The following is a 121,896-nucleotide window of genomic DNA, read 5'->3' as shown; positions in this document are numbered from 1 at the left end:
TAAGAAGTGGGGTCAGGACATATCCATCTGTCCTGTTGCTTCCTCATCCACTGGCAGGGGAGGGGTGACATTTTCACTTCCTCGTCTCAGTTAGGAGTTCCTCTGTGTCATTTTGGACTCCCTTCCAAATAGCCAGAATCATGTACAAAACAGGTTCCAAGGAGAGAAATTAATTTACCAATGAGCAAATTCCAAAAATAGTATCTCTTTTATGCTACAGAATCTATTCATGATGAGTTATGTGAATTATGCCCAATCTCACTGTCTGGGTTCTTTTCTCCTGACGTTTACTGAGGAGGACAAGGAAGAGAGAAATGCCTGACATTTACTCCCATCCTCTGCTTTAAAACGGAGCATAATACTCAGAGGCTGAGGCAAGAGGACTGCTCACGTCCAAGAGTTAGAGGTTGCTGTGGGTTACAATAACGTAATGGAACTCTACCTAGGGAGACAGAGTAAGAAAGACTCTGTCTCAAAAAAAAACAAATAAATAAATAAAACAGCATAATGAAGGAGCAGCCTTGCAGCTGTAGAGAGTGAAGACAACCTCCATCTGATGTGATCATCAGAAGGGTCCGTATGTCTTTGTCAAGGTCTCTCAGTGACAGAGCAGAGTCCTCCTTGGCAGTGTCTGAGGAAACAGAGCTGAAGTATGAGCTCATCTCTGGAATGAGATTCATGTTATCAAGAAATATCAATTTGCTAAGCCCAACACTCTCCCCTATCCCCTTCCCTCTTAATAAAATGTATTTTTGCATAAAAATTCAGATAATTGAACCAGTGCCATCAGATGTTTTGAGGCATCTATGGACAACATGAGAGATCTCATTGTTTGGACCACGCTCTTGATTTCAGTACTTATGTTGTGGGGGCAAAACTAAAACAGATGTGGATGTGTTCAAAGTATACGTAGAGAATACAAATTCCACATCAAGACATAGCACTTTGGACAGGATGTGTTGTGCAGAGAGAGGGCAGAAAACAAGCTGATAGTCCTGAACTGATAAGAGGAGTCTTCACGGGGACTGGGGTTTGGATCTAATCCACAGGATGGGGTCCGCGTGGCCAAGGGGATGAGGACTAGCATGAGGAGGTGGTGCCCCTCTAAGGAAAGGTGGGGGCACTTGATGTACTTGGATGTGCCTGCATGAGACAAGGTACAGGCCAGGCTTAAGGGAGGCCATCTGGCAAGAGGTGAACATTTGACATCGCATGGCACTTTCCCGAGGAGGCTAACCTGCTCACGAGCAGATACGTAGGAGGCGGTCACCATGGGTAAGTCATAAAGAGAAAACTGGAGCTGGAGAATCCTGCAGAGAGATTGTAGGAAAGTTGGTCTACACCATCCAGCCCAGACAGGACATTTGGCCACAGCATGGCACAGTGTAGTAGTTCTGAGTGTGGCTTTGGAACCTGCCCTACATCCTGTTTGTGACCATGAATGGCTACATGACTTCCCTAAGGCTCAGTTTTCTCACTTGTACAGTGCTGATCATAATGGTCCTTACCTCAGCAGTCTGCTGTGTTCTATGGAACAATGCCGTGAATGTATACCACAGCCTCAGGCACAGTGTGGTCTCTATTACTGAAGCCACCATGAAGCTCTCAAACACTGCTGTCTTGAGTACAGATAGGGAAAACCAGCTGTAACGTGCTACCTGAACATAATTTGTGACTCATTTCGATGTTAGGTTGGGAAGGTTGGAAAAAGTTGGAGGCCTTGACCGGGAGGCATTTATGAAGGGTTAGGAGTGAACATAGCCAAGGCACTGGCCATGGAAAGTGTGGAAGAGGGATCCTCAGAATCAGAAGAACCAGGGACGAGGCTGTCCACGAAGGAAGAAACAAATGAAGGTGACAGTGATGGTAAGTGAGGAGGGATGAGGGTGGCCTCAAGTACTGGTAGACTTAGGGAGTAGTCAGTGCTGCAGGACCAAGCAGAGAAAGTTGTGGTCAAAAAAAAAAAAAAAAAAATAGCCAGGTGTAGTGACTCATGCTGGTAATCCCAGCACTTTGGGAGGCCAAGGTGGGAGGATCACTTGATGCCAGGAGTTCAAGACCAGCCTGGGCAACATAGCAAGACCTCATTTCTCAGGAGGCTAAAGCAGGAAGATTGTTGGAGCTCTGTTCAAGGTTACAGTGAGCCATAATTTAGCCACTGCACTCTAGCTTGAGCGACAGAGTGAGAACCTATCTCTACAAAACAATATCTACCTATTTATATGTATTTGTGTGTGTGTGTGTATGTATGTGTAGTGTGTGTATATATGTAATCTCATGCTGTTTGGTCTTCTGTTGAATGAGGTTATTCAAATTAGTATGTCATTCACCAGACTTTAATCATTTTCTCTAAGACTATCATCAGTCTTCCTTGGAGTATATGATCAGACTTTTTTTTTCCTTCGTCTGGGTTTTAATTTTTTTTTAATTATTTTTTTCTGTTTAGAAAGTCCATTACAGGTTCTGTCCAGCAATGCAGATCTCCTAGTTCCAGAGTTCTTGGCCACAGCCCAGACCAAAGAGAAGGCCTTTGTTCACATGGTCAGCAATACACTTCACGTGCCTACACAGGAGTTGGAGGTCCCACAACAGAGTGATTACATTCCCAATTCCCCAAAAGAAACCATCCATCCCAAGCTAGGCAGTATCCCCAGGTCCCCAGAAATCAACCGTCACAAGCTTGGCAGTATCCCCAGGTCCCCAGAAACCATCCATTTCAAGATGGGCAGTATCCCCAGGTCCCCAGAAGAAATCATCCATCCCAAGCTGGTCAATTTCCCCAAGTCCCCAGAAGAAACCATCCATCCCAAGCTGGGAAATATCCCCAGGTCCCCAAAAGAAACCATCCATCCAAAGCTGAGCAATGTCCTCAAGTCCCCAGAAAAAAGCATCTATCCCAAGCTCAGCAATGTCCCCAAGTCCCCAGCAGAGAGCATCCATTTCAAGCTGGGCAATGTCAAGTCTCCAGAAGAAACAATCTATCCCAAGGTGGGTAGTATCCCCAGGTCTCCAAAAGAAACCATCCATCCCAAGATGGGCAGTATCTCTAAGTCCCCCAAAGAAACCATCCATCCCAAGCTGGGCAGTATCTCTAAGTCCCCAGAAGAAACCATCCATCTGAAGATGGGCAGTATCCCTAAGTCCCCAAAAGAAATCATCCATCCCAAGCTGGGCAGTATCCCCAAGTCCCCAGAAGAAACCACTCATCTCAAGCTGGGCAACATCTTCAAATCCTCAGCCATGACCATTCAGCCTAAGCCGGGAGACATTTTCAAATATTCAATAAAAAAAATCCAACCCAAGAAAGATGACCTCCCCAAGTCCCCAGAGGAAACGATCCAGCCCAAGGAAGGAGACTTCCCTGAGTCTTCAGAAGCCAATCAGTTCAAGGAAGAATTCTTTCCAAAACCCAAAGAAGAAACAGTGGCGTCCCTGGAGGTGGACATGGTGAGAGTGATCCTGGGCAAGGAGGACTTCGAAGCAGCACTCAAGGAGGCTGGAGAGAGGTTGGTGGCCGTGGACTTCTCAGCCACATGGTGTGGACCCTGCAGGAGCATCAAGCCGTTCTTCCATTCCCTATCTCGGAGGCACGAGGATGTGGTGTTCCTGGAAGTGGACGCTGATGACTGTGACGAGGTGTTGAGAGACTGTGCCATCATGTCCATCCCAACCTTTCAGTTTTATAAAAAAGAAGAAAAGGTGGGTGAGTTCTCTGGAGCCCTTAAGGAGAAACTCGAAGAGATCATTGCAGAATTAAAGTAATGATATATTCTGAAAGCATTGTGAACAGCCAGTTGTTTATCATTTGTGATTTTTAAAAAAAGTATTTACAAAAATTATCAGAGATAACAAAAATGCATGTCCAAATGGCCGTTTGTACATTTTAAGTATTAACTCTGGCCTTTTCAAAAAATAGCCCAAGCATTAAAGCACGCTGTGATTGTGTCTCTGTTGCTAGAGAGTGTGAAATCAGAAATCCCTTGGGGGGTGGTTGGTAGTCACCATCGCCTATTTTTTCTTCCCCTTGCCCTTCAAATTCTCATTTGGGGTTTACGGCAACATTAGAAATTTAAGATAATTCTTCTGTAGAAGTAAATGATTGAAAGAGGAGTAGAAACTTCTTTTCATTATCTTTGGAGATTCTGATAAGGTGCTTTTGGAAATAATGAATTTGAAAGATTCCCATGCTTTAGCTAATCTCCTTGTGTATCTGAGGGCCTTGGGAAATTCAGAAGATTCTCTAAGATGTAATTGTTGGTGGCAGAGTTGAGATTGAGGCTATGTTTCCAGATTTCGAGTCCAGGACTCTGCCTACTAATCCATGCTTCAACCTGAGACAAGTTAAAACTTCAAGTTTCTCAGAGGATCATGGCCCTGAGATCCTTGGTGCCATTATGACATCAGCACCTCACCAGCAAAATTACTAGTTTACCAAAGTTCCTGCTTTGTCTCTCTGGTAATTGGGTTCCTCATATCTGCTCCCAGATGTTCCTGAGCCCACAGGCCCATGCCTGGACCACAGATAGTGGCTGGATCCAGAATGTTCTGTTTTTATAAACTCCTTTCATGGAGGAGAGAAAGCTAAAAATAAATCAGTAACTAAACAAACACCTTTCTTGAGGTATAGTGGATATACAAAGAACTGCACATATTTAGTATGGATTATGCACATGAATTTGGACATGTGCACATGCCTTTGAGATCATCAGGACAATCAAGATGATTGACACACTCATTACTTCCAGAAATTTCCTCATATCCCTTTGCTTTTTTTTGTTTTATTGTGGTAAGGACACTTAAAGTGGATTCTACACTCTTAACAAATTTTTAAGCATCCAAAATCGTGTTGCTAACTACAAGTGTGACTCTTACTCGGCAGATCTGCACTATTTACCCATCTTGAGTAACTGAAACTTTATACCCATTGAGCAACTCCCCATTGTCCCCTCACCCCACTCTCTGGAAGTCATTATTCTATCTTTTGCTGGTCCAGTGTGTTTTTAAATAATTGATTTAGTTGCAACATTTCAAACACTAGGATTCCTTTAAAATCTAGCTTTTCTTGAAAGTGTGTAAGATCTAGAAATCCAAGGTTGCCTCGCTTCAACAAAACCAATCTAATCACAGGGACTAAGCAGTGGCTCCCGGCCCTTGAGGGGCAGGCCCTCTCCAGCCCTCTGTTGCAGCCCGCTCTGGCTGGCTCCTTCACTCACCAGGTAAGTTGCAGTCCCTTGCTTGGGTGGAGAGTGAGACTGCCTCCCTCTCCTCCCCCCACGCACCAACTCACTTCCCTTAGTGACACCTCAGTCATAGGACTCATTCGCACCATTAACAACCACGTAATAACAACAAACAAAATGCCATACAGACTTGGCTTTTTTCCAAAAAAGATTTGGTATGGCACAATATTTGGTAATGATAATGCTAATAAGAAAAAATTAGAAACATGAAATGAATAATAAGTCACTCTGAGGGCTCCCATAGTGCCCTGATTGAGAGGCAAATTTCATTCTGAGCCTCTCAGCAACTGGGAGAGAAAAGGGAAATTCAATAATACCCAAATGCCATTACTCAAAATAAACAAGCTTTGGAATTTGAAAAAGGAATCAAAGCTTTTTCTTAACTAAATTCCTGAATGAAATTTCTCATCTGGGACCTGAATTTTGAGACCTTGAATGGTGGATGATATTCTGGACAACATTTTTTATAATAAATTCAGGATGATTTTTTTTGTTTGTTTTGTTTTTTTGAGACAGAGCCTCAAGCCGTCGTCCTGGGTAGAGTGCTGTGGCATCACAGCTCACAGCAACCTCCAACTCCTGGGCTTAAGCGATTCTCTTGCCTCAGCCTCCCACGTAGCTGGGACTACAGGTCCCACCACAACACCCAGCTAGTTTTTGGTTGTAGTTGTCATTGTTGTTTTGGCAGGCCTGGGCTGGATTGGAACTTACCAGCTCTGGTGTGTGTGGCTGGTGCCTTAGCCGCTTGAGCTACAGGCACCGGGCCAGGATGATGTTTTATGTGGCTATTCCCGGTAATACTCTTTAGTAAAAGCTGAAGTGATTATGACAAAACGCTTTTTAATGAGAGGATTCCAGATTCAGGTGTGTTGTGCTTCATATGAATAGACTTTTAGTGATGGTGCACATACCATCTGTTCTTTTCCTTTGGTAGGCAGACCTTCCTCTGGCTTTTCCACTCAAGTTGGTTTCTATTTTCCATACTATACAAGCCTGACTTTAACATGACTCTATCAGTTTAGACTTCAATGAGTTAACCCAACCCCTGTGCTACCAGAATCCTGTTTGGACAACTCAGTGAGACTGCTACATTTCAGAAGGCAATTTGAAGGACCAAGGACCTTGAAATCTAATATTAGTGACTTATACAAACTGCTTTTTCTGAGATTGTAGTATTAAAGACATTTCTGACAAAGGTCCTTCTTTATATTTAGGTTACTAACTAATGCAAAAAAATCCTTAAAAATAATTCTGATAGTAGATTTTTAAGATGGTTTAATAATATTCCCGATGCAACTCTATGAAGGCAAGTCTGGAGGGCCAAGAAAATGCAAAGCAAGGTCTCTGATGACCCTAGTTTGATCCGCGAGTAAAATCTAAACTACCTGAGGATTTATGCCCTTCAAACTACCTACCATGAATACCATTTCTCTTGTCTGTTTGCATAATAGTTGAACAGCCGCCAAGTAGAAGTTATGTTTCTTGGCAGAAAGCTTGACTATGGACATCTTATTTTGCTAAGTAAAAAAGAGGTGTGCGCTCAAAAAAAAAAAAAAAAATCAACCAAGCAACTGTTTTTGTCTCTAATATTTAACATGAGGGTTAGATAAGAAGAAGCATTTCTAATGAGAAGGAAGATTGCACACAATCTTATTGGCTATGAATAATGATAATCTGACTAAAGCCTTAAGAATCAATGGAAAACCTGTTAGAATTAACAAAAAAAAATTAACAAAGTGTCAGTATTCAGAGAGTCCTTCCATGTGATTAAGTGACAATAACTGGGAATCGGTATGGAAAAAGGTCTCATTCACAACGTGACAAAGTTTCTAGCAGTAGTCCAAACAGGAAGGAAGATTAAAACTAAATGTAAACATTTTGAATGAATAGAGCCTTCTCTAAAGAAGACAGACGAATGCCTAAGAAACATATGACAAAATGCTCATCTTCCCTAATTACTGGAGAAATGCAAATCAAAACCACCCTGAGGTATCATTTAACCCCAGAAAGAATGGCCCACATCACAAAATCTCAAAACTGCAGATGCTGGCGTGGATGTGAGAGAACAGAACACTTTTACACTGCTGCTGGGACTGCAAACTAATACAACCTTTTTGGAAGGAAGTATGGAGAACCCTTAAAGAACTTAAACTAGACCTCCCATTTGATCCTGCAATCCTATTACTGGGCATCTACCCAGTAATTTTTCTATTTTTTTTTTTTAGTAGAATGGGGTCTTTCTCTTGCTTGGGCTGGTCTTGAACTCCAGAAGGAAAAAAATCCTTTTATCGTAAGGACACTTGCACTGTTTATCGCAGCTCAATTTACAATCACCAAAATGTAGAAACAGCCTAAATGCCCACAACCCAGGAATGGATTAACAAGCTGTGGTATATGTACACCATGGACTATATTATTCAGCCATTAAAAAAGATGGAGACTTGACATCTTTTGTACTAACCTGGATGGACGTGGAACACATTATTCTTAGTAAAGCATCACAAGAATGGAGAAGCAGGAATCCTATGTACTCAATTCTCACATGAGGACAGTTGATGACCTAGTATACGGTGGGGGTGGAGGAAGGGGAGAGCAGAGAGAGGGAAGGAGGGAGAGCGGTGGGGGGTCATGGTGTGTGACGCAGCTTTTGGAGGTGGGACACAGTTATAAGAGGGACTTTACCTAACAAGTGCAATCAATGTAACCTAGTTCTTTGTGCCCTCAATGAATACCCAACAATACCGACAAAAAAAGTAAACATTTTGAGAGGTAGACAGCAAATAGATCTGAATAAAGAGAGATAGTCCATTTTTCTCCTTGGAGAGAAAGATTGAAAGATGTTAATTCTTTACACTTAACTTGTGTATTTAATGTAATCCTAACTAAAATGTCAATAGGGTCTTTGGGAGAACTTGACAACATACTCAAAAAGTCACTGGGCATAATAGACAAGAATAGATATAGAATAGACAAGCAAAAATCTTAAAAGAGTAGTGATGGAGATAAATGCACCCTTTCAGTTAATTATAAGATGGTGTGTGTGTGTGTGTGTGTGTGTGTGTGCTTTGAGACAGAGTCTCAGTCTGTTGCCCTGGGCATCATCATAGCTCGCAGCAACCTCAAACTCTGGGGCTCAAGTGATCTCCTGCCTTGGCTTACCAAGTAGGTGGGACTACAGGCACCCACCACTATACCAGCCTAATTTTTCTATATATATATTATATATATATATAATTTTTCTATATATATGTATATATATATATATATTTTTTAGTAGAATGGGGTCTTTCTCTTGCTTGGGCTGGTCTTGAACTCCTGAATTCAAGCAATTCACCCACCTTGGCCTCCCAGAATGCTGGGAATACAGGCATGAGCCACTGATCCTGGCCAAGACAGAGGTATTTTTTTTTTTTTTTTTGGCCGGGGCTGGGTTTGAACCCACCACCTCTGGCATATAGGGCCAGTGCCCTACTCCTTTGAGCCACTGGTGCTGTTTAATGAAGGAAAAAGAGAGAGCAATGAATAGTAAACAAGAATCAGACCTTGATGTATAAGTGGTAACATATGAAAAAAGAAACATTTCTGGCCAGGCACTATGGCTCACGCCTATAAGCCTAGCCCTCTGGGAGGCTGAGACAGGTGGATGGGTGGATTGCCTGAGCTCACGAGTTCGAGACCCATCTGAGCAAAAAAGTCTGTACTAAAAATAGAAAAACTGAGGCAAGAGGATCGCTTGAGCCCAAGAGTTGGAGGTTGCTGTGAGCTATGATACCACAGCACTCTATTCAGGGAGATAGCTTGAGACTGTCTCAAAAAAGAAAAAAGAAAAAGGAAACATTTCAATTTGTTGGAAGGTGAATAGTTCAAAAAGTTACATGGTGAAACTTTGATATGTGATGGGAAAAAAATCAATTTATATCCAATTTCCATGCCAGACATCAAAAGGAATGAAAGTAGGATTAAATAATAAAAAACAAAATATGGTATCATAAAAAAGAAAAAAATTAGTTTTTATTAGTTTATTTAGTTTATGGAAAGAGAAAGGAATTTTCTAGACACAAATGCAGTTAAAGAAATAGAGCCAGGAACTGGGGCATGCACCTGCAGTCCCAGCTACTCAGGAGATTGAGGTGGGAAGATGTTGAGTTTAAGCCCAGCCCAGGCAAAAGAGCAAGACACTGTCTCAAACAAAAAAAAAAAAGAAAAGATAGATTTGAAAATATAAAAAATAAACTTTTCCATGAAAAATGTAAACAAAATTAACAGAAACCAATAACAAAAAACAAAAAACCCAGAAAGTACATTTGCCAAATGTACAGCGGAGGATGTATCATAATATATTTGCTATAAAAAGTAGTCTTAGAAATAATTAACAAAAATAGAATATTTCCATAGAAAAAATAGGCAAAAGGCATAGTCATTTCATATTAGAATAAGGAAAAATTGGTAATAGAAATGAAAAAATATTCACTAATAGGGAATAAATAGGGAAATATGAGTGAAAGTCAACAAGATTTGGGGCGGCGCCTGTGGCTCAGTGAGCAGGGCGCTGGCCCCATATGCCGAGGGTGGCGGGTTCAAACCCAGCCCTGGCCAAACTGCAACAAAAAAAAAAAAAGAGAAAAAAAGAAAGTCAACAAGATTTGATAGGCAAGGATACGGCTCATGTGCTGTTGATGACCGGGGACTGCTACAAACCCTCCTGGAACATCGTAGGCGTGCAGTGTGGCAGTGGAAAGGCACAGACCTTTGAGAACTTCAGCTTGAGTACTTGTCTGCTCAGGCCCATCACGACATTGCACAGAAAGGCTAGCTTAACCCCAAACATTTATTTCTCATGGTTCCAGAGCCTAGAAGTCTGCGATGGAGGTGTCAGTGGGTTTGGCTTCTTGTGAGACCTCGCTCCTATTGCTGCTTTGTCCTCAGATGGTCACTGTTTTTGTGTGTGCAACCTTAGCGTCTCTTGGCGTGCCCAAACTGCCTCGTCCTATAGGGACACCAGTCAGACTGGATCAGGGCCCACTCTAAAAGCCTCATCTTGGTTAATCCCCTCTCTAAGGGCCCTGTGCAGATACAGTCACATTCTGAGGAATGTCTTTTGAGGGACACATGTCAGCCCCTCACCCCTTAAAAGGAGGCCTGTCACAGACTGGGGTTTATGACTCCTTTGGGGCTGCAGCACCCTGGAAGTCTTCCTTGAAAAAGGCTGATCCTGATGTCGTGGGTCAGAGCACACAGGGGACAGCCTAGGAAACTGTCTCAGCACACTATGGAGTCAGCCCTGCAAGGAAAAACAGGCTTCTACAAAGGCCAGGGAGAAGGAGAGGGGACTGAGGCTTCCCTTGAGCATAGGTCTAGACTAGAAACTCTAGTGACTCTTTCCCGTTGGAAGAAGTCCCAGGAATTGTGGGTCTATCACCAAGCTCTGGTAACCCACTGCACATGGCGTTTTCCAATTTCGTGTTTCTTTTTGTGCATGCTAGGCTGGAATGCAGTGTCTGTTGAGTTGTGTTTTACACTCCTGCACTGGAGGGTGAGTGAACAAGCTAAAGGTGGCTCAGGAATTATACCAGGGTTCTCAAATTTGTGGTCATAAAAATCACATTGGGAGGGGTGTTTGTTAAAAATTCAGATTTCTAGGCGGCACCCATAGCTCAGTGGGTAGGGTGCCAGCTACATACACCCAGACTGGCAGGTTTGAACTTGGCCCAGGTCAAATGTCAACTGCAACAAAAAATAGCCGGGTGTGGTGGCAGGCGCCTATAGTCAGTCCCAGCTCCTCAGCTACTTGGGAAGCTGATGGAAGAGAATCACTTAAGCTGAAGAGTTTGAGGTTGCTGTGAGCTGTGACGCCACAGCACTCTACCAAGGGTGACATAGTGAGACACTCTCAAAAAAATTCATATTTCTAGGCCTCTGGGCTTGAAAGATTGGATTCAATCGCTATGGGCTAGGAGCTAGGGATCTCTCCCTGTAGTTCAGAGGAAAACCATCCTGATGAGTGAAAACCTCCCTATGTCCCCTCTTCAGTGCAGGGGGCAATTTCTACCCACCATCCCGCTCTCAGGACAATTGGTTCTGGGACAGCATTATCTTTATCCAATATCTACTCCCCTCTCCAGACACTCACAACCCTAGCCCACAGGGAATTGGTCATCTTCTCAGCAGTATTTCCCTCCTAAGCCTTAGGTGCGTGGTTTGGAATCCCCGCTCCAGGAGGAAGGGCTGCACAGTCTGTGGGAGTCTATGCAGTCCAGCTGCTACACAAGAGGCTGGGGCTTGGGCAGGTCCAGTCTCCATTGAGATCTCTCCATTAGTGTGCATTGTAGACAGGTCTCTACAGACGTGAACACTCTACAACAGAATCTTTTCTTGATGACTGAGTTGCCCAACCCCAACATTTTTGGTACCAGGGACCGGTTTCATGGCAGACAATTTTTCCACAGACTAGGGGCAGGGGAGGGACGGTTTTGATATGAATCTGCCATCCACTGATTTGTTATGTTCTCTGTGCAGTCAACCTCTCTGCAAATGGTAATCTCTATTTGCAACCACTCCCTAGCACTAGCATCACCACCTCAGCTCCACCTCAGATCACAAGGCATCAGATTCTCATAAGAAATGTGCAACCTAAATCCCTGGCATGTGCAGTTTACCGTAGGATTTGCACTCTTGTGAGAACCTAATACCACTACTGATCTGACAGGAAGTGGGGCTCAGGCAGTGATGTGAGCTATGGGAAGCAGCTGCAAATACAGAAGAAGCTTTGCTTGCTGACCTTCCACTGTGTGGCCCTGTTCTTAATAGGCCTTGGACTGGTCCACACCCCAGGGCTTGGGAAATGCAACCATAAGGAGCTTCCTCTTGCAGGGACATCTTCCTGGCTATTCCCACCATCTGCAAGGCTGCTGCTTTTCAGTAGAGTTAGAACTTCATATTACTGTGCAGAGAGCATTCTTACTTCATCTCTTTTCCCTCAACTGGACCCAGCAACCCTATCAGGAATAAGAAAATGGGCTCATGCTGAGTCATATATACAGGGCTCCAGCCCACTAATTCTAGTGAGAATGCCAGCTGTGGGGGTTACCAACACCTGGCTGTCAATGGGCTGATCAGAGTTCTGAACTTCATGTGTGATGTGGAGATCCTTCTCCCTCCCACCCTATCAATGTTGAGAGGAGAGTAACTTGCTCCTCCAAATCCGCTGAGAGAGAAACAAAGAAAATAAAAAACAGGTTAAAATACTAAAACCGGAATGATCCTTATTATATTTAAATTGAACAAAAGGCATAACTCGTTGTCACTGGGTATCTCTGTGTATAGATATTTTTTTCTTTCATTCTAAATTTATTTTTTTCCTGCTTTCTTATAGTATAACAAAAAGCAAAAACAATCATTGGAATACTTTGGAGGCCTCAACTGTACAAAATCTAGAGGACTGAGTAAGGGAGGTGAGCCCAAGGCCAAGGGCATTTTGGCAGGACCTCAGGGTGCTGACCTCATCCAGAGGTTCTGTGTGCATTCTGGGCCCTCCAGGCTTCAGGTGACAAATGCTCCTAGAAAAAGAGTAAATCAGGAGAAGTTCTTTTGTCTGCAGATGACCTACCTAAGTGATCATGAGTGTTATAGGGTGGGTAATATACTCCTTTTTTTGGTTGCAAGTGACAAAAACCTAACTCAGATCTGCTTCAGCAAAAATGGAGAGTATATTGGATCTTGAAACTAGAAATTCTAGGGGGATGCGTAGGTGGATGCTTCAGGAGGATGCAGGGTTTCAAACAGTATCATCAGGGTACACTTGTTTTCTATCTCTCAGTTCTGCAACTGCTCATGATTTTATTATGAATTGCTTCTGTGGCTCATGTTCACAGATAAAAAGTGACCCTGTTTCCCACTGACCTCACCAAAAGTCCCAGAAAAGGCTCTGATTGGCCAAGGAATGCTCCAATCCTTGAATCACTCTGTGTGTTTGGGAGAATTAAGTGATTGTGATTGGTCAGGTTGGTCACTTGTAAATGCCAGGAGCAAGGTTGGTCCCCGAACACCAATGGGACAAGGAAAGCACTGCCTGCAGACAAGTACAGCAGTTGCTGGGTGTGTAGCATTTGAGATAAATCCCCGCGAGAAACCAAATCAAGTAAGAAGAGGCTGTGGGCTGGGCACAGTGGCTCATGCCTGTATTCCCAGCACTTCAGGAGGCTGAGGCGGTGGATTGCCTGAGCTCAGGAGTTCAAGATCAGCCTGAGCAAAGTGAGATCCTGTCTTTGCTAAAAAATAAAAAATCTAGGTGATACCTCAGGGTGGTTTTGATTTGCATTTCTCTGATGATGAGGGACGATGAGCATTTTTTCTTATGTTTGTTGGCCATTCACCTGTCTTCCTCAGAAGGTTCTGTTTATGTCTCTTGCCCAGCAATAGATGGAATTTTTGTAGATTAATTTTGTTGATTAATGTCTATAGATCCTGGTTATCAAATCTTCGTCAGATTTGTAACATGCAAATATCTTTTCTCATTCTGAAGGTTGTCTATTTGCTTTGATTGTTGTATGCTTAGCTGTGCAGAAACTTTTCAGTTTAATTAAGTCCCATTTGTTTACTTTTGTTGTTGCAATTGCCACTGGAGTTTTCTTCATAAAATCTTTCCCCAGGCTGACATCCTCAAGAGTTTTTCCCACACTTTCTTCTAGGATTGTTATCATTTTATGCCTTAGATTTAGATCTTTTATCCATCTTGAATCAATTTTTGTAAGTGGTGAAAGATGAGGGTCCAGTTTCAGTTTTTTACATGTGGTTATCCAGTCCTCCCAGCACTATTTATTGAATAGGGATTCTTTTATCCACTGTATGCTTTTCTTTGGATGAAAGATCAGTTGGCTATAAGAGACTGGTTTCATCTCTTGGTTTTCTATTTGGTTCCAAATGTCTATGTCTCTATTTTTGTGCCCAAACCATGCTGTTTTGATCACTGTGGACTTGTAATATAGCCTAAAGTCTGGTGAGGTGATGCCTCTGGCTTTATTTTTATTACTAAAAATTGCCTTGGCTATACTTTTCTTTTTTTTTTCTGGTTCCATATGAAATGAAGAACTATTTTTTTCCTACATTACAAAGTCCCAAAGTTGCAGATGCTGGCATGGATGTTGGGGGGGGGGAACACTTTTACACTATTGGTAGGACTGCAAACTAATACAGCCTGTTGGGAAAGAAGTGTGGAGAATCCTTAAAGAACTCAAATTAGACCTTCCATTTAAGCCTGCAATCTTACTACTAGGCATCTACCCAGAAGAAAAAAAATTATTTTATCATAAAGACATTTACACTAGATTGTTTATTGCAGCTAAATTTACAATCCCCGAGATGGGGAAACAACCTAGGTGCCCATCAACCCATGAATGGATTACCAATCTGTGGTATATGCATACCATGGATCACTATTCAGCCGTAAAAAGATGGAGACTTTAAGTTGAAACACATTCTTCTTAGTAAAGTATCACAAGAATGGAAAAGGAAATATCCACTGTACTCGGTACTAACACAGAGCCAGTAGACTATCTCATTCACGTCCACACAGAAGAAAAACTCATTTCAAATCCAGTTGGGGGGAAGGAGGATGAGGGAGAGGGGAGGAGAAGGGGCTTGGGGTTCTCTCACTTAATGAGCACAATGTAGGTGTGTGGCACACCTTTTGGGTGTGGGACACAACTACAAGAGGGACTCTACCTAACAAATTCAAATATTTTAAATTGCACACGAACTTTATGTCCACACTGTATAGTGACTTGGTTGCTTGTACCCTCACATTAACCTGAAACAAACAAACAAAAAAAAGTAGAAAATGTAACCAGGCATGTTGCAGGCACCTGAGTCTCAGCTACTCAGGAGGCTGAGGCAAGAAGATCATTGAGCCCAAGAGTTTGAGGTTGCTATGAGCTTTGATGGTGCCGCGGTACTCAACCCCGGGGAGACAGAATGAGACTCTGTCTCACAAAAGAAAGAAGAGGAAGAAGGATAATAAGGAGAAAAGTCTGTGCACTTATTAAATTCCTTTTAAACATACCATCTTATTTCACTTTGATCAAAATTGATTTCCTTGAGTCTGTAATGTTGCAGCCATAGAAAAAAATAATTCTCTCTGCCTTATTCAAATGTCAAATTATCTTAGGATAACAAGTAACTTTCACTAAAGTTAGCATATGGGATACGAATCAAAAGAGAACAGGAAACATGATAAGCAGATGCTCAGAAAGATGATGTGAACAGGTTAGGCAGTTAGTTTGAGGCTGGTCTTCTAAGTGCTGTTTTTGAAATTTGTTTTCTATAAACAGGAATGATCTAACCAATAACGGGGTTCTACATGGTGTATGCCTTCGATGTTCAACGTCTTTTTAGGGCAGAAATAGTTATTTTAAGTAAATTATATTCAGCAAATATTTGAAAGTTATGGTACATGGTTACTTAGAATTCTACTGTGATTTTTGGCAGATTTTTAAGTTTCCCAGAAATGTAGGAGAACTTTAAAATTCTATCTCCTATGTAATAAAGTTAGGTAAAAAATAAACCAAAAGATATGAGGAGACATGAGGCTGCACATTTTGAAATAATAATGGCACTTTAACCGTGAGATTCTTTAGCACTCACAATGAGAAGAGACGCTTCCGGTAACAAGGACAAAGATTTGAATCTAGATAGCATGGAGTCCGATAAAACCCAAGGTGGTAGCTTAAAAGTTTAGGAAAATCAGAATTTTCTAATTCCAGAAGAATAAAAAAAGATGATTTATTTGTAAATGAAGAAGTTGATAATAGAAAATGGTAAATGTGAAGAAGTTAAGGTTGATAATGACAGGCAGTGATTGAAAGGAAGAAAAGTGAATTGTGAAAAAAAAAAAAAAAAGAAAAATGAATTGTGAAAACTAAAAGTTTGGGCTATGGCTTACGCCTATAATTCCAGTACTTTGGGAGGCTGAGGCTAGCGGATCACCTGAGCTCAGGAGTTTGAGACCAGCCTGAGTAAGAGTGAGAACCACCACCACCACCCACACACACACACCAAAAATAGAAAAACTGGCCAGGTGTGGTGGCTCCCGCCTGTAATCCTAGCACTCTGGGGAAGTTGGGGCAGGTGGATTGCTTGAGCTCAGGAGTTAGAGACCAACCTGAGAAAAAGCGAGACTGCAGCTCCAAAAAAAAAAAAAGAGAGAAAGGAAGAAAGAAAGAAAAAATAGCTGGGTGTTTTGGTGGGGGCCTGTAGTCCCAGCTACTTGGGAGGCTGAGGCAAGAGGACCGCTTGGGCCCAAGAGTTTGAGGTTGATGTGAGCTATGACGTGATGGCACTCTAACCATAGCACAGAGTGAGACGCTGCCTCAAAAAAAAAAAAAAAAAAAAAGAAAGAAACAAAAAGAAAAGAAAATGTGATGTTTCTATTACATACTAATTAGAAGCATATATTACTTTTGTTAATTTTAAGTAGGGGTGAGACGTGGCGGGGGGCAGGACGGGGGGGGGGAGTAAGGTTGTTCTCCCACATAAAGTGGTGACCTTTTTGCTGTTTTCACCAAACTCCTGGTTTAGAAAAATAAGAGTTCTCTGGTCTCTGCAGAGGCCGCATACTGGTAGGTCTTGAGAAAGGGTGAAGGGAGCATTGCTTCTCTTCGCTGTGCCCTACAAAAGCCACAAAGCCGTGCTGTTTGAAAGGCAAAGCTAAATGCAAGTCCAGTGACTCATGGATCAATGTCTTTCACTGACCTTAGGAAGCTTTAGCAGGAAATCGCCAGTTAGCTAATGGTTCTTAGTTTAGAAAGGGGAGGTGAGGCTAGCTATTCCCCAGAGAAGGTTTTAAAGAAGACTTCCCTTAAAATTCAGCCGGTTAACATGGCTAGACTATTGTGCTTTGTCACATGATCAGAGGTGGCTAAATGACTGAAATCTGAGCAGCATCTTAGTGTAACATTAGTGGATTTCATGATTTCCCTGTGTTCACTCCCCTAATCAATTTGATCTCTTTCCGTGAACTTGAAATTACTTGTATGATAAAGATGCTTACTTTCAAGTAACCCCTGTTTGTTTTGGCAATCTAAGGTTTTTTTTAAGTATTTATAAATCCGGATTGTAATTCTACTTCATTTTGGCTTGCTGTTTTGATATTATATGTTAATATATGTGTCAGATATAAAAATGCTAAAAGAACTTTGAGAGTTTTATAAATTGGATACAATCATCATTCATCCTCTCAGCCCCACCTGTGCTACTTATTCTTTCCTTATATACTTAAAAAAAAGACCAAGATTTATGTGTAGCTCAGATGTTACACATGTTTATTATTGATATTCATGTTGAAGGCAGAAGGATCGGTGCATGTCAGAAAATTGAATGCACGTCAGTGAGTCCTTTCACAGAGCACAAACTGAGTGCAGTGACTATTTGGAGTTCAAGGCTGTCTTCTAGGAAAACTGTTTCCAGGAGTATATGAAGCTGTTAGGGCAGTGCAGTGATGGCTCAAGGTAGTCGCCTAAATAATTGAAGAGAAGAAGAGCAAGTAAAGTTTTAGCAAGAAAAAGTAGTTTAATGGTTTGGACAGAAAACTGAGCCCCCTCCTAACAACCTCAGGCATCATGGAGAGCTCAGTGTTGCGTTTTATACATAGCTTTTCAGGAGTGTCATCCGTTTTTCCCGTGTCCTGATCAACTCTGTTCTCATAACGTGTTCTCCTAACAATTTGTATCTTATCTGTCCACATCAGAAAGTCACGGGGACATTAATCAGTTCCCAAAATAACCAGCTCCCCCAAACAACCCACCTGCAAAGTATTGCACCTGTAAGGTTTTGATTAGACCCAGTCCCCATAACCTGACCCAAGCCAGTCCAAAATGGCCTAACTGGAGGCGCCTGTAGCTCAGTGGATAGGGTGCCACCCATATACACTGAGGCTGACAGATTTGAACCCAGTCTGGGCCAGCTAAACAACAGTGACAACTGCAATAACAACAAAAAATAGCTGGGCGTTATGGTGGGCACCTATACTCCCAGCTGCTAGGGAGGCTAGGGCAAAGGAATTGCTTAAGCCCAAGAGTTTGAGGTTGCTGTGAGCTGTGACACCACCGCACTCTACTGAGGGTGACATGGTGAGACTCTGCCTCATAAAATAAATAAATACACACATACATAAATAAATAAAATAAACAGAAAAAAACCCCAAAGAACAAAAATGGCCTAACTGTATCCACCATCCATCTTGCTCATGTCTAACTACCTACCTAACAAAACTGAAAACATCTCTATTTTGAATTAAAAATTAATACATTAATTTCTAATTTGGAGGATTCTTCTTAAATGTGAGATCTGAATAATTTTGGTTTTATTCTATTGGATGGAGATTAGACGGCTTGTCAGTAATCCACGCGAACCATGTCGGTATCTCCCCTTTCCAGGAGCAATAGGGGTTGAGCTGACCAGCAAATAAATGGGAAGTTCCTGAAGGTCCAGGGGCCAAGAGCGAGGTCTCTCTCATCTCAGGCCGCAGAGAAGCCGACGAAGCTGGAAATGAAGCTGTGAGGTTGAGACCCAAGAATCCAAGAGGGGACTGTAGAAGTTGCTAGAACCATAGGGGTTATCAGTGGGTATTAAAGTCAGAGTCTGGTTGATGGACATGGAGATTAGACGGGTGAGTGTGAGATGACATGGGGAAGGTGGGGAAGTGGAGGAGGCAGCCACCGGGGTCCACCACTGCTGAATGGGGCTGAGGAATGGCACAGAGGTGGGTCATCCTGGCTTCAGGGGTCCTGGTTGGACAAGATCTGCCTCTCTCCAAGTCTCAGCATCTGTGTGTCACCCTAGCAACACACTTGCTATTTCCTTTCTAAGTAGATCATTGGGCTACCTCACAAATCTAAAGTAGTATTGCTTGTGGAATTTCCAGAAATTGGATAGCTGTAACTAGATCATGCTTAACAATATCATTGTAAATTAGGTAACATGGTGGGTGGCCAAAATATCGATCTGAAATACAGGATATTTAATCCCTTAATAGAGTTTGCTGTTCCTTGATAAAAGACAAAACAAAGCTTATTAACAAGTGGGAAAAGACTGATTTGGGTCTGAGTCTGCCTTTGGCATACTTTGCTCTTCAACTTTTGATAATGTTCTATCCTATTATATAAAAAGAAAGATACCCAGAATTGTGTAGTAATCACTGTCAAATTTATGCATAATTTAGGTAGAACATTATTTCTCACTATATCTTATTTTTACAAGAGAATTAGAAATGAGGAACTAATTTTCACTTTATGTAAAAGAACCTGTTGATTGGATTTTTTGATATTTTTAACTATGAGTAGTTATGTCATATAGGCACTTCTTTTTTTTTTTGAAACAGAGTCACCGTTGGTAGAGTGCCGTGGTATTATCATAGCTCACTGCAAACTGAAACTCCTGGGCTCAAGTGATCCTCGTGCCTCAGTCTCCTAAGTAGCCGGGACTACAGGCACCCACCACAATGCCTGGCTATTTTTAGAGATGGGTTCTTGCTCTTGCTCAGGCTGGTTTTGAACCTGTAAACTCAAGCAATCCACCTCCTTGGCCTCCTAGAGTGCTAGGATTACAGGTGTGAGCCACCATGCCCAGCCCCAGGCACTTTATATTATTAAACTTCTGTGCCTTGTGTTCTTTGTCAGAGATAATGTCGACAAATTCTTGTACTAATGTGAAGATTGTTGTACCAACTGTAGTGGGCTGAATGGTAGTTCCAAAGATATCAGGTACTACTCCCAGAAACCTGTAAAGGTCATCTAACCTGGAGAAAGTGTCTTTGCAGATGTGATTAAGTAAAGATCTCTTGAGCTGAAGAGATAATATTGGATGATCTGGGCAATGCCCAAAGGCCATCACAAGTGAGAAACAAGAGAGGTAGGAAATTCAGCACTCACACGGAGAAGACAGTGTGAGGACAGAGGGCAGACATTGGGGTGTGACATGACCACCAGTCCAGGCACCCTGAGAGTGAAAAAATACATATCCATTGTTTTAAGCTACCCAGTTTGTGATAATTTGGTATAGTAGCCATTAAGGAACTAAGAAACCAGTGTATAAAATATTTGTGCAAAATGTGTGTAAATATAAAATAGCAATGATGGATCAGTGTTAAGATACACTTACGTGTAATTTGTTCTTGCACATGGAATAAGCATTTCTAGTGTGTTTTCTTCTTTTTCATAATGTCAAATCTTTTTTCCTTTTCACTTGTTTTAAATTGACAAATAATTATGTATATTATGGGGTACAATGAGATGATCTATGTACGCATTAAAAATGATTCAGTCAAGCTAATTAATGTATCTATCACCTTGACAACTGGTTTTTATGGTAAGAACTTAAACATTTATTCATTTAGCAAATTTTGAAATATGTAATACGTTATTATTAAATGTTGTCATGCAGTGCAACAGATCACTTAAAACTTACCCCTCTAGTGTAACTGAAATGTTATACCCTTTGGTCACCATCTTCCCTTCCCCCAGGTCTCCCTCCTTGCCAGCCCCTGGTAACCACCTCTCTGCTCTCTGTTTCTCTGAGATTGACTTTTTTAGATTCCATCATAGGTGAGATCATATAGTGTTTGTGTTTCTGGCCTGGCTTTTATTTCCCTTAACAAAAAGACCTCCAGTCCTATCCATGTTGTCACAAACGGCAGAATTTCTTTCTTTTATAAGGCTGTATAGTATTCCATTGTGTATACGTACGACGTTTGCTTTACTATTCATCTGTGGATGGACACCAAAGTTGCTTTTATGTCCTGGCTACTGTGAATAATGCTGAAATGCACATGGGAGTGCAGACATCCCTTCAATATATTGATTTCAATTATACTCCAGAAAAAAAAAAATGTGTATATATACAGTAGACCTTCTGTAAGTTGACCACCCAAAGGATTTTAACAAAGTGGTCCACATACAGAGGTGGTCAACATAAGGAAGTAGGGCTACTGTACTGATACGTACATGTGGTGCATGTCTGGTCTAAGAAATTAGGTCAGTTGAAGGAGGTGGTCAATGTAGGAAGTGATCAGCTATGCAGGGTCGACAGTATATTATTTTCTTGAAGTTTGTATTCTAAGACAAAAAATATATACAGTGTATAATATATATTATTTTCTTTGATGGTCTAAGGAGTTTGTATTCTGCCCAATTATGAGAATGTTTTTCGCACAAATATTTTAATTGCTTTCATTCATCATAGGATCTCGTAATATGGAAATGTTGGTTATTTTTTCATAATCTATAAACCATTGCATTAAAAACATGGTTGCTGCATATCACCTTGTATTTCTTTTCCCTTGGCTCTTATCCCAGCTTTCTAAACATATAGACTGGCCAAGACTGTGAAATGAATCTGAAAGATGGTCTATGAACACTGATTAACAAATTCACTGGAAGGGAAACAAAAGCTTCCGGAAAATAAGAAATTGCAAGGTGGTATTTGAGCAGAGGGTGTTCCTGGAGATCAAAGTGAGAGATAAGCTGGAATTTCATCTTAGGGTGGGCAAGAATGGAGCAGTGCTAGGTTGGGAGCAGTTGTGCAGTAGAAAGTCAATTTTCCTCACTCAGTTCTCAGACTTAAGCTGGTTTTCACATTTAGAACTCATTGAAGAGACAGCCAAGTCCCAGGAGGAAGGAAGCAGCCACACTGTGGTAAATAAATTCTGCCTCAGAGGGACCTCCACCCACTTACCTAGGTCACTGTACCCTGAGGAGAAGGGCATACCCAGACTTTCCAAGGACTGCGGGACACAGGGACGTAGTTGACATGGGTACCTGGAGATCTGAAGTGTTATCTTGTGTGTGTCCCTTCCCCACCTTGCCTTAGAGTCCTGGCTAAAGCCACATGCTTTACAAATTCATCTAGTGGTCACTTTCTTGGGCCTTGGCAGCTGAAATAACACCCTTGTCAGGCCCTTCTAACACCCTCGTTGGGCCTAACACCCCAGCTATCATACTGGGGCAGGCTAGCTAGGAGCTCTAAAACTGCACCTGTCCGCAGTGCCAAAATAGTAAATTAGAGCAATATTACACAACAGAGCTTAACTTTTCTATTAAAGCCCCAAAGATAGGGGGTGGTGGACCTCCTATGACACGTCCATTTGATTAGCCAGATGCAGGATGGTGGACTACCACGAGCTTAACCAAGCCGGAGCCCCACTGCAGCTGCTAACTAAAGGAGCATTTTTGCTAAAGCAGACTATTAAGGCTTCAGTTACATGTAGTGTGGCTCTTGATTTGGCAAATGTGTTCATTTCTATTCTGAAGAGAAACAGCTTGTATCTGTGTGGAATAGACAATGATAGTAATTTACTGTTTTGTCCAGGGCCTTGTGAACTTTGCCAACCTCTGTCATAATATAATATGAAGAAATCCAGACAGTCTGGACACCCTGCGGAACGAGACAATGATCCATGACACGGATGACATCATGCTGATTGGGCGACATCATGCTGATTGGGCAGGGCGAGCCAGAGGTGACCAGTCTACTGCACGTCTTGGTAGGATGGTGGAGATTGAGGGAACTGCCACTGTGGGAACATGTTTAGGGGTCTAGTGATCAGAGGTGTGCCGAGATACCTCCTCCAGATGAAAAAGTAAGTTCTTGCTCTGGCATCTCCTATGACAAAGGGCCTGGTAAGTAGGTCACCTGCGTCAGAAACTGCTGAGCAGGGCGGCGCCTGTGGCTCAAGGAATTGGGCGCTGGCCCCATATACGGGAGGTGGTGGGTTCAAACCCAGCCCCAGCCAAAAACTACAACAATAAAAAAAAAAAAGAAGAAAGTGCTGAGCAAAGACGGATGAGAAAAACAACAGGTGAAGGAAGGCAGCAATGGGGTTTCAGGTCTAAAGCTAGCCTGATTCTAAGCACTAGCACAGTCAGCAAGGTGTCCCCTCCCCTCCCTTTTCTCCCATTCTCAATGGTATCATTCTTTCCCCTCTGCTCCTACTCAACACCTGCAGGTGACCAAGCTCAGCTTCCCATTTACCCTTTGAAACAAATGAGCAGATATGTGTACATTTTCTCACATGACCAGATATACGTATTTGGGGGAGGGACTTATTCAATTAATAAATGTAGAAGGAAATCGGAAAGAAACAGAAAATCAGGCTTGGCGCCTGTAGCTCAGCGGCTAGGGCTCTAGCCACATACACCAGGGCTGGCAGGTTCCAACCTGGCCTGGGCCTGCAAAACAACAATGACAACTACAGCAAAAAAGTAGCTGGGTGTTGTGGCAGGCACCTGTAGTCACAGCTACTTGGGAGGCTGAGGCAAGAGAATAGCTTGAGCCCAAGACTTTGAGGTTGCTGTGAGCTGTGACACCACAGCACTCTACTGAGGGTAACATAGTGAGACTTTGTCTCAAAAAAAAAAAAAAGAAAGAAAGAAAGAAATAGACAATCACTCTTAGGTCAACATGTCAGTAGTAATTGCTAAGCAAGAGTCATTGATAGATGCTAAAATTAATGAGTAAAACTCTGATTAAAAACAGGGCACTTGCATAGTCTGGAAGTATCTTGCCACAACATATTTATTACTGAAGGAAAAGTAAGTAACTTTATGGTGGAGACGCTCGGCAGCTGCACCTGATCCACGCAGTTGCAGTCATCACGGAAGTACATCAGCACCATCACCCACCTCACAGGACACACCGTGGAGAACGTCACATCACCACTATGGTGTCCTGACCCCAAATGTATCACCTTAACCTAATTAGAAGAGAACCCGAGACAGATCCCAAAGACGGAGCCCTGTAGAAAACAGCTGACTGACGCCCTTCAAAAGCATCAGGACGTGAAAGAGACAAAACTAGGAGCTCTCACGGTTTGGAGGAGACTGAGAATAGCAGGGTGGGATCCCAGGCTGGATCCCAGACACGTGAAAGGATGTTACAGGGAACACTGGAGAAATTCCGGGAAGGTCTACAGATGAGTTTGCAATCCTGAATCAATGTCCTGTTCCTGTTTTTGGTAATTATTCAAAAATAATTATGGTTATGTAAGATTAATTTTAAGGGAAGCTGGATGAAGGGATTGGGGAACTCTCTAATTCCTTTTTACAACTCTGTGAAGTCTAAAATTATAGTTGACCCATGAACAAGGTGGAATTAGGGGCACTGACTTCCATGCAGGGGAAAATTCACCTGTAACTTTTGACTCCCTCCTACTTAACTCTAATAAACAGTGTAGTGTTGACTGAGAACCTTACTCATAACATAAACAGCCGAGTGGTGTATTTGGTATTGTATGTGCATTATTACTGATTCTTACAGTAAGGTAAGTGAGGGAAAAGCAAACGTTAAGAAAATTGCACAGAAGAGAAAATGTATTGACTATTAAGTAGAAGTGGATCATCATAAAGGCCTCCAACTTTGTCATCTTCATGTTGCATAGAATGAGGAGGAGCAGGCAGAGGAGGAGGGCTTGGTCTTGCTGTCTTGGGGTGGCAGAGGTAGAACAAAACTTGCATATAAGTGGCCTCATGCAGTTTAAACCTATGTTGTTCAAGAGTCAACTGTCTTTCAAAATAAAAATTAGAAGCCAATACATGTATGTTGAGCAGCTGCTAAATCTCAGGCCCTGTCGTAGATGCTCGCGGTGTAGCCGGGAATAGCATGAGGTCCCTGCTCTCCTGGGGTTTATATTAAGCTACTGACTATTTGTAATAAAGACAGTAAGAATATTATTCTTTATAGACTGATTCATTCTGACTTAAGGTTCACATAATTTACAGTGACACTCAGTGTCTGCTTCAATATTTCACAAAAGAGGGGACCAGACATTGTTTACGACATGGCCAAACAGTTTTGGAATTTATATACTCACTTCCAGAATTGCATGGTTACGAAATCTTCCTGGTGGACATAATCTGATTTCGGCTTCATGTTTCTCTTCTGAAATTGAACCATGCTAATAGACTGGTGCACAATCAACGGCATATTATCTGAATCACACTTTATATGTAACTACAGAATCTTAAAGAATGATTCATACACATTTAAATCTATGACTTGTATCTGAATCGTGATTTCATTCCCATCATTTAGCTTTATAATACTTCAAAGTCCATGATTCTATTGATCTTTGACTAGATTAAAAATAGAAATAATTAGTTGCCACTACCGTGTGCTCAGCTCGTTTGTCCCCATTTCGTATAATCAGCTTCCCTTCCTGGAGAGATCAGCCAAGGGCAATCCTGGTGGGGCCTGAGTTCATTTGACTTTGTCTTTTCTCCAGGATGGTCTGTCATTGGCAAATCAGTCCCTTAAAGGGAACTCAGAGGAGATAAACAATCTGAAAAAAAAAACAGGGAATGGGTGAATTTTTCAAGGGTTCAAGAATTTTTTCTTTTTAAAATAGTTTTTTAAATTTCAAGATATTACAGGGTACAAATATTTTCAGTTACATGGATCACTTTTGTAACGCTCCAGTCAGAGTGTGTCCGTCACCCAGGGTGTATTTATTGTACCCACTAGGTAGGTTTTTGCCCATCCCCTCCTCCCCCGTTCCCGTGTGATTTCCACTGACTTTTACTTCCCTCTGTGCACGTGTGTGCCCTGTGGTTAGTTCCGATTTAACATCCAGTACTTGTGTTTGTTTTTCCATTCTTTAGATACTTTGCCTATGATAATAGCCTCCGCTTGCATCCAAATTATTGCAAAAGGCATTAATTCATTCCTCCTCATGATGAGTAGTACTCCACGGTATATGTATCCAACATTTTATTAATCCACTCATGAAATGATGGGTGCTTGGTGATTCCACTTCTCTGCAACTGTAAATTGTGCTGCAGTAAACATTTGAGTTCAGCTGTCTTTTTGACATAATGACTTCTTTTTTTTGGTAAATATCCGGTAGTGGGATTGCTGGGTCAAATGTCACTTTCAGTTCTTTGAGGAATCTCCATCCTGTTTTCCATAGAGGCTATGGTAACTGGCAGTTCCATCAACAGTGTATAAGTGTTTCTCTGCATTCACGCCAGCATCTACTGTTTGGGGGCTTTCTAATAAAAGCCATTCTAGGCTCCGTGCCTGTAGCTCAGTGAGTAGGGTGCCAGCCACGTACACCGAGGTTGGCCGGTTTGGGCCGGGGCCAGGCCTGCTAAACAACAATGACAACTCCAATCCAAAAATAGCTGGGCATTGTGGTGGGTGCCTGTAGTCCCAGCAGCTACTTGGGAGGCTGAGGCAGGAGAATCACTTAAGCTCAAAGAATTAGAAGTTGCTGTGAGCTGTGATGCTACAGCACTCTACTGAGGGTGACATAGTCAAACACTGTCTCAAAAAAAAAAAAAAAAGCTATTCTAGCTTTTGTATCTGTAGGTAGGGGATATCATTGTGGTTTTAATTTGCGTTTCTGTGATGATTAGTGACATCAACTATTTTATCTTATGTTTATTGGTCATTAGTCTATTTTCTTTTGAAAACATTCTGTTTATGTGGTTTGCCCACTTTTTAATGGGGATGTTTGTTTTTTCTTGCTGATTTGCCTGTGTTCTTGGGTTCAAGAATTTTTATCGAGGGCCAGGTGTGGTGATGTACCCCTGTAATCCTAGCACTTTGGGAGGCCGAGGCGGGTGAATTGCCTGAGCTCATGTGTTCGAGACAAGCCTGAGCAAGAGTAAGACCCCGTCTCTAAAAATATCTGGGCGCTCTGGTGGGCATCTGTAGTCCCAGCTACTCGGGAGGCTGACACAAGTGAATTGCTTGAGTTCAAGAGTTTGAAGTTGCTGTGAGCTGTGACGCCACAGCATTCTACTGAGGGTGACAAAGTAAGACTCTGTCTCAAAAAAAAAAATTTTTTTTTTTTATCACATCTGAAAGGAAGTACAATCTTGTGAGCCACTGAGGCTGACACATTAAATCTTTCAGAGTTTTTAATTCCAAAGAAATGCCTCGATCTGAGGAAGAAGCTCAACAAATTCTTCACAAATGTCATGATGTGACCATGTGATTGCATTAAAGTTACATCTGTGTACTTGGTTTCAACCTCCTTCAAACATATCAGAAATTGGAACCAAATAAAGTACTAGAAACATTAACGTGGTAAATGCTTCCCCACCACATCATGCTATCGACTTGACTTTATATTTCATGCCACACACTTTCCACACAAAAGAGTGGGTTTGGGTTCCCTCCTGTTTTGGCTCCATGCTCCCACCTGCCTCTCCTTGAAGGTATTTCAGTGGTGGTGACTGAACTCATTGTCTCTATGTTGGCACTGAAACTTTTTAGGCTCTTTCCTGGCCCTGGTCAGGCCTCACTAGGTTGTGTATCTTCCTAACCATTGGATCACACTATCTCCACTTGGTTCCTAGGCCTAAACTGGTTTAGGGTCATAAGTATTTACTCATCTGGTACAATAAGAAAGTGATCCTCAAAATAGATTCACAGTCCTGCTTTTTAATGTAAATATTAAAGAACTTTCTTAATATGCTGATGAGATTGTAGTCTAGACTTATGCAACAGTGGTAGCATCAATTTTTTTTTTTTTTTTGAGACAGAGTCTCACTTGGTCACCCTTGATAGAGTGCTGTGGTGTCTTAGCTCACAGCTACCTCAAACTCTTTGGTTCAAACTCAGCCTCCAGAGTAGCTGGAGTTACAGGCACCTGCCACAATGCCCAGCTATTTTTAGAGATTGGGGTCTTGCTCTTGCTGGTCTCCTGAGCTCAAGCAATCCACACGCTTCGGCCTCCCAAGTGCTGGGATTATAGGCATGAGCCACTACACCTGGCCTGGTAGCATCAAATTAAAGTAATAGAGTTAAACAATTTATGTTAAAGAGAATTTCTTTGAAAATAACTATTTGTCAGACTGTGCCATTAAGTCACCAGTGCTAACAATCCACTTTTTGGAATGCCATTTTCTTCAGACACATTTATGATCCTATTTATCCCAAGCAACAGGGAAACAAACATTTATGTCTGCCCATAAATAATCAGTTATGAAGTAAATAACAGTAACACTTCCTGAGCACGTAGTAGTTCTGGGTATTGTGCTCAGATACTTAGTGGTATTATCTCATTTAATTTTCACAACAATCTTGTGGGGTAAAAGTTTTATTATCCCCAATGTAATGATAGAGTTGAACCAGAAGTGAGTGTGCCCTGGGCTGTTAGTGCCTAGGCTGTTGGTTAAAACCATTAAGATAAGTGAGACAAGAAGACCTATTGAGGAAGGAAGGAACCAACAAAGGCCTCTTACAGAATTAAATGATTAATCATTTGTGCTAAACAAAACAAAAGTTTTTGTTCTTTTATTGTGATTGACTATATGGTATAACATAAAACTTATCCTTTTAATCATTAAAATTTTAAATTTTAATTGTGGGAAAATACACATAACATAAAATTATCCATCTTAATCATTTTAAAGTATATAGTCCGGTAGTGTTAAGTACGTCACATTGCAACTAACCTCCAGAACTCTTTCATCTTGCAAAGCTAAAACTCTGTACATCAAGCAATTCCTCATTCCTCCCTCCCGTCACCCTGGCATCCAACATTCTACTTTCTGTCTCTATGATTTTTTTTTTTGAGATGGGGTCTCACTTTGTTGTCTAGTCTGGAATACAGTAGCCTGATCATAATTCCCTGTAACCTCAAATTCATGGGCTCAAGTAATTCTCTTGCCTCAGTTTCCCAAGTAGCTGACAACAGGTGCTTGCCACCACACCTGGCTAGTTTTAATTTTTTTTGTAGAGATGGAGTCTTGCTATTTTGACTGGGCTGGAGTTTCTGTGTAGTTGACTACTCTAGGTACCTTATATAAGTTGAATAATTCTTGTTCTTTTCTGATTGGCTTATTTCACTTAGCATAATGTCCTCAAGGTTCATCTGTGTTATAGCATGTGTCATAATTTTCTTTGTTTTTTTCTTTTTCTTTTTTTGGAGACATAGTCTTACTATGTCGCCTTTGGTAGAGTGCCATGGCATCACAGCCATAGCAACCTCAAAGTCTTGGGTTTAAGTGATTCTCGTGCCTCAACCTCCCAAGTAGCTGGGACTACAGGCACCTCCCATAACACCCAGCTATTTTTTTTGTTGTTGTTGTAGTTGTCATTATTGATTTTAGTTGGCCAGGGCTGGGTTTGAACCCACCAGCTTTGGTGCATGTGGCTGGCGCCCTATGCACTGAGCTACGGGCGCCACCCATAATTTTATTTCTTTTTAAGGCTGAATAGTATTTCATTGTATTTATATATCCCATTTTGTTTTCCCATTCACTCAATGATGGGTTGCTTCCACCTTTTGGATGCTATGAATAATGCTGCTATGAACATCAAATGATTTTGTTCTTAACAACAATATGAAAACCTGCAGGAAAGGAAATTAAATAATCTGGTATAAAATCTTAGAAAAGTAAATGTGTGTTAACAGGTATACGGGGATACAAAAAAATGTCATGATCTTGAGATGGTCAGATATCTTCTTTCTCAGCCATCCCATAGTTAATCATTCCTGATTCTATTCCTTTATAATTCTTTCCACTTGCTTCTCTTATGACACTTCACACATTAGCTTATGCTTGTTCAAGTCGATTTGGACCAGCAGCTTCTTTAGGACTTAATTCAGGTGCTTCCCCAAGCCTGGGCCGCAGAGCTTGGTCCCAAGTGTCATCCAAACTTGCAGTAAATACATACAAAAAGTCAATCCTTATTATAGTCAGAAAACTCTAGAAAATTATTATTATTATTATTATTTTTTATTGAGACAGAGTCTCAAGCTGTCACCCTGGGTAGACTGCCATGGTGTCATAGCTCACAGCAACCTCAAACTCCCGGGCTTAAGTGATTCTCTTGCCTCAGCCTCCCAAGTAGCTGGGACTACAGGTGCCCGGCCACATGCCCGGCTATAGAAAATTATCTTTTGTTTATGAAGTATCTTATTTAAAGAGACAACATTGGGTCGTGGGTTTAAATGTCTAACATTATGTTTCAGAGGAGATATGAATGTATAATAAATTATTTTTAGTCAACATTTGGTCGTGGATTTAAATATCTAATATATTTCAAAGGAGAAAACAAATTTTGTAAAATATCGTATACCAGTCATTTTTTTAAAAACTTAACTATTTGGCAAGCACAAGGCTAAGCACTTTATACACATTAGGTCATTTAGTTCTCATAAGCAATAATAAACGCAGGATGTATTATTGCCATCTGGTAGATGAAGACACGGCTAACTTCATGATAACACAGGGAAAAAGTGATGAAGCCTGGATTCCCTTCTGTCTGATGCCCAGACCTGCATGCGTGGCCCCACATCTCCTCCAGGTGTTGTTGTAGCCATTCCACAGCCAGGTAAGGTGTCAAAGTGAGGATTTCATGTCCATAGGCAGCATGTCCAAAAGAAACTTTTGGTTTCTTTTCGTTTAGTTTACTTTAAAAACAAAAGTATTGTGGGGTAAAAAACATAATTAGCTGCAGAGAATCTCTGGTTACTTCCAGGTGCTCTAATCTTTTTTTTGTTTTTTTGAGACAGAGCCTCAAGCTGTCGCCCTGGGTAGAGTGCTGTGGTGTCACAGCTCACAGCAACCTCCAACTCCTGAGCTCAAGCGATTCTCCTGCCTCCACCTCCCAAGTAGCTGGGACAACAGGCAGCTGCCACAATGCCCGGCTATTTTTTTTGGTTGCAGCTGTCATTGTTGTATGGTGGGTGTGGGCTGGATTCGAACCCACCAGCTCAGGTATATGTGGCTGGCGCCTTAGCAGCTTGAGCCACAAGCGCCTAGCCCAGGTGCTCTAATCTTTGAAATCTACAGAAGAAAAGTGAAATGAGCAAGAGAAAGTGGAATCCACAAACAGGGATAGATTCAATGCAATCATGGCCAACTCCTAGGGGCAGAACTATTGGCCCAAACAATTCAAAGATACTTATGTCTGTCTCTTCAGCAGGTGGAGTGGGTGTGATATTCAGCACTTGGTGAGGATGGGAGAGACGGACACTTTATACATTCCTGGTAAGAGGTGTATCTCACTTTTCTAAGATTTTATACCCAAGATTTTATACAACCCTTTGGATAAACATTGAACGGTATGCATTAAAATAGGAAATATCTTTGATTAAACAGTCCCACCACTGGGACTCTCCCTGTGGAAATAAAAGCATCGTATGGTAAAGAATGTGTGTAAGGATATTTACTGCAGTGCTATTTGTTGTGATAAAAGCCCACATCAGTCCACATGTTCATCAATAAGAAAACAAATGGTTCCACAGTAAGGTAACCTATTCTGTGGCTTCAACTGTTCAAAGATTGAGTTAGATCTTGCTCAGATATCTATAACATAGGTGACTAAAGCAATTGCACAGTAATGTGTTAGAATCCTTATAAAACAACAGCAACTAGCTTTGTGTTTACAAGTATGAGTAAAGTTGGGAAATGATCTACAACCCAATGGTTAACACTGGTTCACCTAAATGGGGTGGAATTGGGAGATGGAGGAGGACTTTTCATGACGCCCATTATATTGTGTGACCTGTTAGAGTAAGCACATATAAAGGATTAACAGAGAAAACACATATCCTTAAAATTATTTTTTGCAAAGAAAGATTATTAATCTTATAGCTTTCATTGCTATAAGAAATCATACAAAGAAATGGCCCCAGGATAAATTTTGTCCTAACTCTTCTTTTCCTAGCCTTGATTTTATATGGTGATGCCTTAGGGTGCCTTGCTCGTGTAAGTCAGATAAATATGCTACAAAAAGCGCCACCAACAGGCCCACGTTTACATAGGCGTTGCATCCCCTTGAGCCTGCCTGACCCAGTACACACATATTTCAGCTAATTGGCACTCTCTATCGTATTCATTGTTTTAGAAAGAACTCTCTCTGTCTCTTTTGGGTTCCTTTTCTACCCTCAGCACCTCTGTCACTGCCAGGTGAGTGTTTTCCAATCCTGGCCTTATGGGTCAAGTCTGCAGGTGTCTACACTGTTGACCTCCTTGATCCATTGTTGGCTTTCCTGACACCTCACTCTTCATACTGTTCTGATATTACGACCAGGAAGTGACATAATAAAGGGGATTAATTGCTCTAAAGTTTTCGGGAGGGCTGGAGGAGCAAGCCCCAGGCTAGGCTCTCCAGAAAGGACTCTCAGGACAAGACTGAACTGCCCCACACGGCAGCCACCCCCCCCACCTCCCCTCCCCCCGAGGATGCACTGGAACTGGTGACTTTGAGACACACCCCTTACTTTTGATCCAAGGATTAGGACGCTGGTCAGAGTCTCTAGTGTCACTGCTTCTGCTGACTGTGCCACAACTAACTGGCTCTTGGTATTCAGGAAGCTGAGGAAATCCCTCAAATCTCCTGCCTTCTGCTGAAAACAGCCGGAAGGGACAGAATGATATCCCCTGTCTCACTTCGAATTTTAAATATCACGTGAGTGTATCTCACTAGGTGATCTATTTCATGAACAGAAGGTGTTGACTCTGGCAATGGAGGAAGGCATCTAGGAAGGAAGGTGGGATGGGGCTGCCTGAGACATCCACAGTACTAAACACATCCTCCCGGTTTTCCTAGTTCCCCTCCTACCTCTCTGGGTACTCCAAAGAGATATTTAGAAGTTGTAGTTCCCCAAGAATTAGTACAAGGCTTTGGTTATTTCTCTATCTGTATTAGGTAGTTTCATCCATGCCCATGACTTCAATCACCATGTATGCTTAAGACTCCAGGGTTCAGTTTTCAGCCTGGAGTTGCTCCTTCTGAGCTCAACTTCTAGTGCTTATTCTTATTCCCCCAGGAATCTTACCTCAAATTGGCCTTATGATCTTCCCTTCCTGGCACCCTGAATCTGGTCTTCCCTCATGTTCTCTCTCTGCATGAACTGGCATCATCATTCATGCACTTGCACATCCACCTGAAGAAGGAGAGCTATCGTCCACCATCTCACTCTCCCTTACCACCCCTATCTAATCAGGACTTGATTGGTTACTGATACTACTGCCCAAATAGCTCTCAAATCCATCCATATTTTTCTCTAACTCCACTGAATCTATCCTAGTCCGACGTAGCAGCCTCTGCAATGCCAGCCTCTGTAATGCTATCTTCTTCCTGTGATTATACCAGATACCAATGATGTCAACAGCTCTCCTCATATGTCCTCCTAACCCCTCTAATCCAATCTCCACATTGTAATCCAGAGACCCTTTAAAGATCCTTCCTATAATTCCATTTTTAGAACTCTTGGATGGTTTCCCCTTTCTTATGAAAAAGACTCAAATCCTTAACATGGCTCAAAACAATCTACAGAACCCAGATTTTCAGTTTCCTCCCCTGCAACTCACTAACCACTTTCTTTACTCCAGCAAATTGACCTTTCTTCAGCAATTTGGGACAAGCCATGCTCTTGTCAGTCCAGACTTTACACACGATGTTCCCTTTGCCTGGAATATCCAGGTGTCCTTTAAAATTTACTTCTTTCTACTCCTTAAAGGAGATCATCTCCAAACACTCAACTCATTTCCTTCTGGTCATGGTTGCAGTGCCCTAGACTTCTCATTCCTAATGCTTACCACAATTCAAATAAAATAATTGGATAATTACTGATTTAATATTTGTCCCTTTTGCTTGCACATAAGCCTATAAGGGCCGGGACCATGTCTCTTGGCTCACTGATAACCACCAGTACTTGCCACAGTGCTGGGCATACAGCAGTGACTTCACATTTAACATTATAGCAGCATTAGAACAGGCAGTATTCTAAGCTCGTCATATGTAGTAACTCATTTAGAACTTGTAACAAACCTAGGATGTAGGTATTATTATTATTCTCATTTTACTATGTAGGACAGGTACAGAAAGGTGATGTAAGTTGCTGAGACTACTTAGTACAAAATTGGTCTTGAATTCATCAGCTGAGATCCAAAGCCCATACTTTTACTGAATACAATTACCTCAATATTTATTGAAACATGTCTATTTCAGTGCTTATTGAATTAAATTACTCAGAGAATCGCTCATAATCAATGTCATAGTTACAGAGCACTTCCATTGTAAAGTTTGACATGTTTAACTATGGAGAAGTGCTTTGATATCATCTGTACTTGAAACTTGTTTTTCTTTTTAATTTTTGCCAACCTCATAAGAGATAACCTGTCCAAATCTGAATGCTATTGGTGATTCAAATAGGTTGAAATAATATTCAAGGCCTTTATACCTTTTAGACTCATGAAAATTTGGTAGCTTTCTGTGCTGCATTAATCAATCCCCAAACAGCAAACAGAATGAACATTAAGTCCTGTGTTCATCATTCCTAGCTTAATAAACAATAGATTAAGTCAATTACATTTTAAGTTGTTATCTGTATTACTGTGGGTTGTCATTTCACTGTGGCATTGGGAAGGCTAGAAATTCACAGAATGGAAAAGTGGGCAGCTTCCCCTTCCACACTTTAGCTCTATTTCCGACATGGGATGCAGTCATATGTTTAACAATGAAAGTAACACTTGCCAACTCTTATAAAGTTGTTCTGAGTAGGGTGTGAGGATGTTTGTAAAGTTCTTTGTACTGCCAGAAGAAAGGTACTAATAAATACCAAAGAGCAAACCAGTTCAATAGTGCACGATTTGATGATCCAGGAGGATTCTGAGTCATTATTAATGCAACGCCCTAAAACAGTAATGGGGGATTAATCTTAAATTTCGTATATAGTTAGAATACCAGACATTTAAATGCTTATATTTTAAGACTATACCTATATGATTTTTGAAGCACCACTGAGAAGAGGAAAACAGTTAATTCTAATGATAGATGATTCAAATGGGCAGAGGATGCTTAATGATGTCAACTGGGAAACTGGAATACATCAAGGTCAGGTGTCCCATTAAACTTCTGGCCACCATTGCCTCATAAGAGAGTGACTGGGTACTTCGTCCACATGCTATCCTGCTAATTGGCTGTCTGCACCCTGGGGATTCCCAAATGATTTCTGGTAAGAGAAGTATCCATCCGGCTGTGGCCTTGCCAGTTCAGCCAAGGCCAGCTTGCCCATGGAAAAGAGAGCTTAGGCAAAAAATCAAAAACAAAAACAAAAACAAAAACATCCCCCCAAACAAAAACCTCAAAACACAGGAGTTCATGAGGGCTTTTAGGGTTGTCAGGTCCCAATTAAACATATGCGGGACACTATCTTGTGGATCCTCAATTTCAACCTTAAAAAAACCCAAAACCTTTAAGTTCCCTTTTATAAAATCTTTTGTGTTCTCTTTTAATAATAATTGATATTACAAAATAAATTTGTGAATAAAAATAGAAGAAAAGGTAAAGTTAGACCATGCCTGTCAAACTATTTAAGCACTCACAATCCTCCCAGGTTCTTCACTGCGAAAATACATTCCTCCCGTGTGGCACAGTCTTCTGTGAATGCTAGATTAGCTATTCTGGACAGCTATTCCTGGACGGGTTCTGATGTCTGGATTGCACATGAAAACTTAAACTTTGTGCCTATATCTAGACTGGATTGATTGATGCAGCACAGAAAGCTACCAAATTTTCATGAGTTTAAAAGGTACAAAGGCCTTGAATATTATTTCAACCTATTTGAATCACCAATAGCATTTGCATTTGTCTCGTTTGTTTTCTAGACAATTTGTGCTGTTCCATGGCAGTAGCATCAATATGTCCTTTGTTTCCTGGTGCTTCCTAGGGATTTAAATTCAAGCAGTATCATAAAAGACAATAAAAGTTTATTTACAACGCCTTTGTTACATTTGACGTTCCCGTCGCCGACTATCCTGGCAATCTGTTGAAGATTTGTCAGCAACTTTCCTGCTGGGATTTTTCTCATTTGGTTCATTTTACTACAGGCTATCGTTAAGTGATGCAGTGGAATTCGTTTCTAATATATGAACGCGACAACGGTTCGGTTTGTGTCTATCATTAACCAAGACTGAAGAATAGACTGCAGCAACCATTCTGCAGATTCTTTTATTTCTATGTTGTGCCTTGTTAGACTTCCCCTACGACGCATTTGCTTCTCAAACGAGACGTGTTTCCTCATCTGATTTTGCATCACTAGAGAGAATTCAGGAAGCAGGAGAGGTTGGTCCGACGGAGGCTTCAGCTCTACCAACACCGGAAGGGGCAGAATTACAAAACAAACTGCCAAATCCTTGCCTGTTTTCCACAGCGGTGATTTTATATTTCTAACATGGAGACCTCAGGTCAGACTTCAAGTATTCTCCCTTTCTATAGCTCAAAAGAGAGTTCTCTGGCAGCCAAAATGAGTCTTCAGCGGACCCCACCCCACTCACTAGCTTCCAACGGACCTCATTCTCGTTCCCGCCCACAAACAGCCACCACTACAGTTCCCAGCAAGCACCGCGCGGGGCCGCAAAGGACTAGGCTCCCGGAGGAAGCCCCGCCCCTGGAGAGCATTCTGGGAGTTGTAGTGACCAGGCTCTTCCTTATTCTTTCCTTCCTTCTGAAAGACGGTGATGCACCACCACGGCAGCTTGTCTATTTTCGCACTCAGAGCGCAACGTGACAAAGAATTGACCTTCTTGCCCTGCGTTGCGCACCGTGTAGGTCCTAGCACTTTGCTCCGCCCCCTATCCACACCCGTTCCCTTGACAGCTGTGTTGTGCTAGGAGCCGCGGGGAGGCCGGGAGTGCGCAGGCGCGCCAGTTTGACGCCGCGCCCGGCAGGCCTGGAGGGCGGGACCAGCGCGAGGGTCTCCCGGCCGCTGGGGCGCGCACGTAAATACGTAGAAGCCGTCACGTGGGGCGCGGAGGATTGCAGTGCGCGTGGCCGCGGCGGCTGGTGTGGGGTTGAGTCAGTTGTGAGACTGGGAGCTGCAGACCCAGCGGGCGGCCCACCGAGCCGGTGACACAGAGGCAGGCGTGGAGGCTCGGGAGACGTGAGCCTGGCCCCGTTCTAGAGCTCGGCCGAGCCGGTGCCGCCGCCGTCCCCCCCACTCCCAGCCACCAAACCGCCGCCGCGGGCGCGCCCCCGCTCAGCGCTGTCTCTCCGATGGCGTCCGCCTCCGGGGCCATGGCCAAGCACGAGCAGATCCTGGTCCTCGATCCGCCCACAGATCTCAAATTCAAAGGTAGGCAGGACGAGGACACCTTCGTGGGGCGAGCGCAGGACTCGAGGGCTGGCGAGCGGGCGGCGGGTACCGAGGGCACGTCGGTGGCCCTGGTCCGGGGCAGTGTTCCCCTCCCCCACGCCCCGGCTTTTTCCATTTCCCGGCGTCTCCCTCTCCGCCTCTGCTCAGCCGGCCTGCCCCTGGCTCTGGCCCGCTCCCTTCCTCTCCTGCCCGCGCCTCGGTGCGCGCGCCGGCCCGAGCGAGGCAAAGGGGAGCCGGGACCTGGCGCCGCGGCCGCCGCCATCTTGCGGTCCCGCGGGGGCGCCTCCCGGGAGTCCGGCCCGCGGTCCCGCCCGCGCCGCCGTCCGCCCGGGTAGTGTCCTTGGCCCCACGGGGCCGACGACACGCTCCGGGACGGCGTGGGTGGGTGGTGACCTGGGAGCGTGCGCTCGGGTCTGCGGCGGAGAGGGGTCCAGAGGTGGCGCAGGCTGCGTCCCTCGCCGGCCCGCTACTGTCCATGGCGGGACGAGGCGAGGGCGCGGCGCGGCGGTCCCTGGACCCGGTTGGAAGTGAGAACCACCCCTCAGCCGCCCTCTTGCTCGCAGGAGAGCTGGGTGGAGCCGGCTCTCGGTCTTGGTGGAGGGTGTTGCTCCTTACCTTTTCACCGAGTTCGTAATTCTGCTGTCAGGTATATGGAGAGTTGGGGGGTGGGTGGCGTCGAGGTGTCGGGTTATGCTGGCGGAGCCCCAGGCGCGTGCGGGCTGGAGAGCTATGCGTCAGCGCGGCGTGGATAGTTGTAGGTTAATAGTAGTAGGTCTTTTCTGTTCTTCTGATAGATTTCACTTGGCGTCCGTGTACGGGCAGACCTCTTGTTTAGCCCTTTAGTTTTAGCTCTTTTGCTGAGGAGTCATTAGTATTTTCACTTTTGCCTTTACGTTTGCAGTTTCCCAACAAGCCCTGAGAAGGCTGAGAAGGGGTCACCCAGCTCTGCATCTCCACTGACTTATTTTATGGTACTGCATGTAATAAATTTTTAGTCTGACTTTGTGGTTCTTGAAGAATCCCAGGGGCTATTGGGTCTGTTTGCTTTTCAATATGTAGGGTACTTTAGGGAAGAAAGTTTAAACTTTTATTTTTTAGTATTTCCTAAATTGAGGAATACTGAAATAGTGTGAAGATCCAAATAGAAAGCAAGTTCATTCTTAAAGTATAAAGTGCATCCCCTTTATTGTATTTCAGTTTCAGTAGCTACAGTGGGAACAGTTTTTGTGAGGTGTGTGTATAGCAGTGTGTATAGTGTGCTAAAAGAAAAAATTAAATCTTTTATTACTGGGAGCGGTTGAGTCCAAAAGAAAAACAACTACATTGTTTTCCGTAGGAAAAACCGTAACTTTAGGAATTAAAAAAAAAAAATCTTGGCGTTATGAGAGTAATATTTCATAATTTTTTTGCAAGATTTTTAGTGCATTTACTAAATATTTTTGAATGGGAATATAAGCGAGCTGATTGTTAGGTAAGGATTTGGATTTGAGAGGACTCCAAGAAATATTTTGAGGTGCACTGAGTGCATTTTATCGCATAGTTTATTCGTGTTGCCTGATTTTACACAGTTTGAACTGGGGGAAAATAACCTTTGAGAAATCATGAAATTACCTAACACAAGTAGCCATTCTCTTAAGCTGAAAAAAATTAATACAAATCTTGTAATGTATGGCTTTTTAGAGTTTTGTATTTACCTTTTGACAGGATAAATTTACAGAGAAAATTTCCTCTACTGGATAATCAGAGAAATTGCCATTAGAGGTTTAGATGCCTTTAAATTCAGTATTAGGCCAGGAAATGTCTACAGAGTTTGAAGATTCCTCCATAGGGGAAGTTGTAATGTTGTTAATAGTAAGATTAATAATAATGGAGAAGAGGTTTTTTTTTTTTTTTTTTTTTGAGACAGAGTCTCACTATGTCACCCTGGGTAGAGTGCTGTGGGGTTGCTCACAGCAACCTCAAACTCTTGGGCTTAAGCGATTCTCTTGCCTCAGCCTCCCAAGTAGGTGAGACTATAGGCGCCCACCACAGTGCCCAGCTATTTTTTGGTTGTAGTTACTGTTTGGCAGGCCTGACCTGGATTTGAACCCTCCAGCTCAGGTGTATGTGGCTGGCGCCCTAGCCACCTAGCTACAGGCGCCAAGCCAATGGAGAAGGTTTTTATAAAAGAACCAAAACTACACAGTTACTTGCCCATATATTTCACTTATTTTAGGTATCGAAGAATTATAGCTATTATTATAGAATAGGTTCTTCTGTTACCAGGGAAAATAATGAAGAACTCTGAGCCTTGTGAGGGAGACAGAAGAGGCATACAAATAGTATTAAGAGACAACAGTGTCTGAGGAAAGAAGGCCTCCTCCTGTTCCCCCACCCCACACACCCATTTAGGAAGCCTTCAAGCCTTGTTTTTAATTTCAGGAGTGGTTGGGGCAAAGGGAGTGGTTGAGTAAACAACTGATTGGAGATGATGCCTGGTACTTTAGTGTCCAGCAGTAGTTTGTAGCGTGCCTCTGTTTAAAGGTGCAGGTATGGAGAGGATTAGGAGAAGGATGAAGTAAGTGGTGACATTTGGGGTTTGATTTCTTCATCCTGAATGTTAACTCAAAGGGAAATACTAGTTTGGTTTCATGGAAACCTCTTATGTATAAACTTGAAGCTCAATACTGAGACTCCTTTAGAATCTGCAGTCTACTTGTGATTAGTTTGATATTAAAAAAAATCATTTAACTGACTTGTCCTAAATCACTCAGACTTTTAGTTTAAATGAAGTTCTGTTAAAACATAATTTTGCAGAATTCTTTGTCATCTTCTAATAGGTTAATTTTTTTTTTTTTTTTTTGATTCTACCTTTGACTAAGATGGTTTCTCCAGGAGTGACTGATGAAATCATTCTGAGATTGGATGGTTTTTCTTTATACACCTACAGCTTATATACATTTTGTGCATATTTTTGAGATGAATTATCAGCACTTTGCACGATTTTCAAGGATTTAACCAGTTCAGTACATTTTCTATATACCTCTAGTTTATTAAAAAAATTTAGTGTTTTATGCAGTTAATATACAAAAGCGTTTTTATGATGTAACGAGTTATGAAATATTTCTTTCATTGTGTTAGTAAAGAAAAAGAGGTAGGTAATTCTTTTCATATTACATTGTTTAAATCCCAGCAGTAATTTGACCTAGATTTCAGATTCAAAATTTGGTACTTTATGTGAAAAACTTTTTTGTCTTTACAATTCTTACATTATAAAATTTCTTCCTTTATATTATACAACATTTTATTTTTCCTACCTATTAGCAGGTTTGGAGGAAAGATTGAAGAAGAGAGTTAAGAAAATGCTAAAATAAATTCTGAATATATTCTTCTCAATGATCAAGGAGAGAAGAAAGTAAACCAAAATCATTCTGTTGAAGGTGGCTCATAACAGTAATAAATCAATAAAGAAAATTAAGCTGAGGGACCAGGAGCCTGTGGTGTCAGCATCATCATTAAGAAGAGAAGTAGCATTAAGACTACTTCTCCTCTTGCTGGATATTTAGCTTATTTTTGGTCTTTCCAGTCAGATAACTTCTGTTTCATTGTGGCTCTACCAACCGCCTGGGGTAATAACCCCCCTACCCCTGACTTACCTAAAACATAAATGTCATTTTATTGCTTCATCCCTTAAAAGCGTTCACAGGGTCAAAGTATTTTTTTCATTTTGACTGTGGCATACAATCCTTTTTATGATTGCTGCCTTCTGTCTCTTCTTGTAACACCTTTCATCTGCATGCAGGTACACTTTCTTTCCTGAGAAAGAAAAATCCTTCTTATATCCATCCAGCTTTCTTTTTGTTCCTCTGTTTTTGCTGCTGGCTAAGGTGAAATCCCTTATGACTCATACTTAGACCATATTCCATCAGATATTTTCCCTCATGTTTTCAACCACTGGCTTCTTCCTTTTTAACATACAGATACACTATAGTCTTTCATTTTATTAACAAGTAAGCAAAAAAAAAAAACAAAAAAAACCAACAACAGTAAAACTCCTCCTGGCCCTCAATTCCTGCTGGTGCATTTCCCTCCCTGTCCTTCATATCCTTTGCATTCAGACGACTTGAAAAAATAGCCCGTTTCATTGTCCCTGCAGTTCCTTACCTTGTGTTCACTGGTCTGCTGGGTCCTCTTTGCGTCCTGATGGCCGCCTGCATTGATCATTTCCAGTTTTATCTCACTTGGCCACTTTCTGGCACTTGACATTATGACAGTTCTCTTTAAAAACTCCGTTCTTTGGACTTCCTTGTCTTCTTCTTTGCTCCCTTTCTTGTTTCATTTATGGCCTTCTTTTTCTTAAATGCTAATGTTTCTGGTATTCTGATTTGATTTCATTTTTACCTTTGTGAACTTCCTTCAGTCTCATCCTTTAAAGCACCTCACGGCACACTGGAGGCACACTTGAACGTATAGTTAAACTTCCACGGCACATTTAAATGATGTTGATTAAAAGAAGAGTAAAAAAAAAGAAAAGAATGTACTTTTCTTTGAACTTTTTTCAAAAGTAATGTTTAAAAACTTTCGTGGCACACCCAAGCTCCTCTCAAGAGTGCAGGGGTAAATCCCTGTGTAGAGGGCTGCTCTCCGTCTCCTGCACTCTGTCTGCGTGTGTGTGCTGCACACCTGAAGCGGCGTTTTAATAATAAAACAATCCTTCTTTACAGTCAGGAGCCACATGCACTAAAATAACTTCATTACTATTTGGATTTGAGTGTTATGTAGACTGTCTCAAACTCAACATACCTCAAATGGTTGTTTTACTATTCAAGCCTACTTTTCTTCCCATACTTACTTTTAGTGACATTATGGTTCCTCATACCAGAAACACTCTTAACATCAAATAATTAAAATCCCTTGCTGAGATTCCTGAAGCAGAGACAAAATAAAATCTTTCTACTTTCGAGATAATCTCTTGACTCTTATCCCTTTTAATGCATCTCTATTTCAAATTTCATTTATCTTTAAAATGCATTTAATTGGGAATCTTGCTAGTTAATATACTTAGGTTAGTTGAAGTCTGCTCTGTCAAGTATGATGAATAAGTATCGGAACTACATTTGTGAACAAAACAATCCTTTTCATGGGGCAATTCTAATGGGATAATCAGAAGAATGAAATCTAGCTATGAAGAGGTATGTAGTGCTATGAGGATGTAAGATAGAGAACTTTGGCTGGTTCTGAGAATGAGCAGAAGTTATTCAGGTGAAGAGGAAAGGAAAATTCATATTTTAAGATCTTGTGGCAAAAGAGGGTGGGAAACAGTTAAAAGACTAAAAGAGGTCAGTGCGGCAGTAATGGAAAGAGCCAAGATGAGTGTAATGCTGGTTTGGTAGGTCAGGTTAGGAGTTTGTTTTCTTCTAAGCCACTGAAAGGCTCTGTGTGTGTGCGCGTGTGCGTGTCTCGGGGGAGGGTGTGTGTTTGGGGTCTGGGGGGCAGGGGGCAGAAAAGGTAGAGGGCATAGAGAAACATAATATTTGCATTAAAAAATAACTCTGATAGCAGTGTATAAAATAAGAGGAGAGAGATGAATTAGGTAGCTGCAGCAGTCCTGACAAGCAGTGACCATTTGGACTGAAATGACCTTGGAGGTGATGAAAAGTTAAAAGGGCAAACCAGTGAGGCTTGATGGTCTATTATATATGCACTGAGAGAAAATGGTATTAGGTGTTAGGGATGTTGCTGAGATTTCTGCTTACATAACTGGGGGAGATGGTGGTCCTATTCATTGGACTAAGAAAGTGGATATCTGGATGAGGGTTAAGTGTTTTATTTGAGGGTGTGTGGGAGAGAAGCAGGGGGAAGAGCCTCATCTTTCTAGCTTGGTAGATAGGTTTAGGTTCTTTCAAGATATTAACGAGGAGGTGCCAAGTAGGCGTTTGGTTATATGGTTGTGTTGCTCAAGGGGAGGTCTGGGTTTTGGATAAGTGCCTTTATTCAAATGATTATATTTGGTTTTCTTCTCTGCATCCTTTTTTATTTAGTGTCAGCTCTTCAGCCTGTCTTCACACTGCTGCTAGAACCACCCTATAAAAAAAGGCAAATCTTCCTTGCTTAAAGAACCTGAAATGTTTTCCCATATTATGTACTTGAAAAAGTCCAAAAGTCACTGCTTTACCTCTGCAACCTCAAAGCTTACTCTTTCCTACCTATAGCTTTGGCTGTATGAAACCAATTCCCCAAACTCTCCAAGCCTTTGCACAACTTTGCACGTGTTCTGCTAGGAATAGTGGTCCTCCCTCGTTTAAGAACCACTTCCTCCTGTGAAGTCTTTAAAAGTCTACCTAGGTTGGTCCCTGCTTCCTTCATGCTTGTGCTTATCTGTAATAACAGCACTTACTACATTGTGTCTGTATCTGTACACACACACTTTTCTGTCTCCTTTTACTGTGAATTACTTGAGAATAATAAATAATAAAGAACACTTGTTTCTTTTATCTTTGTATCCATACTTAATAAGTGACATCATAGAGTGATTGCCCAATACATGTTGATTGTATTAATAAGACTTAGGTAATTTCTTCTGTAATTTCCATTTTTTAGTCTTGGATTTCTTCTGAATTGGATCTTTCATCTGCCTTTGCAGATAATTGTGTTTTCAAAATTTTGGAGTTCCAGAAAGGTGGTAGGAGGGTATTTTGTAAAGGGCTAACTAACCACCTAGGTAGATGGTTTCATCTTTGTGCTTCACCTTCTTTTCATTTGTAAAGTGGGAGGTAGGACTAGTTGATTTCTTGGGTGTCGTGGCTCTAAAGCAGTGGTTCTCAACCTTAGTAATGCCGCAACCCACAGGTTGAGAACCGCTGCTGTAAAAGTTTGTGTGACTATTTATGGCAATTTGAGTACGAAAAGAAAATGCCATTTTTCTGTGAAGTGAAATATAAAGAACTGGGAAAACCTGACTGATTTTTAGGTCTTCAGAGTTTGGTATTAGATTTCTAGATATGCTCATCTTTCATAGCTGCTACTTTGTATTCTCAGACCTACATCTCCCATTGTCTCCCATTGTCCCCCAGGTACCTTTTTTTTTTTTGAATTTTCTTTAAGGCCCTTCTTTACCCTGCAGAGATGGTCTGTGATTAGAGCTTGTTGTTTTCTCACAGGCACTTGGTGACCACTTTGTTTCTTGTTGCCTTTGTATTTCACTTTGACCATGCAGTGAAACCTTCACTTGTCTTTCAGAGGTAGGAGATAATGTAGGATGGATCTTAACTTTTTTTCAGTCATGAAGAAGTTGTTTTGGAAGAAAAACATATATTTGTTTGTCTCAGTGTTTTTAAAAGGAATCTTGGTTAGCATAAGGTTTGATCCGTAGATGCCTGAGTTTGCATTTCTAACCCAGAAAAGGGACATTTTCTTTGCATAATCATGATAATCATTATCATTAACAGTAATTCTTTAGTATCATCTAATATTTAGTCTGTGGAAATGTCGCCACTTGCATTCCTTTGTTTTTCTATGCCTTGTGTGTGGTTGCCACGTGTCTGAGTCTTACTCTTAAACCAGTACCTCCGCCTACCTTTGTTTCTCAGTCATGAAAGTTCATGTCAGTTGTACAGTAGAAAGTCCCATGTTCTAGATGTGTCTGACATGATTTCCCATAAATTTGGAGTTAGATTTAAGGAGTTCAGTATTTTATGATAAAAATACCTGATAGAGGTATCGTGTTGCATCAGGTGTAGTGTTGGGTTGTCGCACTTTTAGTAACGTAAGTTGATTGGTGGTGCCACTTTTCATTGAAAAATTGTTTAAGCTCACTTATGGAAATATATGGAGAAGAAAAGGTTGGAAAGCAAATAATGTTAGTCTTTAGCTCTACTTCAGGGTTAGGGTATCTTTCATTTTTATATTTTTACTATTCTGTGTTTTTCAAGATTTCCATTGTAGCATGTTTTTTTTTTTTATAATAAGAGAAAAAGCTTAAAATAATTTATTAAGTTTGATGCCTGTGGGAGATTAGATCAAACGTTTCATCTGTCCTTGTGTGTACTTTTTTTCATTATATTATAGTGGTTTTACACAATCTGAGGACTTTTTTGTAATAAGGAAGGGTAAAGATAAGTAGAAAACAAGTCTAATTTTTGTAACCCAATAACAGTTCACAAATCAAGGTAACTTTAGCTAAAGTGTATCTAATTTATAACTACCCTCCCTGTAACAGTTAAACCGTAACTGTACATAAAGGTAAGTTTCTTTCTTTTTTTTTTTTTTTTAAGAATTTTATTATTTTATTTTATTTTTTGCAGTGTTTGGCCAGGGCTGGGCTTGAACCCGCCACCTCTGGCATTATGGTGCCCGGCACCCTACTCCTTTGAGCCACAGGCGCCTCCCAAAATGATAAGTTTCATTGAGCTCTTACTGTTGGCATCAGTTGATGGTCTTTTGTGAGAAGTATGATAGGTTTTTTTGGGAGTATTTATTTCTCTTGAGAATGATCGCAGCCCATAGACTATGTTAAAGATCCCAGATAGACCTAGATAAGTTTATAGTGATTGGGACCACTGTTGTAGATTATTTTTATAAAATGAAATATGTGTCACAGAATTGTAAATTTGAACATGTTTTCAGTAATTATGAAATCCAGTCTTGTTTCAGTAAGGAATTTTTTTATTGTGGAGAACAAAATCGCAATTAAGAGTTTATTTATATAGGCTATCTCAGTGGCACGGGAAATCAAGTATAGCTTGCTTCATGGGAAAAGACTTTTTGTATTCTAGACCCAAAACCAGCCAACATACAAGCATGTACTAGTGACTGACCAGTTAAAATTTGGTTGTGTCACCTCAAAACACACCTTTGGTTAGGTAGTCATAGGCTTAGAACTTTAAGGTCTTAGAGATGGAGACAGACAGTGGCTGTGGTGACTTGGGTCAGTGCAAGCAGAAGCAACCAGTTGAGAATAAATAGGCAGAGTAAAGTAGGCCAAGAGATCTTGCAATCTCAGGAATTAGTTTTTCTTGAATGCTACAGCCTCTTTCTGTGAGGCCAGTGTATACCTCATTTTTTCTGCCATTGAAATTGGGCATATATTTATACACGTTTATGTATGATTTTGTTCTTTATAATAATAAAAATTTCCTTAAGATTAGACTTAATAGCCGGGCGCAGTGGCTCATGCCTGTAATCCCAGCACTGTGGGAGGCTGAGGAGGGAGAATTGCTTGAGCTCAGGAGTTCCAGACTTGCCTGAGCGACAGTGAGACCCCTACTCATGAAAAAAACGGAAAAATCCAGCCGGCGCCTCGGTGAGCGCCTGTAATCTCAGCTGCTTCTGGAGGCTGAAGGCAGCGGGGTGCCCGCAGCCTGAGTCTGAAGTTGGGGTGAGCTACCACGCCCACTGCCCTCTGCTCAGGGGCATAAGGTGGGACCCTGTCTCAACAACAACAAAAAAGTAAAGAAATAAAAAGTAAGCAATGAAACAAAATTTAAAAAAAGATTAGACTTAATAATTTCTGAAAATATTTTACGTTATTGTTCTGTAACCTTACAATTTATAAACACGATCTAGACTAATGTCTTAAATGTTTATAGAAGAAACATCCACATAGATTTTCTTTTTTTTAAGAGCAGGTTGAGGTGCAGTGTTCTGGTCCTTGCTTCTTACTGTAACATTGAACGTCCAGGCTTAAGCAGTCCTGCCTGTGGCGCAGTGAGGACTGCAGGGAGAACTACAGGCACATGCTGCTATGCCTGGTTAATTTTTAAAAACGTTTTTTGTAGGAATGGGATATCACTATGTTGTCCAGGCTGTTCTCTAACCCCTGGCCTCAAATCAGTCCCCCCATCTCTGCTTCCCAAAGTGCTGAGGTGACCAGCGTGAGCCATCACATCCACCCACGTGGCCATCATTGGTGATCACTTATGCACCATTACTGTATCACAGCCATGTGGGCTGCTTTTCTCTGGCATTGGGGATGTTCATTATAACTGGAGTTGACATGAATGTTTGGTACTGTTTTCAAATTTCAAAAGAATGAGACACTTAATTATGTATATTTCAGCCTTTTTAGAACATGATTAGATTTTAAAAAATGGAGATGTTAATTGATAAAGAATTGTTAATATGAGTGAGCTTTAAAAGTATCAGTTTTTGTAATATAGTTTGACAGGTGTCTTGTTTATGTTTCTGGCCTATGTTTTGACAGCCCTTTATTTTTGTATCTGTATATTTCATATGTGTGTGTGCATATTAATATTTCATGTATAATTTTAATATTTGGATAATCTGACATGAATTATCCTACTTTAAAGGTATAGTGTGCCTTTAAAATAGAGCGTTTCCTGTTTAGTTTGTTTTCTCTGTGAAAAAATTTTACTCTTTTATAAAATGTGTAAGGGAAGAGCTCTCTTGGTCTTGTTTTCTGAGTAGTATTCCCTCAGTTAACAACAGAATCCTCAGAAAAATCTGTGCTTCTGAATCTTTTCGGTTTTCCTCCCGTGCCCTAGGACTTTATTAAAATAAAAGGTTTTATGAGTAAATTAAGCTAATATGTTTAAAAGTCCTTTCTGATTATAAAACCAATGCTTACTGTAGAAAGTTGAAAAAATATAGCTAGCATAAAACAGGTAAAAATTACTTCATTATACCACCTAAAAGTAAGCATTATTAACATTTGATGTGTTACTTTTTGTATGCTATGTATAACTCGTGTATTTATATTCTGCATTTCTCAGTTAAGATTATTGTAATCATATTCTCATGTTATAAACATTTTGCTTCTCACAAAAGCATTACATCTAAATGATATAAAATAATTTATTTCAGTTTTCCCCCAAATGTTCGTTCGCTTCTTGTTTCCTTACATCCTGATTTAAACAATTTAGATATATATCTAGATATATTTAGATATTTAGGACCACCTATTTCTGATGTGAAATTAAGTAGCGCACACATCTAATGTTCATTCTCGAACACAAACATTGTGCCTTTCCAGTAATTTTTTATGTTCCTGCATATCTTATTCTTTAAAAGGCTGCAGAGCGGAAGGACATATAATATGTATATGCAAATCAAAATGCTCCACTTCTGTATGAAGACAGTTTACTTACTTTCCCCCCCTTGTTTTCAGCAGTGTGTCACCAGGATTGTTTAGGTCAAAGTGAACAGTTTATGCATCAAAATGCCTTACAAAGCACTTCTAAAATTTTTAGTTTTATATAAAATTTATATAGAATGTCAGTAAGGCTATGATGGGTTAGGACTGAATTGTTACCTCCCATGTTTTTCATTTTTTCACTAAGGTTAAGTCAAGTGAATTAATCAAAAGGTCACATACTTTTAGAGCTGAAAGGAGCCTTAGAGATCATTTTGCCTACTAAAGCTAAAATGAAGGGGGTTAGACTGGGATAGAGAGGTGAAGTGATTTGCCCAAGGTCAATCTCCTACGTAATGGTTTTAGATCTTAAGCTTCTAATTCAGTACTTTAAAAAAAAGTTGTCATAGTATAACATAATGGAAACTAGCCTTTCTGTCCCGAAAAGGCCTCCAAAGGACTGAAGAGAATAACCACTGTGACTTTTGATTTAGGTACTTTTTTTTTTTCTGAGACAGAGTCTCAAGCTGTCGCCCTGGGTAGAGTTTTGTGGTGTTGCAGCTCACAGCATCCTGAAACTCTTGGGCTTAATTCTCAGCCTCCCAAGTAGCTGGGACTATAGGCGCCTGCCACAAGACCCGGCTATTTTTTTGTTGTTTAAGCTGGCCTGGGCTGGGTTTAAACCCACCAGCCAGCCTGGTGTGGTGTATGTGGCTGGCACCCACTGAGCTCCGGTGCTGCTAGTTAGGTATTTTTTAAGTGAAGATGATATATGAGTATTTAACTATAACCAGAAGGATATCACACTGTGAAAGCGATACAAAAGAAGTAAGAGACATGGCCCCTGCCTCTTGGTAACTTCTTAAGACTATTTTTAAAGGCAACTATAACTTTACTCTTCTAAATTGTAAAACTCTCATTAAAAAAATGGGTTACATTCTGTGATATTAAGTGGATTTTGAAGGGTTTTCATGTTACAAACGGAATCTGTTTGTTATATAATATGGATGAACAAGGACAATGAAGTAGTTTAAATAATTAAAGATCTTTCCCCCTCTCTTCACTGTCTCCCTCATTAAAAAATTTAAATATTGGAGGCTTACATAAAATAGTGAAATCTTGCTTTTGCATTAATCTCAGTTTCCATCTTTTTGTTATGTGAGTAAAACTTTATAAAAAATTTTTTAGTACTTTAAAACTGAATCTTATTTAATAGAACTAAAACTCATTTTTTTTCTGGAAAACAGAATTCTGTTTATCTGTACATGAGTATTTGTACCATGACATTTACCATGCTGTGGATATAGCAGAGAATAAAACAAAGACCCAGCCTTTATGGAGCATCAAGCCTGATATTTCAATGTGTTTGAAAAAACATATAGGGCAGGCAAATGAAGATGACTTATTTTTAAAATTTATAATGAAATGCTTTAGGGCTTTCTTGGATGTGAAATATTTAAAATATTTTTTTCAGTGTTTGATACTAACTTGTGGAAATTTTTGACATTAACCTATGGGACCAAGGTTAATGCTGAAATCAATCCGATTTAAAAATCTTTTTCAAATATTGCTAATTTGTACTTTAATGTTGCAGAAATATATTTGGAATGTTTACGAATTGGAAAATCCTTACATCAAGGAAATGCATACAGAATTATGAGAATTCAGGCCCTGGAGTCAAACCTGGTTTGATTTCCCACTTCCATTGCTTTATAGTTATTTGTGTATGACCTTGGACTAGTGTTTAAACGCCTCTGGTCTTGAGTTGAATCATCTGTACAATGGGGTTAATACATAATGAAACTATCTACTTCATGACTTGTTATGAGGGCTAAATAATTAATGCAAAGTTACTGAAACATGAGTGCCCAATAGATGCTTATCTAGTTATTATAAAAACTTCTGTTATACTGTTGGCATTGCTACTATTATTGTGGAAATTCTTAGTAGCTGTTCTGTATATTACATCATATATGTTTCATATGTATGATTATTTTAAGTTACATGACAGGATACGTGTTCAGTTACATAAAGGTCGTGTTGCTGAACATATATACAACATAACCTTTATGTAACTGAGAAATGGTTTAATCAGTGATATAACCTGGCTAATTTGCTAAAATCTGTGGGAATATTGATCATCTACATACATTGTTTTAGCTGTGTTTATGTATTTGAGTGAAGCATCCAGCTCTCATTAGGATTTTTATCTTTTCTATTTCAGTAAAGGTAGACTGAAGGAGTAAAAATGTAATGGTAGGAATAAATGATTTATGAAGAGTTAGAGTCATAGCATTTAAAACTGAACATGTATACTTCTAATATTTGTTGTTCTGTGTTGATGAAAAGAATTCTTACCACATATGACCATTCAAGCATGTTTCTAGTGTGTAGTCACTCAATAAATGTATATCGAGCAGCTATTATAACTTAAAACCTGTGTTACTCTATTCAGGGATGAATTGCATGTTTCTTAAGGTTATAGACTAACTGAGTGATATAAGACATGTGTGTGAATAATGAAAGAAAGAAAAGCCACTGAATGTTTACGTGAATTGTATGGTCAGCTGTGTTTCTCCCCAAAGATATCTTTGGTTCATTGCACTTTCTGCTATTAAGTATCCAGAGATCACTAACTTAGTCTGTACCTCACAGGCAAGAATTTATTTTAGAAAGACCTTGTCAAGAACTGTGAAAAGATTGCAAATTTAGCCTATTGCAATTCTGTGGATGTTTGTAGAAGACATGAGACTCCTGAGTCAGACAAAGGACTGTTATTTAGGCCCCTGTAAGCAGCATGAGCTTTGCATCTGTGTGTGTTCTCCGTGCCGTTCCTCCTGCCCCAGTGTTCCCTGGGGATGGCACAGAGGTTCAGGTGGATGCTACCCACATAGTGTTTTTGCATCGTAGCTGAGAAACCTTGAGCTTTAAAGGACTTTTCATAGTGGGCTGCACTATGTAGAAACCTACCTGACCTTTGTTCCAGAAGACCTTATCTTTATTACATTGGACAGTAGACAAACCTCCCTTTCTCCTCTGGAAGAAGACTTTATTCTCTAAGACCATTACACACTATCCTCTACATCTTTGAAAAGATAGTCTAAAAAGTGTGCAGACATGCTAGAGACCTGTGGAGAATTGTCTGCTAGAGAAGCCTCTGAGTAGCTAGTCTAAATGGGTGTCACAGAGTTCATCTATTAATGTTCATGTACGTTGCCTTTTTATTCTTAAGCTACATTTCACAGGCTTTTTCCATTCCTGAACTGTCCATGAAAAAATCACTATTTATCCTGAATTAAAATTTGATTCTCTTTGTAGAAAACAAATACCGAACTTTTTTTTTTTTTTTTAATTGAGACAGAATCTCACTGTTGCCCTTGGCAGGGTGCTGTGGCATCACAGCTCACAGCAACCTCAAACTCTTGGACTTAGGTGATTCTCTTGCCTCCGCCTCCCAAGTAGCTGAGACTAGGGGCGCCCACCACAACGCCCAGCTATTTTTTTGGTTGCATTGTTATTTAGCATGCCTGGTCTGGGTTTGAACCCGCCAGCCCTGATGGATGTGGCTGGAGCCCTAGCTGCTGAGCTACAGGCGCTGAGCCAAATACCAAACTCTTAATGATTCACATATTGAACTGATGGAGGAGTGAGTGTACTGACATCTTCAGTTTACTTGGGAATGTGTCAAAAATTAAGTGGATGGTGGGACAGGGCAGATAGAGGGCCTTAAAGTAAATACAGCAAATTGTTGATTGTGGAATCTGAGAGGTGAGTATGTGAGTTCCTGGTGTAATTATTTCAACTTATGTATGAAATTTTTCATGATAAAATGCTGATAAAAGTCAACTACTTCTCAGTTAATTTTTTTTTTTTTGTTGCAACTGAGCTCAACTTTGCAGTTCAAGAAAACTTTTATCAGTAATCCACATCAGACTATGGATGGATGATAAGTTTTTTCTTTTTTGGAGACAGAGTACCGTGGTACAATCACAGTTCACTGCAACCTCAAGTTCCTGGGCTCAAGTGATCCTTCTGCTTCAGACTCTTCCAAGTAGCTTTGGGACTATAGGCACACACTACCCACTCCTGGTATTTTTTTGTACAGATGAGGTCTTGCTCTTATTCAGCCTGGTCTCAAGGTACTGGCCTCAAGAGATCGCCCCACCTTGGCCTCCCAGAGTGCTAGGATTGCACGTGCAAACCATTGTGCCTGGCCTGGTAACAATTTTTAAAAACTATTAGAGTGGTTCTATCTTTAGCTCTTTTTTTAATGTTTTGTTTTTGAAGCTTACTGAGTTTCCTTTTAAGATTGGTTGTTTTGGAGAATAAAGGTCCCACTATTTAAGAGGAAATTATTATTCTGAATGCTTGAATTTTAGGTATAGGGACTGAGTAAAAAGGACATTTTCATGCTAGAAACATGTTTTCAGGCAGAAGGAGGCAGGCCAGTACCACTTCGGACTGCCTTCTGGGTGAGCTGCCTTAAAATTTTCCTGCATTTTTGGAATCTTAGGTTCCAGGTTTTTTCAGACTTCAAACTTTTTTACTCTGAGGTCACATTTATATTTGTTATATCTGTTTGTAAGAATTTGGGGCTGGGAGTAGGATTTTGTTTTTCCTTGACAGTTAGAAAGGTGTTAGGACAGAGTACTTAGTGGCAGGAGATGCTATAACTACTAAAGAAGGGTAACCCATATAATTAAAAGGGAGAATTATTATAATTATAGATTTTTTTCCAATATAGGATGGAAATAAATGTAACCTGTATTGTGTGCAATTTCTTTTTGTTTTATACAGGCTATTATCACATTATAAACGGTGACATTTCATCTTTAACATAGAAAAAGTATGTATCAAACAGTACCTGTGATTGGTGACTAATGTAATTTATTATCAGATCTTAAAATGGATTGTTTTAATAATTATTTCCTAAATACTAAACTAAGCATTTATATTGGGCAAACGATGACAGGAGTTTCCTCATTTATAGGAATTCAGTGTTAGAAACCCTCAAAGCATGAACTGTTTCTTTCTGCATAAATTTCTTCAGTTCACTTTCTTATCAGAATTGCTTCTCACTGTTTCTTCAGTTTTTTAAGGTTTCACCAAGGATCAGCTTTCCTAAAAACTTATTGTTTGCATAAGGGAAAAATGCGTACAGTTTAAAGAATTATTAAAAAGTAAATACCCATGTAATTACCATTCAGGATGAGAAGTAGAATTTTTGCCAACATTCCAGAAAGCCCTTGTACCGTCATCCAGTTACTACCTCTTGCTGCTACTGCAGAATTACTATCCTACTTGTGTGTATGTGGTAGCCACTTTTTTTTTTTTTTTAATGGTCTAATCAGCTAAGCATTGCAAAGGATAAATTTTTAATTAGTAGAGAAAGAGATTACTGGTATAATATATAGTAGCTCATAACCTTAGATGTCATACCTCATTTTTATATTTTGTAGTGTCCCCTTTATGATCATGAAATGAAATTAATACATAAAACTATCTACCAACATACATAATGTAAGATTTTAAATATAAGAGGAAGAAAAAGTGAAATAAAAGGACATAGTTCATCAATGTCAGGAATAATGCTGCAAGTCTAAATAAAATTATAAAAATAGAAAAAAAAGATTTTAAATATAATGCCCTATTAATGTGACATAAGGAGAAATTTAAAAGGAAGTAATTTTATAATGGAATTTGCATTTCAAGAGTAAACATTTGGGCATAACTACACTTTAAAGACAAAAATGAAGCAGCCAGATACTTATAATGAAAAAGTTTGGATTTGAGAGAAAATAAGAATTATTGGAGTAATGTTGATGGTTTTCCTTTAAGAATATTTATGCGTTTTTGTCTTATGTCTCCAACTAACACGTATCTGTTCCACTGCATGGCTGTTGTGCTAACTGCCTGTGACTACCTGCCGTCTGCAGATGTTTGCAGACTAACCCATGTGTGTTGTCCTGGCGATTCAAGTATCATGAGTGGCATTGCTGTTGGTGGGGTGCTGATTTTCTGTAATGGTGAACCCAGCTTTTTAAATTTTGAAGAGAACAAATTTTTCCTGTTTACACAATAGCCTATTGAATTCCTGGAAAAGAGATTTTTGCCAGGATGAATTTACGTGAGAGTAATCGGAAATTGAATAGGATGGGGACATATTCATTATGTGAGTCTACAATGGCATTGCAGAAGTCTGCTGCCCTGTTCCCCTCTCCTCAGCAACTGTAATTTTACCCAGGTAAATACCAAAAAATACCTTGTAAGGGGTGGTATTAGCAAAAGAATTATATTTGGTGCACTTCCAGTAAGTTATATGACTTCTCTTTTCTGAGGATCTGGAAAGGTAGTTTCCATCAAACCTTTGTAATCAGCAGCTTTTGCATGCTCCCCACCCAATCTCTCTACTTTACCTTTACCTCCCATAAAATGCATTGTAAAAGTTTTGTGAATATTTACCTGTGTATCTTTTTCTGAGGTAGGATATAACTTTCATCAGATTTTCTGTGGCACACAAAAGTGAACCAGATCTTTCTTCTCAAGACCTTTTTAACCTGTTAAACCTGGCTATTCTAATAGTTACCAGTACTTGGCTAATTTTCCATTTTAATCAGGTAAATGGGCTCAGACTCTGAATTGTTTGCTGGGAGCAAACCTCATTGAGAAGCTTGGTTAGAGGAATGCTGTGGAGTAGAAAATGTAATTTGTTAGGTGGGTTTATTATAGATAATGTTACTTGTTTACTCATAAGGTTACTTGTCCACTTAAGAATTTTTTTTGAATTGGTGAGGTTTATTTCTTTTGACAAATTATCTTCACCTTTAGATAGTTTGCATTTTTAGTCTAAAAAAACCATTATCTATTGTATAATTCCTACTGGGCAGTATCGTAAAATTTAAATGTGATTTCAGAATTTATACAATTCTTGTAGAGTTTATTGATAAAATATAGTCATTTTGAAAATCATTGATACTTGCTTTTTTTTTTGTTTTTGCAGTTTTTGACCGGGGCTGGGTTTGAACCCGCCACTTCTGACATACGGGGCCGGCCCCCTACCCCTTTGAGCCACAGGCGCCGCCCGATATTTGGTTTTAAAGTTGGGGAGACTTTAAGTTAATAAGTTGAAATTTTAAATATTAAAAAACCATACATAATCATATTGTAAAGATAGAAGATTATTCAAAATCAAGCTGTGAAATACTTGTTGTATTAATGTTACTAAGAAATTCAACCTTTCTTTTTGGACAGTCTCACTGTGTCGCCCTCAGTAGAGTGCTGTGGCGTCATAGCTTACAGCAACCTCCAACTCTTGGGCTTAAGTGATTCTCTTGCCTCAGCCTCCCGAATAGCTGGGACTGCAGGCATCTGCCACAATGCCCAGCTATTTTTTTGTTGTAGTTGTCATTGTTGTTTAGCTGGCCCAGCCTGGGTTCAAACCTGCCAACTTTGGTGTATGTGGCTGGCGCTGTAACTTCTGTGCTACAGTCGCTGAGCCAAGAAATTCAACTTCTATTTTCATCTGCGTTTTCTGCTAATCTTAAAAGTCCTAGTCAAAATAGTACTATAAAAATTTACATGTTCAATTATCTTTAGTGATTTATCGGCTTTGAGAATGTGAAGAAATGAAATTTGGCCTGGCGCCTTGCAGGTGGCTCACACCTCTAATCCTAGCACTCTGGGAGGCTGAGGCAGGTGGATTGCCTGAGCTCACTTGTTGGAGACCAGCCTAAGTAAGAGCAAGACCCGGTCTGTAAATTTAAATAGCCTGGCATTGTGGTAGGTGCCTGTAGTCCTAGGTAGCTACTCAGGAAGCTGTAGTCCTAGGTAGCTACTCTGGAGGCTTGAGTCCAAGAATTTGAGGATGCCGTGAGCTATGATGCCAGGGTACTCTACCTAGGGTGAGAAAGTGAGATTATATCTCAAAAAAAAAAAAAAAAATGGAATTTGTCTTTAAGACTTCTAGTTTTATCAGTTTAAAATGGGTCTCCAGCCAACCATTTTGTGGCTTCATGTAGTAAAATGAACAGATTGGAGTTTTCTCATTTACTCTCCTACCAGTTGTATTGTGGAGTTGTTAATCATCTGCTCATCAAAAAAAAAATGCAAGCAGTTGGGATTAAAGCAGTAGCAAAGGATGTAAGATTTTCTAAACATTGAATGATTAACTTGACTGACTTCTTCAACTAAGAAGTTCAAAAGATTGTACTTATGTATTGCATGTATACTTTCTCCCTTAAACCTGTGTATACCTGTTGATTTAAATGGTTATTTTATATTAAAATGCTTTCTTTTCTGTAACTATTTCATTGCCTTCTACATGTTTTATTTTCTTTCATTTCTGTCTCCTCCCTCTCATCCCCAGTTCCAATCTTAATTTCTTAGAAAATAACGTACAACTCACAAACTTTAAGCACAGGGTAAAAATTATTTTACTTCTTAGGATTTGCAGTAAATACCTTTTAATGACATTATCTTTATGAAGTTTATTGCCTTTTCTCTTGTTGCATTAGGTAGATCAGTTTTGTTTTATCTTCTGCACTCTTCCTAATACCATTTTTTGGTTGACTGTGTTTTTTGTTCCCATCAATCTTTTGTCTAAATTTCCAGTGTTCTATAAAATGGGAAACTTTATGTGGCAAAGTTGGTTGGAGAATTTTCTGAATCTGGGCTTCTATAATATAAATATTTATAGTTTTAAAAGACTTGCTTATTTTTTAAAATTTAAATAAAGAAAAGATAGCTTATAGTAGTTGTCTTTGATTTCAGTCTAAATGCAAGTTTAAACCTAATGTTTTTAGAGCTATTTATAATTTTTTTGAAATAGAAGTATGGTTTTTCCTTCCCATTTGGGGCATGTTTTTAAATTTGTCTTCTGCCTCCAACTAACACGTATGCCTTTATGCCTGTGACCACCATAGGAGAATGGAGTGATGCACGAGAGTACATTGTTAGACACTCACAGGACATCCCCCGTTTTCCTGCCTGGTTAATCTTCTGGATTAGAACTCAAGCGTGTCATCCAGGGACGCTGTCCCTCTCTTCATTGAGCAACAGAGTTTTTCTAGCAGAGGACAAAAGATGTATCACAAAGCTGTTGTGAGCTGAGAGAAGAGGTTTCAGATGAGAAGGAACTAGCATAAGAACTCTGGCAACATGAAAAAACAGGCTATTTTAATATCCTCAAAGGATGTTGAAATGTCAGGTATGGAATTCAGAATGTGGATGGCAAGAAAGAACAATGGGGTTGATGAGGAAGTTGAAAACCAGTACAAAGAAACAACAAAAATATTCAAGACATGAATGAAAAATTCACTGAAGATTTAGATAATATAAGAAAAAATGTGACAGAACTTCTAGGAATGAGTCATTTTGAAAATTTCAAAATAAAGTAGAAAGTTTTAGCAAGCCATGAGACCAAGAAGAAGAAACAGTTTCAGACCTTGAAGATTAGGCTTCCAGCTTAACTCAGTTAAGTCAAAAATGAAGAATGAAAGATTGAACAAGAATGAAAAATCTCTCTAAGAAAAATGGGACTATATAAAGTGAACGATAAGAATCAAATATCTCTGAGGGGGAAAAAGAAAAATTAAAAAGCATAGAAAATCGATTTGAGGGAATAATTCCCGATGTTGCTATAGATTTAGACGTGTGTATATAAGAAGGGCATCAGACACCTGGCAGATTGGTGGCAAACAGGACATCAAGGAATATAGTCATCAGTCTGGCCAAAGTCAAAATGAGGAGCTTATACCAGCTGTGAGACAGAAGCATCAAGTAACTTGAAACCCATCAGATTAACAGCAGACTTCTCAGTAGAAACCTTGCAATCAGAAGGGATTGGGGTTCCATTTTTAGTCTTAAATAGATTAACTGCCAGCCGAAAATTTTGTATCCTGCAAAATTGTTTTATAAAGGTGAGAAAAAGTAGTCTTTCCCAGACAAGCAAATGCTAAGGGAATTTGTCACCACTAGACCCGCCTTAGAAGAAATGCTTAAAAGAGCTTCATTTGTAAAAACACTCAAAGCTCTTATAAAACAGTAACACAAGGGAGAAAACAAGCAACTAGGTAACAATCAGCATGATGAACAGAACAGTATTTTATTTTTTTTTATTTTTTTGAGACAGTCTCACTATGTTGTCCTCGGTAGTACGCTATGGTGTTTGAGCAACCTCAAACTTTTGAGCTCAAGCGATTCTCTTGCCTCAGCCTCCCAAGTATCTACAGGTGCCCGCCACAATGCCTGGCTATTTTTTGTTGCACTTGCCATTGTTGTTTTAGCAGGCCTGGGCTGGGGTTTGAACCCGCCAGCTTCTGTGTATGTGGCTGGTGTCCTAGCTGCTGGGCTACAGGTGCCGAGCCAGAACAGTGTTTTAAACATCAGTACCAGCATTGACTATAAATGCACCACTTAAAAATATATATATTGGCTGAATGGATAAAAAGCCCAAATACATGCTGTCTCCGAGGAACCAATTTAACTTTTAAAGATTTTTATAGACTCAAGGTAAAGGGGTAAAAAAAAAAAATTATGCAAATGGAAACCGAAAGTGAGCAGGAGTATATATTTTTGTGTCAGATAAAACAGACTTTAAATCAGCAGTGGTTTAAAAAAGGCAATAAAGTATTATTATATAATCATAAAGGGATCAATTCAACAAGTCTTACATATTAACAGTCTTACACATACATGCACCTAGCACAAGAGCTCCCAGAGTCACAAAACAAAAGTACAAAAGTAGTTGTGGTTTTGGGCCATGAATTTTAAATCATTATAACTAGGCTCAACACATGTTTGGTTATTTATTCATTTATTTATTTTTTATTGAGACAGAGTCTCACTTTGTTACTCTTGGTAGAGTGCCATGGTATCATAGCTTACAGCAACCTCAAACTCTTAGGCTCAAGCGATTCTCTTGCCTCAGCCTCTAGAGTAGCTGTCAAACACATTTTTATTAATCAAAATAGGAACCATGACAATTGAACATATTGTTACCAGTGAGAGATAAGTGTTTATTCCTGTAGCATAAAAATCCGTCCTTTGGGATTCATTGAACTCTTAGAAAGCATTTTCTGCATCATGCTGGTCGTGGAAGCGTTTCCCCTGCAAAAAGTTGATGAGATGCAGTGAATCAGGTGTATATGGCAGGTGAGGCAAAACTTCATAACCCAATTCGTTCAATTTTTAAAGTGTTGGTTGTGCAGTGTGTGGTTGGGTGCTGTGGAGAAGAGTTGGGCGCTTTTTGTGGACTACTCCTGGCTATAGGTGTTGTAGTCCTTGGTGCCTCTCATAGATTTGCAGAGTGTACTTCTCGGATGTCACGGTTTCGCTGGGATTGAGAATGCTGTAGTGGATCAGACTGGCAGCAAACGGTGACTATGACCTTTTGGGTGCCAGTTTGGCTTTGGGAATGCTTTGGAGGTTCTTCTTGGTCTAACCACTTAGCCAGTTGCAACCAGTTGTTGTATAAAATCTACTTTTAACATCACAGTCCAGTCAAGAAATGGTTTGTTAAATTGTGTAGAATAAAAGAAGATGACACTTAAAGATGACGATTGTTCTGATTTTTGGTCAGTTCATGAGGCACCCACTTACTGAGCTTTTTCACCTTTGCAATTTGCTTCAGAAGCCAAACAACCTTAGAATTGTCAATGCTGAGTTCATTGGTAGCTTTTCATGTAGTTGTCAAAAGGATCAGCTTTCATGGTTGCTCTCAGTTGGTCATTGTCAACTTGTGATGGCCTTCATTACACTCCTCATCTTCAAAACTCTCTTCACTTTGCAAAACTTCTTGAACTATACGTTTGTTAGCAGTTCCTGAGGCAAATGCATTGTTGATGTTGTGAGTTGTCTGCTGCTTTTTGATCCATTTTGAACTATAATAAGAAAAATCACTCAAATTTTCTTTTTGTCTAACATTATTTCCCTACTCTAAATATAAAATAAATAGCAAATAATAAGTGATTAACAAAAAAATACAAAGTGAGAAATGCACATTAAAATGTGTAGTGTAACCACATTATCAAGAACGTATTCCAGGCCAAGTACGGTGGCTCATGCCTGTAATCCTAGCACTCCGGGAGGCTGAGGTGGGAGATTGCCTGAGCTCAAGACCAGCCTAAGCGAGAGCAAGACCCTGTCTCTGAAAATAGCCAGGCATTGTGCCCCTCGAGTCTCAGCTACTTGGGAGGCTGAGGCAAGAAAATCTCTTAAGCCCAAGGGTTTGAGGTTGCTGTGAGCTTTGATGCCATGGCATTCTACCCAGGGTTACAAAGTGAGACTCTGTCTCAAAAAAAAAAAAAAAAGTATTCCAGTATCAAATAGCAAATTTCAACAGTGCAAAAATTGCAGTTACTTTTGTACCAACCTGATAGATGTAAGGAAAGAAAGAAATAGCAGCATTTTAGTAGCCAGGAATTTCAGTATTCCACTGATAGAACTAGAGAAATCATCAGGGCAGTAAATCAACAGACCCTTGACTTAAATGGGACCTAATAGACATTTACAGAACATTCTACTCCAGATCTACAGAATAGCAGAATCTCATTAGCACATGGGACATTTTCCAAGATAGATAACAGGTTAGGCCACAAAACAAGTCTCAACAAAAATCAAAATGTTTCTTTGGAGACCATGGTGGAATAAAAACAGAAATTGCAAGAGGAACCACAAACAACGTAAGTACGTGGAAGTTAAACAATATGCTTTTGGATGATTCTTGGGTCAGTGATGAAATCAGAATGGAAATGTAGAATTGAATGATCCAGGTGACAGAAGTTTCCACATATCTCTGGGATATAGCAAAAGCAATGCTAAGAAGGATGTTTGTGACACTAAGTGGCTACATCAAAAAGATCACAAATTACCTACTATCACACCTTGAAGAACTGCAAAAAGTAGGACAGACCAAACCCAAAACTGGCAGAAGAAATAACAAATAATCAGAGCAGAACAAGATGAAATGGGCTCTCAAAACAAATACAAAGAATCAACAAAACAAAAAGGTAGTTCTTTGAAAAGATAAAGTCACTATACCATTAAGTAGATTAGTTGGAAATAGAAGAGAAGGGATTCACCTAAGATCAATCAGAAATGAAAGAGATGTTACCTACCACAGACATACAAATGTTCGGAGACTTACTATGAAAACTTTTATGCACATGAACATCTAAAGGAAATGGGTACAGTTTTGGAAACATGCAGCCTCCTATGCTTTAATCGGGAAGCAGTAAAATTCTGAACAGACCAGTAATGCATAGAAAGTTTAAAACAGTAATAACACCCCCCCCCCCCCCGCCAAAACAAGAAAAGCTGGGGTTCACAGCCAGATTCTGCCAGACCTATGAACTGGCACCTGTCCTGCTGAAACTGTTCCTTAACATTGAGAAAGGGAATCCTTCCTAACTCATTCTGTGAAGCCAGTGTCATCCTGATACCAACATTAGGAAAGGACACAACGAAATAAAAACTATAGATGAATGTCCCTTATGAACATAGATGTAAAAGTCCTCACCAAAACACTAGGAAACCGAACCAAATGACAGATTAAAAATATAATTCCCCATGGTCAAGTGGGCTTCATCCCAGGAATGCAAGGATGGTTCATCAGATACAAACCCAGAAATGTGAGTCACTATATAAACAGATTAAAAGCAAAAATCATATCATCATCTCAATAGATACAAAGAAAGCATTCAGTAAATCCAGCACCTGTTCATGATAAAAAGCCTCCGCAAAGAAGGCATAGAAGGGACATATACCTTAACATAATAAAAGCTGTATATGACATACCTACAGTCAACATTATACAGTGTGGAAAAGTTGAAAGCATTCTTCCTGAGAACCAGAATAAGACAAGGATGTCCACTGTCATTACTTTTGTTCCCTATAGTATTCAAAGTCCTAGCCAGAGAATTCAGGAAGGAGAAAGAAATTAAGAGCATCTAAATCTCGAAAGGGGAGGTTGAACTATTTCTTTATCAACAGTATGATCTTCTATATAGAAAACCCTAAAGACTCCATTAACAGACTCTTAGAATTGATAGATATATTCAGTAAAGTTTCAGGTTACAAAATTATACAAATCAGTAACATTTCTATATACTAATAACAGGAAAGCTGAGAATCAAATCAAGAACTCAATACATTGCCAACAGCTGTAAAGAAAGATGCCTAGGACTATACTTCACCAAGAAGGTAAAAGATCTTTGCAAGGAGAACTGTGAAACACCTATGTTTTTCAACATCTATGATGAAAGAAATCACAGATGACACAAATAAATGGAAGACCATCCCATGCTCATGGATTAGGAGAATCAACATTGTTAAAATGTCCACACTGCCCAAAGTGATTCACGGATTCAGTGCAATTCCAATGTCACTTTTTAAGAACAATCCTAAACTTTATGTGGAACTGAAAACGAGTCCAAGTAACCAAAACACTTCTAAGTGAAAACAATAAATCTGAAGGCATCACGTTATCTGACTTCCAATTGTATATACTACAGGCCTGTAGTAACCGAAAGAGCATGATACTGGTATTAAGATAGATACTCAGACAATGGAACAGAACAGAGAACCCAGAAATAAATCCATACACCTACAACCAGTTTTTCAACAAAGCAGGCAGAAACATACACTGGGGCAAGGACACTCTATTTGATAAATGGTGCTGGGAAATCGCAGAGCTACATGCAGAAAAATGAAACTATATCCCTCTCTCTCACTAAATGTAAAAATTAACTCAAGATGGATTAAAGATTCAAATGTAATACGTGAAATCATAAAAATTCTAGAAGGTAACATAGAAAGATCTCCTCTGTACATTGGCATAGGCAAAGAATTTAGGGACTAAGACTCCAAAAGCAACTGCAAAAGTAAATGGGACTTAATTAAACTTAAAATGTTTTTGCACAATGAACTAGACAATCCACACAATGGGATAAAATACTTGCAAACTGTACTTCCAACAAAGAACTAAGATCCACTATCAATTGAAAACCCAAACCAGCAAGAAAAGAAAAAAAAAAACCTATCAACAAGTGGGTGAAAGACATGAACAGTTTTATTTTCTAAAGAAGATACAGACAAATGACCAACAAACATGAAAATATACTCAACATCAGTAATCAAAGAAATGTCTAAGTTAAAACCAGAATGGGATACCACCTTACTGCTGTCAGAAACGGCCATTGTTAAAAAGTCAAAAAACAAGAAACGGTGGTACATAGGTGGTAAAAAAGGAATGCTTATGCCTATTGGTGAGAATGTAATCTAGTGTAACCTCTGTGGAAAACAGTATGGAGATTCTTAAAAGAGCTTCAAGTAGACCCACCATTTTGATCCCCCAATCTCACTGGTGAGTGTCCACCCAACAGGAAAGACACCTGCACCTGAGTATCTGTCACAGCACAAGTCACAGTTGCAAAGATAGGGAGTCAACCTAAGTGTCCATCAGTTGATGAGTGGATAAAGAAAATTTGGTGTGGCACTCACACACACACACACACAACTAAACCACAAAAAGGCATGAAATAATGTCTTCTGTAGCAGTTTGCATGGAACTGGAGACTTATGCTAAGTGAAATATCTCAAGGGTGGAGAAACAGATACACATTCTTACTTACAAGTGGGAACTGAGCAAGAGGTACATGATCATAAAATGCCATAATAGACATGGAAAACTAAGAAGGGCGGAGAGAGGGAGGGAAATGAGGACTAAAAATCCTCCTGTCTGTACATTGTACACTATTGTGACGATGGGTACGCTGAAATGCTTGGCTTTAGCATTATGTGTGATTCTTCCACGCAACAAAAAACATGTACTTCCTAAATCTACTGACGCATACATATCTAAAAATTGAAACCTGCAACTGACTTCAGGCATTTTAACCACTAACAAGAATAGTTAAAGTTAACACTCATTTAGTTGTTTAACTTAATCCGCATAATCTAACTTTAGGCTTTCCTTTAACCAAAAGCAAAGTATTAATCTCCCCAGCCCTCCCTGCCCCCTTCATTCCTACTTTTTGAAAACTGAGGTTCTGCTGGTTTAATAGGCAGGAATGGTTATTTGGGTACAGAGCCAGCACTTAAAAACTTCGTCTCTAGTGTATATTGCACAATACATGTAATAAACAACAAATATGTGAGTGAATGAACGGATTAAACCTGATAAAGATGAAGCAGGAACTCTTCAAAGGGTTTGCAGACCACTGGAAAACTCTGACATTTCCAGTAATGTGGTAAGAACATACTGTAAGAATGCAATTGTAGATGTATTTCATAGTTTGAAACTTTCAAAAGCCTTTCTTTGACAGAACTAATACATATTTGCTGTAGGAATTTTGTGAAATACGGTAAAGAATGCAGAAGAAAATATGGCTTGAGTACGTCTACCACCTTGAGAAAGGCACTACTTGGTGTACATTCAGTTTTGAATTTTTTTTTGTGAATTAAATTTTTTTTCTCTTTAATATTTGAACCTTACAGGCCCCTTTACAGATGTAGTCACTACAAATCTTAAGTTGCGAAATCCGTCTGATAGAAAAGTGTGTTTCAAAGTGAAGACTACAGCACCTCGCCGGTACTGTGTGAGGCCCAACAGTGGAATTATTGACCCAGGGTCGACTGTGACTGTTTCAGGTAGCACATCATGTCCTGAATATATGTAATTTTAGTTTTGAAATTTTAGGATTGTTTAATTTGGTTTAAGTAGGTGGGTTACCGTTGGAGGGAGGGAAATAAGGAAGATGTTTGTTACTGTACCATATGCTAACTGTTGAGGAAAATCTCTCACCCTCATCTTGTGTGGGGGAGTATTTGTAAGTACTTATTGATAAGTATTCTTCAAAATTTTATATTTAGCTTTTGTTTCTCCCCACTGCATTTTATCTGTGAAAATAACATCATTATTGTTATTGGTCATTCTCATTTAGATAGACTTTGTTACGTATTGCCTGCAGCTGTAGAGGTGTTGTAATTCTGCTTTAAAAAGGACAGTGCCTTTTTTTTGCCTATTGTATCAAATCTGGTGAGCTTTTAGGCCTTTCATTGTAAATGCCAGCAGTGTCCTGCACTTGACAACTTTTTGTTACTGTGTATCTTTTCTTGTAAATGAAGTATGCTTGACTCCTGTCACATATGGCATTCCTTACCCCTGTTGTAGAACCTATGCTGGTGCCATAGTTAATGCCCTGCACACACCGTTCCTTTTTTCCCTTAGATAGTCCCTTACATTTCCAAGGACAATGCTCCTTAACTGTATTTAACATAGCTGGGAAATAGGGAGCAGGTATGAGAGTGTATGTGGTTCCATCTTGGGAGAAACCTTCAGCCTCACACAGAGACTGTTATTACTCACTTTTTCTTTATGGCAGTAGTTCTCATCTCCCACTTAGTGTTGTGATGACATGGGGAGCTTAAACACACTGGGGTTCATCTCTCAGATCAGAATCTCTGGAGTCATGGCTTAGAAATGTGTATGTTAACTACAACAACAACAGAATTACTTTACTGTTTGATCCTCACAAGTAATTCTAAAATATTGCAATTGTGTCAGTTTTCTAATTTTCAAAGCCACAGCAGATTAAAATAGCAAATTATATAGAGAATGGGAACCTGGAGCAGGCCCCTTGAGAATATTGGGAGGTGGAACCTGACTGCAAGGGCAGTGAAGGACAGACCATACAGTTCTTGGTGACGTTAAATCCTCCCTCAGTAGATACAGCCCCAAACTCAAGAGCTAGGAGGCTCTGCAAAAGATGTTCTTAGGGGGTCTTAATGGTCAGATGGCCAGGAAGGAGTCCTTCTGTGTGTGTTTGCTTGGTCCAGTTCATCAGTTCTTGGGGAAGATGGATGGTAAATAAGATAAAGGAAGCAATGCATACATTCTAGATGTTGCTTCCTGTATCTTTAAGCCTTTAGTTAAATTGGAAGACAGGATTATTTTAGTCCACATGGTATAGATAGTTATATACCTAGGAATCCACAAAACTATTACAGAATAACTTTCTGAGGGTTCCAGATTGCCGAAGTTTCATTACATTAATTTTTCTTAAGAAAATTTATATTTTTCAATATAATTCCCCCTTATAAACCATGAACCCAACTGGCTTATTGAAAACTCTAAAATTAGTTAATAATTACATAGCGTGCTCTCAGATTCCTCTCCTCCAATTTGAATTTAACCTTTTCTGGTTTTTAGTGTAGTATCTTTCAGTTTAAGGAGTCATTCATCTCTGCTTCCTCCAGCAACCTTCTCTGATTCTCTGTTCCACATGTTCATTTATTTTTTCCCTCTGTCCCATTAGCACTTAGTCTTATAGATTTGCTCTTTCGATTTGTACATATTTATATTTTTGAGATTGCCTTTCTCGTTACATAGTTTGCATCCTTAGAGTATAACTGTCATAAGGTTAACATGTGTGAAGCTTTTTTTTTTTTTTTTTGAGACAGGGTTTGCCCTTTGTAGCCATTGGTAGAGCGCTCTGGTGTCATAGCTCACAGCAATCTCCAGCTCGTGGGCTTTAGTGACTCTTTTGCCCCAGCCTCCCGAGTAGCTGGAACTCCAGGCGCCTGCAGCAACTTGCTCTTGCTCAGACTGGTCTCGAACCTGTGAGCTCAGGCAGTCCACCCTCCTCAGCCTCCCAGAGAGCTAGGATTACAGGCCTGAGCCACCATGACTGGCTTGTTTGAAGCTTTTTATTCACAAATTTTTGATTCATAACGATTAGCCTCTGGTGACTGCTCAGAGTTGTTAATGGAATATTACTGTGCCGTCTCTGCCTTCTGAGGCATGTATCCTGGTGCATTTTCTGCTGCTATTATGTATTGACACCTTGAAAAAATATTTTTAGCCATGATAGGAGTTATGGACTTTTCATACATATTTTATGAATAAGATTTCTTTTTCTTGAGACAGTATCTCTCTATCACCTTAGGTAAAGTGCTGTGGTGTCATCGTAGTTCACGGCAGCCTCACACTCTTGGGCTCAGGTTAACCTTTTGCCTCAGCCTCCAGAGTAGCTGGAACTATAGGCATGTACTGCTATACCCAGCCAGATTTTCTGTTTTTAGTAGACACATGGTCTCACTCTTGCTTAGGCTGGTCTTGAACTTCTGAGGTCAAGCAGTCTGCCCGCCTCGGCCTCCCAGAGTGCTACAATTACAGGCATGAGCCACTGCACCTGGCCTGAGACTTTCTTACATAATTGTTTGTTTTGATATATCTTAGAAATAATCTAAATATTAGCAGCTAAATTTTTATAATACCATGTACATATTTTATATATTGTTGATTTATTCTTTATAATCTCTTATATTGGATTTATGTTACATATGTTTAACATGACTTCTAACCATACAGAGCCTTAAAAAACCTAAACCAAAAATCATAAATTGTTAGAAAAAAATTTGGGACTGCGAATACATTATAGAGATGAAGAGGCTATTTATATACTTCGTATTCTTAAAAAATTTAAACAGATTTTTGAACTCCTGAATAGATGTTTATTTAAACTTCATTTTAGAAAAATTCGTTGTATTAAAACATTAATACATGGTAGTGTTTCTTTCAATTATCATGCATTTCTTCTTTAAATACCCCCGTTATCTACTTTTAAGTATCATGGAATACTCAAATGAAACCTAAATTCATGTGATACTAAACATCTAGATTTATCAACAACTAGTAGTTTTAACTAGATTTAATCTGAGCTTGTGGGCATTATAGTAATTGCAGGCAAAGTTTTAAAATGTTCACAAACTAAGTTTAGAGATGGTAGTCATTCATATTTATTTTTTAATAGCCATTTGTTATTTTGTGGGTTGTTAAAGACTTAGTAAATCAGAAAGGTGGAGAAATTAAAAATAATTAGAATCCTAATTCAGTGTTTGGTTTCTTGAACCATCCTTGGTTTTCTTTAAATTAGCATATTAGTGAATGAGATAAGAGGTTTGATATACAAATACAGAAGAAATGTAATATATCCTTTCTTCTTATTTAGTAATGCTACAGCCGTTTGACTATGACCCGAATGAAAAGAGTAAACACAAGTTTATGGTACAGACAATTTTTGCTCCACCTAATACTTCAGATATGGAAGCTGTGGTAAGTATAGAAGTTGAACAGAATTTATTTTGGGGAATGTCGTTTTAAATACTAGCTTTGTTTAGTGCTCAATAGAGCAACTTAATTTTTAGAAATTTAAAGTTAAATATTTAAGTCTATTCCTTATAGATAATCCTGACTTAATTTCAAGAATGAAAGATTTTTAAAACAGTATTTTTAGAAACAATTTAGAAATGCTACTACTAAGAAGAAAGCCCTGTGATGGCCAATGTTGTGAGTGTGATTTTAATGGACATCAGCAGATAATGATGGCCAGGTGATCAATACAGAGTGCTGTCGTGTATCTTAGCTGAGACAAGCAGCTGTCCTCACTTTTTATTTGTCCATTGGGGTGAAACCTGTTTGCCACAATTATACCTTCTATGTCTTATGTTTGGTGTTGTTTATTTTTAGTGGAAAGAGGCAAAACCTGATGAATTAATGGATTCCAAATTGAGATGTGTATTTGAAATGCCCAATGAAAATGATAAATTGGTAAGTAGGAAAATGTAAGAAAATAGGAAGCTGTTGAGTTCTCAGTTTCTTTGGTTAATTTTGGTTCTGGTTTTGGCCTTGGGGGTGTGTGTGTATGTGATGACTGTCACATAATTCTCCGTGTTTAAGTTTTTAAAAATCTGATTTACTTTTTTTTTTTTTTAAATTTTATAGCATTTTGTTTATGTCTAATAAGAAAGAAATACTCCTAGGTCTGAACTTCGTGATGGAGAAGCATCATTTAATTCTACTGAGTTTTGCCACATAAACCATTTAAGTTCTTTTTTAGTATGAGACGTGTATACATAAATAAAATAAAGGATAACAACGTCTTTTTGGCTACTATATAACAGCAGTCTGAGTTTACAAGTTTTAATTTACAGGGAAAATTTATAACAGGTTTAGCTATTTGTAGGTATTTTGGTCACTTTGGTTTTTGGTCAAAATCCATCTAATTTGCTTTAGTAAGTTTTATAGTTTGTTAATTAGTGTGAGGCAAATATAATTTGAGAATCTGAGGGTTATGTATGTGTAGTTAAACAAAATTAGTAGTCTGTGAATGTATAGGGTAGGTTGTGGTCACTTTCTTTTTCTTCTGGTTTGCAGATTTTAGTGTGTGTCTGCGCTTTAATATATACAGCAATATGGACAAGTAGAATTGTTTAGCACAATTTGTTCATAATCTGATGTGACTCTTGACATGATCTGGAGTCCATTTGCTCTATTGAAAAGTAAATATGAGGCTGGGTATAGTGGTTAATGCTGAGTAATCCCAGCACTTTTGGAGGCTGAGGTGGGTCAATTGAGGCCAGGAGTTAAGAGACCAGCCTAGGCACTGTAGTGGAGATCCATCTGTACAAAAAAACTTTGGGCCTGGCCTGATGGTTTACACCTGTAATTTTAGCACTCTGGGAGGCCAGTGTGGTAGAATTGCTTGAGCTCAGTAGTTTGAAACTAGCCTTCTCAAGAGCAAGATCCCCATTTCTACCAAAAAGAAAAAATAGAAAACATTCCCTGGGTGTGATAGCATGCCTATAGTCCCAACTACTGAGGCAGGAGGATCTTGTGAGCCTGGGAGTGTGAGATTGCAACTGCAGTGAGTTATGATGGTGCCACTGCATTCTAACCAAAGTGACAGAGCAAGAGTCTGTCTGAAAAAAAGAAAGAAGACTTTTTATTTACTTATTTGTTTTTTAAAGAGTAGGTAGCACATGACTAGCTACTTTACATGTTGAGGTGCAGGAGTGCTGCTTGAGCCCAGGTGTTTGAGGTTGCAGTGAGCTATGATAATGTCACTGCATCCTACCCTAGGAGACAGAGCAAGACCCTCCCTCAAAAGTGAACATGGTGGATTAAATACATGGGCTCAATTATTGTGTTGCTCTCTCAAGATAAACTTACATGAAAAAGTCCCTGAATGGTGATTAGGTGTTGACCAAATTATTTATTGAATTTTAAAAGTCCCTTTTTAAGAGATTTTGAGGTATTTGCCCAAAGCAAAAAATGTTGATGCACATATTTTTATTGTAAAGTGAGGGTTATTTGGCATGTTTATGCTTCCCATTGGGAGTTTTATTTCTCTTTTGGCTAGGCTGTCAGGAAGCTAGTAGCTTGCATAGCTCTTATTATGGGAACCAAGAAAACATAACAGCACATTGTCTAGAGTGACTTTAAAAAAAAATTGGGTATTTTCTCATTTAGAGTTTTATGTCTTTTTTTAAATAATAATTTAATAAACATGGATCTGTATTTCATTTGGGCTTCTATTATACTCTGGATTATAGTCTGAAAAGGGCTGGAACCTAGGGATTTGATACTGCTGATTAAGAGCAACTCTTCACTGTTTTAGAAGTCAGACCAGAAGTTGATAGAAATGTTATGACTACAGTTGAGGCTAGCCATTTACCACCTCTGGCGGGAGAACAGCAGGTGTGCCTTCCTATAGGTATAGCCCAGAATAATGCAAAGAAGCGGTTTTGGATCTGCTTTAGTGCTTGACAGTTCCTGAAGGAAGTTCTCAGAATTCTGCACTATGGAACACAAGCAGAGTTAGTAGTTTGGACCTGGAACTTCTCAGCGCAAGTATTATTAGTAACATAAAGGCCATTCGGTACCTTCAGAGTACTCAGGGAATGTCTGATTCTGGGCCTTGACCAGCTAGGTGCAGATTATAGTTTTCACTAATAGAATTACTTGGATTTGTATATTAAGTTGAAGGGAGTATCTGCTAAAGACAGTGACTTGCTAAAAAATTCATTTTGGAAAATTTTAAGTACCTGGAATAATAATATAGTACAGTGAACCTCTGTGAGTCTGTGACTAGCTTTAATAGTCACCAGTTTGTGGTCAATCTTAATACATCTAAATCCCATTATCTCCCATCTCACATATTTTTTAAGGCAAATCTCAGACATCATATAGTTTCATCTGTAACTATTTCAACATACATCATTCAAAGTACTTTAAAAAAAGGATAAAATAGTTTTAATGATAATAACATTATTATACCTTTAAAAATGTAATATGTCATTAATATTAAACTAGGCAGCATTCACATTTGTCTGAAAAATGTTATTTTAATTTTTTTTTTTTTTTTTTTTTTTGAGACAGTCTCACTATGTCGCCCTCAGTGGAGTGCTGTGGCATCACAGCTCACAGCAACCTCAAACTCCTGGGCTTAAGCGATTCTCTTGCCTCAGCCTCCCAAGTAACTGGGGCTACAGGTGCCTGCCACAACGCTTGGCTATTTTTTTGTTGTAGTTGTCATTGTTGTTTGGCAGGCCTGGCCTGGGTTTGAATCCGCCAGCTCTGATATTATGTGGCTGGCGCCCTAGCTGCTGAGCCACAGGCGCGAGCCTGTGGTTTGATTGTTTTGCAGTTTGTTTGAATTGAGATCAAAATAATTACTGCTATTGGATGACATGTTTCTTTCTTAGTCTGTAGGTTCCCCCTCTGTTTTTTCTTGCACATTTTAAAGAAACTAGGTTTGCCTATAGATTCTCCATAGACTAGAGTTTGCTTCATTTAACTTCTTCCCTGTTCTTGGTATTGCCTGTAGTTGAAAGTTCTAGATGAGTGGCTCTCATCCAGGGACAGTCGATTTGCTCATCTAGGGCCAGTGACTCAAGATAGTTTTGATTTTTACAACTGAAGGGTGGAGAGGAGTGCTATATGCATCTCTCTAAGAGTTGGAGGCTAGGATGCTGCTCAACTTTCTCCTGTGTACAGGGCAGCGCCCGCAATAAAGAATTATCTGGTGTAAAATGTCAGTAGAGATTGAGAAAATACGACCTAGATCAACTAATTTATTTATAGTTGCAAAATACTGATATTCTGTCATTTCTCCTTCTTATACTGCTTGAATAATTGTGTAAAGAGAAACTTGTGTTTGTCTGTATTTGGTTATTCAGTGATAGAGTTTATAAGGACAGGGTAAATGGCCGAGTCTCTTCAATTACAGGTTTTTTTAAAAACTGAGTTGGTTTGCAAGTATCCCTCTGGTGATGTACGGTCTTCCTCCCTCCCTCCCTTCCTCCTTACTTCGTATATTGTTTTTTTTTTTTTTTTTTGTAGAGACAGAGTCTCACTTTATGGCCCTCGGTAGAGTGCCGTGGCGTCACACGGCTCACAGCAACCTCCAAATCCTTGGGCTTAGGCGATTCTCTTGCCTCAGCCTCCCGAGTAGCTGGGACTACAGGCGCCCGCCACAATGCCCGGCTATTTTTTTGTTGCAGTTTGGCCGGGGCTGGGCTCGAACCCGCCACCCTCGGCATATGGGGCCGGCACCCCACCCGCTGAGCCACAGGCGCACTCCTGGATTCATACGTTTGGTTGGTATTTATGGTCGTCAGTCAGATTGCCTGGTAAAGAGGCTCTTTTGAGTTGGTTTGAGTTCTTTTGACCCAAATACCCTTTGGTAATTTTCTCCATGACTAGTATGGCAAGATTTTTCCAGGCCCAGAACTGGACTCAGCCATTTCTTCAAGAAGCACTGGCCCATTTCAGTGGGAGGTGGTATTTAAGGACCACAGTCTGGGTCCTGGGACAATATTAATTTTTAACTTCCTTTATTTATTTATTTATTTATTTTGGATTAATTTTTAAAATTTTGTCAATTTCTTTTGACCAAGATTAGAATCATTTGTCATTTGAAGGCACTTTTTCAAACGGTAAAATTTTAATGATAAAATTATGTCAACAGCATATAGAATGACATGAATTATTTTATTTCTTGTGGTAACGATTGCATTTTGTGGTTGGGATATGTTCTTGAAGATCTTGGATAATTCAAAAACGTGCAAAATCCAACACTGATTCTTAGAGAATGGGCAGGTACTTTTGTGATGCAGTATTTCACTGTAGCGGTATGGCTTAGGATTTTCGTGGCTCACCAGCTATTATGATTTTTGATGGATATTTTTAAGAGTTTCGAGTTCACATTTCAAGTGTTTTGTGTAAAATTAGACTTTTGAAGCTTTCATTATTACTGTTTGAAATTGATATAATTGAAGGGGGCAAAAGTTGTATCTATATTACAAGATGTCCCTAAAGTCACCATACATTTAAGGAAGATTGGAAATTGTAGCTAATGTATCTTTATTTACAAAGTATCATTATAAAATTTAACAAAATATTTACAAAGTAGTCTTTACATGTTAGCCATCTCTTCATAAAATTTTGTAATGAATCTTTTGTAAATAAAGGCATATTTAGCTACAATTGCCCATTTTCCCCATATATGGGGACTTCAGGAGCACCCCATAAATACAGGCTAGAGGTGGCTTTAATTGACTTTATATATTAAAAAGAAGAGAGGCTAAAACAGCTGTGTTTTTATAAGGCAGTTGTTTCCTAGTGTATTAGGTTGGAAGAATTCTGTGATCAAGTGAATTTGGAAAAGTACTGTAAATTCTGTGTCTCTCAAAGGAAGTCGTCATATTTGCATATTAAAATCCCCAAGAAGAAATAAGATTATCCGTCATTTCCTTTTTGTTTAATATAACCTAATTAACTTATGAAATATGTGTCCTGAAGAATACACTTTTGGGAATATTGCTCCTACTTAAACTACCCCTGTCACTGACTTGCGGATTCTACAGCAGATGTTAATTATGGAGAAACAGGTTTAGATTCAGCGCAGCCTCGCACAGATCCAGTTCTGTTGTTAGTTGACTGTGCGACAAGTCATCAGTTTAATGTGGCATTTCTTAGGGAAAATATGAAGCCTTCAAATACCAAATCTGAAGTCTTCATGATAGTACAAAATACATAAAGTTTTTATTTCTTTATAGTAAAAAGATGAAATCTTTTCTATGTAAAAATCCATACAGAATTGTTTTGAGTATGGAGAGCCATTCAGCGTGTTCCCTGTGGTTTTAGTAGCTGGAAGGAAATGATACTGAAGTGCTGTTTTACAAAGTGAAGGTTCTCTGAGTTATTAGTTCTGGCTAGGTATTAACAAAATACTTAAATGTCCATCTGGCGGTGGGGTTACTTTTGATGTTTTATGTCCTACTCAATTTTTTGTGTTCAATGCTAAAAATGTGTTGAGGCCCTACGTTTTCTAAATTTCTTAAACGTATTGCATTTCATTGATGTCCTTCATCTAATATCTGAGGGTGACCTGTTTTTCAAGAAATAACACTGATTTGTGTTAATGAAGATGGAAGGACTGTAAAGAACAGGGATTTCAGGGATCTTCAGCAGTTTTTTTTTGTTGTTGTTAAATGTACATTATTTTTTAGTTGAGACAGAGACTAGGTGGTATATCAGTAAATATTGTGGAGTCTTCCTACTTTTTGTATAATACAATATCATTGCCTCTGTTAAATGAATATGAGAAGATAGAGAACTATGGAGTTAATGGTTTTCTAACTAGAATGTCATATGAGTCTCTAAATTTGTTTATTGGCCTGGGTATGTGTGTGTATAGGTATGTGTGTATTAGGCAGGGGTTTATTAAAAGTGTTCGCAGTGAGTATTATCAAAGGTAAAGAAACATGAAAGTATACTTGTTCAGATGTTGACAAGTATTAATCAGTTAAAAAGAATGAACAGTCATAAAGTTATGAGTTAAGTTTTAGGAAAAGTGTAAAACTAGTATAAATTGAATAAACTATATAAGGTATATTAGTTATCTACTTGCATTTTGTTCAACTGAACAAAATGCAAGTAGATAACTAATTTTCTTTGGGAAATGATATAAAAAGGAGTTCTAAGACTTTTCTTCTTAGAACCAAATGCAAGTAGATAACTAATTTTCTTTGGGAAATGATATAAAAAGGAGTTCTAAGACTTTTGTTCTTTTTTCTTTAATGTAGCTATTAGAATTATTTCTTATGCATAACACATTTCTATAGAGTAAAATGTAAATATGTTAGAGCCTAATGCTTTCTGTGTCAGTCATTCCCAGTATCATGCAGGAGAAATCAGAGTTTGGTGTGAATCTGAGAATGTGTTTCCCATGCCATCTCAGGGTATAACTCCACCAGGGACTGCTCCGACTGTCACTGCAATGAGCAGCATCAGCAACACAAATCCAACATCTGCCAGTTATCACACGAAGAGTGACCCCAGGGGACTCAATGTGTTCAAACAGGAGAAGCAGAAGGTTTGTTATAGGGAGCTAACAGACATAGGAATTTACCAATGTTAATGATTAAGTTAATGTAGATACTTAGCACATAAAGTGGTATTGTTTGTAATGTGAAACAATTTAATTTTTCAGCTATGCTTAAAATTATAATAGAACCACAAAGCTCTTAAAAATCATATACACAAACTATTGTAAAAAAAATTCAGAGCTTAATAAAATCTCAGTAGTGAGCAAAATTAATGTAAGTGTGAACATTATTATGAAATTGGCGTAAGTTTTCTTATGACTGAGATTTGGGGAGCGTACCTACTCTTAGAAAAAGGGGAGTGTGAAGTTTATTCGAATAGTGTAGTATCCCGTTTCCCCGAAAATAAGACAGTGTCTTATTTTAAGGTGTGCTCCCAAAGATGTGCTAGGTCTTATTTTCAGGGGACGCCTTATCATTCCCGTAAGTAGGTCTTATTTTCGGGGAAACGGGGTAGATATGGCAATAAAGGTTGGAGCTGGCAAACATTGCTATTTAGGCAAGTATTTGTGTTTTTCTGAAAAAAAAAAAATTATGTTTTGTCATCAAATATAAATGTAATAACCTCCCCATAATTGTCACTGTTGTTCATTTACACTGTTGCCCCATGGTAGGAGAATTAGTGGTTAAAACTCTTAAAAACCTTAAGCCATAATTTATTGGTGTGTTTGGGGTTGGGGGAGGTGTACACTTAACAGTAACTCAGGTAAAATGACAGCACGTGAATAAGATAACAGTTTTTGGTAGTGTAATGGGTGTTGTATGATTACCTTTAACGTTTTTGCCTTACTGGAAACTTAAGGAACCCCACAGTTTTTACAGATTCCTTATATTTTGATTTAGCTTTGCAAAAATATGCATGCTAGGGCTTTATTTTACTTTATTTTTTTAATTTTTATTTTTTATTTTTTGAGGTAGAGTCTCACTTTGTCACCCATGATATCAGCCATGGCATCATAGTTCACAGCAAACTCAAACTCTTGGGCTCAAGCAATTATCTTGTCTCAGCCTCCCGAGTAGCTGGGACTACAGGAGCCAGCCACAATGCCCAGCTATTTTTAGAGACGAGGTCTTGCTCTTGCTCAGGCTGTTTTTGAACCTGTGAGCTCAGGTAATCTATCCGCCTCAGCCTCCGGGGTGCTAGGATTACAAGTGTGAACCACCATACCTGGCCCACTCTATAGAGCTTTTTAAAAAAATAGGATCCTTCATCTAAATGTCTAATGATTTTGTGATTTGGAGTTTTACTTACTTCTGGGAATCATGGTCCTAAAGAAACAGCAAATGGGTTGTTTAGAGTGCAAGAAAATCTTCAGACAGTCTTGTTATTCAAGTACTGCCTTAGGTCCGTTTACAGGTTAAGACCTTGCCTGCCCTCTGGTTTTAGCTTCTTTGTGCACATTTACAGCCCTTGCTCATATCACTTGTAAGAATGTAGCCTCATGTTTATGTCCTTTTTAGCCCCTTTGTTCTTCACAAGGCTTTATTGCACACATCTGTTTTGCCTTGTGTTTTACTTTCCCCCTTTTATAATATTTCTAATCTTTGGTTCCCCCAATAGAATTACTTGGAATATTAGAATTGACGTTCTCATGGTTGTTCTTATGGTGTTGCATAATGACAGGGATATGTTCTGAGAAGTGTGTTGTTCATTGTGTGAGCATTGTAGAGCGCACTTACACGAGCTTAGATGGTATATACCTTACCCCATACCCAGGCTGTATGGTATATGGCCTTTGATCTAGGCTACTAGTGCGTTACTGTCCTGAAAAATGTAGGCATTTGTAACACAGTGGTAAGTATTTGTGTATCCAGACATATCTGAATGTTGAAAAGATCAGTAAAAAGCCATATAAAGGAAAAAATGGTACACTTCATAGTGCATATACTATGAATGGAACCTGCAGGACTGGCAGCTGCTCTGGGTGAGTTAGTGAGTGTGAAGGCCCTGGACATTACATTGGTGTAGGCTTTATTTAGTTATTTTATTTATATATCTTTTTGTTTTTTATTTATTTATTTATTTTTTGAGACAGAGTCTTAACTTTGTCGCTCTTGGTAGTGCCATGGCATCATAGCTAACAGCACCTCAAACTCTTGCTTTGGCTCAAATGATCCTCTTGCCATAGACTCCCAAGTAGCTGGGACTACAGGCATCTGCCACAACGCCTGGCTATTTTTTAGAGACAGGGTCTTGCTTTTGCTTAGGTTGGTCTTGAACATGTAAGCTCAAGCAATCCATCCACCCAGCCTCCCAGAGTGCTAGGATTACAGGCATGAGCTACTGCGCCTGGCCCCAGTATAGGCATTATAAACACTGTACACTTAGGACACACTACATTTATAAAGATTATTTTTTTTCTTCAATAGTAAGTTCACCATAGCTATTTGTAACTTTTATACTTTGGCCTTTCCAACTTTTTGACTCTTGCATTTTAAAATACTCATTGCACTGTTTGAATGAAACTGTTTTCTTTTTTTTTTTTTCTTTTTTTTTTTGTGTTTTGGCCGGGGCTGGGTTTGAACCCGCCACCTCCGGCATATGGGACCGGCACCCTACTCACTGAGCCACAGGCGCTGCCCTGAAACTGTTTTCTTTATATCCTTATTCTGTAAGCTTTTATCTATAATTTTTAAATTTTTATTTGTACATTATAAACTTCTGTGTTATAAGCAAATACAAACACACATAAGGCTAGGCCTGCATGGAATAAAGCATCCTTGATGATCGCTGTCTTCCACATCTCATCCCACTGGAAAGAAGGTCCTGAGGGGTAGTGACGCCCAGGAAGCTGGAGCTGTCACCTCCTGGGACCACAGTGTCTTTTGGAACACCTCGTTAATGACAGTGCGAGGCAGTTTCAATAAGAAGGAGTACACTGTAACAAAAAGTATAGTATAGTAAATACATGAAACTTTAATAGTTTATTATCAAATATTGTATATATGCTTGTGTGTGCTAGATTTTTATATAATTGGCAGCACGGTAGATTTGTTTACACTAGCATGGCTACCAACACGTGAGTAATGCACATTGTACTGTGACGTTATAATGGGTCAGGTGTCTTGAGGTGATAGGAATTTTTCCACCATTATAGTTATGTGGAAACACTGTCACATGTGGAGTGTGTTGATCAAAATGTTGTTACGCAGGGCGTGACTATGACTTGTAGATGGAAGAATATGCTTACTGCAGATAGTCAATAATATAGTGGAAATTGTACAAGATATGCCATATTATTTTAATTAATACATTGCAGCTTATTCTGAGTTGCGGTGTTATTTGATGTTAATGTTACTATTCATCAGTTTACTGAGAGTAACAGCATGTTGAATCCCTCTAGTTTGCTTGTTTGATGGTTCTCAGAACAACCAGTCTTTCTTTTCTGGACCAGTCTGAAGCACCGCTCAAGGAACAAGCTATTTTCCTAGAGCCAAACCTCACTCATGGAGCTCTTGAATGGAAGCGTGGACTTGAAAGTCACGCCTTCTTAGTGTTTTCCATCAGGCTCTTCACATAGTCACTTCAGGGATGACTCTTCCCTCTTCTATGTTTTTAACTCCAACTCAGGTTACATATGCTTATATTTTAATATATGTAAATAAATTAGATTTCTTTGCATCTGTTATGTATGTTGACTGGTTTGTAGGGGCCTAATTAGTGTGCAATAGAGCGAGCAGTGTTCTGTGTGACTTGCTTATGACTGACTTGGTTCTCTTTTGAAGGGTGTTTAAGATTTGCTGTATTCTTTGCATTCTAGTCTTATATTTATGCTCCACAAATTGATTATAACATATCTTCTCCTTTTTGTTATAAAAGCAATATAACATTAAGAAAAATTTCAATGAAAAAGAAAAATCTAACTCTACCAGCATAAGAAAATATTCATGGATGTATTATTTAAAATTCCGAAGAAGGGGAAGCTACCCATCGAATGTTTAACAAATGTGAAATATTTAAGTAATTTTGGTAAGGCGCAGAATAGAGTATTTAATGACATTGTGTCATATATAAATGATAATTATAAGATGTGCCTATAAATGAATAAATAAATATGTATGGTGATTTTCTGAAATGTACATATGAAAAAATATTGGAAGATAATATAAATTCTATTTGATGAGATGCTGGGGGATGATTTTCTCTCCTCCCCTTATGGTTTTAAATTTTCTAGAATTTCAAGAATTATTTAAAATAAAAATCCATTTGTGAAGAAGCTTGATATTTTAATTATTTTCTCTTCATGTTTGGCTCCATGTATGTTTTCTTAATGTTTTACTCAACTTTCTGGTATAATTTTTTCCCCCAAATTCTTAACCAAAATCTAATGGTTCTTCATTAACCACATTGTTGATTTTTGCTGCCTTGTTTATAGAGGAAGGTAACATGCCACCCTCATTAACAGAAGTTTGACTCTTGCTGGGATGGAATTTGAGCACACTTGAAAATCATCATTTTGAAATGAGTTTTAATTAGTTCAAGGAAAAGAAAAGGAAACAATACTGGTGGAGAGCAAAATAATATGAGATATTTTTAATAATAAAGGTGGAATTGGTTCGGGATGGGAGAGATGAGGGTAAGAACAAGGTAGCTTGTGAAAGAAAAACTCAGAAGGAATCGAAGTAGGCTTTTACAAACTTTTCTCAACTATGAAGCCTGAAGAAAAGTGGAAAGGTCTGCTAACAGATCAGCTATATAGTGTTGTGTATTACAACCTCTTTGTTAACTTTTAATTGCTTAGTCAGTTTTTTACGTGGATTGAGGCATACTGATCACACCACATTTCCTTCTTAAGAAATACTGATTTTGCCCGTGGAAGAAGCTATTTATACTTAGTTAAATTTGGCAGCTGAGATGGTGGTTAGATGTATAGCCTCTAATAAATCTAAGTGCTGCGGGATGCCATAATGTTGATTTTGTAAAAGTCTTTGTTAGCAGTTTCTGTCTGAATAAAGCAGGTTTGTCTCTAATCTAAAAAATATTTTTCGCAAGTGCATGATCATAAAGGGTGGTAGGTGAAGGATGTTGGGTGCTTGGGATCACAGGCTCAGGGGTACTGGGTACTGACGTAGACGCTTATCTTCACCACTAGCTTCCAATGAAAGAATTAAGACCGTGGGGCTGATAGTCTTAGAAGTGTAAGTACGGAGGTTGAATCACGTGAATATCTCCCTTTCAGTATTTACATTCTTCAGTTATTTTTTCCCATTAATAGAAGTTACGTTTTGTTACGTTTTTTGTTAGGTAGTTCCTGATTCCATTTGAATGATTATGATAATATCCCTTTTCCCTGCAAAACCTCATTTAAATTGCAGAATCAGAGCCCTGAAATTGACCTTCATATTTGGGTTTTGGTTGGCACCAGTCATTCAGCATACACTTGCATTGAATAACTATTCTTGACCAAAGTGCTGGGTTTAGCGGTATATACAAAGAGAAATGGCTCTTGTTCTCCCAGCCTTTGAAGTATTATAGGAAAGAACTTCAAAAATGCGTTAGTATGATATGTGATAAGTGCTAGTGTAGAGGTAAGTGCCATGGGCTGTGGGAACAAAGGAGGGAGTGGGTTGCTTATTTTGACTTACCTAATCGATGACATTTACTGATTTAGTCCTTCTAAAATTGTTCATAGATGACCAGAGCGTTCGGTATGTAAAAAAAAATTCTCATTAATAAAATTGGTAACAATCAAATCTTTTCATTTAAGAATTTTTTGGAAAAGACAAAAGTAGAATTTACATTTTCATTTGTTTAAAACCTATAAGGAGACTTCATTTAAAAAAGTCCCAATATCTTTGTGATACAGAATGAAATGGAACCTAGCAAAGCTGTTCCGCTGAATGCATCTAAACAAGATGGACCCATGCCGAAACCGCACAGTGTCTCCCTCAATGATTCTGAAACAAGGAAACTAATGGAAGAGTGTAAAAGACTTCAGGGTGAAATGATGAAGCTAACAGAAGAAAATCGACACCTGAGAGTAAGTTCTGTTGGTTGAAAATAAGTTGACAGGGGCGGCGCCTGTGGCTCAGTCGGTAAGGCGCCGGCCCCATATACCGAGGGTGGCGGGTTCAAACCCGGCGCCGGCCAAACTGCAACCAAAAGATAGCTGGGCGTTGTGGCAGGTGCCTGTAGTCCCAGCTACTTGGGAGGCTGAGGCAGGAGAATCGCCTAGGCCCAGGAGTTGGAGGTTGCTGTGAGCTGTGTGAGGCCACGGCACTCTACCGAGGGCCATAAAGTGAGACTCTGTCTCTACAAAAAAAAATAAATAAAAATAAATAAAAAAAAGAAAATAAGTTGACAGAAATGAAGATACAGTAATGTATTAGTAGGCCATTTTAGCAGTTTTTAAGATTTATGCCTGGTCCATTTTTTTTCTTTTCCCCCAGTTTGATTATGTCTTGGACTTTTCTCCACACCCCCACCCTCTTTTATCAGTCTTGGTATGGCTTTTCATTGCCCGCAAGTTTCTTTCCTTGGCAGGCATCCTAGTAACTTGTGATCTGGCTTGTGCCGTTGTTAGCTGCCTCTTGTTTCTAGTATTCTTCACATTCTGTGCCCCAGTCACACTGAACTGCGTGGAATTGTCCCATGCCATAGCCACTAGTCATCTGGGACTGTTGAGTACTTGAAATGTGGTTTGTTCAAATTGAGATGTGTTGTGAGTGTAAAATAAGTGCTGATGTTGCAGATGTAGTACAATAAAAAGTAAAATACTTTTTATATACTCATACATGGTGTCCATAAAGATCATGTGCAGTTTAAAATAATTGTAACTTTGTGAGTGCACATGAACTTTACGGACACCCTCTATATCGAATAATATTTTAGATACATTGAACAAAATCTATTATTAAAAGTTTTGCAAATTCTTTTTACCTTTTTAACATGCTGTTAGAAAACTTGAAACTATATATGTGGCTCATATTATATTTGTGTTGGATAGCCTGGGGCTGGCATATTCTGGAGAAGTCTTTCTGTCTTATCACTATTCTTGCTTTAGCTCTTCACTATTGCTGGAAGGCCCTGAAATCCTGTCTCACATAAACATTCATCCTTTGGTACTCATGTCTTTTTGGTGTAGCCTTTTCTTGGACCCTCTTTTCTCAGAAAGGAAAGAAAAACTGTTTTAAACTGCTGTTTCATTGGTATTTCCAGTCTACTGATTTCATCTTAGCATTCTTCCTCTTTAGAAGTCGTTCTCCCTCTAGTGGGCAGTAATTTTCATGGGGGCAGGACTGCACACGCACATAGCAGACATTTATACATTTGATTGAGTTATTGGATGAACTCGTGAAGGACGACTGGTTTGAATGTGTGTGCAGTTTATGAATAATTTGCCTTTGGTAAGTAGTTACTTGTTTCAAGACCTGAATACCTATAAGCCCTACAGGCTTTGTTTGAAGCTTTTTCACATCAAAGTAGATGATTAAAAAATATAACTTGAGTTGATTAATGGGAGTTAATCTACATATGATTATCCTTCCCTTAAGTGCACGTAGCAACTACAGTCTGAATCAGAGGCACTGTATCTCAAGTGTATCTGTGAACTCCTCTTCACCAAACTACTTTTTGAGTTGAATTTTTGTAACTGTCTCTTCATATTCTGTAAGTAGCCTCCAAGGACACCCTGCCTCCAACCCTGTGTGGATAGTGGGAAGAATAGCTTTATTTCATGCTCACATACCGTGAAGTTTTTAGGATGCTGTTCTTTGTTACTTTTACTTTATCTGCCAACTTCCACAGTTCTGTTTGTTGATGAAGGATGTGTTACTTAGGATGCTCAGTTGATTTATTACAAAAGCCACTGTTTATCTCATGGCAGGGAGGGGAGAAGTGAAAACAATAGGTGGTGGGGCGGGGCTGAAAAATAGGAGGAGTGGACAGGGAAGTAGGTGAGAGAGAGACTTTTTCCCCAGTCTCGTATATACTGATGTTCTGTGTGAAATTTTATTTGAAGGATAATTCTGCTGTTTAAAAAATAAGACAAAAGGGCGGTGCCTGTGGCTCAAAGGTGTAGGGCGCCAGCCCCATATGCCGGAGATGGCGGGTTCAAACCCAGCCCTGTCCAAAAACTACAAAAAAAAAAACAACAGCAACAAAGAAAACCCCAATAAGACAAAAGAAACTTAAAGGCCACTAGCTTACAGAATTAATTTCAGGATTATTATAATTTGTTGCCAGATTAACTTTCTTGCTCATGTCTGATCACTACACCTTGTAAATTCCTTTGGCCTGTGGCTCTTAATCCAGACTGTACATCTGAATCGCCTGTGGCTCAAAGGAGTAGGGCACCGGCCCCATATGCTGGAGGTGGTGGATTCAAACCCAGCCCCGGCCAAAAACTGTAAAAAAAAAAAAAAAAAAAAAGTACAGATAACCAGGCTCTCCCTAGATTAGTGAATCGGATTAACTAAGAGTATTTCTAAAGTTCTTCAAGTGTTCGTGATGTGTAGCTAGAACTGAGGATCAGTGGTCTCTTCACACGGGACTAATTAGGATGCGACCGAAAACAAAACAAAACAAAAAACCTAAACTGCAAAAAAAACAGTAATGAAATAAAACTGTGCCATCACGTGTACTCTTTAGGTTAGTGTAATCATGTGAAAAATAAAAAATTAACTTGCACTGAGGAAGTAAAAATTTGGCCATTCATGAGGGTGGATGGCAAGCACAGATTAAGCCAGCTGCATAGTTAACAGGCATCAGTGTTTTCCTAAGGTCATACTAACACACAGTATTATTACAACCGCCTGTCTTGAGTGACTACTGCTTTTTTTATGAGAAGCTTTGTTTCCTAAAAACATAGACTGTGGAGAAACTTTGTTGTGTGAAACTGTATCAGTAAGAGGGTAGCAGCCTGCTGTTGTTGCCTGGAGGGTGCATGTAATTCAAGCAGACAGCTTCCAGTGCAGGTGCGGGGTGTGAGAGAAGGGGTTCTTGGACACAGTCTTCCTCATCTGTCTCAAGCTGAGGTCTCTGAGCACCTAGTACTCTATGGCCACTTTGCACTCCAGACCTGATGAGGGGGCTTTCAAACACTACCTTTTCTGCTTGGCGTTAAGTGTATCAAAACACCATTATTTAAGTTACACCCTCATCTTCCCCCTTTTCCTTGAATTCTGTGACTCCCTGTCTTGTTCGGCAGCATGGTACTGCTGTGTGTCCCCTCGTGCAGTGAGTCAGTAGACCTAACTGGCAGAATACAGGATGGTTCCTGGGGGTCTTTGGTGTATTTGGCTAGGACAGGTACAACTATCTTTTAAGTCTGTGTGGACCACCTTGGAAGTAAGCTTATGCGCAGAACTCTTCTTTAATTGTATTGATTTTATGGGGATTTTTTTCCTTCTGTATAAATATAGCCATCCCTGATTTTTGTTTTTTAGGAACATATTTCTCAGATCCAGTTTTAAAATCAGATACTGACGTATAATTTACATCACATGGAGACACCCATTGTGAGTGTACAATTCAGTGATTTTTTTAGCAAACTTGAGAGAATTGTGCAGCCATCGATACTCTAGTCCAGTTTTAGCCTGTTACCATCTCCCTCAGAGTTCCCTTGTGTGGTTAGTAGTTAATCCCTGTTCCATCCCCAGCCCTAGACAACCACTGATGTGCTTTTTGTCTCTATAGATTTCTAGCTCCAGTAGTCTCAGTATATGTTAAATTGTTGTTACAAACCTCTTTCTGTGCATTTTTTTTTCTAGGATGAAGGTTTAAGGCTCAGAAAGGTAGCACATTCGGATAAACCTGGATCCACCTCAGCTGCGTCCTTCAGAGACAACGTCACCAGTCCTCTCCCCTCACTTCTTGTTGTAATTGCAGCCATTTTCATTGGATTCTTTCTAGGGAAATTCATCTTGTAGAGTGAAGCATGCAGAGTGCTATTTCTTTTTTTTTCTCTTGACCAGAAAAAGATTTGTTTACCTACCATTTCATTGGTAGTATGGCCCGCGGTGACCATTTTTTTGTGTGTACAGCGTCATATAGGCTTTGCCTTTAACGATCTCTTACGGTTAGAAAACACAATAAAAACAAACTGTTCGGCTACTGGACAAATTGTATATTACCAGATCATCACTAGCAGATGTCAGTTGCACATTCAGTCCTTTATGAAATTCATAAATAAAGAATTGTTCTTTCTTTGTGGTTTTAATAAGAGTTCAAGAATTGTTCAGAGTCTTGTAAATGTTATTTTAATAATCCCTTTAAATTTTATCTGTTGCTGTTACCTCTTGAATATGATTTATTTAGATTGCTAATCCCACTCATTCAGGAAATGCCAAGAGGTAGTCTGTGGGGAAATGGTGCCTCTTACAGTGTAAATTTTTTCCTTTACCTTTGCTAATATCATGGCAGAATTTTTCTTATCCCTTGTGAGGCAGTTGACTGAGTTTTTCATCCTTACAATCCTGTCCCATGGTATTTAACATAAAAAAAAATAAAACTGTTAACAGATTCTTGCTCGGTAGCTTGTCTGTGTCTGTTGTGTCATCAGAAGGGGGTGTCAGGGAGTCCACCGTGTGGTAATGTGAAATTTATAATGCGTTAGTTTCTCATATTGAAACCGTTTCGGATATTACAGTATTTGTAATTAAAAGTCCTCATTCTATTAAGAAAAGAAATTGATTAAGTTTTAAGCCACTTTTGGTATTTTGGAAGAGTATAAATTAGTTTTCAAGTTAATAGAAAATAAGCAAATGCTGTGAGAATAAAAATGCTGTAATTTCAATGAGTTTAACGTGTCTGATGTGGCTATATTGCATCTAATTTGCCCCATTCTTACCAGGATTTTTTAAGTATCTTCTCAAGGAAGACTAAGTCTCCTTGGTTTTAAAGTTCTTTTTAACCAGCGTAATTATTACTTTGTAACATTTCATAATAATTAAAAGTAGGTGTTTTTTCATGTCCAATTTGACACTCTTATTTCCATTATAGAAATTTGTTATTACCGAGCAGCCTTGGGAATTTTCTTTGGAAAATGACTATCTTTTGCAAGTCTGTTAACCATGTGAAACACATTTTTGGTATAAATATGCATTCTAGGGTCTGATACTTCCCTGCACTTAGTCTTACGTCTTCATTTATTTTATTCATACTAGGATAGAAAATTTTGGAACCAGAAAAAATTGAATCAGTTTTCAACTGTGTAAAACCTAATACAAGAGAATTTTGATTCTTAAAAGTGGGTGTTGGTTGTTTGTAAAAGACAATACTGTACCTGAAAGGGAAATTGGATTTGGGGACTTGATGTGGTGCAGTGAAGTATGTTAGGCCCAGGTCCGTGTTCGCATTTTGTAAGAGTGAAATGTTCAAAGTTATTTTCGTTGCCTTTTCAACTGTTTTGAATTTGTCAAACCCACATGTATTGTGTTACTGTGCTCTATGATATCTTTTATAAAACCTCTTGCTTGTGTGCAAAAGTTACTGAAAACCGACCCAAGTAATGCCTGTCCATCACCAGCACGCTGCTGCGGGTGGTCTCTCCATTGCCGTGTGCTCTACTGTCCTTGTAAAACCCCCACCCCATTTCTTCTGGTAACTGGAAAAGCATGCTAAAAAAACAGTCTTATATTTTCATCCCATGAATGCAGAATCAGTAATTCCTTGGCTTAAAGCTATCTATATAATCAACATTATTGGTGATAAGCTTGATGTTTAATAGCTATCTTTAAAAGAAATTTAAGTTCTTAAAAATTTAGCAAAATCCCGTTTTATGGGAATGCTTCTTAGAATTCATTTTGTTCCAGCCCTTTCTTTTATAGTTGAGGGATCTGAGGCCTTACGAGGGTTAAGAACTTTCCCCGTGTTTCACAGGTAGGTAGAGGCAGAGCTGGAACTAGAAATTTGGTCTCTTGGCTCTAGTCAGTGTCTTTTCTGGTAACTTTGTAGAGAAAAGTTTGTCTTCATTTAACAGATGACTGAAACAGTGAACATTTTATAAGTGTATGTGAAATTTCCTGTCAGGACTATTACGGGCTACTGCTGAATAGTCTCATGTATACATTTGGTTTTAGTGTTTAGGCTAGAAATGCCTTCCACACTCATAAATACTGCAAAATACAATGTGTTTTTAGGTAGGCATTTTACACAATGCATTGTACAATGGTTGGTTTTGAGATTATAGTCTGAGTAGCGTTTTCAAATAAGGTATATGTGGGCTTCTTCACGGCTTTGCATATGAGGAGATGCTCTGATTGTATAGGAGATACATTTCTGTTCATTTTAATTGCTGTATGAAATATGATCAGATTATTTTACTACCAGCACTTATACTTTGAAAGAGTCCAGCTGTATTAATTGACTGATAATATATAGATTAAATTGTCTTCATTCTTTACATGTTTAGAAGTTTTCTTTGTCTACCTGCTTACTTGTATATGTAAGCATGAGGAGAGTACACTGTTGACGATTTTGAAATTACAATCAAGTAACTAAGGCCTTAAGTTCTTACGTGACACTAAGTGCACTACCTTCCTTCATTTTTTTCTATAACTAATGTATCTTAACTTTGCCCCTTCTTGTATTTTTAAGAAACAAATTTAAGAATTGTGTCTGAGTATGTGGTATGTTACCTTAAGGGGGAATAAAAAAAGAAATGTCACTTGAAGAAAAAAATGTATAATTCAGAAACTCCGGTCACAGTAAATTAATCTTAATTTCTCCTTCAAATAGGTTAGCTCAGATGTTCTGAAATCGATACTTTGGGGTATGGGTATTATTTTGGACTGTAATCTTTCAAATTACACCACTTTGAAAACAAGTTTTTATAATAAGGTAAGAAAGAAAACTGTTCTTATAGGGTATGTCCCCAAATTGTGTTCTTCTGCCACTTTAGAAACATACAAGTGATAGTTTTCCTAAAGCTTTGCACATTCCTGTTCAGTGGTTTGGTGTGTGCATCAATTTTTAAAAATTGACCGTTACGAGTTAGGGAAGGATCAGTGCTTACCATATGGCGGGGGGACCCCCCAGATGAGAAGGTAAATAAATAAATGATTTTTATTTTCTAGCTTTCAAGGGAAATTAAACTATTGCGTGAATAAATAAACTGTTTAAAAATGTGGTGAAGTATCATTTTCCTTTCCACAAAACAAAAAAATAGAATTTTCTTTCAACAAATTGTGACGGTTTGCACATTTATCTTCTGTTAAGCATTAATAGGCACTCACTGGGACTTGAATTCTGATGGCAGATAGGGTCTTGTGTGGTAACCTAGAGGTTCAGTACCTTTTTAGTAAATGAGGACATCACATGTGATGGCCCACTGCTGGTAGAAGCTGTGCTTTGGGGGAGTTCTGTGCAGAAGCAGTGACATCTTGGGAATGCCCAGCCAGCTTGGGGTTGGTGCAAAGAAGTATGAATGTCGTTCAGGAAGAAAAATTAACATTCTCCTTCCTACATTTCTAATTGCAGAAATGTGTACATTTTGGGCAGTTTGGAAAATAAATTATAAAAAATGCAAAATTCTGTCCAGCATTAGTTGCTAGGAACATTTTGTCTATAATGATCTTTAAGCATGATCGTAAATTACAATGTTGTGTCCTATTACTTTCACTTGAAAAATTTCTCTGGTTTATTGAAAAGCAAGTGTAGGTGTCTGCATAAGTATTTTATTTTTACAGTCGCTTTCTTCAGGTGATGGACATTAGGTCATGTAAGACTTGATGGGCATGGCCTCCTGGGGTTCCCTGTCTAGTTAGGCGTATCCTCCCGTTACCACATTACTTTGACTTTGAAACTTCAGTTTCTCCAGCTCCTTTATATAACACCCATCTTGAAAGAAGGTGCAGGAATACTATTAAGACAACCTGTTTTACTTTTAGCAGTGGTATTTAACTGTTACTACGTTAACTCACGATGAAGTTATAAGCATAGGCTGGGGTTCAAGTGGCTCAGACCTGTAATCCCAGCGCTTTGGGAGGCTGAAGTAGGAGGATCATTTGAGGCTACAAGTTCCAGTTCAGTCTGGGGAACAGCAAAACACTGTCTATACAAAAAATAAAAATTCACCTGGGTCGGTACATATCTGTAGTCCCAGCTCCTCGGTAGGCTGAGTTGGGAGGGTCTTTTGAACCTACGAGTTCAAGGCTGCACCAAGCTGCCACTGCACTGCATGCAGCCTGGGCCCAGAGTGAGAGCCTGTGCCAAAAAGAAAACACATAATAGTGATAACCTGAACAGCACCCCCGGAGGTACTTAATTGTTCTGGGATGGATACCTGGCATGGTGTATATTTTTAAGTTTAAGTCATTTTAATCTGGTACCAGATAACTGCTTCATAGGTTTTTTAATGCCAAAGGGAGGTAAACATTTTAATATTTTAGATCCTGCAGTACCAAGAAACTTTTAAAGATTCTTGTTCATATTCCTTTAAAAACTCAGTGGTTATCGGATATCGTATAATGCAAAACCTATGTTTGTGGAGTTAGTATTGCTAGAACACCAGTAAAAGTGGTTTTGTTCTTTTTTTTTTCCCAGCTGAGGATTTATTGGCGTAAATGCAACCATATAAAAACATAAGTTATGAATAAACAGTCACGATGTGCCCCCCCAGCTCAGACCCCTAAACCCCCTTCTGTGGGAGGGAGGGAGAGGGAGCCCCGAAACCGAACACCACAGCCCCTGGGCAGTGGTTTGGTTCTTGTTAGAGACAGGGTCTTGCTCTTATGCCCACGCTGGAAGAAAAAGTGGTTCAGTCAGCTCACTGCAGTCTTGAAATTCTGGGCTCAAGCAATCCTGCTGCAGCCTCCTGAGTGGCTCATGCCAGCACTTGTAGGTGATGAGATGGTGAGCTTGCTACGTTTCCCAGACTAGTCATAAACCTGGTGTCAAGTGATCTTCCTGCCTTGGCCTCCCAAGTACTGGGATTACTGATAAGTCTCCATGTCCTGCTCTGTAAACATTTTTAACTTGTAAATGTGAGTTGCCAGTACAAAAATAACCAATTTGGGAAATTTTATGGGCCTCAGTTGTAATTACCGACAATTCAGAGTAATAAACCACAGAGAAATTTGTTTTGTTGGTCATTTCTCAAAGCAAAAGGTGATTTTGCACTAGATGCCTGTCACTATGCACTGGGTCTTGAGCTGGCAGCTCATTTAATCTGCAGTCATGAGGTGGATACATGGGGAAGGGGAGACAGGTTTAGAGTGTTTAGGTATACACAAAAACGTAACAGAAAAATCTGGGTCTAGGTATTAGAGCCCAAGCTCTTAACTGCTGTACCTACCTTTGCTTGTACTCTGATCCAAGTCAAATACTGTCTTTTCACAATAAGTACGGTAATTTTGTGATGCCTTTGATTATACTTTGAAGGCAGCCCAGATACTTCTTTGTGAAGAGTCTTAAAAGACTTGGTTTCAAATTTTCGAAGACTTCTTTTCTTCATTATCTCCCAAAGTTTGAGGAGAAATAGCATTAGCAACCCGAAGACCTGAACAAAATCAACATGAACCTTTCTGAACATTTATTGATGTAGCGTAAAGAAGATGGCTGTAGAATTTATGGAAATGGCTTTTGTGACCAATCTTTTCTATGTGGTCTTAAGATTTAATGATTGTTTAAACCAAGTGTTTTTAAAATAATTGTAGATTTAGTTTTCTAAATTCTTGATATTGTCTACAAAGACCAAGACAAAAGTAATACAGGCACTTAACTCTGAAGAAAAAATAATACAGACTCTTTAGGAGGGAGAGAAGTTACTGATGTAAGTTCTAAAAAAGTGCAGAGGGTTTAAATTGCAAGCAATAACTTCCTTATTTTAGTACATTTTTTGTTTCAAGAAGTAGAGGCTTGTTAAGAATTACAGTTTTGTAATACCTCAGGAATCCTTTTGTATACTCAGATAATTTCAGGGTTTACTTGTGGCATACGCTAGTCAATGTTATAAGGAAAATGGAAAAAGTAGATCACTACAGCAGAATAGAATAGTATTATATATAAGTTGTAAATATACGTGCATTTAAGTTATTCCTTAAATCTATTTCAAGTCCAGCATATGGTGGCAATTTACTTTAAAAGACAAAATACTTTTTTCTAATAAATTATGTGTACTGCTTTTGATCTCCAGAAGATACAAGTTTTTAATACTATAAAATATTATTAAAATCAATAATCATATTTTAATAAAATATAATAAAAAGAATCATTTAGCATAAAATGTTAACTTTCTAACATAATGCCCTTGAAATATATTGTCACATTCTCAATAAATATGATGGAGATTCATAAAAAGGTGAAAAAAAAATTATAGTTGTGGGTAAACTTGCTTTCTTTGTGTCATGCTACTTAAATATATATCCATAATCGTAATGTACTATATCTGGGTAAATATATGAGGACGTGTTTCAAGCTATTTTGAATTAAACAGGTAAACCTAGCACTTGAAAGATCCAACTTAAACTTTTGAAAATCAGGTTTATTTTTGGAAAGTACTCCTTTGGAGCTTGTGTGTACTTTGACATCAAGCAAGTTTTATGAAATTATTGAGGCAAAATTCTGATTTTCCTTTAAAAGTTTAGTGATATTTAATGTACCAAATAAATGAATTTTTGTCACTCCATGGGGAAAATGCTCTTTTCTCGCAGTTTGGGCTCCCCGTGGAATTCATCAGCTGGGGGAGTTTCTCTGTCTCTTTTTTTTTTTTTTTGGTTTGTTTTTTGAGACAGAGTCTTACTATGTAGCTCTCGGTAGAGTGCTGTGGCGTCACAGCTTACAGCAACCTCAAACTCCTGGGGTTTGATTGCCTCAGCCTCCCAAGTAGCTGGCACTACAGGTCCCCACTACAACACCCGGCTATTTTTTGTTGCAGTTGTTTAGCAGGCCTGGTCCGGGTTTGAACCAGCCAGCCTCGGTGTATTGTGGCGGGTGCTGTAACCACTGTGCTACGGGCACTGAGCCTACTCTATATATGTTATAAGAAATTATGGAGATGATACATTCTGCACTGAGGAAATATCTTTTATCTTACCTTTTAGTTGGGAAAAGTGGTTCTTTTTTAAGATGGGTGGTGAGTAGAATGGGAATTTCAAGGAGATGAGTGAGTATATTGGAACATGAACTCACATAAACTCAGTGGTTCTGAACTTCAAAAGGCTGGAAATTTGAGTTCATAAGCGTTTGTATTTCAGGTAGTAGAAGGGGGGACGGCCACCATCTTTCAGTATTTAACTTTGTAACATCTGCATTTGGCTGAGTGTTATGCAAGTGTTTCCAACAAATAATTTTTAAACTACTTAAATATATAAACCTTTCCATCCAGTGCTTTCGATTTCTACCTCAAGTAGAAAACGAGGTTTTACTTTTCTGTATGTCCCTCTGCCTCAGCAGTGTGCTGGTAAGGGGGTTGCAGGGGCTGCAAAGAAGCATTTCCTTTCCCCTTTGCTTTTATTTTTTTTTTTAATGAAGTTTTCCCCAGGTTTTGCACATTTTATTTTTCCATATTTACTTTAGATCTTTTGGTTTCTTTTAAGGAGGAAACCATCAAAAAATATGATTGACGCCCTCTTTGATAGCTCTTCTTTTGTCAGGCCCCTAACCTGAAGGGTGCGTCACTCTTGGTTGTGTGTCAGTGTTTTGCTGTATGTGCATGTAATGTGATAATGATCCGTATGTAGTGTAGTTGTATATTTTTAAATGCTACCTATGTCCCTTACTCAGAATATTGTTTCTCTCTACCCTCACTTTAAGTTTTTTATGCCCTCAAAACTTCCAAGTAATTCCCTTGGGGTGTCTCGTGCGCCATGAACTAATGCACAGTTTTCTCCTGTGGATGCCAGCGTGGACCCCCTGCTAGCACTGAAACCACGACACCAGTACCTAGCAAAGGTTCTGCCACTGCCGTTGACACCTATCAACAATCCCACCATGGCCGTCACTGCCTGGTGTCAGCAGAGGGTCTGTTGAGAGCATTTCTAGCACAGGTGTAGTTTCATGCAGTGAATATCTCAGCTCTTCAGTTAGTCTTGCGTCTCTTCGTGATGGTTAGTTTTAGGATTTGGATATGAAGGTCGGCCAGAGGACAACGGTCCCGACAAATATTGCCCAAAAAGCCACCTGCTATGCATGTGTATGTACATAATCACACACAGTTTTAGAAGTAAGTTGAGGCTAATGGGAGAGAAACGTGCTCAAGTTCGTGTGTGTGATCTCCGGCACATCCCGCTCTGTGAGTGCACATTCTGCGGACTGTGTGCTGGTGTGGTGGCGGCATTATTTTCTTGCCTGTTTTGGAAACAGTGAGATGAGAAAAATCTGGAATTTCTACTTTGGAAAATTCAAGATTTGGAGCACAGGTCTTGCATTATCACATGGCAACAATTTTCTAGGACCTACCAATCATTTTACTATTTTATTTATTACCTCCATGATCTTTGTATTCATCTGAATCTAATTTTTTAAAGACAGTCTTGTTCTGTCATCTGGGCTGGAGTGCAGTGGAGTGATCACAGCTCCAAACTCCAGTGCTCAAGTGATCCTCTTGGTTCAGCCTCCCGAGTAGCTGGGACTGCAGGCATACGTCATCATGTGTAGCTAATTTTTAAAAATGTCTGTAGAGGGTGTGACTCTGCCCAGGCTGGTCTTGAGATCCTGGCTTCAAATGATCCCCAAATGCTAGGACTACAGGCATGAGCTACCATGCCTGGCCTATCTGAATTTTTGAACCCTGGTATGCAACACATATTAATAAGTACTGAGTACTTTCCCTATGCTGGGTATGGTGTTGGGGATAGGTAAGATTATGCTGGATTAGAATTTTGGCATGTAGGGGAATCTTAATTGTTGGGAGGCAAAAAATGCTTAGACATTTGTACTTAGTTAACAGGTAATTGGGGCCAGAATATCCAAAACATGGTAAATTGCAGTAAGCATGAAGTTGGAAGAAAAATAACTGCTTTTATAGAGTATCTGTTGTATGTTAGGTACTTTGTGCATGGGTCACTACAAAAGTTTTGAGATAGACTGTGTTATGGTCCATTATTTTACTTCCAAGAAACGCAGTTGACAGCGTCCTTTCTGATTCACTTGTTTTAACTTGCTTGGCTTGCCTGTGTTGCTGGGAGGGCTTCATTTGTTTCTCTCCACGCAGTTTACATTTCTTGATTTTTGTGTATCTCAAAACGTTCGTATATACTGTCTCATTGTCAGAAAAACCTTTCAAACATATTAAGAAAGAATGAGAAGAACCTTGAGAAATTGACTTGTTTGTACTGCACCATATTATACAATGTTTGACAAAAAAAAAAAAAGGTTGGGGTGGGGAGTGAGGAATGACGAAATTGAAAAAATTGACTTCAATGAAGTTTACTTTGGTCTCAGTCACTCTACTATGAGTTTGAAAAAATTGTTTCTGGTTTTGAATAAGGAATAATGCATTGGACTCATGGCCAAAAGTTGGGGTGTGGCTGCAACGTGGCTGTAGAATTTGAAGTATTTTGAACTTCAGGCTATTTACATCTAGGCTGTCAACAAGTTAACCTAGATCACTAGCTTTATCAGTGGTATTTAGCATTAGAGGTACATAAGCCAGTACCTTGGGAAGGAACCATATGAAAGTGATAGGAGTCTGGAAACAGGAATGAAACTCTAAGTTATAATTCTGGCTCCCTCATTTGACAGGTTGGGATCTTGGGCAGGTTATTTCTCCGTACCCCAGCTTTGTCCTTTGTAAATAGGGTGATAGCTATGCCTAGTCATTGGGTGTAGATTAAAGAGGTACAGCGCTTAGAGCAGATCTTGGCACCAACCAAATGCTCAACAAATGGTAGCAATTACTGTATGTATATAAAGTGGGAAACTAGGCAGTTGTCTGATTATTTGGGTTAGAATTAATAGATGTCCAGACAATGGGCATTTGACTTGAAATTTTAGTTATGAAGTCATTAATCAGGTGTGTTGCTGAAGGCGTTATCTGTGTTACGAAACAGGCTTTTATGGAATACAGGCAGAGCAGCAGCCGGACAAACAGCATGGGCTTTGGAAGACAGACAGATTTGGATTGGATCTCAACTCTTGACGTGAGCCTTTGAACAAATTATGGAACCTCTTCAAAGTGCAGCTTCATCAGTGACTCCATCTGATTTTTGTACTTCTCTTTGATAACTTTGTAAGGTTGTGGTGACTACTGCAAGAGATAGTATAAAAATTACATTTTTTTACTCTGTCCTTTAATTGAACAAGTTACTGAAATAACTTAAAAATTGTAATAGTGGCTTAAGATAGAGGCATTGTTGCAGGTGAGTGTTAAGAATACTCCACTTATTTTTCTATTTCAGGTTAGTGTGAAGATACAAACAACCAGGTCACAATGTTTGAATTTGTAAGCTAGAGTCCTTCTTGTAGTTGTGTCCCGCACCCGAAAGTTGTGTCACACATTCCTGCATTGTGCCCATTACGTGGGAGCACCCCAAACCCACCTCTTCCCCTTCTCTCATTCCCCCTGCCCCTAACTTGAGTTGAAATGAGTTTTTCTCCAATGTGGGGGTGAATTAGATCATTTGCTGACTTCATATTAGTATTTAGTACATTGGATTTTTGCTCCTCCATTCTTGTGATACTTTACTGGAGAAGAATGGGTTTCAACCCCATCCAAGTTAATACAAAAGATGTCTCTATCTTTTTTTATGGCTGAGTAGTATTCCATGGTATACATAGTTTGTTAATCTATTCCTGAGTTGATGGACATTTGGGTTGTTTCCACATCTTGGTGATTGTAAATTGATTGCAATAAACAATCTAGTGCAGATGTTTTTATGATAAAAGGTTTTTTTTTTTTTTTTTTTTCTTCTGGGTAGATGACTAGTAATAGGATTGCAGGGTTAAATGGGAGGTCCAATTTGAGTTCTGTGAGGATTCTCCACACTTCTTTCCAAAGAAGCTTTACTAGTTTGCGGTTCCACCCCAAGTGTAGAAATGTTCCCCTCTCCCTGCGTCTGTGCCAGCATATGCAGCTTTGGGCCCTTGTGGGCTAATCTTACTGGGGTTAGATGATGTCTCAGGGTGGTTTTGATTTGCATTTCTCTGATGACTAAAGATGATGTGCATTTTTTTCAGATGTTTGTTAGCCATTCATCTGTCATCCTCAGAGATGGTTCTGTTTATGTCTCTTGGTCCAGGTAGATGGGATTGTTTGGTCTTTTTTTGTTGATTAATTTGAGTTCTCTATAGATCCTAGTTATCAAAACTTGTTCATATTTGTAACATGCAAATAGCTTTTGCCATTCTGAAGGTTATCTGTTTGCTTTGTCGTGTCCTTAGCCTTGCAGAAGGTTTTCAGTTTAAGTCCCATTTGTTTATTTTTGTTGTTGGAATTGCCATGAAAGTCTTCTTCATAAAATCTTTCCCCAGGCTGACATCCTCAAGTCTTTCCCCCACACTTTCTTCTAGGATCGTTATAATTTCATGCCTTAGATTTAAATCTTTTATCCATCTTGAATCGATTTTTATAAGAGGTGAAATGTGCAAATCCAGTTTTGGTCTTTAACATGTTCTCCCATCATTTATTGAATAGGGATTCTTTTCCTTGGTGTATGCTTTTGTTTGGATTATCAAAGATCAGAAGGCTATAAGAGACTAGTTTCATCTCTTGGTTTTCTATTCAGTTCCAAATGTCTCTATTTTTGTGTCAATACCATGTTGTTTTGATTACTGTGGAATTGTACTATAGCCTAAATTCTGGTAGGGTGATGCCACCAGCTTTGTTTTTATCACTAAGAATTGCCTTGGCTATACGTTTTTTTTTTCCTGGTTCCATATGAAATAAAGAATTATTTTTCTAGTTCTTCAAAGTATGATGTTATTATTTTAACGAGGATTGCATTAAATCTATAGATTGGGGAAGTACAGACATTTTAACAATGTTGATTCTTCCCAGCCAGGAGCATGGTATTCTCTTCCATTTGTTAGTGTCTTCTGCTATTTCCTTTCTTAGTGTTTCTTTTGATTTATTTATTTTTTTATTAAATAGCTGTGTACATTAATGCAATTATGGGGTACAATGTGCTGGTATTATATACAATTTGAAATACTTTCATCAAACTGGTTAACATAGCCTTCACTGCATTTCCTTAGTTATTGTGTTAAGACATTTATATTCTACCCTTAGTAGATTTAACATGTAAAATTTACAGTGCATTGTAAAATGCACTGTAGGGGTGGTCCCACCAATTACCCTCCCTCCACCCCTCCTCCCCGCTCCCCTCCCCTCCCCTCCTCCTCTTTCCCCTTCATCTTGGGCTATAGTTGGGTTATAGCTTTCATATGGAAGTGTGGGTGCTTATAAATTGGTTTCATAGTAGGGCTGAGTACATTGGATACTTTTTCTTCCATTCTTGAGATATTTTGCTAAGAAGAATATGTTCCAGCTCTATCCATGTAAACATGAAAGAGGTAAAGTCTCCATCTTTTTTTAAGGCTGTATAATATTCCATGGTGTACATATACCACAACTTACTAATCCATTCATGGGTCGATGGGCACTCAGGCTTCTTCCTTGACATACGAATTATGAATTGGGCTGCAATAAACATTCTGGTGCAAATATTTTTGTTATAAAGTGATTTTTGTCTTCTGGATATATACCTAGTAGAGGAATTGAAGGATCGAATGGCAGGTCTATTTTTAGATCCCTAAGTGATCTCCAAACATCTTTCCAAAAGGAACATATTAGTATGCATTCCCACCAGCAGTGCAGAAGTGTTCCCTTTTTTCCACATCCACACCAACATCTCTAGTTTTAGGATTTTGTGATGTGGGCTAATCTACTGGAGTGGTTTTGATTTGCATTTCTCTGATGATTAAGGATGATGAGCATTTTTTCATGTGTCTGTAGGCCGTGTGCCTGTCTTCTTCAGAGAAGTTTCTCTTCAAGTCCCTTGCCCACACTGAGATGGGATTACTTGTTCTTTTCTTGCTAATATATTTGAGTTCTCTGTGGATTCTGGTTATTAAACCTTTGTCAGAAACATAACCTGCAAATATCTTCTCCCATTCTGAGGGAGATATCTTCTCCCGTTCTTGGCTATGTAGAAGCTTTTTAGTTTGATCATTTTTGGTGTTGCTTCAATTGCCCAGGGGGTCTTCCTCATAAAATATTTGCCCAGGCCGATTTCTTCAACTGTTTTCCCTGTATTTTCTTCTAGTGTTTTTATAGTTTCATGTCTTAAGTTTAAATCTTTAATCCAGTTGAGTGTCTATCTTTGTTAATGGTGAAAGGTATGGGTCCAGTTTCAGTGTTCTGGAGGTTGCCAGCCAGTTCACTCAGCACCATTTGTTAAATAGGGAGTCTTTTTCACACTGAATGTTTTTAATTGGCTTATCAAAGATCAAATGACAGTAAGTAGCTGGGTTCATCTCTTGGTTCTCTATTCTGTTCTAAACATCTATGGCTCTGTTTTTGTGCCAGTACCATGCTGTTTTGATCACTATCGATTTATAGTATAGTCTGAGGTCTGGTAGCATGATTCCTCCTGATTTGGTTTTCTTTCTGAGTAATGTCTTGGCTATTTGAGGTTTTTTTCTGATTCTATATAAAACGAAGTATTTTTTTTGCGGTCTTTAAAGTATGACAGTGGTGCTTTAATAGAGATTGCATTAAAATTGTATATTGCTTTGGGTAATATGGACATTTTAACAATGTTGATTCTTCCCGGCCATGAGCATAGTATGTTTTTACATTTGTTAACATTTTCAACTATTTCTTTCCTTAGAGTTTCATAGTTCTCTTTATAGAGGTCTTTCATGTCCTTTGTTAGGTAAACTCCCAAATATTTCATCTTCTTTGGCACTACTCTAAAAGGAATAGAGTCCTCAACTGTTTTTTTAGCTTGACTATTGTTGCTATACATAAAGGCTACAGATTTGTGAGTATTGATTTTGTAACCTAAGACACTGATGTATTCCTTGATCCCTTTTAAGAATTTTGTAGTTGAATCCTTGGGGCTTTCCAGATAACACAGTTTTTCTTAGTGTTTCATAATTCTCTTTGTAGAGATCCTTCTCCTATTTTGTTAGGGATATTCCTAGGTATTTAATTTTTTTTTTTTTGAAGCTACTGTGAAGGGAATTGTGTCTCTGACTCAACTTAGCTGTTATTGGCATATACAAAGGCTACTGATTTGTGGACATTGATTTGATACCCTGAGATGTTACTGTATTTCTTGATCACTTCTGGGAGTTTTATGGTTGAGTCTGTGGTGTTCTCTAAGTATAATAAGATCATATCATTGGAAAAGAGTGAGAGTTTGATCTCCTCTGTCCCCATTTGGATGCCCTTCATAGACTTCTCTTGCCTGATTGAATTGGCTAGAACTTCCAGAACTGTGTTGAATAGTAATGGTGATAGAGGACAACCTTGTCTAGTTCAGTTCTAAGTGGAAAAGCTTTCAGTTTTACCCCATTCAGTATATTAGTTGTGGGTTTGTTGTACATGGCTTCAGTTTAAGAACTGTGCCACCTATGCCTACATTCTTAAGTCTTTTAATTACAAAAGGGTGTTGCATTTTATTGAACGCTTTTTCTGCATCTATTGAGAAGTCATATGGTCCTTGTTTTTGTTTCTGCTGATATGATGAATTACATGTATGAACTTGGATATGTTAAACCACCCTTCTTTCCCTAGGATGAAGCCTACTTGATCATGGTATATGATTTTTTTAATGTGAAGCTGTAATACATTGGCTAGCATTTTAATGAGAGTGTTTGCATTTATATTCATTAGTGAAATTGATCTGAAATTCTCCTTTTTAGTTGGGTCTTTTCCTGGTTTCAGTATCAGGGCGATGTTAGACCATGTTGGAGAAGATGCCTTCCTTTTCAATTTTTTGGACTAATTTCTGCAGTATGGGTGTAAGCTCTTCTTTGAAGGTTTGATAGAATTCTGGCATGAAGCTATCTGGTCAAGGGCATTTTTTTTTTTTTTGTTAGAAGATGTTTTATTCTTTCTTTGATCTCAGTGCTTGATATTGGTCTGTTCAACAGATGTATTTCTTCTTCATTAAGTCTGGCAAGAGGATGTAATTCTAGGTATTGGTCCGTTTCCTCCATATTATCAAATTTCTGAGCATAGAGTTTCTTTTAGTATTCAGAGATAATCTCTTGTATCTCTGTTCTTTCCCCTTTATCATTTTTTGATTGAGGTTATTAGAAATTTTACTATTCTAATTCTAGTTAACTGACCAAAAGTTTATTGATTTTACTTATTTTTTTGAAGAAACTTTTTGTTTGATTAATTTTTTGAATGATTCTTTTGTTTTCAGTTTATTTCTGATTTAATTTTGGTTGTTTCTTTTCTTCTGCTGGGTTTAGGATTAGGTTGTTCTTTCTTTTCCCTTTAAGATGATTCATTAGTTTGTTGATGTGCTCTCTTTCTGTTTTTTGGATATATGCATTCAGTGCAACAAATTTCCCTCTTAATACTGCTTTTGCAGTATCTCATAGGTTTTGGTAACTTGTAGCTTCATTGTTTTTATGTTTGGGGCATTTAATAATTTCCTCCCTTCCTTCTTCCTTGTCCCAACTGTCATTCAGCATAAAGTTGTTTAAGTTTCATGTCTTTGTGTGAGGATGAAAATTTTTATTGTAGTTGAGTTCACCTTTATTGCCTTGTGGTCTGAGAATATACAAGGCATAATTTCAATTCTTTTAATTTTGTTTCAGTTTAATTTATACCCTTGGATATGATCAATATCAATTTTGGAGTATGTTCCATGAGCTACCAAGAAGAATGTGTATTCTTTAGCTTTGGGATGGTGTGTTCTGCATATATCTTTTAAGCCAATTTGTTCTAGGGTCACTTTTAAGTCCTTTGTATCTTTGTTTAGTTTCTGTTTAGAGTATCTGTCCGGTTCTGAGTATTAAAGTCCCAAGCTATTATGGTGTTAAGTAATATCATATTGCTTGGAGCAACCAAGGTCTGTCTTATAAATCTGGAAGCATTTAAGTTGGGTGCATATATATTTGAATCACACCTAATTCAAATGGAAATGTCCTCTTGTATTGTTCCTTTCACCAGAATTAAGTGACCATCTTTATCTTTTTTAACTTAGTTGCTTTAAATCCACTTGTATCTGAAACTAAGATTGTGACCCCTCCTTCCTTCTGATTTCCATTTGCCTGAAATATTATTTTCCATTCTTACATCCCATGTCTTGTTTTTTCGATCAAGGCTAGGTGTGTTTCCTGGAGACAGCATGTGGATGGCTTGTGCTTTTTTTATCCAATCAGCCAGCCAGTGCCTCTTCAGTGGGGAAGTTAAGCCATTAATATTTATTGAGAGAATCCATAAGTGTGGTGGAGTTCTATTTATCTTATTTGGTGAAAGTCCACTGCTTTTGCACCACTGCAGAAGCTAGGTTTTATTATTTAGTTTCTGAGTGTTTATTTGGCTGGTGATCCATTGTGGTCAGTGTGGAGAATAGGTCTAAGTATTTCCTATAGAGCTGGTCTTTTTGTAGCAAATTTCTTCAGTGTTTGCATATCAGTAAAAGAGTTGAATTTTCTATTGTTTTTGAAACTTAGTTTAGCAGGATATAGAATTCTGGGCTAAAAATTGTTTTTAAGAAGGTTAAAAGTATATGACCATTCAATTAGCTTGAAAGTCCACTGTTACCTTGATGAATCCTTCCATGTAGGTCAGTTGGCGCTTACTGCTGGCTGCTTTTAGAATTTTCTCTTTTGTCTTGACTTTGTATATGTTCATTACAATGTGTCTTTGTGAAGTGTTTATGTTGAGATGAGCTGGGGTTTGATGTCCCTCTGAAAGGAGTTATCAGAATCTTTGGTGATGCTTGAGAAATTTTTATTTATGACATCTTCCAGTAGGGCTTCCATTCCTTTGGGATGATCTTCCCCTTCAGGGATCCCTGTAATTCATATGTTTGACTGCTTTGCGATGTCCCATAATTCTCTATGCAAATGTTCTGCTTTCTCTCTCTTCTTTTCTGTCTTTAACTACCTTGGTTAGCTCATGAACTTTGTTCTCTGGCTTTGAGATCCTTTTCCATAGTCTAATTTGTTATTGATACTTTCTACTGCGTCTTTAATTTCCCTGATTGATTCCTTCACTTCCTTAAGCTCCATTCTATCCTTTCTATATTCTTCATATCTTTCATCTGTTGATTCTTTTTCCCACTTTTTCATCAATTCCCTTTATTGCTTTTACCAACTATATTTTAAATTCCCTTTCTGTCATTTCTATTACTTCTTTATAAGTTGAGTCCTCTGCAGTACCTGCCTCATGGTCCCTTGGCTGGGGTGGGAGGGTGAGTTGCTCTGTTTTGGTTTTTAATGTTGCCAGAATTTTTCTGTTGATTCCTCCTCATGTGTGTTTTCTTCTTGTTCACTTCCTTCCCCTACTTCTTCCTCCTCACTGCATCCTTGTCTTAGACCTTAGGTGTTTAAGTGGCCTCTTGATATAAAGCCAAATGGAAGAGAATGGTAAAGAGCTATCAGAGAGAAAGAAGAGAAAAAGAATGAAAAAAAAAAAAAAAGACCAAACAAAATGAAGGGGGATGAAAGGAAAGAATTGGAGAAAATGAGAGGAGAAGGACAGAAAGAGAGAAAGGGGACAACAGCAGTAATAGTGTTGTTTGGCAGGGTGCTATGGCCACTACCACAACTCCAGGACTTTGGGGGATAATGCCAGGAGCTCCTTACCAGCTTGGACAAATGCAAGATCCCACCTCCGCCAAATATAGGAAGAGAAAGAAAAGAAAAAAAAAGTCAGCAGTGTGTTGCAGTGGGGACCTGCCAATACTGTCTTTCCAAAGGCCAAAGCTAGAAGGACACCCTGGACCATAAGCTCGTGACCTCCTTGAGCTGGAACCCTGCAATTAACCTCTAGCACTCAGAGAAAAGAAAAAAAAATAAGAATAAAGGAAATTAAAAATACAATTATATAAGATAAAGCAAAATGGGATATCTTAGCTCATATGAAAATATATATGGGAATGATGAGAAAGGGGGAAGAATCTCTACCAAAAGGGAGAACAAAGAAGAGAGATAAAAAAGAAAGTAAAAGGGGCTGAAAATTGTAACATAAATAGGGGAGCGGGAGCTCTCATCATTAAATAAATTAGAAATGAATAAATAAAAATACAACCAATTAAACACACACAAAACCCCAAAACAACAACCACCACAACCCAAAGTGAAGGGGAAAAACAAACAAACAAACGAACAAAAAATCCATGGATATGTATTTTAATATATTGCCTTGACACCAGATGGGACTGTGGTGTTAGGAGATGGAGAACATAGGTTGGTTTTCATGTGAACAATGCATGCTGGAAACCACTCTAGTTGCCAAGGAGATTGGGTTCTGTCTTCCTGACTTAGTTGCCTTCATGTCAGTTGAGGTTGTTTCATCAGCATTCAGTCCCAGTGGGGTTGGGGTCTTAAAAACTCTCACCAAGATGGGCGGAGCAAGATGGCAGCCGAGTAACAGCTTCCTTGCATCTGGGCACCGTGAGTCTGGGGAGATAGGACTCCAGGCATCTCTGGCTGGTGGGAACTGCCTATCATCACTCCTATGAGGATACAGGGAGTCAGCGAGAGACTTCTGGACCCCAAGAGGAGGACTAAAACAGTGGAAAACCGGCAAGTGGTCGCGTGTGTTCAACCCGTCTAAACCCGCCCACAACTTCCACAGGCACAAGAACTTAAAGAGCAAGAGGAAGTGAAAGGAAAATTAGGGCAAGGAAACAGATAAAAGAAATCACTCATGAGGAAGAATCAGCAGAAAACTCCAGGCAACATGAAGAACCAGTCCAGAACAACCCCGCCAAGGGACCATGAGGTAGCTACTGCAGAGGATTCCACCTATACAGAAATGTTAGGAATGACAGAAAGGGAATTTAGAATACACATGTTGAAAACAATGAAAGAAATGATGGAAACAATGAAGGAAACTGCTAATAAAGTGGAAAATAACCAAAAGGAAATCCAAAAACAGAATCAAATCAGAGATGAACGATATGAAGAATATAAAAAGGATATAGCAGAGCTGAAGGAAATGAAACAGTCAATCAGGGAACTTAAAGATGCAATGGAAAGTATCAGCAACAGGTTAGACCATGCAGAAGAAAGAATTTCAGAGGTAGAAGACAAAGTTTTTGAGATAACTCAGATAGTAAAAGAGGCAGAAAAGAAGAGAGAGAAAGCAGAACGTTCACTGTCAGAATTATGGGACTTTATGAAACGTTCCAACATACGAGTTATAGGAATTCCAGAAGGGGAAGAAGAATGCCCCAGAGGAATGGAAGCCATACTAGAGAATATTATAAAAGAAAATTTCCCAAACATCACCAAAGATTCTGACACACTGCTTTCAGAGGGCTATCGGACCCCAGGTCGCCTCAACTCTAACCGAGCTTCTCCAAGACACATTGTGATGAACCTGTCCAAAGTCAAGACAAAAGAAAAGATTCTGCAAGCTGCCAGGAGTAAGCGCCAGTTGACCTACAGGGGCAAATCCATCAGAGTGACCTCAGACTTCTCTAATGAAACTTTCCAAGCAAGAAGACAATGGTCATCTACCTTTAATCTACTTAAACAGAACAATTTTCAGCCCAGAATTCTGTACCCTGCTAAGCTAAGCTTCAAAATTGATGGAGAAATCAAATCATTTACGGATATACAAACATTGAGGAAATTCACCACAACAAGACCAGCTCTACAGGAAATACTTCAACCTGTTCTGCACACTGACCACCACAATGGATCAGCAGCAAAGTAAGAACTCAGAAATCAAAGGACAGAACCTAACCTCCACACTGATGCAAAAGATAAAACTAAGCAATGGACTCTCACCAAATAAGACGAATAGAATACTACCACACTTATCAATTATCTCCATAAATGTTAATGGCTTGAATTCCCCACTGAAGAGACATAGATTGGCTGACTGGATTAAAAAACACAAGCCATCCATTTGCTGTCTGCAAGAAACACACCTGGCTTCAAAAGACAAATTAAAGCTCCGAGTCAAGGGTTGGAAGACAATTTTTCAGGCAAATGGAATTCAGAAGAAAAGAGGAGTTGCAATCTTACTTTCAGATACATCTGGATTTAAAGCAACTAAAGTCAAAAAAGACAAAGATGGTCACTTTATATTGGTCAAGGGAAAACTACAACAAGAAGACATTTCAATTCTAAATATCTATGCACCAAATTTAAATGCTCCCAGATTCTTGAAACAGACCTTACTCAGTCTGAGCAATATGATATCTGATAATACCATCGTAACAGGGGACTTTAACACACCTCTTACAGAGCTGGACAGATCCTCTAAACAGAAATTAAACAAAGATATAAGAGATTTAAATGAGACCCTAGAACAATTATGCTTGATAGACGCATATAGAACACTCCACCCCAAAGATAAAGAATATACATTCTTCTCATCACCCCATGGAACATTCTCCAAAATTGATCATATCCTGGGACACAAAACAAATATCAACAGAATCAAAAGAATTGAAATTTTACCTTGTATCTTTTCAGACCATAAGGCACTAAAGGTGGAACTCAACTCTAACAAAAATGCTCGACCCCATCCAAAGGCATGGAAATTAAACAATCTTCTGTTGAATAACAGATGGGTGCAGGAAGAAATCAAACAGGAAATCACTAACTTCCTTAAGCATAACAACAATGAAGACACAAGCTACCAAAACCTGTGGGATACTGCAAAAGCAGTTTTGAGAGGAAAATTCATCGCTTTAGATGCCTACATTCGAAAAACAGACAGAGAGCACATCAACAATCTCACAAGAGACCTTATGGAATTGGAAAAAGAAGAACAATCTAAGCCTAAACTCAGTAGAAGAAAAGAAATCTCCAAAATCAAATCAGAGATCAATGAAATTGAAAACAAAAGAATCATTCAGAAAATTAATGAAACAAGGAGTTGGTTTTTTGAAAAAATAAATAAAATAGATAAACCATTGGCCAGACTAACTAGAAATAGAAAAGTAAAATCTCTAGTAACCTCAATCAGAAATGATAAAGGGGAAATAACAACTGATCCCACAGAGATACAAGAGATCATCTCTGAATACTACCAGAAACTGTATGCCCAGAAATTTGACAATGTGAAGGAAATGGATCAATATTTGGAATCACACCCTCTCCCTAGACTTGGCCAGGAAGAAATAGACCTCCTGAACAGACCAATTTCAAGCACTGAGATCAAAGAAACAATAAAAAAGCTTCCAACTAAAAAATGCCCTGGTCCAGATGGCTTCACTCCAGAATTCTATCAAACCTTCAAGGAAGAGCTTATTCCTGTACTGCAGAAATTATTCCAAAAAATTGAGGAAGAAGGAATCTTCCCCAACACATTCTATGAAGCAAACATCACCCTGATACCAAAACCAGGAAAAGACCCAAACAAAAAGGAGAATTTCAGACCAATCTCACTCATGAATATAGATGGAAAAATTCTCAACAAAATCCTAGCCAATAGATTACAGCTTATCATCAAAAAAGTCATTCATCATGATCAAGCAGGCTTCATCCCAGGGATGCAAGGCTGGTTCAACATACGCAAGTCCATAAACGTTATCCACCATATTAACAGAGGCAAAAATAAAGATCACATGATCCTCTCAATAGATGCAGAAAAAGCATTTGATAAAATCCAGCATCCTTTTCTAATTAGAACACTGAAGAGTATAGGCATAGGTGGCACATTTCTAAAACTGATTGAAGCTATCTATGACAAACCCACAGCCAATATTTTACTGAATGGAGTAAAACTGAAAGCTTTTCCTCTTAGAACTGGAACCAGACAAGGTTGTCCTCTGTCACCTTTACTATTCAACATAGTGCTGGAAGTTCTAGCCAATACAATTAGGCAAGACAAGGAAGTAAAGGGAATCCAAATGGGAGCAGAGGAGGTCAAACTCTCCCTCTTTGCTGACGACATGATCTTATACTTAGAGAACCCCAAAGACTCAACCACAAGACTCCTAGAAGTCATCAAAAAATACAGTAATGTTTCAGGATATAAAATCAATGTCCACAAGTCAGTAGCCTTTGTATACACCAATAACAGTCAAGAGGAGAAGCTAATTAAGGACACAACTCCCTTCACCATAGTTTCAAAGAAAATGAAATACCTAGGAATATACCTAACGAAGGAGGTGAAGGACCTCTATAAAGAAAACTATGAACTCCTCAGAAAGGAAATAGCAGAGGATATTAACAAATGGAAGAACATACCATGCTCATGGATGGGAAGAATCAACATTGTTAAAATGTCTATACTTCCCAAAGCAATCTACCTATTCAATGCCATTCCTATCAAAGTACCTACATCGTACTTTCAAGATTTGGAAAAAATGATTCTGCGTTTTGTATGGAACCGGAAAAAACCCCGTATAGCTAAGGCAGTTCTTAGTAACAAAAATAAAGCTGGGGGCATCAGCATACCAGATTTTAGTCTGTACTACAAAGCCATAGTGCTCAAGACAGCATGGTACTGGCACAAAAACAGAGACATAGACACTTGGAATCGAATTGAACACCAAGAAATGAAACTAACATCTTACAACCACCTAATCTTCGATAAACCAAACAAGAACTTACCTTGGGGGAAAGACTCCCTATTCAATAAATGGTGTTGGGAGAATTGGATGTCTGCGTGTAAAAGACTGAAACGGGACCCACACCTTTCCCCACTCACAAAAATTGATTCAAGATGGATAAAGGACTTAAATTTAAGGCACGAAACAATAAAAATCCTCAAAGAAAGCATAGGAAAAACACTGGAAGATATTGGCCTGGGGGAAGACTTCATGAAGAAGACTGCCATGGCAATTGCAACAACAACAAAAATAAACAAATGGGACTTCATTAAACCTAAAAGCTTCTGTACAGCTAAGGTGACGATAACCAAAGCAAAGAGACAACCCACACAATGGGAAAGGATATTTGCATATTTTCAATCAGACAAAAGCTTGATAACCAGGATCTATAGAGAACTCAAATTAATCCACATGAAAAAAGCCAACAATCCCTTATATCAATGGGCAAGAGACATGAATAGAACTTTCTCTAAAGACGACAGACGAATGGCTAACAAACACATGAAAAAATGTTCATCATCTCTATATATTAGAGAAATGCAAATCAAAACATCCCTGAGATATCATCTAACCCCAGAGAGAATGGCCCACATCACAAAATCTCAAAACTGCAGATGCTGGCGTGGATGTGGAGAGAAGGGAACACTTTTACACTGCTGGTGGGACTGCAAACTAGTACAACCTTTCTGGAAGGAAGTATGGAGAAACCTCAAAGCACTCAACCTAGACCTCCCATTCGATCCTGCAATCCCATTACTGGGCATCTACCCAGAAGGAAAAAAATCCTTTTATCATAAGGACACTTGTACTAGACTGTTTATTGCAGCTCAATTTACAATCGCCAAAATGTGGAAACAGCCTAAATGCCCACCAACCCAGGAATGGATTAACAAGCTGTGGTATATGTATACCATGGAATACTATTCAGCCATTAAAAAAAATGGAGACTTTACATCCTTCGTATTAACCTGGATGGAAGTGGAAGACATTATTCTTAGTAAAGCATCACAAGAATGGAGAAGCATGAATCCTATGTACTCAATCTTGATATGAGGACAATTAATGACAATTAAGGTTATGGGGGGGGAAGCAGAAAGAGAGAGGGAGTGGGGTGGGGCCTTAGTGTGTGTCACACTTTATGGGGGCAAGACATGATTGCAAGAGGGACTTTACCTAACAATTGCAATCAGTGTAACTGGCTTATTGTACCCTCAATGAATCCCCAACAATAAAAAAAAAAGAAAAAAAAAAAAAACTCTCACCAAAATTTTTAGGAGGCACATCTCACCATGCCTCCTGACAACAATCCCCAGGGGTGCTGGGGCTGCTTGGCTTATCACAAGAGTGAATGCTGGAGCTTACCAGGTGAAACAGCCGGCCCTGCACCAGGACCCTGCAGACTTTTCCCCCACACAACCTTCCCTATGGTGACCCAGCTAGCAGCCAAGCTGATGGTAGATCCACCCCACCTGGATTCAAATCCAACCGTTGGACACTGTTTGAGTCCACCCACTTGTTTAAGCCTTTTCATGGCAGCTACAGTGAGCAGTTTAGCTCCCAATCAAAAAAGCCTTAAGGACAGCCCCTTCCTCTCTCCAGGCCTCTGTTGGCAGGTCACCCATTCACATGAACTCGCCTTCTGTGCTGGTTTCTTCAGCTCCAGACCTCCTCTCTGGCGCCTGTGGGCCACCACTGTTTCACTGTGCCCCTGGAATGATGTCACCAGGTAGGTTCCCCCAGCCCGAGATGGCTGGAGTTTTCTTTCCCCTGCCTGCCTGCAAATGGCTAGTAGGGAGATGTGTCTAGTCTGCCATCTTGCTCCACCTCACCACCCAGCTAAAGCACTTTTTTGATTGTTTTTTGTTTCTGAATATGATGGCAACACTATTGGATTATAGAAGTTTGGAAATGATAGAAAGGTATGTTGTAGAATAAAATGCCAATATCCCACTCCCCAGAGGTAACTTACTAACACCTTTTGATTGCCTAAGTACATGTCAGATATATATAATTAATGTTATATTTAATGTAAATATTAATAGCATGAAAATCAACATAGTTGTATTTATAAATCAGTTAACAGAATTATATTAAAATGAATTCACTTTTTACTGGAAACAATTTTGAAATTATAAGAAAAGATGCAGAAACAGTACAAAAGTCACCTCCCCATACGCTCTTTAGACGTTTTCACCAGTTGTTAACGTTCTGTGTGCTTTACCATTTGTATTTGCACTTTCCCTTTCTTCCTCCCTTCCACATATAAAGACATCTGGGTTTCGTGTGCATATTCATATATACATATATAGCCACACATTCATATCTGTGTACACATATACACAAATGTGTACCCATCCACACATGTGCGTATATGTCTGTACACGTACCCACATTTTATATTCTCGAAGGTATTCAAGAGTAAGTTACGTATATTACGTAGCATGCATGTGTTACCCCTAACTTCTTCAGCGTACATTTCCTGAGATAAGGCTGTTCCCTTCTAAACCACTGTACAGTTGTCAACTTCGGTAAATGGAACATTGGATAAAGTATTTTTCCTCTAGATCTGTTGTTCATATCAATCCCCCCACCCCCACCCTCAGGATAGGAGCCAGTCTGGGGTCACAGGTTGAATTTAGTTGTCATATCTCTTTAGTCCCCTTTAATCTGAAATAATTCCTCAGCCTTTCTTTGTCTTTTATTACAGTGATTTCTTTTTTTATAGAACAGTCATCTCCTGTGCCCACCTTTGAAAATAGAATGTTTCCCACTTGGAGTTCCCTTGACATTTCCTCCCGGTTAGGTTCAGATGGTGGATTCTTTGCTGGGTCCCTACAGAGTGATTGTTGTCCTCAGAGCGTCCCATCCACAGGCACATGAGGCTCTCCTGCCCCTCATTTGTGAGCCAAGATGGGACTGCGTGGTGGGGAAGAGGAGCACTCATAGAGTTTGGGGTTAAGGCTTGACGCAGACTGCCTGGGTTTCAATGCTGGCTTTGCCATGTAATCCTGGGCAAGCTTCAACATTGTGAAAGTCTCCTTGTCTGTAAAAAGGGGAATTAAAAAGAGTGTGCTGGTACCCACCTTTAAGATTGTTACTCAGATTAAGTATATGCAAAGTGGCAAAAATAATGACTGGCACAAAATTAACAGCATATGAGTACCAGCTACCATCTATTAATATTGATTCTTCCAACAATATAATTATTACCATTTTTTGAAAAATTAAGAAAATAAAGTCTCAGAAAAGCAAGTCTCAGAATTGCTTAAGCGCATACAAATAGAATTGTAAATCTCATGAAACTAAGTCCTGTGACCTCCTTATTCATGATATCTTTGTTTTTTCAGGATCTATTGGAAGCAAACCTAATTTCTGCAGACTAGATTGAAAGCATCAGGAAAATATATTCTTTTTTTTTTTAAGGCAGAGTCTTACTCTGTTGTCCTGGGCACAATGCCATGGCATCATCTTAGCTCACAGCAACCTCAAACTCCTGGGCTTGAGCATCCTTCTGCCTTAGCCTCCTGAGTAGCTGGGACTACATGTGCCTGCCACAGTGCCTGCCTCGTTTTTCTTTTTCTTTTCTTTCTTTCTTTTTTTTTTTTTTTTTAGTAGAGATGGGGTCTCGCTCTTGCTCAGACTGGCCTCAAACTCCTGAGCTCAAAGAATTCACCTGCCTTGGCCTCCCAGAGTGATAGGATTACAGGTGTGAGCCACAGTAACCAAGCTGGAGAATATATTCTTGTGTTACATAGTGGGAAAGCCTCTAGGGGATAAATCTGGTATTCTTCTCAGACCCCATCTTGCCTGAGAAGTACGTGCTATTGACAACGCTCTAAGCCATGGAAAAATAGAGCAGAACTTGGTCCTGGGGGAATCTAGTATTCAATATGGAAGTGGGTATCAACAGACAAAGTAAATTAATATTATTTGAGCAAACCTTTGAACATTTTGAGCTTTTTAGTAAAAATGGTGCTAAATTTTGAAGTCATCAAATTGACTCTCAAGTATTATGATAAAATTTGAAGTTTCTTTTTATGTAAGTGATTTTACAACTGTTTGCCTAGAACTGTGACAATTGGAGACTTGCATATTTACATCACTGTAGCTCACAGCAACCCCAAACTCCTGGGCTCCAGCAATCCTCTTCCTGAGCCTCCCCAGTAGTTGAGATTATAGGTCTGCGCCATGACACCTGACTCGTTTTTCTATTTTTAGTAGAGATGGGATCTCACTCTTGCTCAGACTGGTCTTGAATTCCTGAGCTCTAGTGATCCTCCCTCCTCAGCCTCCACAGTGCTAGGATTATAGGCATGGGCCGCTGTGCCTGGCCCCTTCTTTCATTATTCGACTTCTTTTAAAAGAAGACTTATTAGGCTTCTTTTCTGTGCATTAGAACAGGTAAAGGAAGCATTATTTCCAAAGCAGTCATGTAAGATGACATATCCTGGGTTCTAAGGATTATGTCTGAAGTAATCATGACATATCCTGGGTTCTAGGGATTATGTCTGAAGTAATCATGACATATCCTGGGTTCTAGGGATTATGTCTGAAGTAATCATGACATATCCTGGGATCTGTCCTAAATGTGGACATTTTGGGGGGCCGTCATTCAGCCCACCACAGGAAGCTCATTCTCTATACTTAGTCAGTGTTCTCCAGGTTGATCTCCCTTCAGCAGATGGGAAGTAGCGGGTCTGAGTTGAAGCCAGCAGGTGCCCCACATTGGTCCACAGACAGGAAAGTGACCAGTAAAAGCTATTGAAACAAACTGAAGCTTTACCCACTAAAGGGATCTCAGTTTCTTCTGGATTCATTGTCCCTCTCAGGTTAGGTCAGTCTCTGTCTCACGTTCATTTCCCAAAGTCATTATCAGCACTGCTCCCTGGAAGGTTTAGTTTTGCTGTTCTTGTGGGGCCCAGGGTCTTGGGGACATTCCGCATCTCCATCCGCTCTGGTGTCTCTTCCCCCCAGTCTGAGGATTTCCCTGGTCCTGTGGAAACTCCTGATCATCTGTGGAATCTGGTGAGGCAGACCAGGGCCTTGGCCTTCCTTCTTCCCAACAGGCCCTGGGAGAAATCTCCTCACAGTCTCCCATGGGAAGCAGGTTTGTCTAAGCCTTTGTTTTCCCCTCTCCCGGGCCCAGGTATCTCCCTGAGCTCCAGACTTACCTGCCCAATGACCTTGGCTGTTGTTGGACACCTCAGCCTAGACCTGGCCCAAGCCGTGTGGGCCTTCTTCAGCCCCCCAGCTCTCCCTTCTGCCTCCAGCTGGTGGCCCAGGCCGGATCCCCACGGCCAATCTTGCTACTAACTTTTGTTGGCTCTACTTCCAAAATATGCTAGGAGTCCAGGCACTTCAAACCCTCCTCTACTGCCACCCCGACCTGACCCCTCAGTCTCCCTGGGTCCTCAGGTCCTCAGCGGGTTTCTCTGGCTCCAGCCCAGCGCCTTCTGCTTTTGGCGTCCGAGCGCTCAGGTCAGAGCCCAGAGGGTCTGTCTTGCTTCATTTGGGGTTACGATGGAGGCCTCACAGTGGCCCAGGAGACCCTAGTGCCAACCTGCCCAGTCTCCATCCAGCCCCCACGACCTTCCCACCCGGTTTCCCTCTTTCCACTCCCGCGGAACTTCTCCCAGTTCCAGAGTCTGCCCTCCACCCGCTGCTGTCCCCTACCTGGGCTCGCCTTGCCCCCTCCATCCCCAGCCCCCTGCCGTCTCTGGGAGCCCTTTTTGCCACTTCAACAGAGGGAACACATCCCTTCACACTGGGGTCTCTGTGCCCCACCGTCTGTCTCCTGGCCTGCGCCTCCCCTAGAGTGTCGGGGCTTGGGAAGTGATTTTTTTGTTCATGGCCGTGTCCCCACTGCCTAGAACAGACTGGCACACTGCAGGCGCTCAGGAAGGCTCTGTTGAAAGGCAGGATGGAGGTGACAGGGTAAAATGCATCCTCATACCAGTAGTCTGGAAGGCCTGCTTGAGTGGGTCTTGCAGCTCCTAAGGGAGCCTGTGGCCACCGCGCTTGGCTGGGGCGCTGCCATAGTAGTCTGGAATAGGGATACCTCAGGGCCGAGTTCCTCCCTCACCCCCACACCTGTGCCAACTGTCCTCTCCCGGATTCCAAGTCGCCCAGCCCGTGGCAGCCCCGCCCAAGCCCCTAGCTCCCCTCAGTGGCATTGTCTGTCCCAGCTGCCTCACACTCCTCTGAAGTGGCAGGGGTGTTACCAGTGGGACACGTCTCCTATGAAATCTTGGTTGTAGGTGCTCCACTTTCCAACCACAGCTTTGCATCCTGTCTCTGAGCTGCAGTATGTCTTAACGGCCACTACTAATACCCTGTTCCCCGACAGAGCCCACTGCTCGCTCACTGGGAACGTCTCCTCCTGCACTCTCCCTCTCCTGCCCCCGCCCTGCGCTCTCCCTCTGCTGCCCCCGCCCTGCGCTCTCCCTCTGCTGCCCCCGCCCTGCGCTCTCCCTCTGCTGCCCCCGCCCTGCGCTCTCCCTCTGCTGCCCCCGCCCTGCGCTCTCCCTCTGCTGCCCCCGCCCTGCGCTCTCCCTCTGCTGCCTCCCCCTGCGCTCTCCCTCTGCTGCCTCCCCCTGCGCTCTCCCTCTGCTGCCCCCACCCTGCGCTCTCCCTCTGCTGCTCCCACCCCGCTCACCTTTTTGTTTAGGGCCCTTCTGGCACCATGTTCAAGAGCAAGTAGACGTCCAAGCAACTGTGGCTTGAGAGGAACCAAGGCTGGCCTCTTGGTGATTACGGGGTCCACAGGGACTGCTAGAGACTTCTCTGGAAAGGTACTGGGGTATCCGTTCCTGTCAGTCTGGAAGTGGCCATTTGGAAATGAGGCACACCTGAGCCCCTGGGAGAGGGAGCCTGAACCTCGCACCCTGAAGAAGCAGCTTGAGGGGACAACGTTCACCTGTGGCCTTGTGGAACAAGTGGCAGAGCCGTGAGGGGTCCCTTTCAGTCTCGGGGGGATTTGTTTAGTTCTGGCCCCACTTGGGAGCATGAGAAGGAAAAGAGGAGTAGCCCCTTCTGTCAGCAGGAACCTCTCTGCTCAGACCCCTCAGGGAGAATGGCTGCTAGGGTCAGGGGTCAGAGGAGACTACCAGCAAGGGCTGGAAGCTCTCCTGGGGGAAACCCTGGAAACTTCTCCCTTTATCCTTGGGGCGGTTGCAGGGAAAAGCCCATGCCTTGGCTTAGGAAGAGCAGAGGGGCAGGCAGGTGCTGCAGTGGCCAGCAAGCAGGGCTGGGCTCTGCAGGGTGAGGACCACCACAGCCTGCTGTCATAGGGGGTGGCAGCAGGTGAAAGTCTGGAGCTACTGAGGCACCAGAGGCTGGAGACCTCCCTGCTACGTTCTTGTGCCGGTTCAAGGAGGAAGACCCAGGGAACCCATGTGGTGCTCGACTCCATCATGGAAGTAGGAAACACCTGTGGCCTTAATTTAGCTAACTGGGTCAAAATTCTACAATAATTATGGTTCTATGTAAATTTGATTGGTTTAAAAATAGGAATCCAATCAACTTACTCAACATTTTTAGGATTATAAAGCTTCGATTCTCCTGAGGAAGGGCTGATTCACCACCTCACTCCTAAGAACAATCCCCACAGTAGACATTTTTGGGCACTGTGGGAAATGAACAGCTCTAATTCCACCTTCACACTGAACAGGAAGCTTGGCATTCTTTTCTCTTTGTCTATAAACTGGTGGTTATTGTCCTAAATAATTTTTTCTTGTGAAATTCTCCTTAATATCAACCTCAATATTTTAAATATTGGGAAGAATTTGAGGTGGGAATCATAAGCATTTATTAGATTCAAGTATTACCTATGCTTGGAGGGTTTTTGGCTTTCAAAAACCAGATAAATAACTATGTTTGGTCTCCTAACTTGCAAAGCCTTACCAGTTTTGTTTTGGCTAAATGGCACTGCTGAGGTTAAGGAGAGGAACCAGTGTGAGCCCTTTTATCATTGAGTTTTAGGCCGTGCAGAAAGAACTTGGCAGCCTCTTTCATTTTTCTGGACATGAAACTGTAATCACCTAGAAAATGTCAGTGCAGATATTTCCTACTTCACTTTTTGAGCAGCAAATTGAAGGCTGGGGAGCCATCAAAATCAGTGGTTGTAAAATTTGATACTGCCACCAGGTGGCAATATAGTCCCATGTTTTGAGGCTTTCTAACCGCTAGAAACCCCAAGTTAATGTATCCCATCTGGACTGATAGGCAAATAATTCCTTTCAAAAACTGGCATCTCAAAAACAAAATTAAGCTATTATGTTTTTAATTCAAAGTGTATTTACAGACTGAAGGAAACTTTCATTTGCTACCATGAATAGATATAAAACTCCCCTCTCCTTTAGAAGATAGTTGATAGAAAGTTTGTTTTTTCCAATATAAAATTGGGCTAATTATAATGATAATGTGCATTAACCCTTGTGGTACCTTTGGTGAAAAAATGCAATAGACTAATACCTTTAATTCCATTACTATCTTGCATCTGTGTGACTTACACTGTTGTAAGCATTAAGTTTTACAAGGCCTTATAATTATGTATTTATCTTTACCCACTCCTTCCCTCTACTGGTGAACAACTTTTCGATTTAGTGATTGAAATGGTTAAGTTCTGAGTTCTGTGTACACCCTACTCACCACACACATGTGCCACACACACACACAGGCTAACATGTAAATGGCCTGTCATGTCCATCCATGGTCAGGTAGAACCTCTGGCCAGCGCTTGAATAAGATCTTAAAAATAACAATAATCTAAAAAACAAAAACTAAATTTTTGTTATTGCTGAAAGTGTTAATATATAATTGTTTGTTTTTTAGTTCACTGTTTTGGAATTGTAATGAGAATAATCTCATTCACTTTATTACTTTTGAAACTCAGTTTAGTTTTAGCCTTTCTCTGCTCTGAGGCAGGCAAGGCATGGGCCTCTGCTTTTGTGCACACCTATTGGGAATGCATCTAACTTACTATATACAACATGCCTGTGCGTTCAACATACCACTCTGCCTTAGACCTAAGAACTAAGAAGATAGTTTTCTATGATAATAATCATCATTCTTGAGTGTCTGAATGGCCCCTGGTAAGGAAAGTCACCTGCTCTGGGCCAAGTGACAGCCATGGGAGTAGATGAAGGGATGAGGGCATGGGTTAGAGCAGGCCCCAGACTCAGATCTTGATAAGAGGGAGTCACCCACAGACAGAACGAACTCTGTAATTCTTAGCTTACTTATGTTAGCTCATGTAGTTGTCCCAACACCTCCTGTCTTTCCATTCCATACAGGAGAAAATAGGTTTACCAGGTGTGGTTGGTAGAACATTGGGCCCCTACGGATGTCCACTGCTGATCTCTGGAACCTACGAATGTGTTAGGTTACATGGTAAAGGAGGATTAAGGGGGGCCCATGGATTAAGGTTGCTACTCAAATGAATTTTAAGTGGGGAGATTATGCAGGTGGGCCCAATGTCATCACAAGGGTCCTTACAATTGGAAAAGGAGGGGCTCAGAGATGGTAGCCTGAATGGGCCTCAAGTGGAGGCAAGGGCTTGAGGAAGGGCTTCCAAGCCAACGACTGTGACGGCCTCTAAAATCTAGGAAAGGTAAGGAAATGTATTCTCTTCTAGCACCTCCAGAAAGTGCAGCCCTGCTGACACCTGGGTTTTAACCAGTGAGACCCATTTTGATTTCTGACTGCCAGACCTGTAAGAGAAAGAGTTTGTGTTGTTTGAAGCCACTACTACATTTGTGGTGATTTGTCCTGGCAGCAATGGGAACGTTATACACCAACGTTCTGTACTGCAGGTTACATACGTAGTGTGGGGTGATTCCAGATTTAAGGCATAGTTTAGATGATTGAGAAAAAGTAATTTCTTTGTTTTATCAATAAAGTGATTATTCCTCACCTGCTAAGTAGAAGATAAGGGGAAGTTCAATTTTAGTTTTGTTCAATTTGAAATTTAGTTTTAATCCAGTACTTAAAAAACAATCCAACTAATGCTGTAATTTTTTAATACTTGCTCATTCTTTTTATTTCCTCCATAGTCACCAGCTCTATACTGACGCGGTGGGTTTGTGTGGCAGGTGAGGCCTCCCCAGAGCCTGTGTGAGTGGGCGGGGCTGCAGGGAGGGATTTCTGCCTGGGGTGGGGCTGGAGTGGGCGTGGCATCAGGAGTGGTCTTGCATAGGGCGGGGCCATAGGGTCAGGCTTCTGTGCCCTCCCGTGGGCGGGGTCAGTGTGCACCAGCCGTGGAGACGTCCTCACCTGGTACCTCCTCACCTCTGAAGGCTCTTTCACTTCTAGGTCTGTCCATCCTCCACAGAGTCCCAGAGCCCACTAGCCCTGTGTCCCCTCCCTGCTCATCGTGCCGGACTGTGTTCCAACCCAACGTCCTCCCCTTCACGCTCCAACTCTTGATCTCGTCTTAATGACCGGTAGGGAATGGCATTGAACTGAGGGCTCTAGTTTTGGTTCTTTAAAAGCTAAAGAAAATTGCAATACCATTTCACTATCTAAGCCTGCTTTTCAGTCCTCTTGTCCTGTGAAGGGGCTAACTACCTTCTCTCTGTTGTCCCAGGGCCACAAATCTGGTGGCCACAGGGGAACATGCTTTAACGGGAGCTAGTGAAACGCACACTCTCCTATTTGTTGTACGTGTCCCGGTAGCTGAGAAGCTGATTTGGAATTGGAGTTCAGGTCTCTGTCCTCAAAGCCCACCTTCCTCACGCCCTGCAACGCCTGGGCAGGCTGCGGGTAGGCAGAGGAAGTTAATTTTCAGGTAGGGAAATCTGGTCCTATGCCAGAATGTGGGAAGAGAAAGTTGGTTTCTCTCTGTGTTAAGTAAAGGGACCTCTTTGCCTTGCATGGTCTACCAGGAGGGAGGGCATTACTGCTCTGCTTCAGAAGTGGCTCTTTCTGCATTAGGATGGAGCACACTTGGGTGGGGTTGGAGGGATGTGTCCCTGGGGCTGTCTGCTTCTCATTTGGTTGTTCCTGGGGGGAGCGAGGGTGGGTGAAGTTCATTAGCATCAATAGTTTATCCTGAGGATGAATAAATACTTTTCCTCTACCTTCTCCATGGGAAGAAATGAGGCCTTGGGGCACTTTGAATTGAGACAATCTGATTTTAAGTTTTTGGGGAATCGTTTTTTTTACAAGCCATTTTCTAATGATGTTCTCTGACTTCTATGAGAACATTTTTTTATTGACTATAAAGAATAAAACCATCTTTGTGATGTTCAAATAAATTCCAGATAGACACATCTGGAAAAAGGAAACAAGCCATAAAACACTCTACAGACTTTTAGAGAATAAAACGAATTTTAAAGAAGACTTTTAGTGCTCAGCATAAAGGTATTATGGAAGTCCAAGCAGGCATTGCAATGAATCTGTACATGCAAAGTTAAAATATTGAACTTCATGTGTAATTGGTCTGGCCTCCAATACCCTGCCTTCTTTTCTTCTTCACTAACAGAACCCTTGCTGTGTTTGGGGTAGCGTTGTCCCCCACTTAAAAAAAAAAAAAAAAAAACTATTACATTTCTTGCCCTCCTTTGCAGTTGGGTGGAGTTCATATAATTCTGAACAATCAGAAGTAAGTAGTAGACTGCCGGAAGTTTCTGGGAAGTTTTACTTTCTTATTTGAACTTCACTACCTTCTCCTTGTGTGACTTTCCTTTTTGCCAGACTGAAATGTGAATTTGATTGGCTTTACCTTTAGTAGCCGTCTTAAGTCCATGAACTAAAAACTAAGATGATCAGAAAACTCTTAGCTTTGACCCTTTGGTTGCTGAGCAAGTGCCAGTTGCCTGGATTTCATGTGACATGAGAAAAAAATAAAAACCTAATTTATTTTAGTGATTTGTGATCAAATTTTATGTTCTAATTTACACGTTTGGGATTTGAAAGTCTTCTTGACTTTGACTTCCATCAATTTTGGAAAAATTCCCACCATTATCTCTTCCCCTGTAGCGTCTACCCAGCTTCTTTCTTCTCCCTCAGTGAGGCTCCAATTATGGGTATGTTACCCTCTCTTTTGTATTTTAATTTATTTGTCTTTCTCAGCTTTATCCTAAACAATTTTTTTTTTCTGGTCTGTCTTCTACTTTATGATTTTTCTTTTTAGCTATGTCTCATCTGTGGTTAAACCTAAACAATGAGATCTTAATCTTTGATTGTTACATTTTTTTTCTAGAATTTCTTTTTAAAAATAGTTTCCAGTTTTCTGACAAAATTTAAATTTTATCTTTTATCTCCGTACACACATTAAAGATAGCTATTTTAGGGCTAGACACTGTGGCTCACACCTGTAACGCTAACACTCTGGGAGGCTGAGGCAGGTGGATCACCTGAGCTCAGGAATTCAAGACCAGCCTGAGCAAGAGTGAGATGCTATCTCTATTAAAAATAGAAAAACTAGCCTGGCATTGTGGTGAGTAGTCCCAGCTACTTCAGAGACTGAGGCAGGAGGATTGCTTGAGCCCAGGAAGTATGAGGTTGCTGTGAGTTAGGCTGATGCTATGGCAGTGCAGCAGAGGGAGACTCTATTTAAAGAAAAAAAAAAAGATAGCTACCATATTTTAAATTTTGTACTTCCTACCTCAATATTCTGGACTCCTAAGTGTTAGTTTCTATTTTATTGGTTTTCTTGATGTTTTCTAATATGTTTGGTTATTTTAACTTGAACGCCAGACATTGTGTATAAAAAACAGTAAAATAATTTTAGGCCTATAATGATTTCTTACATCTTACAAAGAGCATTTGAGTCAATATAAGCTTAGTACATGTCTATTCTGTACAGTTAGAAACACTACAGAGTTTAAAAAATTCCTTCTGCTTGGGCTCCATACCCAAAGATTCTGACTCAGTTGGTCTGGAGTTGGGCCTGGACATTAATATTTTGTGGTAACTCCTCAAGTGATTCTAAATAAATACCAGGATTAAGAGTTGCCTTAACTATCTTTACATGATAAAGATAGTACAAAAAGAGAGAATAATAGCTCAATTACTTAAATCTCACTTGTGAATATAGTTATAAAAATAAAATATTAACATGTAGAATTTACTGATCAAAAAAGTGAACTTCTACTAAATAAACTATTACAGAAACACATGAATGATTCCCTTACAGAAAGTTTACGAGCAGAATTATTACGTTTCCTATAAAGAAAGCCCATAGGAACATATCAATGGATGCTGAAATTTTACAACCAAATACAAAGTTTTAATAGGAATGGAAAAGAATTACTGAGATGTACTAAGATCTGTTGGTGGATAGTAATAATGCTTACCAAGACCTGGTTTCTGTTTCCTTCTGGGCATCCAGAAGTTATATTTCCCAGTGTCTTCACACTTTCTAGGTGGAGTCTGGGAGTAGTTTTGGTGAGCAGGCTGGGAGGGGTGGTGCTGTGCCACCGCAGGGAGAGCGGGGCCTCGGGGCTGACCCCGTGTGCTCTCTCTGCTACCTGGAAACTGACTTCACCTTGTGATGGCAGAGACACAAGATTCAGAGAGCCCACTTCGTATCATATTGTGGAAATTTGTCCAAAACCACAGCTTGCTTTGTGGGAGTGAGAAATGTGTTAAGCCACTGAGATTTCGGAGTTGTTTGATACCACAGCGTAACCTCCTGTGGTATCAGGGGGTTAGATCAGGGG

At 39.7% G+C, this 121,896-nt stretch overlaps 2 protein-coding genes and 1 long non-coding RNA gene across 4 annotated transcripts; 2 read left to right on the top strand and 1 right to left on the bottom strand.

Moving 5' to 3' along the window:
* The first annotated feature begins 2,349 nt into the window (after positions 1-2,349).
* Positions 2,350-3,762, top strand: TXNDC2 (thioredoxin domain containing 2). Its single transcript, XM_053571138.1, has one exon. The coding sequence runs from the start codon at positions 2,539-2,541 to the stop codon at positions 3,760-3,762; it is 1,224 nt and encodes a 407-aa protein (XP_053427113.1). The 5' UTR covers positions 2,350-2,538.
* Positions 3,763-17,542: 13,780 nt separating this feature from the next.
* On the bottom strand, positions 17,543-39,215 carry LOC128571602 (uncharacterized). Its single transcript, XR_008375935.1, has 3 exons — positions 37,960-39,215; positions 25,393-25,563; positions 17,543-17,748 (listed from the first exon to the last, which is right to left on the bottom strand). It is a non-coding gene; the product is annotated as an uncharacterized LOC128571602 (long non-coding RNA).
* On the top strand, positions 36,928-86,112 carry VAPA (VAMP associated protein A). 2 transcript variants are annotated; one of them, XM_053571136.1, is made up of 7 exons: positions 36,928-37,323; positions 64,907-65,059; positions 68,422-68,525; positions 68,940-69,020; positions 75,496-75,630; positions 81,448-81,621; positions 85,352-86,112. In XM_053571136.1, the coding sequence occupies exons 1-7, from the start codon at positions 37,245-37,247 to the stop codon at positions 85,508-85,510; spliced, it is 885 nt and encodes a 294-aa protein (XP_053427111.1). In that variant the 5' UTR covers positions 36,928-37,244; the 3' UTR covers positions 85,511-86,112. The 2 variants fall into 2 exon arrangements, with proteins under 2 accessions (XP_053427111.1, XP_053427112.1); XM_053571137.1 differs by lacking the exon at positions 75,496-75,630 and having other exon boundaries at positions 36,953-37,323.
* Positions 86,113-121,896: the final 35,784 nt, after the last annotated feature.

The sequence above is a fragment of the Nycticebus coucang genome, chromosome 19 (assembly GCF_027406575.1).
Source record: "Nycticebus coucang isolate mNycCou1 chromosome 19, mNycCou1.pri, whole genome shotgun sequence".
Lineage (NCBI taxonomy): Eukaryota > Metazoa > Chordata > Mammalia > Primates > Lorisidae > Nycticebus > Nycticebus coucang.
This window is presented reverse-complemented; position numbering and strand designations above follow the sequence as displayed.

Coding starts and splice junctions, on each gene's coding strand:
- VAPA (XM_053571136.1), top strand. CDS start 37,245: ATGGCGTCCGCCTCCGGGGCCATGGCCAAGCACGAGCAGATCCTGGTC. Junction 65,060..68,421: donor GTCGACTGTGACTGTTTCAG/GTAGCACATCAT, acceptor CTTCTTATTTAG/TAATGCTACAGCCGTTTGAC. Junction 68,526..68,939: donor CTTCAGATATGGAAGCTGTG/GTAAGTATAGAA, acceptor GTTTATTTTTAG/TGGAAAGAGGCAAAACCTGA.
- TXNDC2 (XM_053571138.1), top strand. CDS start 2,539: ATGGTCAGCAATACACTTCACGTGCCTACACAGGAGTTGGAGGTCCCA.